The sequence below is a fragment of the Phascolarctos cinereus genome, unplaced genomic scaffold (assembly GCF_003287225.1).
Source record: "Phascolarctos cinereus isolate Bilbo 61053 unplaced genomic scaffold, phaCin_HiC Scaffold_1;HRSCAF=81, whole genome shotgun sequence".
Classification (NCBI taxonomy): domain Eukaryota; kingdom Metazoa; phylum Chordata; class Mammalia; order Diprotodontia; family Phascolarctidae; genus Phascolarctos; species Phascolarctos cinereus.
This window is the reverse complement of record NW_027555514.1, coordinates 222,742,133-222,886,311: the sequence shown is the minus strand read 5'-3', so window position 1 is coordinate 222,886,311 and position 144,179 is coordinate 222,742,133. Positions and strand designations below refer to the sequence as shown.

Here is a 144,179-nt window from a genome sequence, read left to right as displayed (position 1 = left end):
CTTCCTGACTCCAAGCCCAATGCTTTCTCCAGCAAGTAGCTGGGATAGCAATTGTGCAACTGGCTTTTATTTCATTACCATCTGTAGTTTCATCAGAAAAGCTTAGTGCATAATCAATCTTCTGAAATCTAAGATTTCAAGATTTTTTCCCAAAATTCATACTTTTTCCAAAATGGAGATTATGAGGGTAGAGAGAGCCTCCCTTTTGTCTCCAGCTCAATATCACAGATACATATCCTCACAGATGAAGTCCTTCCTCATGAAATTCCCTAATATTATTGTATGGTTGGGGGTAGGGTAAGGCATGAGGGAAGAAGGAGAGGGAGATGGAGCAAAGAACTTCTCAATAGGACTATCTTAACAGTACCTCTGGGGCTTCAATCAGTTCAAAATTAAACCCTTCTGACAGGGTGGGGCAGGGAAAGAAGAGGAGGAATAGTTACCATCCTAGTATCATGACATCATAGAGTTCAAAGGGACCTTAGAGATGGTCTAAAATAGTGAATCTCAAACATTTTGGTCTTAGGACCCCTTTACACTCTTAAATATTATCCAGGACTCCTCCGCAAAGAGTTTTTGTTTATATGAGTTATACCTATTGATATTTAACAAATTAGAAATGAAACAAAAATAGTTTTGACCTCACAGATACCTTGGAAGGGTCTCACAGACCTTTAGGGATTCCTGGACAACACTTTGAAAATTCCTCTAGTGTAACTTCTTCATTTTATAGATGAAGAAAATGAAACCCAGAGAAAAGAAGTAAATTCTACCCTTTAGGGAAAAAACATCAATTCTCCACCATTTTCCTTATGGTAGCACCTAGGCCAGGGTCTGTCCTATTGACACCATCACCATGGAGCCTAGACTGTCATCATCCTCTAGCTGGCCTTCCCCATCATCCTCTCTGCAAGGGGCCCCAATTGGCCAAACTTATTTTCCTGTTTTAAAAGCCTAGTCACATTCCAAGAAATTTCTGTTTCTGGAGGCTGAGGAAAATGCCAGTGGTTTTCAGCTCATTGAGATGAAATGATGGATAGGTCCTGAACTCAAATGGCCTGTTCCACCTAAATCCCAGCTTCTGAGATACTTCTTCAGACTCCCCAAAATGCCTTCAACTTAACTCAATTAAAAATCATTTAAACATTCGTTATGTGAAGAACACTGTGCTAGACACTGGAGAAAAGTCAGAGGTTAAATAAGATATAAGATTATAGAGTTAGAGCATGAATGGATCTTATCAGGGAAGATGAAGAAACTGAGACCCAGAAAAGTGAAGTCATTTGCCCAAGCCCTCACAAATAGTAAATCAGGTTTCAAACCCAGGTCCTCTGGTCCCTGTTTAGATGATATTTACAATCTAGATGGGGTATTTTCACCATACTCAGACAATAGAAATAATATCTATCACTAAGTAAGGACCAATCCCCATTATCTAATTAATGCTATGTACATGTACATATACATATATACGTGTGTATGTATGTGTGTGTGCATATAAGATCATGTATCTCAAACTATATATATTGTATGTAAAACATATATATAACTACATATAATTATATATAAAACTATAGCTATATATATATATATCTATATCTATTTATTTATATCTCTGTATCTCTACCTCTACCTCTATATACATACATATATACATACATATATACAGAGACATATGTGTATGTATATATGTATGTGTACATATATGTATATGTATACATGTATATATATATATGAAGAGACATTAGTGATCATCTGATCCAATCGCCAATCCATTTGTTCTGCTCCAGGCCAGGCCAGTCTAGTAATTTAGGCTCAGTATTGCAATGGTTCATTACATCAATGAAACATTCTAATCTTCGTGGATGATAAAATGCTATACAAACAAATTCACGCATAATTCACTAATTGAAACAGATAATGTTTTCATCTATCTAAATATTCACCACAGCACCAGTGCCAGGTCCGAATCGTGTCCTCTAGGTCTGTAGGAATTCCATTAAACATCCAGTTTACAAACTCTCAGAAGACTTTTCAGGTCTTAGATGAAAAGGAAACAATGACAAAGGTTTAAGAGGCCCTCCTTCCCTCTAGTTCACCTATATAAAGATAAATACTGCTCATACTACACAACTGTTATTTTAAGATGGGGAAACTGAGGCACAGAGAGATCAAGTCATTTGCCCAAGGTCACATAGCTGATAGGTTACTGACCCAGAGCTTGCACCCATATCTCTGGGCCACAAATCCAGAGCAAATTCCAATATAATGCCCTTTCCCTGGCTCTGTTGTACCCAGCTGCTATATTTTTCGCACGTAATATAATATCTTAAACTAGTTAAAACATGTTTCTCAAGAAGACCCTTAAGGAATGGCTCTAATTGTAAGTATCTGGCAAGCCCCTGGGAAGAAAGGAATTTTGTTTAGATGGCTTTTCAGTATCTCTCAAGTTCTGTTCTACAGTGCATAGAGCTCACCCTTGCATCAATGAGAGATATTTGGGGGAGGAGGAAGGAGAAATTTCAGGAGAAACAGGAAGTTGAAATCTAAGACTATCCTGCCTAATGGAGGACATATGGCCACCTTACATTAATGTATTGAGTAAGTTAGAAAAGCAGAAATAGCTGTATATTGGTGGCCGAGGTATCTGTGCCATATGAAGCTTAACTCTGGAATTTCCTGACTCTACTTCAATTGTAATTCATTTTCCATGTTTATCCTTCCTGTCCTTCATGAACTGAAGAACAAAAAAAAAAGAATTCAAATTATTTTTTGAGGTTTACATTTAGATGTTAGCTCTCTCCAACAACAGAAAAAGCTTTAGCCTGAGGTAAGAGTACTGTTGAGGATGCATTTAGTGAAAATCAGTGTTTCAAGGAGGTGTGAGCTTAATGTGTTTTGATGGTGGGATACATCATAAAACATTTAACTGCACTGACTTTTGTAACCAAGACCATTTATTGGCCTTGAATCAAGTCTTTGCTTGAGTTGAGTAGTTTCAGCTACTTTTTAGGTATGTGACCAGAAATCAATAAGGAATAGTACTTTATAGTAGGAAGGAGACTTTGATTCAATTTTTTTTTATATCAGAAACTGAAACCCTGTCAACCCCCAAAGTTTTGCCCTCCTGCCTTGAAACTTGTAAGTTGAAATGGCTAAGAGCTCTTGGGCCCTCTTTCAAGAGTTGAACATTTGTGGTTTCTCCTTCTTGGTATTGCCTGAACAACCCAAGAGCACTCTCTAATTTTATACGGACAGGGGGATCCCTTACATATATAATTTTGGAGGAAAATTACATAATTCTGAAGAGTTTCACTTTTGAAACAGTAGTAAAAGTCCTATGAAGGATGAAATTGCAATGCTTCTTTATCTTAAAGTAGTTTTGGATGGAAGGTGATTCTTTACAGATAACTTTCTGGAGTAGCCAGGCATATCTATGAAACATCTTGGCTCGATGGTGTAGTACTAAGAAGTAGGAACTGTTCCTGGCCATTTTCCACTTGGTGCCCTGGTATAAACTACTTGATGTTTATCTCCCTTTCGTTCCTGTAATTGGGATAATTAAAACTGCCCACCTTCACAGGAACCAGCATGTCATAGTTAAAAGAGCCCTGCACTCAGAGTTAGGAAAACTAAGTCCTAGATGGGGTTCACTTATTAATTTGCTTTGCTATCAGCAAGTCACTAAGTTTCTTCATCTATAAAATAGAATGGATATTTCCTATATTCCCAAAAGTCTATGAGTCTAGAAAGATTGTAGGTTTCCAGAGCTCTGTAGTAAAGAATTTGAACATGCAATGTTCTTTGTAGATTGAAAATACTCTGATCTCATACTCACCTAAGTCCTGAGTTCAAATCTTGTCTCAGACACTTACTAGCTATGTGACCCTGGGCAAGTCACTTAACCCTGTTTGCTTCAGTTTCCTCAACTATAGAATGAGCTGGAGAAAGAAATGGCAAACCATTCCAATGTCTTTGCCAAGAAAACCCCAAATAGGGTCACAAAGAGTTGGATACCATTGCAAAACAACTGAACAACAACATACTCACCTGATCATGATACTTCCATATTCTTACATGGCTATAAATTTATTCTAACCCATAAGGGTGTAATTCATTCATAATAGTTTATTTTCTCCTACTATAAAAGACATTTCATTTAAAGTATGTGGGGTTGAGCTAAAATATCATTGATGGAACTTTAACTGAATGTATCATTCAAAGCCAAGGAAAATTGAATGGTGCTCACTTACCCAACTTCTGCTATTTCCTTCCTATATGTGCTTGGACAAATTGGTTGATTTTGGGAGTCTCAGTTTTTTCATGTACAAAATTAGGAAGCTATATGATCTGTGAGATTTCTTCTACTATAAATTTATGATCTTATCTTATAATTTTGTGTGATACTGTCATTGCAATCACTATACAAAAAAAAATTTCCCATTCACCTGTCAGACCATGAGTAGAAAAAAAACCTGACTAGAATTCTGGGATGAACCCTTGTTCAGACAGAGAAGATATAATATTGTCTTGTGGCATTGGGCACAGATGAGAAGATGCTGTCTATTAAGGTTAGAGTGTTAGGCTTGGAGTCAGGAAGACCTAAGTATAAGTCTTGCCTAACATACTTATTAGCTATGTGATCCTGAGCAAACCATTTAGCTCCTGTTAGCCTCAGTTTTCTCATATTTATAAAATGAGAGGACTGGACGTGATAGCTTCTAAGATCCCTTCCGACTTTAAATCTATGATCCCACCAATCTCATGTCCATTTTATTATGAAAGATCAAACTGCTAGAAAGTGACCCTTCCTCAGTAAATGTCTTGTGCCCTGTAGTTCTCTAATGTGGAATTGAGGCTGTTATTAAGCAACTAATTAGTTTCTAGATATGATATCACATTATTCTTTATCTAGTTGTTCCTGAATCAAAACACCTCTAAAAGTCCTCAAATATGATATTGCTGTTATTGTTTCTCATTCATCACATCCAAGTCTATAATCGATGATCATCACAGTTTCATATCAAGAAAATAAAAGATTCTTGGATGGATAAAAAACCAAATGGTTTAATTCATAAGCTATGTGTTCACAAACCATTACTCACTTTAAAATATCTATATTATTTTTCCAAGGAATAAAACAATGATTCTTTGACTTTGTAGAGAAAGAAGAACAAAAATACAATAATTTTTACAAACTAACTCGTGATCACTGCCAAGTCATTCAAGCATCTTCAAGCTTCCTCTTCTGTATCACAAAGGGGCTGGGTATGAGCATCAGTAGGAAAAAGAGGCATAAGAGTATATTTCTCAGCAAAGTGATTTTCATCAACACAGATTAGTGTCTCTTCATAAAGATTCTTTCTTACCCCACTAAAAGAAAAATTCTGTAAATTGAAGTCAACTTAAAGATAAGATGTACCCAGACCCTTCAAAGTCATTAGGGTAACACAGTTATTGGAGATGATATCTCAGCTATGAGTATTTATGTTGGTGGTGACAATAGTACTCTATTATATTCACACACTGTAATTTCCTCCCTTCTCTCCACTCCCATGGGCTCTATCCTATTGTAGGAAACTCATCTCCTCTTTTCTGTATGATTTCAGTAGGCCTTCTAATAGGTTTCCATGTGTTAGTCTTTGCATTTCCATGCAAATGTCCCAGTTAAACTGTCAGCTAGAGAGGTAGCTTGCAAATAGATTCATGCCAATGAATAGGGTTGGAGTGTCTTAACTAGATTAGCTAATTGTAACTCATCAAAATAAGACCCTGAGATTTTATGGGGATAAGTATCTGAAACGAGAGAGAGAGAGAGAGAGAGAGAGAGAGAGAGAGAGAGAGAGAGAGAGAGAGAGAGAGAGACAGAGAGACAGAGAGAGAGAGAGAGAGACAGAGACAGAGAGAAAGAGAGAGAGAGAGAGAGAGAGAAGAGAGAGAGAGAGAGAGAGAGAGAGAGAGAGAGAGAGAGAGAGAGAGAGAGAGAGAGAGAGAGAGAGAGAGAGAGGTAGTCTCCTGAAAGACGAAAGATGAAACATGATGATGCTGGAACTTAGCAAGGAGGTATTGTGGAGTTAAGTGAAGGTGGTGCCTGAAAGGGTAGGTCATGTTTAATTCTCCTTCAGTTTTTCCCAGTGATAATCCTGGTAGTTACTTATAAACACTTCTTTCTGGTTACAAAGCTCTTTATATCTCATTTGAAACTCAGAACAACTCTGAGAAGTAGGTAGTAAAAGTATTATCATCCTGTAATAAAAATATCATTATGCTGTGGGCAGCTAGGTGGCCAGCAGACAGAAAGACTTGAGTTCAAATGTGGCCTCACATACTTACTAGCTGAGTGACCTTAAGTCACATAACCCTTGTTTGCCTCAATTTCCTCTACTGTAAAATGAGGATAAAAGCATCCACCACCATGAGTTGTCGTGAAGATCTAAGGCAGGGATAGGGACCTGCGGCCTCAAGGCCATATGTGGTCCTCTAGTTCCTCAAGTGTGACCTTTTGAGTGATTCAGTCAAAGGGCCACACTGGAAGACCTAGAGGGCTGCATGAGGCCTTGAGGCCATCAGTTCCCCACCCCTGAATGAGATGATATTTCTAAAATGTTTAGCACAGTGCCTAGCATATAGTAGAGGCTACATAAATGTTAGTTATTATTATTATTACTCACATTTTAGAGATGAGGAAATTGAGGCTCAGAGAAGTCTTGTAGCTAATAAGCAGTGCTCTTTCTGTTACCCAGGGGTGTCAAACTCATAGGCCATAGATATGTCTACAAAATTCCCCTTGTTCTTTAATTGTCTGACTGTGATCACATTTGGGGTTTTCTTGGCAAAGCTGCTAGAGTGGTTTACTGGCTCCTTCTTCAGTTCATTTTACAGAAGAGGAACTGGGGCAAACAGAATTAAGTTACTTGCCCAGGGTCATACAGCTGAGGCCAGATTTGACCTCACAAGGATGAGTCTTCCTGATTCCAAGCATGGCACTCTATCCACTGAGCCATCTAGTTGCCCTAGTGTACCCCTAATAGGACTAAAATGTTATTGGGAAATTTTTAGCAAAACAAATAAAAATATAATACAACATAGAAAATGTTAATTTGTTGTTTTCTAAGTCAATATGCAGCCTTCAGAGATCCCTTTCTATTTGAGTTTGACAGCTGTGCTACTACAGTACAAAAATAGAAAATTATACTGCTAGCATCTATCACACTACCTGACAGATATGAGGTATTTAAGAAATGGCTTATTGATTGATAGATAGAATGATTATCTTAAGGAGTTTACATTTCAATGCAAAAAAAATTAATCAAGTTTTGCTTTTCTTTGAGTTAAGAAAAAAAAATTGATGGGATGGCAAAGGAAGAAACAGGAAAACCACAGAGAGGACTATATTAATTTTTATCTCATTGTCCAGGAACTACTTCCCCTTAATTTCCTCCACTTTAATTTGTACTTGTAAGTTGCAGGTTGGTCTTCATGAGGGGCTTATCTTGGGTTCAAAAATTATTCTCTGAGTCCTCATTTCTAAAACTACAATTCTGAAGCCTCTACTAGTGGACTTAACTTTAATAGTCAACTAGGAGGCACAATTAGCTCAAAGCAAAGAGATTAAGATGATGCAGTAAGAACAATAGCTATAAAATAATTCCTCTTCCCTCCCACCCCCATAAACCTGGGCACACCTCAACAAATGCCCACAGCCCAAGTGGGAAGAGAAGGTGCAGAGTACACTCCTAGTTAGGTAAACACACAAGAAAAACATGTAGCCAAGGCAATTCAGGTCCCTAATGTTGTTTCTCTTCTAATGGTGCTCCAATGGGTGGCATTTCTGCAACTTAGTCCTATTGGCTAAGGCTCATTCTCTCTTGAATCCATAGTGGATTTTCTTCTCTGTTGCCAGGGGTCACTCACTCCAAAGCTACCTATGCTATCTGGTTCCTTGTCTCCTTAGGCCTGCTCCTTGCTGGATACAGTGTCTCTTGCTGGGCAATATCTCCACAACAAATACCATGGACAATAGAGTAGGGCATGAGAGAGAAATTATCTCCTCTATCACTAACTTATAGCAGGGCTGCAAGGGAAAAGGCCAAGATTAATATCCTCTTAAGAGCTGGGTTCTTCTTCCATAACCATTGGCTCTTCTCTAGACTGCTAGGAGTCACATTCCACAAAGCCCTGCCTCAACTCTATCTAGAGCTGGCAAGATTTTTAAAGGTCATTAGGGACATGGCTAATCTTCATCTAGACAATGGCAAAGGTGCCTTCCAGTTAATTCAGAGAAAATGTCATACTTCATAAAGTAATAACAGGGTATAGATTCATCTTTGTACCTTGTTTATAGCATTAACACCTTATCTTTCTTATCTGCTTCTTATGTGATTTCATCATCTGGTCTGGAGGGAAAGAGAGAGAGAAGCAGAGACAGAGAGAAAGAAAGAGAGAGTATCTGTGTGAATCAATTGATCAGGGGTGTACTAACCAACGTTCCCATACTATTGTAAAAGACAGGGTGTAAAAACTTGAAAGATGAAAAAAAAGTAATAATCAAGTCAAGAGCTGTTGTTCATCCATCAATTTCAAAGTGGACCAATGACATCACTGGTAATGACTTGACAGTCAACAAGCATTATTATTATTATTATTATTATTATTATTATTATTATTATTATTATTACTAAGTACTTATTATGTGGCAGAGACTGCAAGTGCTGGGAATACAAATACAAGAAGAAAGATCATTCCTGGCCACAAGGAGTTTTTGTCAAGACGATACATAAAAGGAAACGCAAAAGGGAGGAGACAGTGTGTGCAAAAGAGACAATTTGGAGAAAGTCTGAAGAGTGAGAATCAGACCCTCCCACCCCAGAAAAGAATGATGATACAATTGGCCTGGGCACTTTTCTTAAACTGAGGGTTCCTTGAGGAACCAATAAACCAAAGGAAGGGGCCCAGCAGGCAGAATGAACTTCTACGATGAAGAAAAGGAAAGGAAGAGTAGGAATAATTAAATGACCAATCAATGAATGAATTAATAAAGGAGAAAAGGAACAAAAGAGAGGGAAACAGCAAGTGGTAAAAACTATTTTTGACAAATTGAGCAAAAATATCTTTCAGACATAAAATGGCTGGTCCCCAGTCTTACTACTGCTTTTTGACACTGCTTCTGGCTTTAGAAAGACTAGAAAGTGAAAGTTCATGTGGAAATAATGAGGAAAAGAGAAAAATATGAAGATGAAATAAATGTTTTAAAGACATATTTTCTGCCTTTATTCTAATAGCAATCTCCTTCTTAAAGAAGTGGAAGTATGTTTCTCCCTGCCTCTGAGTGTACGCTACAGTAATTTTTCTCCTAAGAGTTTTTTTTTCCTGTAATTTAAGAACCTGGAATGATTCCAGCTTTTCCCATTGACTCAATATCCTTTTCCACAAAAGCTGTCTTCTTTAACCTTAAGTGAGATATAAATCCTTTATTTCACAGTCCTATATAAAAATACAAAACAGTATCTACATTTCAACCTGTAAGTGAAGCTTGCCAAATGCAGACACAGCATTCTTTGGGACTAATTTTTTTAGAGCACCCAAGGAGAGATCCCAAGAACTGTGACAAATAAATAGATAAATGAATGAATGAATGAATGAATAATGCTTTGCATTAATGCCTCTCATCTAAGAATCTGCACATGCTTTACAAACATCAGCCTAATTCCTTCACATGCTGCTTACCCCTGCTGAGCTGTTCTGAGAACTGGTCTTATTCAAAAATCAATGGGAGCCCATGTCTGGATTATCTCCAGGGGTTTCATACAAAGATAAGACAGTGGCCTATTAATTAGCAAAGGTCATGCTGGTGAGGGAAAAATGGTCTCCCTATTGCTTAGGCTCCTGCCTTCTCTCATCACATCATAAAAGCCTCTTAAAAATGAAAGTACATTCATTCATTAATGAACTTTTAAATAGGGTTGGGGGTGGGAGGGTGTTTTATGGATATCGTTTGGAGACTTTTTTTCTCCCAGTGTGAAATATACATGTAGAATTAGAAGAATATAAGGCTGAAATTTCTCAAGAGCAGTCTTCAAATATTTAATTTAGAACGATAATGCCCAAGTATAAATTTCAGCTATGATGTCCGCTAGACATAAGAAAAATATGACACAGGCTGAACTTTTAACACACTGATTGTATCTGATAACATCTTCTTAGAAAGACATGGGTTTCCTCAACTGCTGAGCTATAATTTAAACCTATTTTGCCCATATAATTGGTTAAATCAGAATAACAACAGTCCTAATTGTTGTACTTTATTTTTGTCTTGCCTTTGAGGGAACACCCGCTTATTCAGTGTGGTAAGCAATGAGCATTAAACACCAATAAAAACAGAATATGAAGGGCCACAAGACTTCCAATGTTGGAAGCAAACCCATTTATTCCAGATTAACAGGCAAGTTTATCACCCAGAAAAGGAAAGCAGGGAAGGGAAAACCTTGACAGGACTTAAATGCCTCTACTGAAATATCTTAATCTGTTTTACAAGCTGCCACCCTCACCAGTCATCATAAATAAGATTCTGATACTCTACAAGCTTTCTGAATCACCAATTTATTTGTCCCTTCAGTTCAAGCCCCTGGCACTCTCTAAAGAAGTCAGATTCATACCATGTGAATTCTATCCTGCTTGGTTCAAAGGACATAAACTCCTCCCTTCTAAGAGGACTTTAAAGATTTGATCTCAAATGAATTTTTTATCTGTCATTTTTAAACCTATACAGCACTCACCCATCAGCATCTGAAATAAATAATAGATTATTTTCAAGGATTGGTTTGTTTAGTTTTGTTTTCTTAATACTTATGCATTACTGGGCACATTGGGTATTGTACCAGACAAATGCTCAAGCTAGACAGGGATTTTAATTTTTAAAAAATACTAATCTTCTTGACAAAAGGGATAATTACAAAATAATCTTCTTGATGCTGCTTTTTTGAAAATCGCACTAAGGCAGGCTGGCACTGTAAGTATCCACATGTAAACACACACACAACATCTTCATTTACTAAGCAGACAGATCATCTCCTCCCTATGCATTTACCAAATCTTTTGCACATGCATAAATAAGATCATCCTCAGGAAAAAGGGAATCATTTCTTCTGCAAGGTCAAAATCAAGTAAAGTACATCTTTTTTGAAATGAAAATGGAAAATACACAAAAATATCAAGGTCAAATAGTTGCAATATTTGGGAGTCTGTGGGTTGTAAGAGAAAGAAGACTGGACAGTCAGAAAATCTGGGTTCTAATTGCATCTCTGCCAAAGTTGCCAGAGGTAAGAAAATTCACTTATATGGACCAAAATTTTCTCATTTGTAAAATGAGGAGATTGAGCTTAAACAAAAACTTGGTTTTCTCTGGACGACTTGGCATTCCTAACTTCCCTCTCTAGTACTGGTTCCTGCACAAATGCCCCCTGACACACTGGATCAGGAGGCATAACTAGCTCTCCACAGACATCAGTCTCTCAAGTAGAAGCCCCTGGGAAGATCATGCTAGCCATCCTTAAGGGGCTGCAAGCCAGAAGTAATTCATGCTGCATATGGTCTCTTTCCACTCTCAGCTGTGATGAATTTATAGAGATGAGGTGGGGGAAAAGGGAGGTAAAAAAGCAATTGGAGACCTGAGGGTTGTAGAAAACATAAGGACAGCCTCATCTCCCCACCTCCAAAGCTGTTCCCACTTAATAAATAATGACATTTATATAGCAGTCAAGGGTTACAAAGCGCTTGTCTTATTTGAGTCACACAGTCCTGTGAGGTGTGTGCTGGAGAGATTACTATCTTCATTTGCAAAGATGAGGGAATCGAGCCTTAGAAGGGAAAGTGAGTTATCCTTGGTGTCACAGCAAGTAAGTATCAGAGGCAAGATTTGAACCCAGAATTTCCTGAATCCAAGTGCTATGCCACCCAACTTCTCTGACTCCTACTTGACATGCTACATACCACCCCAGAATATGGGATCAAATAGTACCCTCAGAAAGGGAATAAAGAGGGGCAGCTAGGTGGCACAGTGGATAGAGCACTGAGTCAGAAGGACCTGAGTTCAGATCCAGCCTCAGATACATAATATTTACTAGCTGTGTGACTCTGGACAAGTCACTTAACCCCAATTGCCTCACCAAAAAAAAAAAAAATGGGATAAAGACCCATGAAAACATTGGCCAAGTGAGTAGGTATCAAAGTGTTTTAGTATGAAATTATACTAGTAGCTAACATACGTAAGCAGCAGGCTTTTACTCTGTGACTTGTCCCCAACTTTCCCAAATTGTGCTCCAGTCACCAGATCTCCCAGCTTGTTCATTCTCCTCCCCCACACCCAAGCTCCTTATGTGGAAGTCTTCATCTTCTTGTGATGTATCCTGTATCCCACTTCCCCGATTTGTTCTTGCCAGTCCTTTAGGAGACTAGAGCCCCAACCTCATTGCCAAATGTATGACTGAGTTCTTGCTTCTTGGCATCTGACCCTCCCACTGGTGGATGCCTATACTTCTGTTATTTTGCCACAAGATTATCCAAATGACATATACTGCTCATTGGGCTGGATAACCCCTGCTGTTGTCTCTCTGAAAACAAATGCCTAGATCTCTGCCTGTTAGCTCATTTCTGTGCTCTTTTTCACCTGTCTAGCTAGACTTCTTCCTGTAACTTACTTTTGGAATTTTTGTGGACCACCTGTCATATCTACAGAGGTCTGACTGGTTTAGGGATTCTGGTCTGTCCACTGACCACAAAGCCCTGGTACAGGCAGAAGGGATGCATTGTTTACCAGAAGCCAATCCTAATTCCCCAACCCTGCTTTACAGTCATGGAACTATTTTTTTATTATTATTTAGGGGAATACAAATGCTATTTGCCCATATTTTTCTTATGAAAAAAAATGCCTATTTTATATATAATAATTGAGGCTAAAAATGAAATGAGAGCTAAGGTCAAGAACAGAGCTGAATTATCATCAAAGTATAAACTGGTCTTCTGTTTACACTTAAATCCCTAAGGCTAATTTGTGGGTTTAGCTAAGTGATTGTATCCTGATTATAAGTCATTTGTGGCCCTTAATAAAAGAAATTGTGTTTAGAGTTCACATGTGTGTTTAAATTACACACATCCTGTATTTCACATCAGAAGCTAAATTCAGTCAACATTTTCATATGCTTAAACTAAAAACCCTTTAGCTGTAATATATAAAGCCTCAAAACACTGAACAGCTGCTTTATAATAGCGTTGAGGGACAAGGCTAACACCTATATTATAGACTATCTTATATTTGGCTTTTGTAGAAAGTAGTTGTTATTTCAAAGATATTATTTCTCAGACTTTCTATTGCCCATGGGACAACAAGCTACCGTATAAGAGGGTCCTACTGTATCTGCTGTTCAATAAAACTGTATAATAGCTCAACCTCCCCTTGCAAAGCAAAAGAAGTTAAATCAGTTCTCTATTCTTCAGTCACAGAACATTATGCAATCTAGAAAAGCAGGATAGAGGAATTTTCTGCCAGACTAATCCCAAAAAAATGCATTTTGATGTATGTGTATTGGAATGCCTGATATGATCTCCCTCTCCTCCAATACAATTTTAAGAATTTTCCATCTAAATAGTTCTAATTAAAAGTGAAAACAGCAACTGTCTTCATAATAGCAAAATGAGCAACTAAGGGAAGCAATCTACTGGTGCCTCTGACCACAGATGGCCCTTTGCTTGACAACATGGAAGCCTGTTCAATACAAAAAAAATATTTCATTAATGTATTTTAAGTCACCATGTTATACTGTTCATTGTAAGGTTTTTTTTTTCTCCTAGGTATTTTCAGCAAAGGGTGGGTGAGGGGCCTAGGTACCTTGCCTAACTTGGCAGAAATATCAACAGTTCACATCTGGCAGCTATAGTCCATGAACTAGAGGTAGTGCCAAGTCCCCAGCAGTGACAACACTTAGTGCTTGGTCTGGCACAGGTAGGCAGTGGCACTCTCCTACAACACAAAGAAACATTGAAGGTCAATGCTGAGGTTCCAGCACAGGGAGGAAGTGGTAGTACAAAGGTCTCAGAAGAAGGGGACAACTCTTAGGGTCTGCCATATGAGGCAATGAACAAGGCTGTAGCACTCAGACCCTGGAGGTAGAGCTCAGGCCCTGGCATGGGGGCAGTGGGCTGAGGGTAAGTGATGTAGCCAATGGGAATAGCCATGCAGCAACATTGACCCAGATTCCAACAGAAGTAGAATGGGTAGTAGTATAGGCCCTTACTACAATAGAATAGTCAATGCAATAGGCTCCAATGGTAAAGGAATGAGCATTGAGGAGGGCCCAAGTATCAGTGGAATGGACAACAAAGAAAGTTCCAATGGTAAGGGACAGTGGCTAAGGAGCCAGTAGTAGGGGGCAGCAGAATGGACAGGAATGTGGACCCCAACACAGTGGACACTGGCAGGGGCAGTGATAAAGGCCAGACCAGCATAACCTTTCATTTTTATCAATTGAAACTAATGGGGATGTTTTCCATTGCTACCAGTCTTTGGAATACTTCATTTTGGAGTCCCAAAGGATGCATTGTTGGAAGGTGGCTTGCTTTCTGGAGACAGAGTGAGATGAAATTGTCTACCCAGCTCCCATGTAAGGAGAGGGGTAGTCCCTCAGCATAAGTCTCCAAAGGACAAAGATCTTACATTGTCTTCCCATACGGCCCTCAGGGAAGAGGAAATCCCGGCTGATAGGATGGGCAGCACTGAGTGGTCAGTCATACGGGGCTTTTGTCAGCGTTGGCCTTGACACTGCTACAGGCTACCCACAAGAGGACAATGACCTTTCAGCTCCCTTAAAACAGAAAACTCACAAAGTACACTGAGGATCAGTGATCCTGAAAATGTCATCATCTTCACTGTGGCCCTGATAATCCTGGTGTTGTCCCTGTTCTTTGTCACTACTTTACAGAGAAGACTTAGAGTCTATTAAGAGCTGTTAGGTTCCAGTGAGATAATGAATATAAAGCACTTGGCAAAATTTAGAGTGCTCTATGAATGCCCATTATACTCATATCTATTCTCACATCTTATATCTTCTAGCTCTAACTCCATGATGCTCAGGAAATATGACTTTTTACCTGCTTTCATATTGAAAATAAGAAAGTGTTTAAGATCATTCCAAATATGTTTTTTAAGGTGATGAGAGTGGCTTATTATCATTATTATTGGTAATGGCTCTCTCCTTGAGAAAAATGAGAGAAACTTTAGTTTTTTTTTCTTCTTGATAAAAAAGAAGCAATGTGGCTGTTATTATCCTTATTTTGTCTTAAAACATTACTGAATTTTATTCTTTTGGTAATTTGTTTCTGGCTGAAGCCCCAAGCTTTAAAAAATCTAATTCTAAAGTCATCAGATCAAATTAGTTTCTGCATGCAATATGATTAATAATTGAAAAGCAATATTTCACATTTCACCTTGAAAGGTGTATGCATTTTTCTCTTTAGGCAATGCACGATTGGAAAATCCTTAAGTTAAAATGTGCCTTTATGGCTTTACCATGACTTTTACCATGAGGGCAGCTTAGTTGATGTGATGGGTAGAATACTGGATCTGGAGTCAGGAAGATAGGCATTCAAATCCAACCTCAGGCCCTTACTAGCTGTGTGACATTGGGCAAGGCTTTCTGCCTTGGTTTCATCATCTGAAAAATAGATATGATAATAATCAAACTTACCTCACAGGGTTGTTTTCAGAATCAAATGAACTAATATAAATTTAAAGTTCTTTGCAAGCTTAATAGTACTATATAAGTGTCAACTATTGTCATTAAGTCATAATGACGCTTTTAGGCTGAACCATTCAAAGTCTGACACTTATACTAAGCAAAGAAGGAGGACTCAGAAATTATTCATTCAATCCATCTGAATGGTTGGATTGAATCTAGATAGATTGCCTATCTAGATCAGGAATTCTTAACCTGGGGTCCATATATCTAAAGGGTCTGTGGATAGATTTCAAGTAATCTATAAACCTGGATAAGAAAAACAATCATTGTTGTGTCACTATAACTGGTTTCTTTTGTAATCTGGTGTATTTTATTTTATGCATTTGAAAACATTACTCTAAGAAGAGGGATCCATAAGACTGACTAGTCTGCCAAAGGGAGCCAAGACATACAAAAAATTATGAAACCCTTATTTTAATATATAAGACCGACGGCCCAACCTTTCCACTCTCTCCCTTTCCCTTCATGGCAAGGGGTTTTTTGTTTGTTTGTTTGTTTGTTTTTATCTGTTTCTACCTCACTCTCTCTTTTAGATTCATCATCAATCATTTAGATTCATCTATCTAGGCATTCGCTTTCCCACAGGAAAAGGGAAGCTTGATACTCCAACATTTAAATAGACTTAAGCCCCAAGTTTGGCTCTTTCCTGCCCTTGTCTGAGAGAAAAACAGATGTCTAGGAGTGAGCTGTGTGCATTTGGTCCTTTCTCTCAGCCTTTCTGCCCCTCTAATGATGCCCCTACAATTGGAGGAATGCTAGCCAAGGCAGTGTGAAATCTTAACTCGCTTAATGAAGTGTTCTCTCTTTTCAAATGGAAACTTAGGGGAAAAGCAAGTGGTGAGTACAATCTAAAGATAATGAATGAGGGCCTTTACTGACACTTCAGTGACAAAGGATGAAGAATATCAGGAACGTAGGATGTCACTTGACTGATAGCCTATACCTAAAAATACAACAAGATGACCAAGGTGCCTTTTGTGAAAACAGCCCCATTTCCAAATGTATTTTCCTTCAGTGATCGTGTCACTTCCTGCATTATGAGGAAACACTTTGAATGTAATAGGGGTGATCCCTGGAGTTGGACAAGTGTGTTGGCCTCTTGTCCAGGGATGTCAGGCATGCTTTGCTGAGATGGTACAACAATACCTTAATGGTCCCTGTGACTGGAGGTTGCATCAAAATGGACTCCTGTGGAGAAATGCCCTCTCCTCAACCCCCTTTGCTGGATGTCAGCAGTGGCCCTGTAGTTAGACAAACTATGTTCAAATCCTACCCCTGGCACTTACTACCCTGGTAACCTTGGGCAAATCACTTCATTTCCCTGGGCCTCAGTTCCCTCATCTGTAAAAATGAGGGGAGGGGGTGAATTAGATGATCTCTGAAGTAACTTCCAGCTCTAGCTCTAACGTTAATATTATATGAATATATTCAATACACATAATCTAATATAGTATATCATTGTATGTATACATAGGCACATACATATATCTATAAATATACACAAAGGGAGAGAGAGAGAGAAGAGAGAGAGAGAGAGAGAGAGAGAGAGAGAGAGAGAGAAAGAGAGAGAGAGAGGAGAGAATTATATTCTAAAGGAGAGACGATATTAGAAGAATCATAAGGAGGCCATCCCCAAAAGTGCTGGTTCTCTTCAGATCCACCTGTAGTCTGGAGGCAGAATTCCTTCACCAGAATTCATCCCCCATGACTCTCAGTGGCCAATCCTCTTTGACATGACCTCCAGTCATAGAGACCACTGAAGTGTTGCTGCATGATGTTAGCAAAGAGCATGTCCAACTCCAATGATTACCTGTTGTAAAAATATTTCTAGAAGCTACATCATGAATTTCAGTATTGGTCATCTGGTATAATTTCCTTTCTGATATGGAGGATTGGATGATATACAAAATCCCTATCAACTGTAAAAGCCTATATATTTACATTTGATTATTTTGTTATCTCCACATTAAGATACTTGCTCCAGACTATCTCAACATTCACTTGAAATGGCTGCCATTTGTATTTTTCCTCCATTGTACTTGTTATTAGATTAATTAGAGGAAATAGAAGATAGAATGTTTGGCTTCAATTCAGAAAGAATGAGGTTCAAATACTACAGGACACTTAGTAGCTCAGCATCCCTAAACAAGTCTACTCTCCCAAAGACCATAGGAGGGATGTTAGGTGGTTAAACACAACTACAGTGTTAGTCCCTGACCAGCTAATAATAGGGATAACACAATTAGTGGAGGCTCAAGACAATGTTAGTAGGGAAAAAATGCACAAGCTATTTAGGGTACTTGGACCCCTTAAGGATATGTAGGCTCTCTGGTCTGGTAGTGGAAGCCAGAGCAGTACTATACAAAATCAGTGCTGAGGCTTGAGGAACCCATAGGGAGGAATGTTGGACTTTGCATAAATGGAATCCAACTTGAAGATCATCTCTTTATAGAGAGTCACCATGGAATAGGCCCCTTGCAGAGAAAGTCTCCTCAGCACATAGTTCTCATCTGAATGGCCCAGTCTGAGGCTAGTGTTGATAACAATAAGAATCTGACTTAATCCAACCCACGAGTGACCTGAAAGTAAAAACTTATCTGAGCCATGGCTTTGACTCAGGCTGTTTATCTTCAAAGAGTTAAAATCTGAAGGCATAGTATGCCTATGCTTTTATTCTGAAGAATAAATTAACATTTGCTGGTTTTGATCATTCTCTCATTTTAATACTTGAAGCTTTTTGTCATTTAAATGAAGCATATGCAGTTCTTTGGAGAGGTAACATAAGCCAGTGATATAGAGCTGACATCAGAGTAAGGAAGACCTGGGTTCTAGTCACCCCTTATATACAGACTAGTAGAAGTAGTGTGACCTTGGGCAAGTCATTTAACTTCTCAATGCCCCTAGACAAGTCTGCAAGTTGCCTTATGGTATGCTGGGACTGTAAGTTGCAAAATGGCTATTAATCTGCATTAGTACAGGAAGTTTCCTCATTGAGATGTTGATATAGCAAATAAATCACAATTCTGCACACATCTCAAAAAAGTAATCTTTTATTGTCTTTATATTAAGCAAATCCAAATAATTTGAGGGGTTTGTTTCAAACATTATGAAATTCAAAAAGCACTAAGTTTGCTGGCTAATGTCTTTAGCATTATACTAGAATGACAAGAGGTAGCATGGTGTACTAGATAGAAATTGGCCAAGGATGGAGAAAGACCTAGTTCAAGACCCATCTGTGATGTATTTGTTGTGTAATCACACAGCCACACTCAAGTAGCAACTCACCACTTCTCAGTGCCTAGCCAGTACATAATAGGAGCCCATCTGCCTTGGGAGAGAGAGTTTCTTCATCTAAGAGTTCCCTGTAATCCCTATCCTAGACCTAGAGATGCAAGACTGAGGTTTTCATATGGTTCTTTGTAGAATTATACCACTTTTTGTAGGCCACATTGCTCAAAGTTTCAGGAAAACATCTATCATTAAAACTCATAGCTGTTTTAATTCCGCATCAATGACATCACTGGGAATAAGTGAAATGGCTTTTCACACATGGGAAGCAGTTGCTTATGTAAGTGAATTTATCAATATTACTGGCTCAAAGAAAAACTATAGCTAAAAAAGCAAAAGGTTAGCTTTTAATTATCATAAACACTTCATTTTTCTAAAACAATTTGAATAAGGTTTTCAGATGCCAAAGTCCTCTTCCTTCACTAGAAGACTGCTATTTTCTTTAGATATTTAGAAGACGTAAACATTCAAAACAGACTAGTAAACCTCAGGGAGATGTCTTCAGCTACTGGCTAATTTTTTCCCCTTATAAAATCCAATAGGTTTTGCTTGAATTAATATTTTGCACTCTGGCAGTGAGGCAGGCAATAGTCAGGATCTAATTCAGTGCCCTCAGTGAATTCTGCAAGAAATCTGAAATTGTAACTGGGAAAGAGTACAACAGTCACAGCCAAAGACTGGTTCACTGGTGGAAGTGATTATACTCAGGTATTCAGAGGGGAAGAAGAGAGGAAAGATAGACATAGTGAGAAAAGTACAGAAGGGCCTAGTGTATTCTGATAGGAATAACCTGAATACTTGAATATCATATACTATATTATTCCTTTTGTCCAAATAAATTTTGTGATTTCTTCAGCAGTATCTAATAAGTCTAGTACCTCCTGCTAGTTGATGTATATAATCCAACTCCTTTCCTTCCTTCCTCTATATAGCATCACATAAAATGAGACGTATGGAAGAGATTATCACTAAGGTTCCTTTTAGCCTTGAATCTTACACCTTTATCCCAGGAAGTCTTTAATGAAGCTCATTCAGGGGTGCAGTGAGAGCTATGTCAAGGTTCCAATATGAAGGGAAAATGGATACAGTTAGAAATCATAGTTACTTCTTGACCTAAGAATTTGCTGCACCTTCTCACTTAAAGGGTTCCCTCAAGTGTGCCTTTATCCTAAAAATATGAATACACTGGAACAGTGTTGACAAATTGATCATCCTGTATTTAGTGTTTGTGCAGTCTTTTCAGCTTATGTAGCCTGCTTGGCTTTATAAATTACCTTAAATGGCAGCAACTGTCTTGTCCTCCCATAGAAATCATACTTCCATTTTTCAACCCAGTTGTGTGACATGGAAAGAACACTAGGCTTGAAATCAGAAGATAGGGATTTAAGTCCCAGTTATGATACTTCCCACCCTAAGAAAATCACTTAAAAATAAAATCACTTAAATATAAATGATATTTGTATTTTCATCGTTCAGTCATTTTAGTCATGTCGACTCTTCATGACCCTATTTTGTTTTTGTTTTTGGCAGAGATACTAGAGTGGTTTATCATTTCCTTCACCAGCTCATTTTGTACATTAGGAACTGAGGTAAACAGGGTTAAGTGACTTGTCCAGGGTCACACAGCTGATAAGTGTCTGAGGCCAAATTTGAACTCATTAATATGAGTCTTCCTGATTCTAAGCTCCATGCTCTAGCCACTGTGCCACCTGACTGCCTGATATTATATAGGTTGTAAATCACAGAATTTGAGAGTAGAAAGTTACTTCAGTGGTCATCTAGTACAATCCAGCTCTCATTATAACATACTCATGAAGTCTCACAGCTATTAACTGTCAAAGCCATGATTTATACTCATCTTCCTTATTTCATGTTCAACATTATCCACTATACTATGTTGCTTCTCCTCTAAACCTCAATTTCCCCATCTCTAACTATCTCGACTAGATGTCAGTGTTTGCTCCATCCTTTCTAGCTTTGGTATTCTGTAATTAAGGTTCAAGGATCAAGTTTTTATCAGTTTTGATATTTCTTCCACTCTGTAGAAGCAACAGTATAACTAGAATTGGGCAAATATATCTTTACCTCAGAGCACTGATCTCTGGAAGTACTTACATTATATCGGTAGAATAGAAAGAACTGGATTTAGCACTTAATAACAACAATGAGTTAAAATTAGAAATTGTCAGTAATTATGAATCCCATCTTCTGACCTCTCTCACATATGAATTCATCTTAAGGTTCATTTTAGGGTTCATTTTATTTTACTTGACATAGTATAACAATTGCTAGTTAAGGTTTTGCCAGTATATATTTTCTTAAGTTGATTTCAGATGGATTTGTGAACTTATTGAGCTAGAAATTCTGCCCAACAATGCAGATTACAACTGATTCATCCTTGTTTATCCTGTGTAGCACCCAAAAGCTCTCCATGGAGAGTTACCCACTTAATGGGGCTCCATCCTTGTTTTCTTCCAACATCAATAAAGTGATAATGGAGCACTCTGGCAATCCACCTATGATCCTCCATTTTTGCTACATGAGCAGACCATCATTTCTTCCTGTCATCCAATTCCTTGATGACCTGATATACTGCTATTCTTCTTTGGAGCAAATAGTTTCCATTGTTTTCTGTTTCTAGTACTCCTTCCACATTCACCCTTGAATGCCCTTTGAATAACTTTATTTACTTCAATATCTTGCCAAATTGTCTTTAAACTGGTTCTCTCTGCTTCATGAGATGATAAAGCAAATAATCATCTATCATCCTTCTTTGCAAGAGTTCAAAGATGAGCTTATGTTTTAATCCAGGACTGCCTTCCATGGATTTATATTTGATATCATTAATTGCTATGATCAAAAAAAATTATCAAATACTAATCAAACCTCTGGTGATAAGCTTCTACAAACTTAGTCCAGCTAGATTTCCAACAACAGATCTACAGTCCATCACCCCCCCTTTACTACAAAGCTATAAAGCTTGCAAAGACCTAGTATATGTGTGTGTGTATAAAAGTGTGTATATACACACATATATGCATATGTATGTATATACATATATGTGTGTATATATGCATGCATGTATGTATATGTGTAGTTTTTTATCAAGAACCCAGTACCGTCTTATATCATGATGCAGAGTAATATACTATACAAAATAAATTCAGAAGATTGGCTAGAGAGTTCCTGAAGCCAGCTAAAAGTGGAAATTTTATTTTCTGTGTTGTTTCACGCAAAGATGTTACTCCAATTTATAGGAATATTTGTGTTGGAAAATAATAACTAATATACATGGCATCTTTTTTGGTTTTGTTTTACATTCATCCTGATTCCTTGATCTAAAGGTCAGGTTGCCCTAGATAGGAAGAATTTCAGAAGGTTTACACACACATAGACATACACACACACACACACACGCATACACATGCACACATATGCACACACACACTTACAGCACATGCACAGGAAGGCCGGTAATCCTGCTTTCTTCCACAGACCAGCCATGTGGCTGAGAGAAAACTTTCCTCTCTTCCATGATTCTAACATGAAGAAAAAATAAGCCTGGGTTGTTCCACTTTATGGGATTATAGTAGATACCAATAAAAAGAGTTGAAATCTATTTTGAAGATTTACAGAATTTAATTCGCTCTCACTCTTTGAACTTTCAGAGTTCTAAAGGATGATTGTTCCCATCAACTTGCTTCATAACTTATACTTTTATGCAGAGGATGTTGTGAAGATGTCAGCGATACTTACCAAATATGGATTGCCTGAGGATATTTAAGTTTATTTGGAATGGAGGTAAACATTCTGCATTTGAAAGATTTCTATAAAATTTGAGCATTTTTCTGCCTTAGGCAAAATTTCAGAAAAGTGTTTGTATATCTGCAATCAATGTACTTAAATTATGCATAATTTTGTTTCTATATTCTGGGTCTTGGATCACAAAAAGCCAAGCATAATTAGTTTCAAAATAGAGAATTTGACATCCACCTTGGGATGTGTACCATGTATTTGTTAACACTAAGGGAGACATCAAAAGATATCATGAGATTGTTGAAGTATGTATTATTGCTTCTTGCAAATCTTCTGGTATTAAATACCTAAACTAAAATCCACCTGGTAGGAGAGGGAAAGAGAGAGGACTGGCCCATTGATGGTGAATTATCATTAATATATGATGGTAATTATTAATGATTCCTTAAACTTTCTGAAGACATTTTTGTGGAATAAACTAGAAGCATATCTTGAAGATACATGTTGGTTTTTAAAGTATTTGTGCTACATTAAATAACTAAATAATGTTCTCAAGAAAACTGACCAGATAAGTCTTATTTATTTAATAATGTGTTTAATATTTATAACTGTAAAAATGAGTAAAGACTTTGATATGAATCACTTATGTACACAGCATCTTATAATGAGAAATGGAAACACTTCATATTGATGTTGGTACTGAATGAAAACTCAAGCAACAGGATTTCTAATAAAGACGACATTATGAATGGTTTTCATCAGGCCCATTTTCCTTAGAGAACATCTCATTGAAGGTAAAAAGGGGTTCCATAAGAAGTGAGGATTTAATAAAACCAAATAGGAAGTCCAGTAATGTCATCTATCTAGTCCAGGACAGCAGAAGAAGATGGCCAGAAAATTTCAGGTATTCTCATCAAGTAAAGAGGCCCGAATATGGCATGAACTTCAGTAAACAGAGACTTAAGTTAGCAGGATTGTGATCACAGCCTATTAGAGCTGCAGCTGGGTAAAAGTCAAATCTAGGTGGATGGCTACCTAAGAAGAGGGATGTAAGGCAGAGGCACCTTTGCAGCATGCGCCTCAAAGGTCCCTTGGCTGAAGAGGCCGAACATCAAAGTGATTTCTGGCAGGTGTATATCAGGAAACAAAACCAGATGCCAGTTAGGCAGCATGCAAGAAGAAGGAGATGAAGGTAGGCATGGGATGATTGGTGTGCCTCAACATAATCCCAAGGAATATAAAAACTGAAGAAAACTCCAAATACAGTAATGAAATACTATGGCCTAAGAGAAGCCCATAACTTCACAAAAAAGGTGTAGGTAAAGACTAAGAAAAAGAAATGGTTTACCCAGAAGTCCTTCAAGAGTGGATGGAAGAGGGGCGGCTAGGTGGCGCAGTGGATAGAACACTGACCCTGAAGTCAGGAGGACCTAACTTGACACTTAACTAGCTGTGTGACCCTGGGCAAGTCATTTAACCCCAATTGCCTAAAAATACAAAACAAACAAAAAAAAAGAGTGGATGGAAGAAATAAAGCAAGAGATAAAAAACAAAATTGAGAGTTCTTAAGAAAAAATACTGAAATGAGATTACATCACAACAGAAAGTAGAAAAACTTACTCAGGTAGTGGAAACCTTGAAAAAAATAGCATAAAACAAAGCACAATGATTATGTGAGATAATAAAAACATATAATTTTTTCTCTTTTTTATTTTTATTTTTTTATTTTTAACATATGTTTTAAAACTTTGGGTTACAAATTTTCTCCCTTCCTCCCTCCCCACCCATTCTTATTGAAAAGGCAAGCATCTCAATACAGGTTATAGATGTGTAGTCATGCAAAACACTTCCATAGTAGTCATGTTGTGAAAAACTAAGTATATTTCCCTTCATCCTATCCTACTCCCATTTATTCTATTCTCTCTTTTGACCCTGTCCATCCTCAGAATTGTTTGCTTTTGATTATTCCCTCCCCCAATCTGTCCTTCCCTCTATCAATCCCCTGCTCTCTTGTCCTCTTCCCCTCTTATTTTCCTGTAAGGTAAGATAGATTTCCATACCCCATTATGTATGTTATTCCCTCCTTAAGCCAAATCCTATGAGAATAAGATTCACTCATTCTCTCTTACCTTGCCCCATTTCCCCTCCACTGTAAAAGCCTTTTCTTCCCTGTTTCATGTGAGATAATTTATGGTGGATTCTTTCAATTTCTATTTTTCTCTCTGGTTCTAAAATATCAGGGCAGTTTCCTAGACATCAGCCTTCAAGAAATAATCAAACTGATATTATCTACCAATTATACAATTATCCATTGATCACCTCCTGAAAGAAATCCCCAAAGGAAAACTCCTAGAAATATTGTAGCTAAATTCCAGAGTTCCCAGGTCAAGGAGAAAATATTGCAAGCAGCCAGAAAGAAACAGTTCAAGTATTGTGGAAACACAATCAAGATAACACAAGATTTAGCAGCTTCTACATTAAGAGACCACAGGGCTTGGAATATAATATTCCAGAGGGCAAAGGAGATAGGATTACAACTAAGAATTACCTACCCAGCAAAACTGAATATAATCCTTAAGGGGAAAAAATGGATATTCAGTTAAATGGAAGACTTTCAAGCATTCTTGATGAAAACATCAGAGCTGAATAGAAAATTTGACTTTCAGATACAAGACTCAAGTGAAAAATGAAGAGGTAAACAGGAAAGAGAAATCATAAGAGACTCATTAAGATTGAACTGTTTACATTCTGCATGGAAAGATGATATTTGTAACTCATGAGTCCTTTGTCAGTATTAGAGTAGTTGGAGGGAAAAAATATATGTATGTGTGGATAGATAGATAGATAGATAGATAGATAGATAGATAGATAGATAGATGGCACAGGGTGAATTGAAGATAAAGAGGTGATATCTGGAGAATAAAATTAAGGGATGAGAGAGGATTATACTGGGAGAAGGAGAAAGAGAGAGGTAAAATGAGGTAAATTATCTCAAAACAGACAAGAAAAGGCTTTTATAGTGGAGGGAAAAAGGGGGAAGGTGAGAGGTAATGAGTGAATCTTATTCTCATGGGTTTTGGCTTAAGGAGAGAATAGCATACATATTCAATTGGGTATGGAAATCTATCTTACACTACAGGAAAATAGGGGAGAAGGAGACAAGAGAGCAGGAGGATGATAAAGTGGAGGGCAGATTGGGGGAAGGAGTAATCAGAAATAAACACTTCTAAGGAGGGACAGGATCAAAAGAGAGAATAGAATAAATGGGGGCCGGGATAGGATTAAGCAAAATATACTTAGTTTTTCACAACATGACTACTATGGCAGTATTTTGCATGACATGTATAACTTGTATTGAGTTGCTTGCCTTCTGAATGACGGAAGGGGAGAGGGGAGGGAGGAAATTCGGAACCCAAAATTTTAAAAGCAAAAGCTAAAAAAAATTGTTTTCACATGCAACTGGGAAATAAGATATACAGGAAATGGGGGATAGAAATCTATCCTGCCCTATAGGAAAATAGAAGGGGAAGGGGATAAGAGAAGGGGGGGGAGAAGGGAGGGCAGATTAGGAGAAGTAGTATTCTGAATGCATGGGGGGAGGGATGAGATGGGGAGAAAATTTGGAACTCAAAATCTTGTGGAAGTGAATATTGAATACTAAAAAGAAATTAATTAATTAAAAAAAAAAAAAGAAATCAAGGATTCTAATTTTAAGAGTGCCTGTAATGCTTTCACTATGATAGAATGGAAGTCTCACATTAAAAATGTTTCCATACCTCCAAAAATCTTTTTTCACTTCTATTTGTTTTTTTAATGATAATTCTGAAAGCATAGCCTGGTAGCAGTCAGAAGATTTAGGAGTATGAGCAGAGTTGCTTACACGGTGAATTTGACCACAAGTATTTAACTGAATCAGCTACCTTACTAATTTGGTATTAAGATTCTACAATGTGTGTGTGTGTGTGTGTGTGTGTGTGTGTGTGTGTGTGTCTACAGCATTAAACAGAACCCACACAATTGCAATAAACAACTTTTTTTTGTGGGAGTGAAGTTGGAAATACAAATTCATTCTTAGACAAGAATTCTTCTCAAGTGTTCATTCAAGAAATCCAGAGAAAAAACATTCCACTGGAAAGTCCTTGGCAGGGACATGACTCCTAGGTAAATATTCCTGGTGATTCTTTTTGACCTCATGACATAAATCCTAACAGAATTAGCCATACTAAAGGTAACATAGTAAAAATTCCTTTAAAGAAATTTGAGGCAAGGATTATCATTGGAAATATATGTCACGGTGACACAACACTTGGATTTGAAAACTATACTCACCTGTTTAGAATTTTGCTAAGTTTTGTCTAATATAGTAGTTCTACATTATAACAAAAAAGTGTGTTATACAATTTTGAGTAATCCCTGGTTAGATGTATAGAAGAGTGTTATAATACTGTTGGTATGTGGCAAGTAGGGATTATTTTATTGATTGCATAGGAGTCATAGCTAATGCCTAACACAGTGCCTGGCATGTGGTAAGTGCATAATGAATGCTTGGTTATTGATTCCTTTCATTCCCCTGAACAATGGGAAGAAAATAATTCTTGAAAAAACAGATGCTTATTGTACAGAATTTGTATTTCTGTATTTTTCACAAAGTAATATGATTATGGAGAGCTTTACACTGAGGCACAAAATCCATTGGATACCCACTAAAGTCTACTATGAATCCATTGATGCTAACTGAAGAAGGGAAGAAATTTAGGGTATTGGAAGAAAGTTTCCAATGGCCATCAAGAATTAGAGAAAGTTCAGGAAATCTGTAGCAAGGAAGGGTTGAAAAAAAAAGGACCAGATTGACTCCTATTAAATAAATTATTACATAGCACATTGTTTTACCACATTCTTGAAAACTTCTAGTTCATCCTGAAGACATTCCAAGCATCCTACTTTGGCCCAAGGTGCCATCTTCCTTAGGTGTATGCCTTTAAGTGACTTAAGCCTTGGGAGATGACATTTATAAAGTGTTTTAAACTTTGCAAAATCATATCTATGTATCTATGTGTATATGTTATATGTATATATGGATACATATGGATATGTGTACCTATATGCATGCAGAGAAATAGAGAGAGAGAAAGTAAGGGAGAGGGAGAGAGAAGGGAAGGGGAGGGACAGGGAGAGGGAGAGGGAAAGGGAGAGGGAGAGGGAGAGGGAAGGGGAGGGAGGGGAGGGAAGGGAGAGAGAGAGAGAGAGAGAGAGAGAGAGAGAGAGAGAGAATCGAATCTGTCACAATAATTGTGAGTCAGAAAATATAGCTGTTATTATCCCCATTTTAAACTTGAAGAAATTGTCTCGGAGATGCTGTGTGATTTGTTCACAGGCACACAGCTAGTTAAGAGCAAGCATTAGGATTTAAACCCTTATCTCCCTGCTTCAAATCTAGCAGTCTATTCACTAGGCCAAGCTCACCATATGCTTAATTTGTGTTTAAGTGAACATTCAGATAACTGTGTTTGTTTTACATTTGAGTAATATCACAGTTGTACAGCTTCAGGAAAACAGAAGGGTGGTCATCTCAATCTATCTTTGCTTTCTTCATGTTGCTTAAACTGTCTAATTTTCTGCAGACCAAATTTTTGTACAGCAGTTTTCTCTTTCCTTACCTCCCTTTCTAACTCTGCCTTCTCCCCATACAAGCATGCACACACACGTGTACACACACACACACACACACACACACACACACACACACACACACTTTACATTGCAGTTCAGGGCGCTGTTTTAAAATACTTTAATGAACCAGCCATATTATGGTTAAGGTTACATGCTCCAGCAGCTTTGCATTTGGCAACATAATCTGGGTTTTTTTGTCCTTTTCTTCCTCTTGCCTTATCACAGTTTCCCTTTTCACAGTTCACACTTTACACAAACTATGGCATTTGTAGCAATGTTCTAATGACAAAGGCAAGCACTGAATGTTTTGCTTTATTCATTTCCTTAGATGTTGAAACTGACAGCTTAACACTTCTATTACATTTTATCTGTGAGTCATTGCCCTTGCCAACACTTAAGATAAGAAAGGATCACTCGTGCCAGAGAAAGAAAGACAGACCAGACTGGAAAGGGCAACAGGGGCTGTTATAGAAAAAAAGGACCATAACATTCTGTTTTGAAAATGAATGTGATATGTCATTCATGAAGCCAAAGATATAAATGAGAAATGTCTCAGTGATCTGGGTTACTTCTGTTGCAAAGTAATACTAAACTTCTCATTAACCATTGGACTGTTCAAAGGAATTCTGAGTGGATTGTGGGAATTTTCAAAGCATCACTTCAATACAATTGAATAAAAATTTACTAAGTGCCTACTGCCACTATCTCTGCCTTCACCTCTGTCTTCCAGGAAGAAGTGGCCCTTGTCTTTACCCTCCACATGTCCAAGTAATCCCGTTCCATCTTGTTTTCTCCAGCAGATCATCTCCTGAATTATCCTCACTCTCTCTCTCTCTTATCTTCCTTCAGTCTTTCCTTTTCTGCTCTGTTTCCCTATTGTCTACAAACACTCTCATATTTCCCACATCCTCAAAAATTCTCATTTGATTTGTCCATCCCGGCTAGTTATCCTCCTATATCTCTCCTCCCTTTCATGCTTAAATTCCCTGTGAAAGCCATCTAAAACTGGTTCCTCCATTTCCTTTCCTCTCACTCTCTTCTTAATCCTGCGCAATCTGACCTCTGACCTCATTGTTCAACTGAAACTATTCTCTCCAAGGTTACTAGTGATCTCTTAACTGCCAACTTTAATGGCCTTTTCTCAATCTCCCTCTTATTTATCTTTCTGAAGCCTTTGACATAATTGATCATCTTGATACCCTCTTCTCCTTAGGTTTTTACATGACTACTCTCTGTTGGTTTCCCTTCTACCTGTATGAATGTTTCTTCTCAGTCTCCTTTGCTAGATCTTCATCTGGATTATGCTTACTAAAGATGCCTCCAAGGCTCTAGCCTGGCTCCTCTTTTCTCTATATATTCTCTTTCTTGTTCATCCCATCATCTTCCATGTATTATCATATCATATCATATTATCATATCATATCATATCAGTTATCATCTCCATGTGGGTGATTTTCTGGCTCCTGAACTGGCATCTGCAGTTGTCTATTGATATCTGGAGCTAAATGTGTCATAGATGTCTTAAACTCAATAGATACAAAATGGAAATTGTTGTCTTTCTACCCAAACCATTCCCTCTTCCTAGGTAACAGAGACAGTAATCTCTGTTACTGTCAAGGGTACCAAAATCCTCCATGTCATCCTTGTTTGAAACCTAGATGTGATCCTCTACTCTTTATTCATACTCACCACACATATACACTCTGTGGCAAATATTATTTTGATTTTCTCATCTCTCATATATGTCTCTTCCTCCACTCACATAACCACCAGCCTTCTGCAGGCTCTTACCATTTCACACCTGGACCATTACAATTATTTTCTGGTTGTTCTCCCTGCCTCAAATTTCTGCCCTCTCCAGTGCATTTTCTATTCAGTTGCCAAAATGATCATCTTAAGGCACAGGTCTGACTACACCATCCCCCTACTCAATAAATTCCTGTGGTTCCCTATTGCTTCCAATATCAAATATAAAATTCTCTGGCATTCAAAGCTTGTCATAACATGTCCCCTCTTTCTTTTCCAGTTTTCTTATACCATACTCTTCTCCATGTAATCTAAAAGATAGTGACATTGGCCTCTTTGCTGTTGATTAAAGAACACAATTATATCTCCTGACTCTGTGTCTTTTCACTGGCTGTCCCCCAGGACTGGAATGCTTTCCTCCTCACTCCAAATTCTACCTTCCTTGTTTCCTTTCAAATCTCATCTAAAATCTCGCCTTCTTCAAAAAGCCTTTCTCAGTCTCCTTTAATGCTAGTGTTTTCCCTTGACTTAGTGTTTCCAATTTATCATCTATCTTGTTTGTATATGGTTGTATTTATATTATCTTCCATATTAGACTGTATGCTCTTTGAGAACAAGGACTGATTTTGTCTTTCTTTGTATCCTCAGCACTTATTACAGTATCTGGCATGTAGTAGGAGCTTAATAAATGCTTGTTGAGTTGACTTGACATCACTTCCTGAATGCTAGGTACTGCCCAGAAGCTGACAATATAAAGACAAACACAAAATTGTCCCTGCCCTTCAAAGAGCTTGCATTTGACTGAGCATATTGCCTAATTTCAAACCACATATTCAAATATATTCAGAGAAAAAAGTGTCTATATGTATGTATATGTGTGTATTGGGATTCCTCCACCTTTTGAAAATTTGCGAATAGAAAGAGACAAAAACAAAAACAACAAAGGTGATGCATATACACACATGTGCATATATACATATGTATGTATGTGTGTGTGTGAAAATACTAAAAAAAAATCAGTTTTTAGTGACAAAGCACTTATTCAGAGTAAAGATAATTCCAGTGCTGTGTTTGTCAACATCTAATATACATCTGACTAAAAGGAAGCCTTCAGGGAAAAAAAATGAACTCTGGAACCCTTTTGCAATTATTGGATAATATACATGAGCCTAGTCATGGTTTAGCCAACAGAAATGAGAATTTTGTTAATCACTTTAAGCTAGAAATGAGATTTTTCACTAAAAACACCCTTACTTAGACCAGAAGATAGGTCTAAGAAAAGAATTCAGAGGTGATTAGAGACATAAAAGTTTTTACTATCTTCTCTTCTTTACAAGGCCAACTATTGCTCTGAAGGTTAAAAATCTCTCAATGTCTAGATAAGGAACCAAACTTTTAAAACTTTGCAAATTCCAAATTATGCATCTCTATCCTTTTTGAAAGAATGCAGCACTCCTTAGGCAGTGAAGAGAAATTAACTAGCTAAATCAATTGGTGGAGACCAGAAGAGAAGTGGCTTACTCCAGTCCAGCAAAAGAATCACCCATTCAACACTGGCTTCACACCCAATTAGAAACTTTTGTGCTATTATTCCTGAAGAAATATTAGATCCCAGAGTTTCAAAGCTGTGAATTGTCCTGGGCATATGGATTCTCTATATCTGTGCCTCACTAAGACAATGGTCTTTTAGGAGAGTGCACCACAAGTTTATGTATGTAATATTATGTTATAATTATTCTTGCTTTGACTTCTATTCAGTAAATGTTTAGATCTAGAATTAATAGAATTGGTTGGGTGATTTGTTAAATGGGGAGCACACTAGTAGGGGCTCAGGAGACATAGTATATCTCCTACTCTTGTAGAAGAGTAGCCACCCAACAGCATTATTCTTATTATCTTGAAAGAGTTAGTTGTGGCAGGTTACTTCGGGGAAACTCCTGACCTGCCAGTATGAATACAAGTTGGTGAACCAGAAACTCTAGAGAGTGAAGCAGGGTACTTTACACACGTGTGATCTTTATCTCTGGATAAAGGACCTATGTTCAAATCCTACCTCTCATTTTATTACCTGTGCAAACTTGAACAAGTAACGCGGACTCTCTGGATCTTGGAATGGGTTGGATTCAATGACTTTGAGGTCTCTTCCAGATCTAGAATCATGGCATTATGGAATACCAAGAATGAGAAGTTGTATCACAATTTGTGTTTATTATTTTTAAAGAAACTGTAGCTTGGGAGGCTTGTAGAGTCCAGCGAAGCCTGGGGTAAGTCCTGGTTCTGCTACTGGTTATGTATGTGACCTTAATTTAAATAAGCCACTTAATCTCTCTAGGTTGAGGGTTCCTCATCTGAATAATAAAAATGTTGGACTAAGTGACTGCTAATGTCCTGCTGAACCTCTCTCTGACTCCTAGGATCTCAAGTTTTTATCTGATTTGCTAAGCAATTGTGTGTGACTAGGCTAAATTTCCTTACCCATTTTTTATTTTTCTTCTTTTCATGATTATGATTGCAGATTACACTTTCCAAAAATTTCATCCCCATTCCTACTCTTTATTTTCATATGTAGCATTCCCTTGGACTATTCCCCATACTCAAAAATTGGGTCCCCAGTTTAGGCTGGCAACCCTAGACACAAAAGTAACACGTGGGCCCACATATTCCTATAGTCCTAAAATAATGGTCCTAAAATTATTATAACCTAAGACCCCACAACTACACTTGCTTTTAATAGTAAGCTAGTAGAACACAATTAGCTCAAAGCAAAGGCATTTACTAAGATGGTATAACAAGAATATTGTCTAAAAACATTTCCAAACAAACCTGGGTCACACCTTCCTACATATTCACACAGAACAAGTGGGAAAGGTGCAATATAAAGAGATAACACTGTTAGTGAAGCACACATAGGGAACACATGTGGCCAGTGCAACTCACTCTTCTGGTAATGGTTAGAAAAGGAAATAGATTGTCCTGTGACAATCACAGGGAGGGGGAGAAGGGTGTGTCTCTCTCTCTTAGTCTCTGCTGGCAAGATTTTTGCCAGAGTCCTTAATAGGCTGATCCTTCACCTGGTAGATAGTCATTTACCCAAGAACCAGTGTGCCTTCAGAAAGGGCCTAGGAATGGTCAATATGGTGTTTGCTGTTCAACAGCTCCAGCAAGAATGCCAGGAGCAGAACAGTGGTCTGTACACAAAGTTCACCCTTCTGACTAAGGCCTTTGATACTGTCAGTTGTGAGGGCTTGTGGAAGATCATGGCAAAATTTGGTTGCCTAGAGAAGTTTATCAGTATTGTATGTCAATTTCAAGACAGCATGCTTGCACGGGTTCTGGATAATGAATGATGTTCTCATACTTGCTTTCCCAGTCATCAGTGGAGTGAAGCAAAGCATGATGTTTTCAGCAATGTTGTCGGAAGTCTTCAACAAGGACAAAAACAGCATCAAAGTCAGCTACCACAGTGATGGTAAATTATTAAACTTGAAAAGGCTAATAACCAAGACTAAAGTGGAGGGAGAGTTGGTGTGTGACTCTTTGTTGACAAATGACTGTGCACTCAATACAGCCTCTGAAGATGGGATGTAACAGAGTATGGCTGGATTCTCAGTTGCTTGTGCTAATTTTGGCTTGACAATTAATACCAAGAAAGCAGAGGTTCTTCACCAACCAGTACTGCACCATCCATACACGGAACCATCTATTACAGCAAATGGAGAGATTTGATAAGTTCACTTACCTCGGCAGTATCCTTTACAGGAATGCCCACATAGATGATGAGGTAGATGCACAAATTGCCAGAGGTAGGTCAATGTTTGGGAGGCTCCAAAGGAAAATGTGGGAGAGAAGAGGTATTAGACTGCCTACCAGACTGAAAATCTACAGAGTCATTATGCTGACCTCATTTCTGTATGCCTATGAAACCCAGACAGTGTACCAGCATCACGCCAGGAAACCAAATCACTTCCATTTGAATTGTCTTAGGAAGACTGAAGTTCACCTTGCAAGGTAAGGTATCGGATGCTGAGGTTCTTTCTTAAACTGAACTGCCAAGCTTTCTACTGCAGGGAACATAACTTCAATTAGCTGGCCATGTTGTTCAAATGCCAAACATGTATTTGCTTAAAAGACTTATGCAGAACTCACCCAAGGCAAGTGATCACACAAAGGTCAGAAGAGATACAAGGATACTCTCAAGGTCTCTCTAAAGAACTTTGGAATTGATTGTGAGATGTGGGAGACATTGGAACAGGATTGTTCAGTATAGTGTGCCCGCATCAAAGAAGGTGCTGTGCTATATAAGCAAAGCAGAATTATAGTAGTTCAAAAGAAAAGTGGAAAGCGCAGATTTAGAGACATCTCCACTGCAAATGTTCATATGGATTATTTGTGCCTGTCCCATGGTAGAGCCTTTTGAGCTCATATTGGTCTGATCAGCCACAGCTGGGCATATTGTACATTGACACAATATCATGGTGTCATTTTGATCCCCTCAAGCATGAAGGACAACAGCTGATTAACTAACAATGGCTGATTGGGAGGAGGTAAGAGAGAAATCTCCTCCCCACCCAACAACTATCCTCTCAAAGAGGCACAAGGGGTATAACAAAGAACAATCCTCCCCTCAAGAACTAGGTTCTTCTTCTATTGGTGGCATTCCTCTAGACTGTCAATTGTTATGCTCCAAAGAACTCTCCTACTCTTTAACTATGTCTTAGAGCTGGTAAGCCTGCTTTTTACAGGCCTGAAAGGGTGCAGCTCATCTTTGACCAGTCAATGGCAAGCTGCTGCTCTAATTCTGCCAAAGAGAATTTCTTTAAACCTCCTAAAGAAGTTGTAAAGCAAAGCCCTTTATCTCTGTGACTTGACCCTTAGCAGGGTTTGGAGGAAATAAACGGATTATAGGCATCCTGACCAACTTCCAACTATACATACATGAAAATCACCAAAAAGGAAATATCTCAGGACTAGAAATAGCCACAGGTTCACTTAGCTTCCATGGATTTAACTACCATTTCTACACAAATGAGTCTCAGATCTATACATCTAGCCCAAGTCTTTCAGCTATACTACAATCCTATAACTCCAAATGCTTCTTGGTTATATCAATCTGGATGTCTCATAGACACCTTAAATTCAACATGCTAAATATAATCTCAATGAGTTAGCAGTGATTTGTGGCAGCCAAACAATCTAATGAGATCTTGGACTGTATTAAGAGGAGCATAACTTCCGGAAACATCCCCCACTATACTGCATTCTCATCAGACTAAATCTGGAATATTTTGTTCAGTTTTGAGCACCAAGACTTAAGGAAGATGTTGTACTGTCCAAAGGAGAAAAAAAGAGGATGTCCCCCTGAAGGGCCTTGAATCTGCGATGTTTGAGGATCACTGAGAGGAACAGGGAATGTTTCTCCTAGAGAAAACTCAGGAGGGACATGAGAGCTATCTTTAAGACTTTGAATGGCTTTTATAAGGGAAAGGCATTAGACTTACTCTGTTTGGCCCTACAGTAGAGAATGCAGAAATTGCAAAGATGCAAGTTTAGGCCTGATGCCAGAAAAAAAAAAAACTTTTAAAATTGGAGCTGTCCAAGAAGGAAATGGACTCCCTCAAGAAGTGATTGTTTTTCCCTCATTGGAGGTCTTCAAGAAGAGACTGAACGACCATTTGATGGGAATATTATACTGGGGATTGATTCTGTGTTTATATGGGTTGGAAAAGATGAGCAGCTGAGGTTACCTTCCAACTCTCAAATTCTCTGATTCTGTGGTTCTGTGGTGAGATAATATCAATAAAGCAGGTCAAGCTAATTCCCATAGCATCCAAGTATTACAGAAGGAAATTTCCAAAGGCAGCATGTAATTATTGGTGCCTGACCCCTTTTCTCCACACAAATCTAGCAGTTCAAAATACAGGTTAACCTCCAGGACACTGAACAAATGCCCAGTTTCCTCTTGGGGTATGTTGGAGTACTGAAAGTGTGCCATCTTAACTCATAACAATAGAAGGGTTCAAATTTGGTCACAATTATCATTGACATGTGATCAGGGGACTTTGGTGACTAGGTGGCCATAGAAAATGACATTGCTTAAATATAAGGCTTCCATTAAGCCCTTATCAGAGGACTCAAACTCTTCTTTACCATTCCAGGAATGAGCCATTATGCACTCCAGGGGGCCCTGTATCCCCAACTGTTACAGTGTCGGCATCCACTACAGTTCTCTGAATGCTCAACTCCCAATAACTTTAGACACTATCCTCTGTCCCACTATAGGCCTCTTTGGTTCTTTCTTCAACCAGAAATGCTTGTATATCTATTTTAATTTTTTCTTTAATCATTTTAATTTATTTTGTTAAATATTTTCCATTTATATCTAAATTTTTTTTCACAATCTTCTTTTAAAATTTGGAGTTCCAAATTATCTCCCCCCCCCACCCTTCTCCCTTCCTTGAGAAGGCAAGCAATTTGAAACTGATTATATATATAGATAGATATAGATATAGATAGATAGATATAGATATAGATATATATACATATATATATATACACATATATATGATGTCATATAAACATATTTCCATATTAGTCATATTGCAAAACAAAAGCAAACAAAAGAAAATAAAAAGAAGGAAAGCAAAAAGAAGTATATTTTAATCTGCATTCAGAGTCCATCAGTTCTCTTTCTGGAGGTGGATAGCACATTCCATCATGGGTCCTTTGGAATTGTCTTGGATCATTGTCTTGATCACAGTACTTAAGTCTTCCATAGTTGATCATCCTTATAATATCACTCTTTCTGTGTACAATGTTCTCTTGGTTCTGCTCACTTCACTTTTCATTAGTTTGTTTAAGTCTTCCTAACTTTTTCTGAAAGCATTCTGCTCATTATTTCTTATAGCACAATAGCATTCCATCACAATCATATGTGGCTCAGCCATTCCACAATTGATGGGCATCTCCTTGATTTCCAATTTTTTGACACCATGAAAAGAACTGCTATAACTAGTTTTCTACAGATAGGTCCTCTCCCCTTTTCTTTGATCTCTTTGGGATATAGATGCAGTAGTGATAGTTCTGGGTCAAAGGGTATGCACAGTTTTACAGCCCTTTGGACATAGTTTCAATTGTTCTACAGAATTCTTGGACTAGTTCACAACTCTACCAACACTGAATTAGTGTCCCGATTTTTCCACACTCCCTCTAGCATTTGTCATTTTCCTTTTCTGTCATGATAACCAATCTGCTAGGTGTGGAATGGTATCACAGAGTTGTTTTAGTTTGCAGAAGTGCTTATATGTTGTTTAAAAAAATTCTGAGTGGCAGCTAGGTGGCGCAGTGGATAGAGCACTGGCCCTGAAGTCAGGAGGACCTGAGTTCAAATCCAGCCTCAGACCAAACACTTGACATTTACTAGCTGGGCAAGTCACTTAACCCCAATTGCCTTAAAAAAAATTCTGAGAGGTTTTGTCTAAAATATTGAGTAGACTGTTTTTCCCCCCCACACCGAGGTGCCTCCAAGCCCTAAAATTCTTGTTCTGAGTCATCTAAAAGGAGAAGGTTTAGGGGCTACAGAGAAAGAGCAAATGGAATCTTTATATATCATTTACTCTTCCCTTTTTCATTCCTCTTTTAGGCCCTTGTCCCATTAGTAGAAAATTTCATAATTCCATTCTATGAATTATAAGACAAAACACCAATAGATTAGGAAAATAGTTTTTATTTTGTTTTTAATAAACTCTGGTATTTCATATCTGAGAATTACGACTACCACTATTCAAAGTCCCTGGCCTTCTCTTATGGATCAGTCTAACTCGGTCCAGTCCAATGGTTCATGTTCAAAACTGGAACTGAATGAAACACATGGAGGATGATACAACAGACAACGAAAAGTTTATTTAATAAGGTAAAGCAAATTCAATAAAGATACAGCAGTAATTCTGGTTGATTCAGCACTCCAGTGTCCCTATATTTATTGTGGTGATAGTGCCCATGTAGAAAGATGTGTTGATTCATGAAGCGCTAGGGATTTTATCAAGCCTGAGGAGTATTGAAGTCATATGCTGGGCTTTTTATAACTCAGTCAACCACGAAACCATGTCAGAAGCCCAAGGGCCAGTCTCTCTGAAGCAACAAAGGTATAAAGATTGCTTCCTTACTCCTTTTAGCAGAAGCTAGATAAACCTATATTAAACAAAAGTTGTTCCTACCACATTCAACCCGTTGGGGCAAGGTCCTAAAAAGCTTATAGGTGAGCTTCCATTCCTTAATGGCCATAAGGTAATTATAAAGTAACTCTGACTTCAAGGATGTGTTTGTCCGACATGGACAAAGCTGAAGGAGGAGCTTAGTGCAAATAAAAGGGGGAAAAAAGAGAATGATGACAATCTAAAAGCCTCATAAATAAAAGCAATATATTTCAAGGGGATGATACCAGGGGCAATTCACGTAGATATCATGACGAAAGGTGGTAACAATGATGGGAACAGCAGCAGGATCGTCAGGGCCACTGTGCAAATACTATGACCTCAGGTACAGTAACCAATCCCCATTTTGTTTTTGGGTCATCTGGAGTAAGGCAGATAAGAGGTCACAGCCCTCTTGCACGTGACCTACCCCAGGGTTTGAGTTGAAACCAAGAGCTTGTGCCATACTATTGTCCGTGTGGGTGTTCCCCAGCCACCAGACAAAGTCTCCTTCTCCCTACAATCAACATTTGAACTTGACACAAAGTCTTTGTTCCTTTAGAGGACTTTGCTCCCCTTTTCCCCTGAGATCCCTTCTTCCATTGAGCAAAAGACCAAGATAACCAACTTGCCAATCAAAAAGGCAGATGGAAAACCATGTAAGATCATACCATATTGATCTTTCAAAGGTAGGCACTCTAATTGGCACAAGGAACACTTTTTTTAACAAAAAAAATATTTCCTTGATTCTAAGTTAAAGTGATCATGCTATCCCTTGTTCAATGAAACCTGGGATCACAGCAGAGGGATCATTCAATAGAGTGTGTATGATGTTGCTGATGTCTGCTGATATGCTCCACAAACAACTGTATTCAGTGAGAGCCATCAGAAAAGTTCCTCCCTTGGTCCTGATCACAAAGAGGAACACCTTTTAATTGCTTAGTCTTGTTCTTTTCAGGCATCAGACCACTAAACCAAACCCAGAGCCACTACCCAGGAATTATAAGAGATGGAGATCCTATCCCTCCAAGATCTCTCATACATCCACTATGTTACTTAGAGATCAGTCTACAGGAATGACTTCTGGGACTCCCATCAATAAAGACATTTCCTGTTACTAGATTAACTTTTTTTTAGGTCCAATTGCATATGTTTCTCACCTAGTAGAAAAAAATGGCATTCTTTAAGAGCTACATTACTATAAGCAGGGGTCTATAGGCTAGTAGAGAAGGTGAGGCAACAAGGCTGGGACTCAAGGTGTCAGATCTCAATAAACCTCTACCTCTTCTTGAAGGGCACTTGGCCCCACTATTCTCTTGAAAGGGGACCATCTTCCCCTCCATTACTCCCAAAATCTTATTTTAACCATGAACTGAACACAATCACAAATCCTCTTCCTTATGTCTTCTCCCGCAATTAGTAAATGGAAACCATCAGGACACACACATGGGGAATATGGATTCTCAATAATGAATCCATAAGCTTTCCGGCTTACTCTTTTGACTTTAGTAGAAAAATGTCAGTGGATTATTATGGATAATATTTATGTCATCTGGATTCTCCCCATCTACTATATTCCCCCAAACTTGTCTGAGTAGGCTGAGCTGTAGGTTTTCTTAGGGTTCATCTCATTCCCTTTATCCCTCATATGAACTATTATCTAATCTAGGGCATTTGTCACCATAGCCCCATCTGGCTGGTCAACCCTTTCTCATTAGCACAGTAGTAGTGGTTGTCGATGTCCTTAGGAAGTGGGGGGACTCTTTCAGGTTGCTTCCCACCAATCTGTGGCAGCATGAGGGAAAGTTCAGAATGGTTAGGACATCCTTAAATCCTCCTCGGGTGAAAAGAAACTGCTACTCACTAGTCTCAGCCACAGGAAAAGAGAAAGGTATTAATAAGATTGATAATCCCCTGCCACTCACTAAGGCCTGGGCTACCTGGTCCACAGCATTGATGAGGTCAGGAAGGGATAATAACAATCAAATTAATAAATATATTCGGCTCCCTGTAATCCATTATGAACTGCCAGGTGCCCTTAGCCTTCTTCACTCACTTATGGTAAGGCTGTTAGTAGAGCAAAGTATTCTAGCCATTTTCATCTCCATAATTAGGGAGGAAATGTCTTCCACACTCCTTCTGCCCTGGACTCAATAGTTTGATGGCATAGCCTAGGCAATTCTAAGGGTTTCTAATTGGTCCAGACCACAATAAACAGCATAGAGGTTGCTATTAAATGCCCATACAGTTACTCATTCTCAAGAGCTTATACTGCTCATGCCCAATATACACTTACCCTGTTTAACACTTATTACTGAAACTGTAATCCAGACAGGGGGGTCTTTCGTCCACCTCCACCAGAATAAAGATATTCCTTCCTTTAGTAGTTTGTTCCTTCAAATCCCCAGTGGAAACTGGGGTGTCCCCATGGATCTATTGAGAGTGGATTGGTACAACAGTATCCAGAAGGAGATATGTGTGTGTACACCTAAGTGTATGGATACACATATATACATATGTATGTATATATAGACACATATATATATATATATATATATATATATATATATATATATGTACACACACACATATATCCTTCTGGATGTGTGTGTGTTTCCTTCTGGATATATATTATATATGTGTATAATATCTATATAAATATATGTATATACACACATACACACACACACACACATATATATATATATATATATACATACAGAGAGAGAGAGAGAGAGAGAGAGAGAGAGAGATCTCATTTTGAGACCACTCTGATTCCCTTATATGGCCTAAAGTCCCTTCATGGGGCTACAATTAGGATAAATTGAGCCTTAATGAACCTCAGCCTTTACCCCAGGGCAAGGATTCTTATAATCTGGGTTCTGTAACATATATACATATATATACACATATATACATATGCATACGTGAGTATGCATATGTATATATTACACACATGCATGTGTATATATGTATACATGTGTATATTGGTATATATGTGTATGTATGTATGTATGTGTGTGTGTATACATATATTTTTATAACTGTACTTCAGTATAATTAGTTTCCTTTGTAATCCTATGTATTTTATCTATAGGCATTTTAAAAACATTCTGAGCTATTCATAGGCTACACTGGATTGCCAAATAAATTTACATAGTAATAAATAATTACATGCAATAAGTGTTTGTTGTAAGGGGTCCATAGCCCAAAATAGATAACAACCCCTGCCCTAGGGACACTTATCTCCTAGGTCCCTTAATTCTAGATACAAATTCTTCAGAGGCTCAGGACTACCTAGTGGGTTCAGGGCTTTCTGGGATGCTCTAAGTCAAATTTAGGAAGAGCAGAAGGGCCCTTAATACTCTCTTCTTTTCTATTCTCTCCTACAGACCCACAACCTAAGATTAAAGTATTTTTGCCCAGGAGTCCAGGTGGGGCATATAAAGCCAAAAAGCCAGAGTGTGGGAAAGGAACATGACCCTCTCATTAAAGGCCAGGTTCCCCTAGGACTGAATCTAGTCCAAGCCAGAACATGAGGTCCAGAGAAGATGGAATGTTTAGGGAGGAGGGAAATTTGAAGTGGACCATTCCCTCTGAGCCCAGCAACAGTTTATTGTTGCACATTGCTTTACCGTTACATGGAATACATTTACCGTGTGGAAACTAGCTTCGAATTTTCTCTAAGCTGGAAATGTGGGGTTTTCTGATAAAAAGTCAGAACTGATTTCGGAAGATATCTCTATGTCAAATTTCCCAGGCAAAGTTTTGTACATTTGTTTTTTTAACTAACTCGCTTTAGTCGGTTCTTGCTCTTTTTGGGCAATGCGACATTCCATAGACTGAGGAATAGAAAAAATTCCCCAGTCAAACTGGGGACTTCTAGTCTAGGAGGCTAGCAAGCATCGCTTGGAATTTCCTACAATCTCAGCTCCACTTTATCCCTTGTCCCCTCCCTTTTAGCCTTGTTTTTGTCACGTGGGGGCTCTCTTTGGCCAATAGGAGGAGGAGCCTTGATTCCTTTGGCTCCCCGTCTTAGCTGCTCAGGTTTCTCACGTTGCTGTGGGGTGGGGAGGGGGAAAAAAGTTTTCTGGGGGAGGGAGCGAGTTTTGGAGCGCGTAGAACCTCGGAGTGCAACTTTGCAGCCCTCAGAGGCTTCGTCTTCTCTTTGCTGCCTGCAGTCCAGAGGCATGAACGGAGTTCGTTCTTCGGAATAGAAGAAAGTTTGAGTGAGTGGGGTGCGTGTGTGTGCGGACTCTCGCGGGCGCAAGAGTTGTTGCTGAGTCCGTGGCGTGTGTGTGTGTGTGTGTGTGTGTGTGTGTGTGTGTACTAGTGGTGATTGTGGGGCGGGGGCTGCTGAAGCTCGGGCCAAGCGGCACAGGGAGCCCCCGCGATGGGCCACTCGACGCTCGGCGCTGCCGCCGCGCTGGGCATGGGGCTGCTGCTCCCCACTCTGTTGGGCTTTGTGGATTCGGCCGAGGGGCAGAGCAGCAGCAAGAGGGGCGGCGGCCACCCACCCGCCGGTGCCTCTGCCTCCCTGCGGTGTCCCGCTCCCTGCCGATGCCTACGGGACCTGCTGGACTGCAGCCGCAAGAGACTGACCGGGCTCCCAGAGCCTCTCCCGCCCTGGGTAGTGCAGCTGTAAGTACTCATTCTTCAGGAACTGGTCCCTGATCGCGTTCCTTGGAATGCGGCTCCAGCCCAGTCCGTTCTGGGACCAGTGCCCGAGAAGGCGCCTAGGTCTGGGCTCAGTTTCCATTCGCCGCCACTGAGCGTCTGCTGGATGCTTTTATTGGTGCCCTCTGGCTGGGGGTTCTGCGGTTGGGGAAGGACCCCTTCTCTTGGGCTCCCAATACTGATCCCTCGAATTAGATACTCAGCCAAGAGGAACTAGGTCCGGAGGCAACCTGCCGCCTCCCTAGAGTTGCTGTTTGATCCTAGGTTGGGATCCTGTGATTAAAATTGAATTTCTGACTAATATCGCGCCATTCCTGGCCTCCCCATTTGCCCAGACACCAAGTGGGCTCCACGTTGCAGTTGGCAATTTGCGCAGGCACTACGTGATCCTTTCTTAATAGCCATCGTGCAACAAAGGGCTCTGTTTGTTCTTTGCCCCTGTTTACCATGCTGTTCCTTCGGAATTTTACGTGAGGAGGCCGTTCCTGTTCTCTCCTCTCCTATGGTTATTAGTTCCTGGTTCGTTCTCAGACGTGGTGGTGGAAAGTCAGATGAAATTACGCAGGGCCTGTTGCTTAAGTAGGTGAATTGCTCTCCTTACCAAGAAGTGTTTGAAGGATACCAAACACTTTAAAAAAAAAAAGTGGGGCAAAAGCAATGTGAAGTGGTCTACAACTTAGGGATTTGACATGTGAAGGTAGCATGCTTAATACTGTACGGAAAGAGTTGCAGAAAAAGAAAGGAAATGTTAGTTATTTGGAGATCTCTCCCAATTCTTCCCTCCTGGTTTTTGGGAATTTAAGGACCTATTTTTTTTTTTTTAGTGGGACATTATAGTTTAAAGTAGTTTTCCAGGCTAAAAGGGGGGAAAAAAGTACACTCTGTACGATTGAAATTAGGCCTACCAGAGCCTTATGTGATTATCCAGAAAGAAATTAGTTTTAGATTAAATAACTAAAAATAGTCAACAATAGATTAAAATAAAGTACTACACTTTTGTCTGTCATGTTTGTTTCATAGTCTTCCAGCAACTGAAACTTTAGTCTGATTGTTTAAAAACAACTTATTTTTAAAATAATGCATTGTATTTATCAAAATCTTAGTCCATAGAGATTTGGTGTCCATTGGTATAATTGTAAAATATACTGGCATAATATAGGAAACTTTAGTGGAAATCTGGGCTTTTGAAAAAGTGACACTGGAGGCCTGGATTTATTTTTCATCTTTGTCATCAAGATGACTAGACTAGCAGTTTTATTGATTTCAATTCAGTCTACCGTGTGCAAGGTGCTTTCCTAGGCAGTGGCCATCAAAGACGAAAATGAAGACAGCACCTGCCCTCAAGGAGCGTTCATTTTATTGTCCAAAGAACAAGAGATAAGGCCTTTAAAAACAGGAAGACTTCCAATTAGCTGTGGCTAATTCTGTTCATTTTCCTCATCTGGAGGTCATGCTGCCTCATTCATGAAAAGTGAATGGTTCTATTGACAACATGTGAAACTCCACATTGAAATGGCTGGAGGTGGGCACCAATGAATAATCCGGGCCTGAGAACAAGAAAATGATCTTTTCTTTTTCACAGGTAGACTGAAAGTGCTTTTCTCACCCGCTGAATCTAATTAACATTGAAGAATTTCTTAAAGCCTAACTTAATTTAAGCTTGTAGCTATAATCCACCTTTTTTTCTGAGGGTCTGGGGTGGGGAGGGGGAGGGTAAGTGTAGAAAATCTTAAAAAGCAGCCATGTCCCTTGGTTGTAAGTTGTTAAACCAAAGGGGGTTCAGTAACAATTTAAGCATTGTCTTAAAAGTGCACTGACCTAATTAGGATTTTGTTTTGCAGATATTTGGTGGTGCACTAAAAACAAATTGCAATTTATTTGGTTAGTGCAGTCTTTAATTACATTTCCGGCCTGTAGTAAATTGTCTTTCTTCAAGTTCACATTCCTGAAACTTATGTGAAAATAAGTCCCACTTGTATAAATAAGCACAGGGTCTGTTGTCAGAAACCCTGCTGTGATCACTCATTGGACAGCTGTGTCATTCTTGTACTTCTGTGACTTTTAACCATCTTTGTAGGTGTCACCAACCGTGTGGTCCAAATTCTTTCATGTAAATGCTTCTTTTGTTTGTGGAGAAAGCTTTAGGGGGGCCCTCTCTGCACTTTATAAAGGAAGAGAGTGGGACAACATGTGGAATTGGGTTTTGCAAAACCTTTGTTATTTTCTCATTTGAAAATCTTTGGCAGGGTGTGGGGAAGACACCTACTGCTTATATTTTGCATAATTAGAAAAGCTTGGAGGGGGTATATGGAGATAAATGTTTTGTTTCTAAGTCGGAGAGTAAGCAAGGATTTCTTATTGTTCTCTGCATCTTATACTTGGTGTGAACAAATTAACACCTTTTTCCCTTAAGGGGAAGAACTAGTGAAAGTTTGTCTTTTCAGGGTTTTTTTTTTTTTGAGACTTACAAAATAACTTTCATAGTTGCCTTTTGTTTGGAAAACTGCTATCTAGGGAGTTTGCAGTTGTTGTAACTGTGATGAAATTAAATAAAAATCTGCTCAAATGTAGTTTTGACCTGTGATTACTATTGCTCAGAAACATCCCATGGGGAGAGAGGGACTAGTTGAACTGAGCCAGTAAACAAGAGTATTCTACTTAGCCTAACTCACAGAAAGTAAAATTAATATTTGAATGAAAGTGGTTCTTTGAGAATTAAAAACTGATAAATATTTGGGAAAACTTTGTTTACAACTGCCTTTAGAGTTGGACTTGAGTTTACTTCTGGAGTATGTGCTTACAAAGTGCTGTGAATCTTGTTAGAATGAAAGTTTCGTAGGCAGGAGGGGGAGAAGTTGTCCCCTTGCCAATCTCAACTATTATTAAATTCTCACTGGACTTTTAGAATTATTTACCTTATCACCTAGGAATTTTTGAGATCTCCTTGAGATCCACAAGGTAGTCTCTGCTAATGTTATATCTTCAGTCTTGGCCTCTTGCTACATCCTCTCAGTCTTTACCAGGATTGTCAGGGGGGAAATGGCCTTTATGGTTTTAGCAGCTGTTTTTCTGTATTTTCCAGACTAAAACTTGAACATAGCACGCTGATTTATGAGTCACTTTAGATCACTGTCTTAAAACAGCTACAGCCCGGCTTTTTGTTTTTTAGCCTTACAGATTTCTGCTGAATTAGCAGCTCTACAGGCCCCAGTGGGATTGATTAAGAAGCTGTTGCTGGATTTGCATTTTAAAATTTGACTTGGGAGTCAGGTTTCTGAATGCTAAAAGGACAAAAAGTCTAGCTCTAAAAAAATGCTGCAAATTAAATATTTTCATCTTGTTCGCTTTCTTATAAAGTGTGGGGAGAGGGACGCTCTTGAAGAGGCTCTTCTCTGAGAGCCCTTAATTTCAATTATTTTGCTCTTCAGGATCTTGGTAAATATTTAATCTCTCTTTCCACCTGTTCCCCCCCCCTTCCCTCTACACACACACACACACACACACACACACACACACACACACACGTACACGCACCTTTACCACATCTCTTGTGTATTGAAAAAAAATAGACATAAAGATGAAGTCTTTTTTTGCCTTTTTGAGAAGGAATCGAAAGTACAGATAAAAAAAAAGACTGAAATTCTATATCTTAAAACTGTTTTTCAGTGTACCCTACATACAGTATGAGCTTACATTTAGGAGAATGTGGCCTATTGGTTATGAAATAAGAGTTTCTTAAATCTAAGCCATAAGAAAGCTAAATTTAGCTACTAAAAAGTTTCACTTTAGTAGTAGAAAGAAGTTTAGGAGAGAATCTCTCCTTTTCTCTTCCTGCCCCCCTTCCCCCATAATATGGTTTTCATAGTAGAGAAACCTCAGGAATGAAAGTGTGGGACAAGTGTTTCCATCTTCTGCACCTGGATTAGAGAAGACATTATCACTTGCATGTGCCCGAGTCCAAAAGAGAGGATTTCCACTTGAAAGGCCTTTTGTTGGGGATCTCAGTAATTTATTGATTGTTGCTTTAAAGCTACCCTTCTTCCTCATCATTTTTGGTTGTGCAACATTAGTTAATGTGAGAAGAATATTAAATGATAAATTTAATTTTTTTTCCTTCTTTGGCCAGCCTCCTCATTCCCCTCCCCTTCAAAAAGAATATATATATATATATATATATATATATATATATATATATATATATATATGTATGTATATATATATACATATATATGTATATATATATGTATGTATGTATATTAAAGGAGCTTAATGTACTCAGACCCATGCTTATAAATTATGGTTCCTCTATTTCTGTTCTCCTCTCCCCTCATCTGAAACTTTGAGAAGTAATAGGAAAATACAGAGGTATAGTCTGATTATAACTGTAGTTATTCATTTTGACAAGCATTTTTCAACCCCTACTATGTGCACGATAACATTTAAGGATTTGTGATTATACAAAGGCCCTTAAATAGTCTTAGGAGGCTTTATATTGATTTTAATTGGCCTTTCAGGTAAAGCACTGGTTTTTTTGTTATATTTTTTTAAAATGTATGGGAAATCAGTGAACATCAATGTGGCTAAAAACGAGAACAGTTTTTACTCCAAACATAATGTGAATTGTTCTGCTCATGGTTCCCTTGATCGACTCCAGATGGATGTGTGCTCAAGCTGTAAGTGAAAGTGTCTGGCTCCACTATGGTGATCATGCACAGCAGTGGTTGTAATTGCAGGATTTTTATAGTTTAAATACTCTGCCAGATTTTTTTTTTCATGTTCTAACCCTAGCAGAACAAATCTACTCATGTCTGTTACTGTCTGGTAGGTCCTTAGGCAAAAATGTTTTGAATAAAACCTTAGTGGAATTTTTGAGGTAAAGTGTAGAAATCCAGGTTTACACTAATATTGCTAATTCTGTATGGGTAGGATTGCTGATAGGGAACTTGACATCCTCCTTAGGATTTTGTATATTTCTCTTATGCCCACCTTAAATGAGTTGTATCTTCTACAACAAACTTTGGTTATCTACATGATTAATTAGCATTTGAAACATTGAAAGCATTAATCTTTGAAAAACTGGTTAACTTAAGTGGAAGGGAACTCCTAGCCAGATTAATTTCTAGCCTGAATTTTGTGATTTTCATAATCTGTTCAGTGGTTCCATTTTCTTTACACCATGTTGAAGACACCTATTCAGCATGGATTCACTAAATCACCTTGGTCCTTAAATATTAAAGAGACATCCTGCAAAACTATTGAGTTTTATATCAAAAGTGACTATCCCCCTTTTAATTATGTTATGAAATAGATGCTATCAGGAATCTTGAAGTTTTTAGTAGGGGATTTTTTTTTCTACTTGAAAAACCCACATTTTCTTTAACAAAATTTTTACAAATCATTTGTCTTGTTCAGTGGGTAATACAGTAGTTGTTTTCCTCATGCTCAATTTGTGCTTAAACTATGCAGTTAAAAAAAAAAAGATTGGATTGAATGATCCTAAGGAAGTAAGGACTAAAGGGTTTTTTTAAAATTTTTTTTTTACACAAATGCTGAGACTGTCAATAATGAAAGAAATGAATCCAAGCAAACAAACATGTTTGAAAAAGCAATGTTTATTTTGTTTGGCTCAACTAAATGCTTTAATGCTTAATTTTATGGTAATAAGATTTCTTCAGAGGCTGCAGTTTCAGCAACCTGCCTAATTAGCCACTTTTCGCATGGCATGACTTCATCATATCAAGGGACAGGAACAACCACTTCACAAAGGGCCTGTTCACCAGGTGCCAAGAGCCATCTTTTTAAAAGTTTGTGGCTTAAAAGCATTTGAAATTGCCAACCTCCTAGACTCATTTTGTTCTCAAAGTTGGTATTTTTGTTGTGAAGTAGTTCATGGAAAATATGTGAGCAAGTTTTATATACCCTATCTAATGTTGATGGAGACACCTATAATCTCAATGCAGATAGTTAAGCCCTATTAAATAGAGCTGGGTTTATTTATACTAACTTTATTTTTGTTACCTTACAGGGACTTAAGTCACAACAAATTGTCTTTAATCAAAGCAAGTTCTCTGAGTCACCTCCAGAGACTTCAAGAAGTGTAAGTAATGTTAAGTTCTAGGTTATTTTAAACTTGGTGTTTAGATAAAGTAATATGGCACCCATATGTGTGTATGTGTGGATACCTATATCTATGTGTGTGTATATATGTGTGCATATGTATGAATATATGCGTTATATATATAATATGCACTTAAATAATATTACTTGGATTTGGGGTGTCAGGGTATCATTTTTTAAAGTTTAACTCATCTTCACCATTCTTCATCACCATTGGACTGATTTGCTGTTTTTGGAATTCCTAGGAAACTGAACAACAACGAATTTGAGACCATACCAAATCTGGGACCAGCAGCAGCAAATATCACCCTTTTGTCCCTGTAAGTCAATACCACTGCTGTTTGATGTAGTAGGGCAATGACCCTCTACCAGAATACCAGTGCTTAAAGTTGTAGAAAACAATCCTGTGGGGCAGCTTTGCATATTTAATATATTACGTAATGAAGACAGGCACAAGTAGTTGATGTGTCCTTTAAATCGGATTATTGTGTTTCGAGCCTGTGATTGTATAGCAGTGTAAAGTTACCTAATGTTGTCACCATGCAGCCATATTCTTGTTCTGGTCTCTAGGATTCATACACACATCACCTTCAACCTTTATGGGACACATTTGATGATGCATATACAAACCAAGGGCTTAATTCCAATGGTGTTTAGTGCTTGGCATCTTGCCTGAGGACTATAGATTGCGTATTTCCTCATGCAGAAAGATCAGCACTGTTTTTTGAAGAGTAATAGGAGTTAGTAATAAGCCATCATATGTCTCCCAAAGTGGCGCCAGTAATGAAAGTCAGGATTTTGTGTATAGATTTGGAAACATTCACCCAAAATATCAAGTTATCAAGTTAAAATTGAATACGTGGTTAAGAACATAAATACTTTTGGCTACTATATTTTCTGTGTAAGTTTTTCATTAAAATTAAGACTATTTTCCAGTTTCCAAACATCTAGGACAGATTAAGTGTTTCTATTTATACTTTTAAGATTGGAGTTGGTATAGCCTTCACTTTTAAAGGTATTTTAAAATAGAATTTTTTGAATGCACATATTTTGGTTTTTATATAAATTCTGGAACTGAAAGTCAGTAAACAAACATAAGAAACTTGAATCACTTCAGACTGTCTTTTAAACCAGTGAAATTAGGGGGGAAAAAGTACAATTCCTTTTTTTAGATATCTTAGGGGAAAAATAGACATTCATACTTGTTATTCCTGGGAAAGGTGCTAGAGAGGTTGAAGTCATGTAGTAAATTTCAAGGAAGCTGTTCAATTAATTAAAATGATCACTCTTCAATTGCTTACATCTGGTGATTTATAGAGGTTTGTTTTTACTATGAGCCTAGGTCAGCGAAGTCCCTGGTGCAGCCACTGTGTCTGCACTCTTCTGTTTGAATAAGAACTAAATGATATCTGATACTGAGGTGGTTTTTCCGCAGATCCGAATCAGAAAAGAATGAAAGAAAAAGCAGATGGTATTTGACCAATAACTACTAAATTTTATAAGGAACTTATGTGGGGTGTGTGTGTGTGTGTGTGTCTGTGTGTGTGTGCATGTGCACATGTGTATATGTGTGCATGCTGCATGCTAATTTTTATTAACCAATTTTCTGTCTTACAATAAGCTAAGACTTCTTAGAACTTTGTGAAGTTTCAGTTTTTGTCTTTTACATATCTTTAGGCAAATTTAACTCCTCGGAAGCTGCCATTTGACTCTGAAATCCTTGCCAAGACATTGGGTGATTGCTTTAGATACTCCTTGAGGTCACTAGATACCTTATGACTGTTAGAGGAACAAATCCAAAAGAATTGTCTGTGGAGAAGGTCAGAAATGGAATCTTGTAGTCTACATGGCAGTGGAAGAAAATCTTTTTTTTTTCAGAAATTAACTAGGGAACCTAGTAATGTATGGGGAAATAGCCCAATGGTTTGGAGTTTTGCAGATATAATTAGTATCTTCAGAATTAGTATCGATCAGAAAAATAAGGGTGGAATCTGAAAAGTTAGATGCTTAGATTATTTTGAACTTTTGAAGTCTTTCCTCCCTATACATAAAATAAATTGAGATAATCATTCTCTCTAACATTAGTTTTACTACCTCACAGTCTTATTAATGATTTCAATGATTATTTGACAAAGTTCAGATAAAGAATTATGAAATAGCTCTACAGAAGCCAAGAATAACTTTCCCTCCCATGTTAACTTAATGTAATAAAATTGTCCAAATAACTTTGCCCTCTCACCCCAGATTTAAAGATTCTGAGAAATCTCTTTGTTTGACCTATGTTATTTCTTTCCTCTCTAGCTATTCACTTTGTCCATAGGTTTCATTAAGTAATGCGAAACACATGTATATTTTTTTAAAAAAAATTATAAAGCATCCCAAAAGATAGATGAGGCACTTCTTTAGAGGGAAACACCTTTTCTTTAAGAGGGAAAATTGTTTCTGGAAAATCCAAAGGCATATTTATTTCAATTGATGAGTTATTTTGACAAAATAAGACGTGATCAGTGAATAAGAGGAATGAGTGCTTTTTAAGAATTCATAGGGTTGCTTTCAGTCTCTCCTTTCTCTGCTCTATCCTCTACATACTTGCCCAAACAATCTTTTTAAAATATGTATCTGACTGTGTCATTCCCCTGCTCAAAAACCTTTAGTGGCTACCCATTGCTATGGTATGAAATACTAACTCTTTAGCCTGGCCTTTAGGGTTCTTCTACTACTGGGATTCCGAAACTATCTCTCTAGCTTTATTTCATACTACCTCCCCTTTACAAACTTGATCCTCCATACAAATATGACTCCTAGTGGAGATAATTGTGGATTATATCCTATGTATGGGGAATGGCTTTCACAGAGACTGGAGGCTGAGTTTGAGAAATAGCTAAGAATGAACCCAGAACGAAGAGTTAGTATTTAATACTGGAGGCATTAGGAAGCCAGTGACAGTTTTTGAGCTGAAAACTGATATGAGTAGGAGTTGTGCCTTTAGAAGATGACTTTAGTAGATCTTTGGAAAAGATGGATTGAAGAGAGTAGACTGGAATTAAGGAAATCAAATAGGCTATTGTAGGAGTTTTTTGGAGGGGTAGCTAGCTGGTGTGATTGATAGAGCACTGGGCCCAGAGTCAGGAAGACCTGAGTTCAAATCTGTCCTCAGACACTAGCTTTGTGTTCCTAGGCAAGTCACTTATCCCTCTTGGTCTCAGTTTCCTCATTTGTAAAATGAGCTGGAAAAGGGAATGGTAAACCATTCGAGTGTCTTTACCAAGAATGATCCAAATGGGCTCAGGAAAAGTTGGACATGACCAAAAAACAACTTAACAACAATTGGAGGGGTTTAGGTATGAGCTGATGAATGGTACTGTTTGTGTAGAAGTAGAGAAGAGATGTGAAAGAGGTATGGAGAGCAGGGTGGTTCAGGGGACTCCCTGTCGGATTTGAAATTAGAGAATCTGACTGCCAACCCTCTGCAGATCACTTAAATTCTCTTGGCCTTAGTTTCTTCTGTAAAATGAAAGGGTTGACCTATGATCCCATGATAATTGTTAAGTAGAATCAATAAGACTTGAGAATTAATTGGATATGGGAGTAGGTTGGTGAAGTTGAAGTCAGAGTCCAGTATAACTCTGTTGTTACAAACCTCAGTAATTAGGAAGAGAATGATGCCAGTGATAGAAATAGAGATGTTTGGAGGAGGAATAAGTTGAGATACCTACAGAATCTCTGAAGAGGAATGTCCAGCAGGCAGTTGACCAACTGGAAGTGGAGTTTAAGGGACAGAACAGACTAAAGATTTCAGATAATTTTTGACAAAATATTTTCTTTTAATTTTGTGATGACTGTGCCAAATGCATTGGTTTTCATTGGCATGGAAATTGCCACAGTTGGAAATTACCACTAAGTCATTAGCAAAGATGATGTCATATATAGTAAATTGCTTTTGTCTGTTTCTCTCAAAATTCAAGGACACACAGTATAATAGTTGGTGAGATGCAATTTAAGTGATATTCCAATACATTTATACATCCACTCCCTTATTAACCATTGCTTGTACTCAGCTGCTCACTTTCATCCAGTGAGCATCTTCTGATCCACTTATATGCCTAATGTCTAAGGCTAGCAATCAAGTAATTTTTGAACACCTGCTTTGGCCCAGCAATAAGTGTAGATATTGTAATAGTAGAAGGAGGCGTAGGTATTTCTCTTGAGGAACTTATTCTGTATTTGGGATAACAAAGCATATGTATAATAATTTGACACAAATCATTAAAGGATAGAAGGCATGATCTTTCCAGGTTTGCATGTTCTTTCCCTATTTTTAAGGTAAATTTTTATGATATCTTTTATATTTAGATCATTACATATCTGAATGTCTCTCCCTTCCTTCCAGAGAGCCATATTTTATAATAATTGATTTTGGGGTGTTTTTAAGCAATTGGGGTTAAGTGACTTACCTAGAGTCACACAGCTAGTAAGTGTCAGGTGTTTGGTCTGAGGTCAGATTTGAACTCAGGTCCTCCTGACTTCAGGACCGGTGCTTTTTCCACTGCACCACCTAGCTGCCCCCATAATAACTGATTTTGAAAGGGGGTCTGGGAGAGTTCAGCAGTTCTAACCAACATAGCAAAAAAATTTGACCTCATTTAGTGTTTCACACTTACATTTCTTCATAGATGCACAGAGTTGGGGAAAGAGACAATGCTTTCTCTCTCATCTGTCTACTTTGAGGACTAGCTTGGTATTTATAATTAATTTTACAGCATTCAACTTTGATTGTTTTGAGCTCTTTGAGGTCAATGATTTTGTTTTGCCTTTCTTTGCATCCTCAGCACTTAGCACAGTGCCTGGAACATAGTAAGTGCTTAATAAATGCTTACTGACTGTTGTTCTTTCCACTTTCATTATTGCAGCAATATGTGTCATTATGTATATTTTGTTGGTTATGCTTCATTTTGAATCAGTTCCCATAAGTATTCCCGTACATCTCTGTATTCAGCATTTCTTATAGTACAGTAATTGTTTATTACAATATTGTAACCTGTTTAGTTATTCCTGCGCTGATGGACATTGATTTTGTTTCCAGTTATATATTCTTACTAAACAACAACAACAAAAATCCACTATAAATATTTAGCATATATGAGGTCTTTCTTTTTGCCTATCTTTTTGTTAACAGTTCTAGGCTCTTAGCCCTCACCCCCATCTCCACCCCCAAAAAGCTACTATAAATATTTTGGTATATATGGGGTTTTTCTTTTTGCCTGTCTTTTTGCTCACAGTTCTATGCTCTTACCCCACCCCTGCCAAAAAAAGCCACTGCAGATATTTTAGTGCATATATGGGGCCTTCCTTTATGTTCTCCTTGGGACATAAGCCTGCAGTGAAATATCTGGGTATAGGTATTTTAATAATTTCCTTTGCATCATTACAAATTGTTTTCCATAATTGTTAGACCAATTCACATTGTATTTGTACTCTCTTCTTTCTACAAGTCCTCCATCAATGAATATTCTCATTTTCTGTCACATTTGTCAGTTTGGCTGAGTGTGAGGTAAAATTTGTATTTCCCTTATTAGTGGTGATTTGAATATTCTTTCATATGGTTTTTAATGGTTTGTAATTCTTTTGAGAACTGTTTATTCATATCTTCTGATCACTTGTCACTTGAGGATTTTCTTTTTCTTGAAATTATTTTGATGACTTTATTTATACTTGATTTTACTTCTCAGAGTATATATTGTGTCATGCCCCATCCAAACTCCCACCTCCACACAAATATCCCTTGTAGGATGTAAGACCCTTGACTGTTTCAGGTTTTGTCTTTGTATCCCTGTGGATTGCCTTGTATATAAAACATTATAGGTACTTATTGAGGAATTTAAACAAATAATGAAGTATTAAATTGTATACTGCATGGAGTAGGTAATAGATGAGTTCAAGAAAAGGTGTCACTGTAGATAAGAGTAGGTGAACAAAGCCCCCATGTAGGGGAAGGTAGCACTAGAGATAGGTGGGGATTGAAGTATAGATTAGTAGAATTTGGATAGGTAGAAAGAAAAGGAGAAGGCTTTCCAGTAGGAAGAAAGGCATGAGCTAGTTCCCTGACTCTGCAGCAAAACTGTTCATAGCATGTATTGAGGATGCTAAGAAATCTGACTTCACTAAAGCACAAGATTTGTATTTGTGAGTAGTAGTAGGATCTAAAGTTGAATATGATCCCAGAAGTCTATCTTACAAGGTTATTAATCTTTTTGTGTATGTCATGGACCCACTTTGTGGTCTGGTGAAGCCTTGGACCCCTTCTCAGAATGTTTTTTAAATTCATAAAAATAAAGAACACAGAAATAGGGTTTGGGAGACCTGAGTATTCTGTTTATCCCTCTTGTCTAATAGTCACATGACTATTCTGAGGCCAAGTCTCGGGGAGAAAGAACAGTGGATTTAAACTTAGGAGACCTCATTCACTTCTGTACAACCTTGAACAAGTGACTTATCACCCTCTCTGGCCTTCAAAGTCATCACCTGTATAATAAGAGGTTGGACGAGAATGATGTCTTTCTCTAGACCCCTTTCAGCTGTCAATTATGTAATCCAATGAAAAACCTCTCCAAGATTATCGGGAGGAGCATATGAAATAACCTGTGTAAATAGTTAGTAAACTTTTTTATTTATAAATGTTATTTATTTTGTTATTAATGTTATTAATATTTATAAATGTTAGTATGTTCTTTTCATTTATTTGTTTATTCATTCATTTATTTATTCATCTATCTGTCTGTCTGTCTATCTACAGAATTTCTTGTGTGTAGGTCAAAGTAGGGAAACTTCGAGGCTGGGACTATGGATAACGTGAAACTATTATGGTTTTCTGAGGATGACACAATGAAAGCATGTTTTAGGAAAATTATTCAGGAATCAGCATGGGCATAGATTGAGGAGAGAAAACACTGCAATCCCAAAGACCACTTAAACTGTTCAATAATACAGATGGGAAGTGATGAGGGACACTAGACTTTGAGAATATGGATGGAAAAGAGGAAAAACTGACACTTTAGTGACAAGCTATAGAAGACAAAAGAGAATCACTGCTAAAATGATTGAGGTAGCTCCTTTTTGTGACGGAAGGAATGGTGTGCCAAGGGCAGAAAGGAGAAAGATCAAAAAAAGAGATATAGCTTTGAAGTCAAGAATTCCTGGGTTCTAGACCTAAGACATACTGGCAGTGTGATTCTGGGCAAGGAACTTAATTCCTCACTATTCCATAGGCAACTTTAAGGCTAAAAGTTGAAAAGAAGGTTCAGACCTGAATTGGAAGAGGGATTTTCCTCATCCAGGAATTACCTGTATCAATGAAATCACAGATTTAGGCCCCATACCTGTTCCTATAAGGAAAGATGTGAATGAACCTGGAATTCTAAGGTAAATAGAATGCTGCGTACATTTGAGTGATGAAAAAATCAGACTCATTAAAAGTACTGACAACTATCTCATTGTAAGAAAATTAGTACGTGAAATGTCACCCGAGTGTAATTTTTAAAGATCCAAACCTGTGACTTCATCTTTGTAGGAAACTCCCTCCACTAATGCTGATGAGTAATTTACTTATAACTTAGTCTTTGAATAGCCTAGGGGCCACTGAGACGTCATGTGAAATGGGCAACATGGTCATCCAGATAAGATGGGTGTCCTAGGCAAGGTTTTCTTATGCCAATACTGATCATCTATCCACTTGGCTAGGCTGTTACATACAAGGATAATTTATAACATAGGAAACTGAATATCTGAAACTTTGAAGTAACAAAATGTTCAGCTACTTTCTGCCTCTGATTTCCCTGTCAGCCACATTTTTGACTTGGTTGATTCAAGGCAAGAACTGAGCCAAAGATATGTGCTTATACAGGGGTACTTTTAGCCTCGGCACACTCTTCTAGAGTGCATTTTAAAACAGAAATAAAAAGGAAAAAGGAGACGGTGGGGGATAGGGTATGGATACTAGTCCTGTAGTCAGAGAACCTGATTTCAAATTTGCCTTCTGACATTTAGTACCTGTGTGAACTTGGGCACATCTGTAAGATGAGAGGTTTGGACTAGGTGACTTTTGAGGTTTCTTCCTCCAATGCATGATCTTTGATACTATGATCCCTTTGCCCTCTGTTCCCTGCCTTTGCACCAGCCTCTGCTTCGCAGAGGTGGCCCATACAACATGATCAACTTCTCTGAGTGTGTACTGGTCATTTTATTCCACAAGAATAGATCCCTTCTCATATACTGTAAGTCAATGAATAAGGTTATAGAAGTTAACTTACAGAATATTGCTTTCCAGTTAAGTTTTCCAGATGATATCCATATTTCTCTACTACCTGTATTCCTTTAGCACTTCAAAGGTCAGTGTGGGTAAGGAGAAGTGTTTTGAGACAAGAGACATTAGACAAATAAAATCTGTTTCTCTTCTTGCTGATAACTAAACTTTTATGATTAAAAATAGTGTAATTACAAAGGAAAAGAACTTATATGTACAAAAATATTCATAGCAGCTCTTTTTGTGGTGGCAAAGAAGTGGAAATTGATGGAATCCCCATCAATTAGGGAATGGCTGAACAAGTTGTGGTATATAATTGTGATGGAATACTGTTTTGCTATAAGAAATGATGAGCAGAATGCTTTCAGAAAAACCTGGGAAGACTTACATGAATTGATAAAAAGAGAACAGAATCAAGAGAACATTGTACACAGTAATAGCAATATTGTATGGTCATCAACTATGAATAACTTAGTTATTCTGAACAGTAGTATTATCCAAGACAGTTCTTCTGAAGGACTTAAGAAAAATTCTCTCCATCTCCAGAGAAAGAATTGATGGACTCTGAATACATATTGAAGCATAATTTTTTCACTTTATTTTTCTTGCCTTTTTTGCAATATGGCTAATATGGAAATATGTTTTACTTGATTTCACATGTATAATTGATATTACATTTCTTGCCTTCTCAATGGGTGGGGAAGGAGGGGGAGGGAGAGAATCCAAAACTCAAAATTAAAAAAAAATTATGTTAAAAATAATCAAAATTTTTTTAACAGAATACTGAATTTTGATCAAATTTCATTGAACTGTAATAGTAATTGTATAGTTGATAATGGTAGTGCTCCTTTAGCTGAAAAAAATGCTAAATAAGACTTAATTTTAAAAGCTTAAAAAGGAAGGATTTTTGGTGATTGCCAGTCATTCCCTTACACTGGGAGTTAGGTGCTCTGCTGCGGTTCCAAAGCAAGTCAAAGCTACAGCTCTTTTCCCCATTAGTGGGGAACTTGACACTGGGACAGAAACTTTAGAAAGAATTAACTGGTTGTGGATGATGGCTGGAACTACATGAGGGAGCTGAAGTCAAAAGTATACAAAGTTCTGCTATCTCTGCATTGGACTATACAGGGATTCTCAAATGAATTTTATTAACTAATATGTATTTCTGATATTGTTCCAACATAACTGGTTGTTTAAAAAGCTAGTTTGAGATCTCAGAGTGATTCAAATGAGTGCAGTATATATAGTTTGACAGAAGGATGGATTTTATTTTAAGAACTTGGTAAGAAAACTCAGTTTGTATTCTCTGCATCTTAATAAAATTAAGTAGTTTTTTTGGTGGATACTTTATACTGATAAATTATTTCTTCAGTATGGGGTGCTTCTTCTGCCATGCAGATCGCAATCTCTCCATTGCCTTAATATATATTCTTCACAATCAAAGATAGGTATATCAGAAGTAGAAGGTAAACATGCATTTTATTTATTTTTAATTTGATTTAATTTTTATTTCATTTTCAGTTCCAAATTATTTTCTTCTCCCTCCCCCCTCCCTTGCCCTTGCTCATTGAGAAGGAAAGAAAAATAAAGCCTATTAAAATATTTATGGTCACGCAAAATAAATCCCTGCATTCACCATGTTACCCTCTGCCCCTCAAAAATAAATAAATAAATAAGAAAGAAGGAAAAGGAAATAAAACATGCAGTTTTAAAAAGGTAGGTTTTGAGATAATATTATAGCCATCTTATAAAATTGCATGATATTTTATTTCATTAAACAGTAAGCAGATATGTGTGAAGGCAGAGGTAGTGGGGAGAAACTGTGGCCATTTGAATTAACAGTGACTGTTTTTCATGATGGGCTTTCCAAAAGCATAATTCCTGGCCACAGGCAGTGTCACTAACCTTAGTCAACAGTCTCTCCACTCCTAGTGAAGATTATAGTGAAGACAAACTACATCACTATTGATGGAAACCCAATTTGGAAATTGAGATTCTACCAATGATAATCATTACTATATACACAGCGAGCAGTATTAAATTTAGGAAAATAGCAGCTTTTCAGTTAAAAACAACAGGTATTGTTTTATTTAACTAAACAACAAATATATTCTGAATATTTTTCAGTAACAAAACATAAGTACTTCAAACAAATAAGCAAGTATTATAAAATTTTAATTATTCAGATATATGATTTTTAAAAATACAAAAATGGTCAATTTCAGCTTGGTCAACATAATTCAACCTTCTCTCTCTCTCTTTAATCACAGACTTTCTAGATTTTTGATTTCTCAAACAGTCTTTCAACTTAAAATGAATCAGTACACAGAAAAATAATTTTATATACCGACTTGCAGAAGCTACTTTGTCCAGACATGAGTGATTAATTTCCTAAGGATGTGTGTATGTATTTGTATGTGAATGTATGTATGATTTCAGATCTTCTAGGTAAAAATACATCATGGTGTAGTTTAAAGAATGCTGAATTTGATCTTGGAAGATCTGGATTTGAATGCTTGCACTGCTGCCTTTACTACTTGTTTAACCTTTGACCAGGTCACTTAATGTCTCTAGGATTCAGTTGGTAAAATGTAAAACTGAGGAGATGATCCATGATTCTTCTTTCTTGTTGTTCAGTTATTTTTCAGTCATGTCTGACCCTTCATGACCACATTTGAAGTTTTCTTGGCAGAGATACTGGAGTGGTTTGCTGTTTCATCCTCTAGCTCGTTTTAAAAGATGTGGAACTGAGGCAAACAGGGTTAAATGACTTGCCTAGGGTCATAAGCTAATAAGTGTCTGAAGCCAGATTTGAACTCAGGAAGAGAGGTCAGTTTGTAGCTCCAGGCCTGGCTCTCTATCCACTGCACCACCTTGCTGCCCCTGCTTCCTTATAACTCTAAAACTTATGATAATCTGATTAAGCTGTTTGACTTTAAGCAAATCACTTTTATTTCTTGGATCTAAGTTTCCTTATCTATAAAATGGAGACAGTAGCAGCAGCATTATCCACTCTACAGTATTATTAAGGTCAAATGAGATGGAATGTGAAAGCATTTGTAAACCATAAAACCCCCTAGACCTGTCAGTTATACCATCATCAATAGGGAAAGTGCTATACTTTCTAAAGATCCAATTGAAGAGCCTTTTGGAATTCTGTATGATTAACTACATAATATAATCCATAGGCTGATGGAACTTTTCAGAGAGTTTTTGTTGTATTGTATCTCAGCTGCCATATTTAGGAGTGTGTTTTATTTGCTTAAAATTCTCCTTTCCCCAAGCCATAATGCCAGGGGAAATTTTCCTAGCTTGTTCCTCTTCAATTCTTGCTAATTCTTCCTTTCCCCTCCTACTTTGAAAGTGCAACTTTTGTTGGCAAAGAATCTTCTTTAAATAGGCTATACTTTGTTATGACGGAGACCCTTTTTTTTAATCACCTACCCCCTCTAAAAATCACATATAATCTTTACAGTGAAGAATTGCTTAAGGAAATGTAAACATTGTTAGAAACTCTAGATTCCAGTTAGCTTTGACAATAATTACTTTGAAACTTTGAACAGGTCACAATCTTGGGAATCTTGAAGATTAATGGAAGTAGTCAATGTGGATAGTGGAAAAGTCTAGACTAGAATCCACACTTGCATAATTTTATTCTATTTTACAAAGTTAGGCGAGAAGGAAATAGTAAGAAAATAGGTTGTTATTTTTGTATTTCTCTTTCTCTGTATGTATGTGTATAAGTACAGATCTATGTTTACACAAGACTGTGTGGGTGGCCACCCATGCTTCAGTGCCTCAAACTTTTCATACAAGGGATATGGACACCTTACTCACTCTTTGGACAGCTTATTTTTTTCCAACTGCCCTCACACTGACAGAACTAGGTTTCCGGAGAAGTCTCTCTACCATGTAGTTACATTTACAACTCTTAGAATCCTAGTCTTCAGCCTGTTGTGAGAGAAATGTACTCATCCTGCTCACCACTTAAATTCTTTAGCCCCCACCAGTGTATTTCCATTTACACAAATCTAGCTACTGTCAATGATGGCACATTTAGATCTTAAACATAAGCATTTATTTAATAATAAGGTTAAAAATAATAACAACATCACAAGTACTAATATGTTAAAGCAACTTCAGGAATGATAAACATCATATTTCATACGTAGACTTGAGTCACATTGTTCCACTAGTGCAGTCAGTTTTTAAGGGGGCAAGTAAGCAACCACACAAATCCTCTAAGCAAACACGTGAGTACAGAAAACATTTGATTGGGAACTGATAACCCTGGAATTTTAAATTTCGTTGTCCTCTTTCTGTCTCAGTAACTGTCCAGAAATGTTCCTTCATGAGTATAGATTGAACTTCCACTCCTAAGTTGATCAACGTTGTTTTCAAATAACATGATATCTCAGCCACACTAGTTGGTTTGCTGAGTGACTTCTCTGATTTTTATCTTTCCAGGCTGTTTTTGTACTTGGCTTATGGCTAGCAGCCAATTTTACTGTCTATAATCAGGTAAATTCCATTTATCCCATCATCTTAGAATCATCCTAGTGTACATATTTCCTCAACTATATTTATAAAAGTTCTTTAATTCTTAATCTGCAAATCACTGAAACATATTTCTCCATTTGCCCCAGTAAATTTTCCAGCTAGTTACATTCAAGGTTACCAACTGCTGTCTCAGAACTCTGAGATTTTGCTTTAGTAACAGTTTTTCCTAGAACACTGAGCATCTATCTGTGCCTCAGACAAGTGAACTCTCAATTCAGACTTAACTCAGCAACTACTTTTCCCAGAAACAGATTAGTGCAACAGGCTAGTGAATTGTCACTAGCTTACACACACACACAAATGTACACATATACATGTACTTCATATTTGTTATTTGTCTATATATTCGTGCTGCATAGGATACAATATTACATACAGCTAGAAGGTAGAGTTTCTATTCTGTAATGATCCTTATGAGTTATATAACCCAGAGCATCAAAGAATTTTAGAAGCTTAAAGAACCTTAGAAGTCAATTGGTATAGGTTCTTTCCTTTGATGCAGTATTTTTCAATAGGCATTTATCAAGTACCAGCTATGTGCACTGCAGTGTGCTAAGTGCTGGGGAGACAAAGATAAAACAAGATATATAGCTGTTCTCAGGGTTATAATCTAGTAGGTAGTAAGATAAAGACACAAATAATTATATTAAAAGTTGCAAAATGAAATCTAAACAGAATTGAATGAGCAATTCAGAAGGGAGGGATTGCTTATAACTGATGTGGGTGGTGGGATATGGAATCATGGATGTTTGTACCCAATCCGTGACTTTAAGAGGGAAATAGCTTCAAGAGCCAGAAGAAGAAGATAAATGTAAGCACAGGGTTGAAGCCTGAGATAGGTTACCATCTCATACCTAAACTATGTTTATAGAGGCTTTCTTATACATTTTAATAGAATTTAGAATGAAAGTCAAGTGACTGATTTAAAATTCACTCTTTTATGAGTCAGTAGGTTGTACTGAAAAGAGTCCTAGAGTTACAGTCTGAAGATCTGAGTCTGATTCTTAGCCCAGCTGTTATTTGACAGATTTTTCTATTTGAAATATGTGTGTCTGTGTGTGTGTGTGTCTATATATATATATATATACATACAGACACAGACACACATATACACACACACGGGGGGGAAGAGACAGACACACAGAGAGAGAGAGAGAGAGAGAGAGAGAGAGAGAGAGAGAGAGAGAGAGAGAGAGAGAGAGAGAGAGAGAGAGAGATTGAGAATGTACTTAGATATAGTCCTTAATTTTTTTGTCTGTCCTGGACCTTTTCGGTAGTGTTCTGATGAAGCCTATAGATCCTTTCTCAGAAGAATGTCTTTAAATTCATAAAACACATAGGATTATGAAGAAAACCAATTATATGAAAATATAGTTATCAAATAAAAAAAACTTCACAGACCCCAGGTGAACAACTCCTGAAATAGGGAAGGTAAGCTTAGGCATCTCTGAGTCAGCTTCCTCATCAATTTTTGCTCCTACGAAATGGAGCCGGTATTTTTACTGCTCACTCCATTACTAGGATGCTGTGCGAGAAGTGCTTTGTAAAATGTAGAGCTTTGTATGAATGTAAGCTGCTCTTATTTCAGGTTCTGGGATTAATGTCATACTAACTCCTAGTAACACTGAAGTATTTCTAAAAAGGTTAATGTTAGCTATTTTATAGAGCTAGATAAAATATCTGGTAAATAATTATTCAAAAATTATATGTCCTTCAGCAGTCATATTCACTTGTGTCTTTATTTTATATAAAGGACTAACCATTTAATTTTACACTTCTGAATCAAAGGAAGAGTCGGGTTTTTAGATGTACTTAGAATACTCCTTTGACCCTTATCTTTTAAAGTGTGATTTGATTGACATATGAAAACTCTTTTGATTGTCCTTAGAAGCTGAGTATCAAAACTGTAGATATCTTTATTGTGCATATGGGTGCTACATGGTAATTATCTTTTGTGGTAACCTGGCTTCTAGTTGAAAGAAAGTAGAACTGACTTCTATTTTTACATATGCCTCTTTTTTAAAAATGCCCCTTGGAATAATTTAAATCCTAATCATGAATCTGGCTCCTTTGCAGAGGTTTCCTCAGTTGGCAGCATTCTTTGATGCCACTGGGCCAGCCTAAACAAGTTTTCTTTTAATGAGCTTTCTTAATTGTCTTTAAAGTGTAGTGAAGGAGAGAGCTTATTTTTATCTACACAAGAGAGGTCCTTTTCTTGACAAATCTCTGTATTAAAGAAAGTTCTTGCTGCTTTGGAGACAAATAGCTCTTATTCTATATGAATTTATTTTTAAGACAGCAATTTGCATATGATTTATAATATATGTTCTATAAACACACATGTGTAGACACATCTATATGAGCATACTTGTATGTATACTACATGTGTGTATATATACCTATACACAAAACCTAGAGTATGTACATGCCAAGTTTATGACTTCTTTAACAAGGTGGCTCTGGAGGAGAAAGTGAGGCTGGTGACTTTGCACAGGTCTTCCTCACTTAAATCTAATTCACTTGCATGTCATGGCATCACCTCCCTGATGTCACGGTCCTCTTGGAGAATGAAGAACAAGCAGCAGCAGCAATTATACATAGCGCTGCCTGCACGCGATCTACATAGAGAAAACATTTCCAAATAAGCGGTGAACTTCACCAATTAATATATCCATTGTATTTGCATGATATCAGTTTATAAAAAATGATCATTCACTTCACTAATTTATAATTTGCATTAATCACTGGATGTAATGGATGTAGGTAGATAATGGGCTCTAAGAAGTGGGGCATTGAATGATGTGAAAATGCCTTAAAATGAACTTGCTGTGAACACAAACACAAACATACACACACACACACACACACACACACACACACACCTGTTAGAAGGGGTGCTACTTGTGTACACTTCCTTCCAAAAAGCTAGAATCGCATATTTGGCATGTTACAGCTGAAAGGCCCAAGGCTGTGTCTTGTCTTGGGCAATAGGTACAAGATGGTAGCCAGGTGTTGACAGTTATTTCTTATTCATATAGATGCTATAAGTTGGTTGGTTGAGGAACGTCTTTGTGAAAGAACTTGACGTTCTAGTTCTTTGGTAACAAGTAGAACCCTAGATTCTCTACTTTCTTCCTGGGGTCCCTATAAGAAGAGTTGATAATTCATTTTCATCTGACTACTCCACCTAAAAAGGCGTGGAAGGCCTTAAACAAAAAAAAAAGGGCATCTCACGCTTTCTGATATCTTGTGATGAGTTTATGGAATGATTGTTTCTTCAGGTTTAATAACTAATTGGGAAAACAGCTTCATGATGATTCTTTATTTTTTTTTCAGCCAAAGACAAGGTTTATTAGAACATCCATCATGTTGGGCAGACTCTTAAGGAGCCTGAATGTTAGTGAGCTATTGGCTAGATTCTAAGAATCTGAGCAGTGGCTAGATTGTAAGAATCTAAGCAGTGGCTAGATTGTAAGAATCTGAGCCCATGATGATTAAAAAAAAGTAGCTAGTCATTTACCTCATACTTATAGTCACTATAGGTGCTGTTGAGATATCTGAACTATAAGTCTTCTTCAGAAGAATGAGAAAACATTTTACATATGAGAGCAACACACTGATCTATTTTAGGCAGTGATTCACACGGGCATATCAGAAATTAAACTTTGATAATTGACAAGGCATCTCTTGCCTCTTATTGGTTCTGTGACCTTGGATGAGTTCTCAGATTTCTCTGGGCTATAGTTTCTCCATTTGTAAAATGTAAGAGTTGAACTCTAAAGTTCCTTCCAGGTCTAAAATTCTGTAGCTCTCTGGAATTGATTTGTATCGCCAAAGGGTTTTTACAGAAACTGCTAAGTCATTGCCTTTGTCTAGCCCCAGCTATTCCTTAGTCAGGTCTTTCTCTGGTTCTTTGAATGTGACCTTGAAATACAGTGTTTCCTTTGGGCTGCTCTTCATTTTGTAAAACCAGCATTGTGATTTATCCCATGATACTTGGTGAGAGTGGTATTTATTTACCCAAATTGGTCTTGAAAATATGTGAGGTTTTTTCCTTTCAAATAAACATTTGGATTTTTAGTAGGAGAATATTTGAGAAGTTTTGCAGAATACATTTATAATATTCAAACATGCATATTCTTAACTGTTTTTAAAAGAGGCTGTTAAGCTATCACTGTCAAATTTTCATAATCTTTGGTTTGTCGTTTTTATGACTCTTTCATATAATGTGCATAAGTATATGCTTGCTCTTTAGAATTTTGTTATTCCAAGTTGTCATCTTACCTTATTGGGGGATGTAAATGAATTGGTGTTGTTTGATAGAGAAAAAAAAGTGCACTCATTTATGAGTAGTGATATTAATAATGTAATGCCTGTCTCCTCCAGTAATGATATTTGTATGTTGGAAGTTTATTCTCCCATCCCCTATGGTATCTGAGTTAAAGTTCATATATAGAGTCCTAAAGGGAAATGCCATAAACATTTTCATAAGGATTTTGATCTTTGCTTAGAAAGAACAACCCAAGGACATCCTCTTGGCATTTACCACACAGTTCAGGGGTAGAATTACCTCGGAAGACTTGTGCCCATATTAACCAGCTCCTCTTCGGTATCTCTATGGTGATTTAATTGCTTTTTGCTTTCTTTTGCTTTCATTCCTGACACCAGCTGAGAACTCACTTTTGTTTGTTGTTGTTGTCATTTTTCCAATGATAACCTCATAGATGAGCATCCTTTTAGCCCAACACCTAGAATCGTAGATGAGATTCTCCACATCCCCCTTTGTTAGCCAAATGGGAGAAAATTGGGAATCATCCCAGTCCCATACTCTTATCTCCTTAAGTCTATTACTGCACTTAAGATCTGAAACAGAGGGGGTAGATGACACTTTGTTCCTCATCAATCACCATCCAGGAATCTTGGAAAAGAAGCAAGCATCTTTAACGTGTTTCAGAGATGTTTCTATGTATACAAATGTATATACACAGAAGGGAAAGTTGGGAAGACATTTTTGAGAGAGCTGTCAAGCCATCACCATAATCTCCCAAAGGAGGTAAACAATATCATTAATAAATCTCCTTTAGACATGTGAGTTTCACATGTAGATATTCTCCTTTTCCCGTCTCGTGAAGATACGGGGTTTTCCTATAGTTACTCATTTGAAGATGAGCCAAAATGTAGCAGTGGGATGTAGGAAGTAAAATAGATATGGAAAATCGCTCTCAGCTCCTAAGCATTCAAAAACTTCTAGGGCTCACATTTGCTTACAGTTCTTCCTATGCTCCAGTGAAGAGCCCTAATTTAAAGAAGCTGAAATCCTGAGAAAACTTATGTTTTCATGGAGTACTTTAGTTGAGTTCATTTTTCTCTCAATAGTTAAGAGTAAGTATATTTTGGAGGAAAGTTTGGGAAGCAAATTATTAGAACTTCATCTTTTTCCCTACTCTTTATTATTAAAACTGCTTTCAACTCCAGGTGACAGAAGTTATCAGAATATCTGGAAGAATCGACTGGAAATGTAGATTCACCTAATTTGGGGGGGGGGGCTTCTAATAGATAATATTTTATTTTTCCCCAATTACATGTTAAGGTTTTTTTTAAAGTTTTGAGTTCCAAATTCTATCCCTCCCCCCACCCCAGATGGTAAGCAATCGGATATAGATTATACATATGCAGTCATGTAAAACATTTCCATATAGTCATAGAAAGACAAATTCCATTTAAAACAACTGTAGACAACATGAAATGCTTTTACAAAATGCTTTTTATGCAAATAAATTCAGATATAAACAATTGAAAAAAAATATTCATTGCTCTTGGGTAGGCCAAGCCGATATGATAAAAATGACAATCCTGCCTAAATTAACATATTTGTTCAGTGCCATACCAACTAATTTTTAAAATAAGATATTGTTTTCGTCTGGTCTGTTAATTGTATTAGTCCTAGTGTTGCTCAGTTGGCTGGGGAACATCTATATCAAGTAATTTTTTTCTTTGCTTGGAGGCATCCAAGAGGTAGATTCCTCTCACCTTTCTAATGTTAGGTCCCATGGTCTTGCTTCCCAAGGGAGGTAAGCAAAATGGTAAATTGTGCTGTAGCATACACATTAGAGGTATCCCTTGGTGATGTTGACCATAAAATGAATTTTTTTCTTAAATAAAAGCCCCATTTGCACATTGACTCTATTGTGAAACAAGAAATAAAGGTCTTTAGGTGTGTAGGCACCCACTCTTTAATATATCTTGCCTGGCCCTGAGTTGCTGTCCCTTCAACCACTTGAATTCACCTGATTCAGGGCTTCTGCAAAAGTGTCCCCCAATCTGCTGGCTCTTTGTAATGAGCCAGTATCCTCTTAGCACAATTTGTAAAATTTTGTTTGTTTTCTGGAGTGCTAGAGCTGATTAAGTGTGAAAACTTGTTTTTGATTAGTGTCCACAAAATTTACCTCAGTCTAGAAGATTAAGATTCTATGTATCATTCAGAAGATATCTTCTTATTAAAATAAGATTCCATTTGGCTTATATTTTTTCCACTCCGTCTGTCGTTTCTCCATGTTTATACTTTAATTTTCTCTCTCTGCTTTTCTGGGAATCAGGAAGGGTGCAATTATCTTAACACGGCTTTTTTACAATTTTGTTTTCCTATTGTGACTGTTATTTTGAGCTTTTTGTGAAAGGGGTCTTGTCTTGTAATGTATCCCTCACAGTATAGACCACAATCAGGGTCTTGTGTATACTCATGCAAAGTTTTCTGAATGAATGGATGAATTCTGTAGGTAGATCTTTTTTTAATCTGCCTTTTAAGGACAGGATACATCAGTTGACACAAATTTGCTTGGTCCTTCAAGGTATTCTTAAATTTCTGTCCCTGTGTTTTAATCTAGGTGTTTTTAATCTGGCATCCACAAACACTCCCCTCCCCAAGGGTTTCATGGAGAGATCTTTAGTGGGTCTGTAAAACTTTTTAAAAACTATTTTAATAACTACTTCAATAAAAATTAATTTCCTTTGAAATATTATATATTTTATGCATTTTAAAACACAATCCCAAGAAGATGTGCATAGATTTCATCAGATTGCCAACATAGTCCATGACACAAAAGAAGTTAAGAATGCCTGTTTTATTACATTTTTAACATCCTTTTGAAAACTTGTTCTGTTTCAGAGAGTTGTTTTCAAAAAATGGATCTTTAATTCCATATTTCAAGCCATTGTTTGGAAATCTAGGGGGCTAAGTCGATGAAGAGACATCTAGCCATCTCTCAGTTATTCAGGAAGCAATTATTCATTACCATCCATTGACTTATGTTTGGTCATTACCCTAATTTCTTCTTCCACAGAAGTATGTGTCACTGTGTTAGGCAGCAGAAGTGTAGAAATTCAGAACTGACAAGCAACTGACTGTTGCTTGTTACCAGCACTGGTCTGTGGAACAAGTTCAAATTGTGGCTAAAAGAAGTTCCTTTGATGAGCTTTGGATTTTGGATTTGGATTATAGAGACCTGCGACTTAGCATATATAATTGAATTATTTGTAGAAAATAAGGGATATTCAATGGACAGTTGAATGTAGCACCCTAGCACTTTTTCTTGTGCATGGATACCTTTCTCTTGCAGTACTAGGCTCAAATTGGGTGATGTTGCTGCAGGGGGAGGGAGGACTTAGGATGGAGATCCTAAAAGAACTAGGAATTTTTATTATTTCTTGTCCCATTAAGAAGTAGGAACTTCCTGTCCTCCCTGGATATAGCTACCTATTTCCACACCCATCCCAATCCTAATATTTGGCCACCAGAGGATAATTATACTTTGTCTTGGGAATTAATTTGAACTTAAGGTGCTCCATAAAATCAACATTGCCAAAATATTCTTGCTGTTTATGATAGAAGAATTGAAACACTTGCCAATCATGTCTTGAATAAATAAAACAGAATTGCTTACATGACATTTGGTATTAATATAGCTAAGTATTGAATATTAAGTATTAAAAAGCAGTACTGAGCTTTTTAAAAATGATGTTTCCAGCAATTTAAGATAAGGATTTAAGTGCTATTCTGGGAGACATAATGTGCTGCATAGAGCCAGGTTCAGGTCTCTTACTTGTGACATATACCAGCTGTGTGAGTCTGCTAGGTGGCATGTTGGATTGAGCTCTAGACCAGGAGTCAGGAACATTTGGGTCTAAATCTGGTCTTCGCTTCTTACTGAGCTGTGTGACGCTGAGCAAGTCGCTTAACCTCTGCCTCTGTTTCCTCAAATGTAAAAATGGGGATAAAAATTGCACCTACCTGACAGAGTACTTATAAGGTCTATCAAGTCAAGTACTATACAAACATTTATTGTTAAATAACTGGGGAGTCACATCATGAAATCATAGGGGCCCATATCGCTTTGCATTTTGGGGATCTGAGAAACTTTGATCTTCTTGGCTTCTTTATTTTCTTTGTGGACCCCTTGGTGTGAAGCAAGGCTCCCACACATGCACACCATTCAGCTGGTCCATGTCAAGTGGCATCTTGCCAGTTAGTTGGAGAACTAATTTGAAGCTGGTGTTTGGCTTTTATTCCATTCCATCAAGACAGACTAAAAATTTTGTGATACAGGGACCATTCTCCTGCCAGTTTTAAGGAATTTTTGTTTTATGGGGCAGAGCTGACACAAAGACAGCCCTGTGTAAGGCGCGTCTATAACTGAACACTTTCACACTGCAAATTAGGAGGCGTGCAGTTCAGGAAATTGTTGGGTTTGGCTGGAGCACACTTTTACTGCAAGGAAAATTTTATTCGTCACTCAAGTAATTGGCAGTTTTAATACCTTGTTAATAATTACCTTATAAACAAACTGATGGATAAACTAAGGCTAGTATGACCTGCTATCTACCTTGTAGCCTTTATTTGGCCATTGTGATAGACACTTGTGAGTTCTTTTTCTCTTTCCTTCCAAAATACTAATTTATTCCATTTGTTGATGGGGGGAAATACTTTTTAGCAAGACATTGTTGTATTTTTATTGTTGTTATGTAGTGGTAACTACACCAATCCAAGCTTGGGGGCCGATATGTACCCAGAACTTAAGAGAAAAGAGTAGTTGGGGAGGGGGTCTTGGCCTGGATGTGATTAGGATTAGTGTTTTGCATGTCGAAGGACATTCTGGTAATCTAAGCATTTGCATTACATATTTAAGAGAAAAAAAATTGTCTCCCCCACCAAGTCTGGTTAATTTTAACCAACACCTCCTGACCCCAAATCCTGTGGCTTGTCTCATGAATTGAGTTCTTTTCTCTGTCATCTAAATTCACTAATTGTATCAATCCTATTTCTCCATACCTCACAACTAGATCAAGGAGACTTGTTTCCTGGCAGAGCCAACTCTGAGAAATAGGCAGAACTCAAGCAGGTCACAGCTGGCTTTCATTTATCACTTGAATCTAAAGAAATATTTGTTTAGGGTTTGTGAAATCTGGAGGTCTTGATAATACATGGCTTTTACTTAGCATTGTGATTTAGTGAGAAATGGAAGGGTCATGGAATTCATTGAAAAGGTTTGTTTACAACTTTTATTTTTATGTCATGTTCATTTCTGAACAGCTACCTTCCTTCCTCTACCTCCTACTCAGACAGCCCTCCTTTGTAACAAAGTGGGTTTTTTTTTTTAAAAAAAAAAAAGGAGGAAAGAAGAAAATTCAGCAAAAGCAGTCGTGACATTAGCTGTCTGGAAGTCTTAGGCTATTCCACACCCCTTGTTCCCAGCCTCTTGGCTCTGGTCTCAGAGATTTGTTGGTCAGTAAACTCCCACATTTGGTTCAGTTTTGTTTTATTATTCTTTCTGTTTATACTGTTGTAGTTGTATACATTGTTTTCCTGGTTCTACTTATATACTTTTTGAAATGCATAGAATTCCAAGACTATATAGAATCAGGAAAGACCATCTAGATAGACTGTTCAGCCCTTTGGCCTATGGATGTAACTTAGTAGCAAAATTGTAGCTAGATGAACATTGATCCCAGTTTTAAAGATCATCAGAGAAAATTCCACCATCTTTGGTAATGTCTTTTAGTGTAAATCCTCAGAAAATTATTTCTGTATGTAATGTATAGTAATCACTTATATTTGATTTTAAATCCATTTCATATTATTACCTTCCAGTTCTAATTGTTTGTTACAAGAGTCTTCAAATTTTTTTTCATCATATATCCCCTCCAAAATTTTTTGAGCATGTACCCTTAAATGAATATATATAGATATATACATATATGTGTGTATATATGCATACATACATACAAAATAGAAACTAAAAGGATGCAATAAGTATGAATATTTGTTATTTAAATATTAAATATTATTTAAAATATCTGTTATTTTATTTTAATGGTACAAAAATGCTTGGCTCTCACTAAAAGTTTTCTTTTTAAATAAGAGCATTGTGATTGTATATGGTTCATTATTGTTGAAAATCCTTACATGATACTTTAAGATACTTTGATGGTCTAGTCTTAAGTTCAGTTTGTTATGATATATGTTTGTCGTAACTGGAAAATGATACCTCCCAGAGAATCTGAGATCCAGATAGAAGATGTGTTATCCTGGGCTGTACTGACTAAATCATGATACTTATTTTTCAAATGCATCCACTAACCATGCAAAAGTTTCTGTTGAAATTCAGCTAGCAAATGTCCATCTTCCCTGGTGTCATGGCTATTGGGGAATAATAATAATATAATTAGTTTTTATAGCACTTCCTCTGTTTCAGGAACACTCACTAAATACTTTACAATTTACAATTATTTCATTTAATCCTCACAACAACCCTGTGAGGCAGATGCTATTATTCCCATTTTACAGATGAGGAAACTGAGGCAAACCAATGACTTGTCCAGGGTCACATAGATACTAAGTATTTGAGAGCAGATTTGAACTCAGATCTTCCTGACTCTGGGCCTAGCACTCCATCCACCTGTCCCACTTCCCTGGAGGTTAGATTCTGAGGTCTGGAGATTGTCACAACAGAGGACAAAATGGCAGGGTAGTCTATGGTTTCCAGGTGGGAGATGTTTATTTGATTTTAAGCCTTCTTTTTGTTTGTTTGTTTATTTGTTTTAAGTGGAGAGGGGTCTTGGGACTAGGGCTTCAGATCTGAGAGTTGTTAGACTTCTTGAGCCCCCAAGCCCATTGACTGCAGAAACTGCCTCCACATTTTACCTTTTGCTACTTGCTGCTGTTTTGTTTGCATTCCTGCTGCTGCTACTGTTATTCTCATATCCTCCAGGGCCAATAGGACTCTTTTGTGTTCTTCTAGGCCTTAGAATCTAGGCACATGCCTGTCTTGTACCAGAATCCAGGGTGTCTTTCTGCTGGATATAGGCAAGGCGAAGGGACTGAGGGCTGGTGGAAAATAACTGTCTGCCCTTCTGACAGTCTGGGGAGGAAAAGGTACAGTGGGCCACCCAGTACAGCACTCACTGTAGTATGGGGGATGGGAAGTCAGAGGCTAGCCCAGGGACTATAACTAAGTTTCTTCTACCTGTCTACCCATGTGCCTGCCTGGGGACCAGCAGGCATTGCTGAAAGGTCATCATAGCTCAAACGGGCTTTTTACTTTTTTGTTCTACTGTTTTCCTCCCAAAGACCTATGGATTGTCTGGAATACTCACCGCCATGGGGTCTATGGGTGTTAAGTAGATTTGAAACTAGAATTTGAAATCTGCAGGGTGAGAGGGACGTAGGTAAACTTGGAAGGAGTCAGCATTCCTCATGGTGCTGCTGAGGGGTGAGCGTTCTAAGATGGCACTGAGACCTGTGAATGAGCTGTGGTTAATGTTCTGTGTCGCGGCCAACATAACCTCATTGTTTAATAAACATTTTTACATATTCAACCCAATCTCCTGTACCATCTGCATGTGCAGTTCTGTACTGTACTTTGGGAAGAGATGCTGAGAATGATACCCATCAAGCATTGTAAGATTATGAGTTATTGAAGAGTGATAATTCAGGGACATTCACTAGCATTAAGGCAGTAGTATGGGTTATTATATATACTTTAGAAGAACTTTCAACCAAATGGTTTCAAATAGTCCATTCTCCTAAATTTCCCCCTATTTGAGGTTATGGTATACTCCAAATACCTTTAGCCTTTCATATGTGAATACATGAGACATATTTTCAGAATCTGTCATCTTTGTCAGCATAAGCAACTCTTTCCATCCACGTACATTGAAATTGGGTCTCACAAGTTAATTCCTGGGATGTGACCTAAAATGCATAGAGGTTAAGTGACTTGCTTAGTGTCACCTGCTAACTAACAACACAGGGAGGGTTTAAACCCAGATTTTTTTGACTCCAGACCTAGCACCTTGCCTTCTATAGTGTATGACCTCTTAATCTTCATATAATAGACTTCCCCCCCCCCGCCCAATGTCTAAATAGACTCCTTTTTCCTATGTTATTCTGTTCTTGGTGATTTCCCTTTGTAAATATGTTGCATCTACTCTTATAAAATGACATTTTAGTTAATAGAACAAGCCCTTCCCCTATTTGAATTCAACCAAGCATGATAAGGATGAAACATAAATCAATCTGATCCCCATCTTGTACCAGGTTTGTTTTTTAAGCTGCTCCACTGAGGGACCTGGGTTAAAGGTGATTTTCTGAACATTTTTATTTGAGTCTACTGCATTTGCATACATGGTCTAGTGTTAAACCTTAATGACTGTTAATGCCACAAGTGATTTTTTTTTGCCTGCTTGTGGTCGGCAACTTAGAAGACTGTGCCCTTCTGGAATGCCTTTTGAGCAGTTCCCAGGGTATACCTGTGGTTTTGAAGATGATGTAAAATGGCAAATCAGGGAGGTACTTGAAGGAGCACAGAACTTGATCAGAAAACCTGGATTGGAGGGGGCCTTGGTGGCCACAGGACCTTGATCATATCACCTCAAGTCCTTTTGAACTTTACTTTTCCCAAGTGTAAAATGAGGATAACAATATTTGTACTACCTGCTTCATAGGTTTTATTCTTTTGTAGGGGGATGCTTTTTAAGCTTGAAAGCACTTTAAAAACATGAGTTATTAATCTACTCACTATGTCAGTGCTTCATGATCTCATTCAGTACAGATTTCTACTTATATTTGGCTTCTTGTAGAATTTTTAAAGGACTCATCCTCCCATAATTATTTTCTGCAGATTATCCATCCAACATGGGATACTGTCTTCCATTTTAAACCATTTAACATTCTCCCTTGGTACTAGTTTGTAGATTTTGTGCTGTTCATCTTTTATCCCTTGCTCTCTCTAATAAGTGGCCTCTACCATCTTTTCCAATTGTGTATTTCCTGTATAGTGTAATTTAAGGTGCTTCCCCTGTAAAATTATCATTGCTAATATTCTTCAGCCTTCTTTGGCCCACTATGCATCTCTTTATTGACATTTGAGTCATCAGCAATTTTGGTTTATCAGAGATTATACTGTCCGATGATTAGCAGCCATCAAACATTGCTAGAAGAAGAAACTTCTTTGGACAGATGGTTTTATATCAGTGAGCAGCTTGATTTAATCAAAGACATTGTACTATTTCCCCCCACCTACAATCCGATTTGTTTTCTTCTTCCTATTTAATTCTGTACTTAACACATTGTCAGTTTGCAGTATCTATCCAAGATGTGTGTTCTAGACTATGTCAGTGAGGTATACAGCCAGCCAGATGTTATAGTCTAGACAACAGAAATTTTTCATCCACTTGGTTCTTCCCATTTAGATTGTTAAGCCAATCTCTTTTGAGTGTTTATGAGTCCCTGTAATACTCCAACATTGTGAAAGCAGGAAATTCTTAGTATCAGTAGACACCATGATACCAGTTGGTTGACCATAGTCACTTAAAAATGATAATATGATGATAGTAATAAAGGTAATAATGTATGTAAAAAGTTTTGTTATCTGTAAAGCATCATAAGAATGTGAGCAGTTATTCATATATCATTATCAACTATGATATCTTTAAATTCCAGGGCCAATAATAAAATCACTGAAATTTTACCTGAACAACTAAAACCATTTCAATCACTGGAAACTTTAGATCTTAGCAGCAACAATATTTCGGAGCTCAAAACTACATTTCCTTCTCTACAGCTCAAATATCTGTAAGTATTCCTTCAAAAAAGGTTTAATATAGTAGTATCTAAAATATAACATTTGTGCTTATTTTGGTACATCATTCTCTACTATTTAAGTGGTATAATTTTGATTTATGTTACTGTAAAGGCAATCAATTGATTTAACTTTGAAATAGCTAAATTTCTTATAGACATCCATATCCTTTCTGGCTAATAGTAAGCAACAGGATTCAAGTGGATCCTATTTTGGGAGTAGGGAAAATCTTTACAAAAATTTCTTATGAGTTAAATGAACTCACTCTGCTACACTTGATTATATCAACCTCTGCATAATGTACTGATCAGTTTTCATTATTTCCTGCTTTCCAAGGTGTCAAATTGCTCTTATTACAAAAGGTTGTTAATATAAGACTTCTTCCTCACCTAGTTGTCTGCCACCTACCCAGAATTAGGCTAGACCAGTGATTCTCAAATTAGTGGTTCTCAAACTTTTTGGTCTCAGGACCCCTTCCTTAAAAATTATTGAGGATCACAAAGAGCTTTTATATGAGTTGGTTTATATTTATTGTAATAGAAATTAAAAGATCTTATTATCATAATGAAAATAGTTTAGAGCAGTAGAAATTAACAAATATCCATTGTGTCTAGTGGCAATAAGCTTCAGCTCGACAGGAATTCTCCTTACGTGCAGAAGACTTTTTTTTTCCCCACAGACAAAATCAAAAAAAAGGGAAATTCATCTACCATACTTACCTTCAACAGGTATATAAACAGCAACCCAATTAGATCCATGGAAGCTGGTTCCTTTGACAATTTGGCTAACACTCTTCAGGTGCTGAAACTTAATAGGAACAAAATCTCAACCATTCCCCCAAAGATGTTTAAACTGCCTCATCTACAATATCTGTAAGTACGATGTGCCTTTTAATCTATTTTTGTCCTCAACAGTTCTCAGAGCTTCAAGAGTAAATAGTAATACGTTAAAATGTCTTAGATGCCAAGGGATAGACTCAGTTTCCTTCAAATTGTCTTATGCTACAGATGTTACTTTCTAACTTAAACAACTATTGTCAGTACTGAACAAAGACAAAAAACAAGTTTCAAGAAAGAAAGATACAAAGATGCTTGCCAGTCCTATAATATAAACAATGATGTTTGATTGTTTACATAACTAAAAACATCTTTCTTGTACACTTATTGTTTTTAAACAGTGTTTTTCAAAACTAGAGAGTAATCAATGACCTAAGACTTAACAGGATAAACTTGCTTGGTCTGCTGGGCTACATGGAATGCTTACAATGTTTTCATTTCAGACCCAATCCTGAATTGTTACAATGGTTTTGTAACAATGGACCAAAATTTTAAAATCAAGGAATAATTTTATTTTAATGGAATTGTGTTATAATTTAATACACTTTATTTGACTTGTGATTTCAAAAGAAAATGACCTCTTTTACAAACTCTTTCCAATAAAAATGTTTGGGTGTTTAAACTGAAATCAAAGAGTATAAATATTTTATATTTAGTACCTGAAAATATCCACGATTTCATCATCATTGGCACCCTTTTCAACCAATTCACATTCAAACATTTAGTCAGTGGTTCCTGATTTGCTTGACAGAAATGTTTATCACCTAGTGATAAGGCTTTCTCCAAACTTGAGGGACAGTCTAGGCTGGTCCTTGTTTTAAGCCTATATCAAGATTTAGAGGACCTTTCAGAGCTTCTGTTTTATCAAGGCATCCTTTGAGAACCCAGGGCCATGTTTGGACCATGATAAGGAACTGGAATTGACCTTTTGTGAAGGGCAGCTCTGCCATGTTTGGACCATGATAAGGAACTGGAATTGACCTTTTGTGAAGGGCAGCTCTTTTTTATTGGGATCTATATAGTGAGAAAATACCTGCTGATTCTGATTGTGTAAATTAAGTATGCAACTCTCATTTTCCTTATAGGGAGCTGAATCGCAATAAGATTAGAAAAGTAGATGGACTCACCTTCCAAGGACTGGGTGCCCTGAAATCACTGAAAATGCAAAGAAATGGAATAAACAAACTTATGGATGGAGCTTTCTGGGGACTTAGCAATATGGAGATCTTGTAAGTGTGAACCATCACAGTTTCCTTTTAGAATTTCCAGTCCTGGAATCATGGAAGACAATTATTAGAAGTGGAAGGAAACTTAAGAGCTATGTTCCAGATCTTTTCCAGAGGACGTTATATTTAATGTCTCTGGATTATTTTGTTTGAAATAATGTTTCAAGTACTAGTAATAAGAATTTGTAAACATGTATTTTCCTTTCCTTTGATCTCTTGGTAACCAAGCTTTTTTGCATCCTCTGATCCCAAGTACCTAACAACAACAGAGACATGTGATCTGTTGTAATCTAATGAGTCTCTAATATGTATATAACAAGGCAGATAACACAATGAGTATTTGAGTTCTCTCTTTGCTTTCTGTTGTGGATGTAGGCAGCTAGACCATAACAACCTAACAGAGATCACCAAAGGCTGGCTTTATGGCTTGCTGATGTTGCAGGAGCTCCATCTCAGCCAAAATGCTATTCACAGGATCAGCTCTGATGCCTGGGAATTCTGCCAGAAACTCAGTGAGCTGTGAGTTGACTTTTATTCTCTTCACTACAGAGTTCATGCCAAAACAGATCTGTGAGCTTTTCCTAACTAAGTTTCCAAGGTGACAACACCCACCTTCTCTCCCCTCCCTGTTTCCCTCCCATCATCCATCCCTTACTACCACTCTCCTTTATTTCCTCCCTCCTTCCCCCAGTTGTATTGTGATAAGTTGAAGCCAAGTGCATCTATTTAATTGTAGTGATACATGTGCTGAAATATTGCCATGGTCATTTTCAAATGAAAAGAATCTCATTTGTTTAATTTGCTTGGATCAGAAATCATGCACAAACTCCGTATTATTAAGGATAATTTTATGGGGATTATTGTTATAATAGCTTTTCTGCAAAAATAAAGCATTGTGTTGAATTCAATAAGGAACATGTTATTAACATTGACTCAATTATTTTGCCTTTGCAGTGACCTGACTTTCAATCACTTAGCAAGGTTAGACGATTCAAGTTTCGTTGGCTTAAGCTTACTAAATACTCTCCACGTTGGAAACAACAAGGTCAGCTACATTGCTGATTGTGCCTTCCGGGGGCTTTCCAGTTTACAGACATTGTAAGTTACACATTTTGCGTTCAGTACATGAGCTTAATTGGTTCTTAAATGTGCCCACTTATTTCCAAGCAGATTTTCTTTGTTGTGAAGGAAATGTGTACAACCTCAGAAATAGTGTCTTAATCTTTCCCAGATCAGTTTCATTAAAACAGATCCACTGTATCCATATGTGTTTCTTAAAAAGATTAAATAGGTCCATGATGAGATTGGTGATTACAGTGTTGTCATAATCTCAAGGAAGTTGATGTAAATATCTCAAGAGGGAAAAAAAATTAAATCTACTAATTTTTCCTTATAAGAATTACAGATTAAAAAACAACCCAAGGCATAAATGTTATGGGACCACTAAAAGAATATAGATCATATGATATTAGCAATATATTTAAATTCACCTCTGTCTTTACAGAGAAATGAAGCTAACTTTATCGACTATTTTAAATATCTGAAGAGTTAATTTACCTTGTATAATTTACTTTTGTTCCTTGCGCATTAGAAACATTTTGTTCTGTTCACTGTTTGAAACATTACCTAATTGAAAGATACTTTGTATGCTTTGGCATACTCTGGCTTGTGTGGTTGGAACAGTGGTTTTAATGTTTAACCAACTTTTTGGAACATCTAGGTTTTTAGTATTCACCTAGTCATCTGGATTTAGGTTTAAGGCATGGCCTTTCTTACTTAAAGACCATGCCTTAAACCCAAACCCAGAGTGGGTGCTCTGCCCAAAGGAGTATAAATTTTGATCTCTGAAACCTCACAAGATATCTTGGGGTTTACCAGCTAGATTGCTTTCATAAGGACCATGCCTTAAACCCAAATCACTCTGTCTCTCCTTGATTGGCCAACAACAGGTCCCAGCCTAAGCCTCACTGGGTCATTGTTTGGGCCCTGAAGGCTTAGTGAGTGTAAATAGCAATTATTTCCTTTTTGCCAGAAGCCCTAAGGGTCTTCCCCTCCCAGACTGATTTTTTTTAACTAGGTAAAAGAGGCCATTCTTTGCTTCATTTCTTACCTAGCCTTAATCACTAAATGGGTGTTGCCTCAGTCAAACTGAGACCTGGGAAAGACCTTAGCTTAAAAATCCAAGGTCTCGCACTCCAGCAGGGGCCATTTCCAGTCTTCTTAATCTATATCTTGCCACTGGACCCAGATGGCTCCAGAGGAGAAAGTAAGGCTGGCAATTTTGCACAATCCTTCCACTTAAATCCAATTCACTTGAAAGTCATGGCATCACACTCCTGATGTTGTGGTCCTCTTAGAAAATGAAGGACAAACAACAATCATCTGGATATGTCCACATTAATACAGGGCTAGGAAGCTCCTGATTGACTTTGCTCTGGCCAAAGGGTTTGGGAAATTTTTTTAATGTGTATGTCTCTGACATAGTAGGTAGAGTGCTGGACTTGCTTAACATCACTGTGATTCTGGGCATGTCATCTGATAGGTCTACCTCATTTCTTTATCTATAATATGAGGATAATAATAACTATCTCCTAGGGTTCTTGCAGGGCTCAAATGAGACACTATCTATAAAGCACGATAATAATAATATCATTTACATAACACTTTAAGATTTACAAATTGCTTTTATGTGGGTTATCTCATTTGATCATCACAACCCTATGAGTAATGTATTATTATATTCATTTTACATATGAGGAAATGGAGGCAGAGAGAACTTAATTGATTTGTGCAGGGTAGTGTCTGAGACAAGAATCAAACCCAGGTCTTCCTAACTCTAAGTCCCACAAGAAATCTACCATGCTAAAAAATGTTAGTTGTTTTTATTATTGTGATTATTATTATTATTATTAAAGTTTTATTGCTTTTATGTACTATATTCAATACAATACTATTTTTATTAATATTATTATTACTATTAAAGTTTTATTGCTTTTACGTACTAAATTCAACATGATACTAACCAGCAGGATGGAAGGTCCTTGAGAGCAAGGATTTTTTTGTTTTTTGTATCCCCTTACACTTAGTAGATATATAAAGGATGTCTATTGAATTAAATAGCATTAATTGATGATTAAATCTCCGAGGATCATAGCTGTTTCTTCTTGAAATACACATGTGGGTCAGTTCTTCCATCCCTCATCATAAAATGCTTTGTTTACCACAGAGATCTAAAAAACAATGAAATCTCATGGACCATTGAAGATATGAATGGTGCTTTTTCAGGACTTGACAAACTTCGTAGGCTGTGAGTCTGATTTCTTTTCTGACTTGCCTCAATATTTCACCTAAAGAAATTTATTATTAAATGAGATCAGTACCATAATTAAACATCTGAAACTGAATTTGTAACTGGTTGCTTATTGTTTCACTTCCTTCTCCTCAGAACAGGTCTATATATTATTAAGGGTGCCTTATATATTCCTACTTGTTAGGTTTATAGCAAGACAATATCAATAGTATTTATTTATGAAGCACTTCTCCCTAGTCATATATTCATACCTCTAGAAATAGTTTGATTGGAAATATTATCCTTCACATGGCCACCAAAATAATCTCCCTACTATCATTCCCTCCCTCAAAAGCGTTCAGTGACTTCTCTTTGTTTTATAAAATGTACGTTTTCTAGGATCTGTCCTCTCTTTGTAGGCTTCTTCCCCATTTCTCCTGTCATACACTGTGTACAAATTAAACTGTATTGTAAGTTGTTTCCCTACCTTCTGGACATTTGTACAGGTCCTTCCTTGTGGCTGGAATGTACACCTAACACATCTCCACAAATCAAAATGCTACTTTTTCAAGGTTCAAATCTGGTGCCACTGTTCCCCATGAATCCTTTTCTGAGCCATCCTTTTCTGTACCATCACCCCACACCTACGCCTAGCAGCTGAGTGATTGTGCCAGTCTGAAATTACTTGTAGCATGTACTTGTAGACCCTACTTTCTTCTTAAAAAAAAATATTGTGAACTTAACATGTTAGCATCAACCAACATGAATATTTCATATACAAAGAATAAGAAAGAAGATTATAAAGGAAACTGAATTTCTATTACCTATTTTTTTTAAGTACATGTGTGTAAGTATTTAAATACATACACACACAGAGTTAAATAGATCACCTCACCCCCATCTGTGGGACCCTGGGCCACTTCTGGTGAACCACATAGGATCTCGCAATCTCGCTTGCTGCCTATCCCAAAGAAAGTTTCATGCCACACATTCTGAAGAGAGGAAAGGAAAATAAAATGTGAGAAAAGAAATTCTTTCTCTTTATAAAGGCTGCTTCATAGGTGGCTCATTCTGGCTCAGTGGTCAATAGCGAGATTGCTTCATTATCTCAAAGCACAAAGTACTACAGGTAAATGAGTCATAGTGTACTTAGCCCAAGGTTCCACAGATCACTAGGTTCCATTATATACATATACATGCACATACATATATACACACTCACAATTTAGCAAAGTAGAAACAATTTCACACATGACTGTATCTTTTGTTTTTAAACTTCATATACAATCAAATAGCTTACTATCTTAGGGAGGAGAGAGGGAAGGGGGTGGGAATTTGAAACTTAAAATCTCATAAACATGAATGTTAAAAATTGTCTTTATGGGTAATTGGAAAAAATAAAATAAAATGCCATTAAAAATAAAGTTCATATACTTTATTTCCCTTTCCTCCTCCCCCCTCATGTAGATTATAAACTCCTCTAGGGCTGAGTAGTGGTGCCTTTTATCCTCGTGTCCTCAATACTGAGTAGTACTTTGTTCAAAGCAGGTACCGAATATTATCTGTTGAACTTAATTCATAAAAGAGATTATGATTTCAACATTTTGCAACTTTTATACATAGTGTGATTGCTCATAAAGTATCAGGGAGGTAATTGTCAGACTGCAGAATTATGGTATCCCCAGCAAGGTTTTTAAAAAGCAATCCGATAAAGAATCTCAAGATGATTATATGATGCCTTTGCATGGAGGAAAATTATATTCATGAAAGTTCTATCTTCCCAAATTGTTAAGCATTAATCATCTTGTTTGAAAGCCCACACAAAATTTATTAAAATATATATTCATTTAATTTATTTTTTACTGTAATTTTATTATTTTATCTATTTTTACTTATTATCTCACATTTATTAAACAGTACGAGATGATAATGTTTATTTCAATGTTGAGAATGGAATCAAGGAAAATTGTTTCAGGCTTAGCTACACTTTAGAAACCATTTTGGTTAGGATTTTCAAAATATTTTTATTGACTTATTCCATTTTGCAATATATTTGTTTTCAGGTTACTCCAAGGAAATCGGATTAGATCTATTACCAAAAAAGCATTTTCTGGCTTAGATGCCCTGGAACACCTGTAAGTAAGAGGAATCTTGTTCATTTCTCCCTGGGGGGCAATTTCAAAGTCAATATTTCTGACTCATTATTACGAAAAAACCCCAGAAAGATATAATTTTTCACAATATGATAAAATCATGTCTATAGGCAAATCTCCTGACCTCTCTAGGCCTCAGGGTTTTCTGTAAAATGAGGGTTTGGACACAACAGTCACTAAGTTTCTTTCAAGCTCCAAATCTCAGAACCGTTTGCTTGTCCATTTGCTCTAGCTACGCCCCCAGGTTGTTATAAGGATATATGCTTTCCAGGAATGGTAATGTAGATTCTTTTTCAAAGTGCACCTTTTTTTTGAATGTTGTGCAAAAGTAACACAAATTAAAATAAGTGAAGTATAGATTGTTACATTTATTTACTCCCCCTTATAGGACAGTTCTTCAGATTTACTTTACTATGCAAACAATATAATGTAGGAGGCAAATCGGGGGAAAAGGGAGAGGGAGATATTTGTAAAAAGTAATTTACTGTTCTGTTTATTCTTCTGTGTTGTATAGCTGTGTTCACATAGCTGGCTTCTTATACTCCACAGCTCAGCAATTTAGTTGCAAATAAAATTGAACCTGCTTAAAAACAGAAGAAGGCTTTATACAATAGGCCTGTTTCTCACAAACAAAGCCCAAAGAACTGCAAAGAATTCTTTTTGGTTCAGCTGTACGAAAAAAAAAAAACCTTTGTTTGCAATCCCCCCAAACTGGGACCTACACCATTGTCTGAATTATATAGCAGTTCCCAAGAAAGTTCATTCTGCTTTTGTATAGCTCAAATTGTTAGGAAGTCTTTTATCTTAAGCCGAAATCTGCTTCCTTGTCATTTTCATCCTTTGTCCTTGTTTTGGCTTTTGAAGACAAGCAGCACCTAATCTTTCTAGGTCTTTTTCTGTTTAGATCTCCAGGTATTTTAAAGGTCTTTATTACACCCATGATATCTTCTTTTGTCCCAGTTAAACAGGCCCAGTTCCTTCATCTGCCTGTTTGTGGGAGGGTTCCAAGTTCCTTGATTTTAATTATGTTTCTCTGGAAACACACTGACTTGTCATTGTCTTTAAAATTTGGCACCCACATTTTAGCACATAGTATTCTAGATGTGGTTTGAACAAGACAGTGGGACTAGTACCCTATCCTTTGTTTGGAGGCTAAATGAATGAAATGTAAGATCACATTACCTTTTGACTGCCATATCACACTATTGACTTATGCTTAGATTGTGGTCTTGTTAAAAATCTCTGAGTTGTGTTCTGAACCAATAGCTATCTAAACATGCTTCCCTCATCTTATCAGTAAAATTTTTGAAACCTAGTACAGGTAATTCAAATTTAGTCCTATTCCTTTTCACTATTTTGTCCCACTATTCTAGCATGTTAATATCTTTTCTTTTAGATAACAATTCGGTTATCCACTAAATCATAGACAATGCCTAACTTTTTGTTGGGGCATCTAGGTAGCACAGTGGAGGGCATGCCTGCCCTGAGGTCAGAAAGACTCATCTGCCTAAGTTCAAATCTGGCCTCAGACACTTACTGAATGTGTGACCCTGGGCAAGTCACTTCACCCTGTTTGCTTCAGTTTCCTCATCTATAAAATGAGCTGGAGAGGAAATGGCAAACCACTCCAGCATCTTTGCCCAAAAAAACTCCAAATGGGGTCACAAAGAGCCAGACATGAGTGTAAAAGATTCAGCAACAGTGAACTTTGTGTCATCTGCAAATCTGAAAAGGTGGCCTTCTCAATCTAAATAATTGTTAAAGGTGTTGAGCTGAATCCAGAACAAATCTCTATGTTATTCCACTTGGGAATTCCCATGCTGCCATCCATCTGTCTAGCCCATCTCTATATTTATACATGAAGCAACATGGTGGTACAGTGGAAAGAGTATCAGACCTAAGCCAGAGGACATAGTTTCCATTCCTGGTTCTGTTCACTGTGCATCCTTATGCAAGTCAATCAAACTTTCTGTGCCTCGGTGTCCTCCTGAACTGGATGACCTCAGATATCTTACCTGAGTTCCAATCTGTGATTCCTTAATTGTGTGTCAAAGACTCTGCTGAAGTCCAGATACGCAATGATTGTGGCATTACTGTGATATGTCAGTCTAGGAACATCATCCATAGGGGAAATTAGATCTGGCATGACTTGTTCTTAATGATCTTTTGCTTCCCTAACTTCCTAAGTGCTCAGAAACAATGTATGATCTCTTCTAGAATTTTACCAGGGATCAACATTGATTCACTATATTTATTTTTTGTATACCTTTTTTCAGAGACCTGAGCAACAATGCAATCATGTCCTTACAAGGAAACACATTTTCACAAATGAAGAAACTTCAAGAGTTGTAAGCTTTTATTTTTTTTTCAAATTGTTCTGAGCAAGTACATAGAGCATAAGAGATTCCACTGGGTTTAAATGAGATCAAATGAAATAATATATCTAAAGTACATTGTAAACCCTTAAAGAACTACACGAATGTCAGCTGGGTTTTTGTTTGTTTGTTTGTTTATATGTTTGGTTTTTTTTCCATAATATGACTATCCTGGATAGAAGCATCATGGCATAATGGAGAGAAAGCTGGCCCTGAAACCAGGAAGAGCTGGGTTCAGGTCCTGCTTCTGATACATAACTGACTCAGAAACCCTGGACAGATCACTTAACTTCTCAGTGATCAAGGCAACTCACTGTGACCATAAGCTGTAGAGATGGTGCTGACTTGCCAATATTGGTTAGAGGGAATTCCCTCACCCAGTAGTTTTCCATATATAATATTATTTCTACAGTAGTAGAAATACTTTGGCCAATCTGTTCTTTATCACTGTGGCTACTATGTCCGGTGATAAGGGTCACTACTCACCCATTCCTGTCTATCCTTTGAAACTTAATTGGGTCACATAAGAAATAGAGGTGGGAACCAATGAAATAATTGGTGTGACTTGGCTAGACTCCTGAATTTGACTTTGTACATTCTAATATATCAGGCAATGCGGCTGTAGGCAGAAGGTTTTCTGTAGTGAGTTTTTGTAATAGCAACATTTATAACAAGTCAGGGGGCCAAAAAAAAAATGAATTACACATCTTGTTGCATCATAAGAGAGATGACCTACAGGGCATTTCTAACTTGGGATATGTATTTTCAGCTTTAAAATGCATCTGATTGTCATTATTTATGTGCATTCGGTTGGGTTGCAGAGATAAGTATTTCATAGAGAAAAACTTGAATATAATTACTCTCCTCAGGCACTTAAATACATCAAGTCTTCTGTGTGATTGCCAGCTCAAGTGGCTTCCACAATGGATAGCAGAAAACAACTTTCAGAATTCAGTTAATGCCAGTTGTGCCCATCCTCAGCAGCTAAAAGGAAGAAGTATTTTTGCTGTGAGTCCAGATGGCTTTGTCTGTGGTGAGTATGACTATTCTCCTCCTATCCTAGTCATCTGCTCCCTACCCACTCTAAGAATGTTGTTTGTAAAATGACCCCTTTCTTGTTATCAGCTCATTTATTTGTCTTTTGTCACTTTGAGATGGATTACTAGACTTTGTCATTTTATTGTTATACGGATGGGGAGGAAGATTTTAAAAATTTTTTAGTGTCACTTATTCTGTCTTCATATGGTGCGATAAAGATTATTAGCTCATGGCTTGTAGAAAGCCATAAAAAAAAATCTCAAAACATATAAAACTTGTACAGAGACTTGTGGGAAGTTGGAAATGTGCATGAAATATTAAATTTATATTTACACACATGTGCCAGTGTATACATTTCTGTATATTGAAATGTATATACATTTGTATATATGCCTATGTGTACGGTTATATAGTTGAATATATTTACATGTGTATATACCTATAGGTATACATTTACATAAATAAATGCATTTACATGTTTGTATATACATATAGGTGTACATTTACATAATAAAATGTATGTACATGTTTGTATATGCATATAGATGTACTTTTGCATGTATATATCAATATGCATGCATGCATAAAATATGTATATTCACATATATTCTTACATACAAAGTGTATATAAACACAGATTTTATCAGCATATAGAAATTTTATCAATGTTTAGTAAACATATGTAACATATGCCTATATGTATACATATATGTGTATATATAAATTTAATATTTCATGCAATGAGATAGTACATAAAGTGGTCAGTTTTTGTTACTAAGAAATGAGTGGATATGAAATAGAATTTTAATGTAGATAGAAGTTTAAAGTAGAAATTTCTGTTACCTAGAATAAGACCGTATGCTTTATAAAAGACTCCTTGTCCTGAAATTGATTGAGTTTCGCCATAATGCCAAATTAATTCAGTATTTATTAAGAATGCGCCTATCACCCCTCACGCTTGCCATATTCATCTTCTCTCCTTATAATACAATTCCTGTCATGTACGAAGCAATGTGATACCCTGTGACTCTTTCATACATAAATAAAATCACATCATCTGCCATGATTTAGTAGTCATTTGGGGGTTTAGGCTGGTGTGATCAATCTGATACAGCTGAATTGTCATTCTCTTGGCCATGTGATGAAGCATGTGGTAAAGTGATAGGCATTTGTTGACAGAACACCTATGTGAGAGAAATTGTGACAAGAATTGCATCTATTTTACAGATAGAGACATAAGGCATGGCCAGGGCAAAAATTATAATTTCCTTACTGCCTGAAGTTGTTCCTTCTTTGTTGTTGCTGAATAATGACATACTCAAGCATATCAGAGGAAGCTGAATAAAAATTTTGATATGCGTTACTGAGTATTCAAATATACATGTGTTATACTCTTTTGGAAACTTCCTGCAGTGATACAGATTGTGAACCATCAGTGTCTGTCCACTCTGCGTCACTTTTGTCTCCACCCTCCCATAAGTTCACCACAAGCTAAGAGTAGAGGCCTCACCACCATGCTGGAGACCTTCATTGCTTTCTCTTGGTTTTAAGATAATACTAGTGGAACACACTGGTGTACACCTGTCACCCTTCACACTTGCCACATGACCACTTCCTGTCATACAATTCCTTAATGGTATCTGTTTCTCTGGCTTTTTATTTTTTAATTTTTTGGAAGTTCCTCATTTGTTATTGAAGCCTCTTCAAAAACACTATGTCCCTTTCCATTGTCCTCTATACAATTGGTATTGGCTGTTAATTCTTCAAAAACTGTAGTATTCCATGGTTTGTTTTGTTTTGTTTTGTTTTGTTTTGCCATATAGCAACACTGAATTTTTGTATTAAAAAGATGGTAGTCCTTTGCTTTTCATGGAAGGTTTCAGATTATTCGATTGGAGGTAAAATTTTCAAAAGCAATTCAGTCTGTTATTCTTCTGTTTAAGTCTTGATTCTACAACTTTTTTGTCTATCTCTACTGCCTTTCCCCAAAAGAGATAGATAGATAGACACAGACAGACAAGCACTATATGTTATACATCCAAATACATGTTATAATCTGATCAATAGCCATCCTTTATCCACTCTGTCTTTCCTATGTGCATGGTTAGGCCAAACTCCTTTGAATGATTCCATATCTCTTGCAGGAGGTTCTGCACTGTGCTGGAACTCAAATGCACCAGGCACCTACAAACATGAGAATTTTCAGTACTTTGCCATTCACAGGGTATCCCTTGGACTTTACACTGGATCTTCTCCATCACTGTAGAGAATACTATGCATCACTTGATGTTTAGAATCAGGGGGTTATTGAACAAGGTAGTTTCTGTTATGTCTTTCAAGGCATCTTGAATGATTTGAATGTATACATGGCTGTCACCTTGTCGAACAGGAACCTGTAAGGTGGCATGGCATTTTGCTTTACTGCAATTAAATACCATTTTTTTCACATCCAACAAACAGTAAACACAATGGGATCTCAATTTTCTACGTCTTGCAGTCATTTATGAAATAAGTCTATTGTTGATTATGGCTTTGACAAATCTGCTTGTTCCGTTCTGATGCTTTTATTGATGAGATCCTCTTATAATTTCTTTTTTTAATAGGAGCAAACATCGATCAGGGCAACAAGGTGGTACAGTGGATAGAGCACTAGGCTTAGGACAAGGATAACTCATGTTCATGAGTTCAAATCAGACACTAGCTGTGTGATCCTGGGCAAGTTACTTAACCCTGTTTGCCTCAGTTTCCTCATCTGTAAAATAAGCAGGAGAAGGAAATGGCAAACCACTCCAGTATCTTTATCAAGAAAACCCCTAAATGGGTCATGAAGAGTTGGACATGACTGAAACGATTCAACAACAAAAAAAAAGCCTAGGTTGGCAGTTAATGTTTATTTTCTTTTGCCTTTTATTTGTATTAAGAAGCTCTGAGTTTATTTGTTTGTTTGTTTGTTTGTTTTTGCTGTGCCTTTTGTATCTTTTCCTCTAGTTATCTTGTTTTTCAGTCCCACAATGCTCTCACGGTTGTGTTGCCTCCAGAAAGGATCTCTTCCGTCCACTTTGCTGTATCCAGTTGCTTTCCCTCTTTCTGTTTTCTTTAGTGCCATTTCTACCTTCTCTACAAGCACATATAGGGCTATATTAGGGCTCCAGCACGGTGGTTTCACCTTCATTGATAGAAAAAAGAATTTGTTATTTTTTTTTAATAAATCTTTTCCATTTCATCTATTTATTGTTCTCCCTTCATTTTTATCCTTAAATTCCCTTGGAATGATTTGCTTAATTGAGTGTCTTGCCAAGCTATCTTTAAACTTGTTTTACCCTCTACTGTTTCTTTTTTTATGAGATCGTATTGCTCATAATAATCCATCATCTTCCTTTGCAAGATTTTGCAAACAAGTTTATGTTCTGAGTGCTGCCTTTGGCAGCCACTTACCTCCATTTGACATGCAAGTCACATGTTTACTTGCAGAGGCACTCTCTGTGCTTTTCTGATATGCCTGTTGATTGACTTACATAAGTTAAACTAGGTTACAAAATTATTAGAATAATAGTCAATGTCCTTTCTGTTGCTAATTTCCCATGGGGCAAAAAAGAAAAAACAAGGGAAGCTGAAGATCATTAGAGTAAACAGAAATGTTGTGCTTCTACCAGATCATCAACACTTTCTTTAAAAAAAAAAAACACTTGGTTGGTACCAGGAATGTCAAACACCAAATAATATTATCCAAAAAATGAAACATTATATTTTAACAGACATTAGATAAGACTACTTGTTGATATGGGAGTTAGTTCTCAATCAGCTGTCTCTGTCAAACCATCAACTAATCAGAGATAGCATCAGATTTTAGAAAAATCAAGAAGAAAGAATAATAACGAGAAAGAAATATACCTATAATAGAGACAATTTAATCCTGAGCTACTTAAAGAGCAAATTTGAAGTGAAAATCATGGCTAAGTGAACTTTATATTAACATACAGTTACCAGGGGCCTTTTTTGATACTTCCTCATTGTATATTTGAACATTGATTCAGGTATGAATAGGAGTAATCAAATTCCTACAGGTCAGGAAAAAATTAATCTCGATTACAGCAAACCAGTTGTTAATTATTAGAACCCCAAACTAGCGAGCCATAGGATGGAGATTTGGATTAATCAGAAGTATTCTCTTTGGGGTTTCGACGTTCCTGGGAAATTTAAGTTCAGAAAGTTAATTTATGGGGAGGAAGGAAAAGGAGAACACTGAAAATAGCTGCTTATAAAGATGAGCTGCATGATTGTAATTATGGCATTTCCCTGATAGTACCTTGGAGTAGTAAGATTGATTCAGTTTTAAAACCTCCCTGCTGAGATGACTTATCTGACCATTGTTAGGATGTTTGTTTTTTATGGCAGTCTGCTTATTGTTTAAGTGGTGGTATGCCTAAATGACTGGATATGGTGTCAGTTCTGTTTTTGTAACATGTGGAACCAGTTGCTAACACACCAGACAAATCAGCTATTTTTATTTTCCTAACTCCATGTTATGGAGATCATAATAATGATTATGGCTCTGGGAGGCTGGAGACTTTAGGAATGGAGACCATGACTTCAGTACAGTTTTTTATTTAGTTTCTTTCTAAAAATTACATAAAGTAAAATTATTTACATCAAGGATCTGACAGTGTTTTTTCTGATAACCATAAAGTTGCATCTTCTTACCATGTAGTATCAGAGAAGGGTGGTATAGTGGCCTAAAATCGTAGGCTCTAAGTAGTGACACAGGGAATTGGATCCTACCGCAGGCATTGACTAGCTGCGTGACTATGCCTCAGAACATATAGCACCATGCCTGGCATAGGATGTGTTTCTGAAATATTTGTTGATTGATAATACCTGCCTCCTGAGGCTGTTGCAATGGTCAAATGAGATTATGTATATAAAAAGCATTGTATAAATGTAAACTGAGGCAAGCGGGGTTGTGACTTGCCCAGGGCTGCACAGTTAGTGTCTGAGGCCAGATTTGAACTCAGGAAGATGAGTCTTCCTAACTCCAGACACACATTCTATCCACTGCATCAACTAGTTGCATTCTGAAAACAATAAAAAAGGCTATTGCAAGGATCAAATGAAATTATGTATGTAAAAAAAATTGTAAATGTAAGTTAGTATTACTGGTTGATTTTAAAAAAAAGACCTAATCTCTTCTGTGACTAAGTGAACTCAGCAAACATTGTAGTCCATCATCTACTTCTTGCAGCTAGTTCCTAGCTAAACTATTATATGTTGCCTAGAATACTTTTCCTCCCCAATTCCACCTGCTGACATCCTTGGCTTCCTTTAAGTTCCAACTAAAATGCCATCTTTTTACAGGAAGCCTTTCCTGACGCCCCTTAATTCTAGTGCCTTCCCTCTGTTAATTATTTTCAGATTGTCCTGTATCTAACTTACTTTGTGTGTGTGTGTGTGTGTAGACACACACACACATACACACACATTATATATATATATATATATATTTGTTTACATGTTGTCTCCCCCCATTAGATTGTAAGCTTCTTGAGGCTAGGGACTGTCTTTTGTTTTTTATCCCTAGTGTTTAACACAGTGCCTGGCACATAGTAGACACTTGATAAATGTTGATTCATTGATTGAATTTAAAGACATACAATCAGAAGCCCACTCCATAGATATTTCATTGGTATATGAGTAGTTCATGGTCTTTGGACACTTAAGTTCTCAATTTTTACATTTCTTCTTTGTTTATTTTGATAGATGATTTTCCTAAACCTCAGATCACAGTCCAGCCAGAGACCCAGTCGGCAATAAAAGGCTCCAACTTGAGTTTTATCTGCTCTGCTGCTAGCAGCAGTGACTCCCCAATGACATTTGCCTGGAAAAAAGATAATGAACTACTCCATGATGCTGAAATGGAAAATTATGCACACCTGCGGGCCCAGGGAGGTGAAGTGATGGAGTACACTACCATTCTTCGGCTGCGCAATGTCCAATTTACCACTGAAGGGAAATACCAATGTGTCATTTCTAATCACTTTGGTTCATCATACTCTGTCAAAGCCAAGCTAACTGTAAACAGTATGTGATTCTTTTCTTCTTTTTGCATTTAAAGAGACTTAATTGTTTTAGAAAAGTCTGCCTCTTTTCCTTTTTCTAACCCTTGTCATTCTTCCTCCCAACTTGGAATGCCTTGATGTGATTTGAATGGCTCGTGTCACTGTTTTAGTGTCCTGTTCTCACAGGTCATTATGTTCCCATTTATGTTAGCATTGTTACATAGATCTTTGCAGCTAACTATATAGAAAGGAGGAATGTGAATTTAAGAAAAGGAAAATAAATCCAACTTCGAATTATGACATTTTGGGTCTGAAAGGGACCTTAACAATCAGATGACAGAACCACAAATTTGGAAGGACCTTCAGAGGTCATCTAATTCAACTTGTACTCAACTGAGAATCCTTTCTCCAGCAAGGGGCCCTCCAAACTTCTCTTGAAGATCTCTTAGCAATGGGAAACATCTTAAGGCTACACTTTCCACTTTTTGGTAGCTTAAATTGTTAGCAAGTGTTTCCTTATATTAAATCTAAATCTTTTCTCTTTCTAACCACCCCCCATGACTCTTAGACTTATCCTCTGGGCCGAACAAACAATTCAGGTACCCTTAAAATGTGACAGAAATATCTGAAAGAATTCTAAATGGGGGAGTCAGAAGACCTGGATTTCATTCCTAGCTCTTACTAGCCATATAACTTTGGGTCAATCACTTACCCTTGCTAAGCATACTTTTTTAATCTATAAAATGGAGATAATTTTTGTCTGCCCTGACAATATCATAGGACTGTTTTGAGAACCAAAGGAAATAAACTATGTAAAATTGTTTTAAAACTATGCAAACCAGATCAGAATATATGATGGAATGATTACAAGTGTTACTGAGGTACTAACATATGCCTTTCTGATTATAGTGCTTCCTTCATTTACAAAGATACCCATGGACCTTACAGTCCGAGCTGGAGCAATGGCCCGATTAGAATGTGCTGCTGTTGGCCATCCAGCACCACAGATTGCCTGGCAGAAAGATGGTGGCACAGACTTTCCAGCAGCTCGGGAGAGACGTATGCATGTTATGCCAGAGGATGATGTGTTCTTTATTGTGGATGTGAAAATAGAGGACGTTGGTGTTTATAGCTGTACTGCCCAAAATAGTGCTGGGAGTATATCAGCGAATGCAACACTGACTGTCTTGGGTGAGTTGAACCTTTGGATTCTGAACCCAAGTGGCTATGGGACTGAGCAGGGGTAGAAGAACTACAATGAATTGGCTGTTTCCCAAAGAATCCTTGAGAATGACTCAGATGGAAAGATTTTATGGTAGTGTGCTACCTATTTTAAAGGGCTTTGTCCAGGAAGGAGGCCTGTCCTTTTTGTTGTTATTTTTGTCTTGTTGTGTTGTTCTAAGTGCTGTGCGATCTCTTAAAAATCATCTTCACTGTTATATGTGATTTTGCATGATGAAAGAAGGTTAACCCTTAGTTGAAGTAGTTGGGTAATAATTAACAGCGAGGGCAGCTAAGTGACATAGTGGATAGAGCACCAGGCCTAAAGCCAAGAAGAATCATCTTCATAAGTTTAAACCTAGTCTCAGACATTTAACTAGCTGAGTGACCCTGGGCAAGTTACTTAACTCAGTTTGCCTCAGTTTCCTCATCTGTAAAATGAGATGGAAAAGGAAATGACAAACACTCCAGTATCTTTACTAAGAAAACCCCAAATGAAGGGCTGGACATAACCAAAATGATTGAACAAATAAAAGCAGTTTATTAAAAGCTCTGGCTACTCATTTCTTGTCTGCACATACTGTTGTAAAAACTAGTATGGAATTAAATTGTCCTTTTATCTCTTTTTAAAGCAAAGTGCTTTATAAACCTTAAAGAACTATGCAAACGTCAGCTGCTTTTATTAATAATATTATTCTAGCTTTTGAGAGGCAGTATGGCTAGAGAGCTGGTCTGGGAATGAGAAAAACTTGGATCCAAGGCCCACTTCCAATACATGCTGAGTACAAGAAATAGTACTGTAAAGCACGAACAAAAAGTGGTTGTCTAGACACTCTCGTATAGCTCTAGAAGTAACTAAAGTAACCCCACATTAGATAATTGGCTTTAAGAATTTATTTTCAGTACCATGAAAAATGATTATCAGTATTTCCTTATAATACCTGCTCAGCAGAAAGTTTCCATTTAAAAACTGACCATTTAGATTAAATCAGCAGGCAAATCTAATATTAACTTATTTTCCTACACATTTTAATTCAAATACTAACAAGATTTTGCTTCATCTTTGTCACCATTTCCCTTGCTCTAGAGCAAAAACAAAACAAAGTACAACAAAAATGAGTCAGAGCATATATTAATAAATATTCCACCTTAATACACATTAGCCTAGTTGGGTAAACAAGTGAATAAAAGGATAATGTAACAGCAAGTACCATTTACTTGTTACAAATTTCAAATTTTAGTTTAAAATAAATTCTTTTACTGGACCTAGTGGTATAGAAAACTTACGTGCGTGAGAAACTGGGGAAAAAAATAAAACGATGTCATTTCAGAAACTCCGTCATTTTTGCGGCCATTATTGGATCGAACTGTGACCAAAGGGGAGACTGCTGTCTTACAGTGCATTGCTGGTGGTAGCCCCCCACCCAAGCTGAACTGGACTAAAGATGACAGTCCTCTAATTGTAACAGAACGGCATTTTTTTGCTGCGGGAAATCAGCTGCTGATCATCGTGGACACAGATATGGAGGATGCTGGGAAGTACACTTGTAAAATGTCTAACACACTTGGAACTGAAAGAGGGAATGTTCGTCTTAGTGTGATTCCCACTCCCACCTGTGATTCTCCCCAGAATGCTGCCCCATCATTAGATGATGATGGATGGGCCACCGTGGGAGTTGTGATCATAGCAGTGGTTTGCTGTGTGGTGGGCACTTCCTTAGTGTGGGTGGTCATCATATACCACACAAGGAGGAGAAATGAAGATTGCAGCATTACAAACACAGGTGCGTAAATAGAAGTTTGGCACCAGGTACAGCAGTCATGTGCGCTTGTGGTTCAGGAGTAATTTTCTTCTCCCAACATATTTGTGTATCTCTGTGTCTCATTCAGTCAGAAGGGTGACTCATTTGTTTCAGTCTGTAGAAATATGATCAGTGAAAAATAACATCACTCCCATTATCCTTTGCCCTGATCCCAGCCCAAAATGCATTTGTGTTTGCCTTTCACGTACATTTCAAAGCACACATTGAAATACAGCATAATTTTTACCATTGCTGTCAGAAGATAGGAGAGTCTTTACCTGTGTTATAAAGACTTAAAGTATTTTATCAGACTCTTACTATGTGGTCTTTCCTTGGGGGGATTTAATTTGGCTTTTTGTACATCTATGTCCTATAATGTTAGTTTATGTTGTATGGAAAGGAAGCTCTTCATTTGATTTAGCATTTTTTTCAGGAAGAGGACTATAGGATTAGGTGAGATAATCTAAGGTTAACTTTTAAATCAGTTTCTATTCTTTAAATAATCATAGCCCCTTAGGTTGCTCAAGAGAGAATTACTTGATCTAAACCAGTTTTGTTAGAAAAACTCAATCCTCCTTTCATTAAACCTATATTTAAAAGTTTAGAAATCATTATAATATTGGCTGTTGTTCAGAGGGAGATTAATAGGCATTATAACTGTATTTGATATTTTAAATATTGTGTTATTTGTAATATTATAATTATTAATTATGCATATCATCTATAATATAATATCATATTATGTTATATTATAATGTTATCTAATATATATGTATTTTAATCCCTGCTGTATTTTTTATCACAGATGAAACAAATCTACCAGCTGATATCCCAAGTTATTTGTCATCCCAGGGAACGTTAGCTGAAAGACAGGATGGGTACGGCTCATCAGAAAATGGAAGCCATCACCAATTTATCACATCTTCAGGGGGTGGCTATCTTTTACAACGTGACAGCAATGGTAGGTATTTGAAATAAAAATGGATGTCAGACTAAATGCTTTACCAAGCACTAAAGCACAGAAATTTTAGTACCCAGCCCAAGGTCATTGGTGTGAAGCTGAATTACATAATCTTGCTCCTTCTCTATTAGGAAATCTTTCATTGTGTCTATCTACACCAAGACAAGCAGACTAAATGAACTTGATTTCCTTCATGCAACACTGAGAGTCCCTACTTTTATCATCTTAAATCTTTTTTAGGCAATGACCACATGCTATTGCTTGTTTAAATGAGAATATCAGTTACTAAACATGTTATTAAGCGCCTATTCTGTAGTAAGCACTGGGAATAAAAAATGATGCAGTCCTGTCCCTCAAGGAGCTCCTATCCTTTAGAAGAAGACAGTATGTACACATATAAATAAATACAGAATATATACCACACAAATGCAAGTTAATTTCTGAGAAGGGGAGGCTTTAGTAGCTGTGGGTATCCCAGAAGGTGCCATGTTGGAGGTAACTCTTCAGCTGAACTCTCAAGGAAACGAGGGATGATAAAAGACAGAGGTGAGGAGACAATGAATTTGAAATTTAAGGGACAGGCTGCACACAGACACAGACACAGGAGATGCAATATCATGTGTCAGCGATGGAAAATAGTTTGGTTTGGCTAGACCACAGAATGTGTGAAGGGGGATAATGAGTAATAGGTCTGGAGAGGTAGGCAGGGACCAGACTGGGAAGGGTTATATGTGCCAAACCCAGGACTTCATATTTCATCTTAGAGGAAGTGCTGATATGTATCAAACCCCCTACTAACTCACTGGATTAGTATCATTCTTTTAGTAAGAAAAACTAATTCTGACTCGGCTTTCATCAGAGGAAACAGGGTAGTACAGTGGCCCTGGAATAAGATGATCTAGTTTCAAATCCCACCACTGAACCACAAGTAACCTTGGACAAATCACTTAACTGAGGATTGTACGAGAAGGCTTATAAGGTCTCTTCCAGCTCCAAATCTGTGATCTATGCTAACTTCCTTAACAATTCCATCATATCATTCTTCTTTGACTTCAAGAAGTAGTCATAGATTTGCCCCAATGGTACAACAGAGCTGTTATTTATGATGACCTAACCAAAATATTCTCTTCTTATGTGGGGGGTGGGGGGAAATGCAAATAGGAAAATATTTATTTGTAGGTAGGTGACTGATTTAGGTGGTGCACTGGGTAGAATTTCAAGGCTGGAGTTGGGAAAATCTGATGAGTTCAGATATGGCCTCAGGCACTTACTAGGTGTGTAACCCTGGGCAAGTCACTTAAAAAAAAGCAACCTCTGTTTGCCTCAGTTTCCCTATCTGTAAAATGGGGATGATAATAATAGCACCTATGTCACAAGGTTTTTGTGATGATTAAATGAAATAATAATTATAAAGGTTGTAAAGCACATAGCACAGTGCCTAGCACGTAGTAGGCACTATATAAATGTTGGCTATTATGGTGATGATGATGATGATGATACATATCTTTCTGATTTCAAGGTGCTTGTCATATGGATAATAGCAGTGAGACAGACATGGAAGGTGTCACAGACCCATTCTTATGCCACTACCTTGGAACCACAGGCACTGGGTATCTAAAGGGGACTGTATATGGGTCTGATTCTTTTGATACCTACCGCCCAGGTATGTAGATTTATAGCTCAAGTCGAGATTGAACTTTCATGACTCTCCATGAAATCACTAGCAGTGCTAACTGTCACTACTGAAATTTCTCTTGTGTTCTTCTTTTAAAAAAAAACATATAAAAGGTTGCAGCTCGGACCCAAGAACTGCTTGCTTAGATCATTATGAGTCTACTTACATAAAGAAAAGAGAGTGCTACCCATGTTCACATCCATCAGAGGAATCCTGTGACCAAAATATGAGTAGTGTTGGAATGCCATCTCCCATGAGTAAATTAGTCAACTCTCTCTACATTCCAAATGAAGGATCTGGGATCAAAAGCTTGTCTCCGAACAACAATACTGCGGATTTTAATGCAATTCCAGAACCATCATCTACTGCATCCACTAAAGCTTTTTTGGGTGAGTTTCTCAGCTGAATTAAGCCACTGGAGGAGCAATGCCCTTAGCTTATGTGCTAGGAATACAGTGGAAAACTTAAATGCCAGACTTGTGAAAAAGGATGATATATTTAGAGTTGGAATGTACTTTGGAGAGCATCTAATTCAAACTGCTCATTTGACAGATAAGGAAACTGAAGTTCCAGAAGTGTGACTGTCCAAGTTCATAAAGGTAGTATGAGGAAGAGCCAGGGTTTTAATAGTAAAGTTAGCATGCCTTTTGCTACATCATGACTTTCCTTATGGAGAAATAAATTCATTTATGATGGTGTAAATATTCTTTTAGGCAGATTCAAAGGAGAAGATTTTTCTTTTACTTTGTCATACACTTAACCTAGATATGGGGGACCACTTTTAGAAACTTTCTGGGAAGCACTGTGTGTGGCATCCCCAAAGAGATGAGAGTTCAGGGAGTGGCTTAGGAGCTCAGCCCTTCAGCCATGTGGAAAAGGTGGTTTTGGGCTACAAAGTGCTTTGGGGTGGAGTTGAGTGTGCAGCATGACTGTGGTTTGGGATGTCTAGTAGCTAACAACTGAACCCACAGAAGAAGGGTGGAAAACAAAGGGTCTACCTAGCAAGAATTGCAAGCAAGACAAGTTTGGGTCCATTCTGGCATAAAAGACCATCAGAGCAGAATGCCAGCAACTGGGAGGCAGTAAGATGTGGACTTTTAGTGTTTTTAGTTTAGTCAAACATTAATGGAAGATGAGAGAAGATAAATGTATTCATTTACTAAGTGAGTGGGATTAAAGAAGGATGGAAAACACCTAATTCTTAAATTCCAGTATATAGGTACCCCACCCATATTGTCTGTCTACTGGGGGATAATCACACCAGAGGTAGAATCCATGAAAATTCCTGTTTAAGAGATTTGGGACATTAAAAAATTTGAATCTTTGAATGTTTAAACCTTAAAGGGCTATAAAAATGTGAGCTATGTAGATGGATCTAGGACTTCATTGGTTAAGTACTTCTTCTACCAGTCCAGATCCCAAGCACTCCAGGCTTCCTCACCCTGTCCTTCCATCTCTCTCCCAGGAAGGTTCCCAATATGCTGAAGGCCTTCTGCTCACCCTTTTTCATTTATTAAGGATATTAGTCTAGCACTTGGGCTTTCTATCTGTTGCGTTTCATTCTTGATACTTAATTATCCCACCTCCTTGTCCTCGAAGTTACCTTTCATGACACTTTTTGAATGTAAGTCAGTATTGGTATTCTCTTGTACACACTCGTACATACATACATACATACATACATACATACATACATATATACATACATACACACACACACATACATATACACACATCTTTTCATTTCCCTTTAAGTCATCCACAGTTTTGATTCTTCTGAGGTCATGGAGTCCCATGATCCAGAGCCGTATTGCATCAGTAGGAGAATTTATTATCGTAATCATTTTTGTTTATACAGGAACATTTGGAAAGCCTCTTGGGAAGCCTCAACTGGATGCTTTTTCAATCTGTGGACAGCCAAAAACTTTACATATGAACTCTCATGACTCCCAAGACTTTTCCTCTGAATTAGAAGAAGATGGGAGAGAAAGGACAGTTTTTCAAGGAGAAAATCACACACATACCTATAAAAACATCTCAGAAGGCTATAGGACTCCTACTTTTCAGTCTTATGACCTGGACACATAGCTGCACTGGTACTAACTATTGAGTGGAACCAAAGAAATCTTCTAACATACTACCTCAAGGAGACTTTTATTTAAAAGAAAGAAAATCCTATGACTTTAAAGGAAACTGAATTTTTAAAGGATACCCCAAAATGCCTATTTATACAAATTTTAAAAATGCCAAAAATGTTATAAAATTTTATACAGGGAATAACTTGCATATAAGAATATCATTTAAAACTATTTTATAGCTTTGTTTTATGCAAAATTGTATCTTTTGTAAATTAATGGTATAAATATCATGACTATTTTATGTATTTTTATAACGCCAGATTTCTTTTTTATTGAAAATGAGTACTAAAGCCTTTTTAAATATAGCACAGTCTTACCCCTTCTTGCAATGGAGGTGGCTCAATATGTTTTCCACACAGGACATGTAATTGTGTGGGTCCATGTGGTTCCAATGGGAATTACTGTACAAAATTTGGTTTTTAACTTAAATCTTTGGAACTCACGCTTACCAGTTTTTATTCCAAATGTTTTCCACCTCACAAATGAATGAATATTATATCTGCTACGTTAATGAGTCTCTAAATGTACATGATTTAGGTTTGTTGATAAAGGGTGTGTAGTAAGACAGCAAAAATGGCCAAAAGCACTTTGCTATCCCACCGATGCATTTATGCCACAGTTTAAGCTGTACCACAACACCTTGCATTATACAGTTTTTTATTTTTCCAAAAGCACTTTTACATTCATCATCCTATTACATCTAGATAGGGGACAGTGATCATGTGTTGCATTTCTTTCTCTTTTATCCCCATTTTACAGATGAGGAAACTGAGGCAGGCAGAAGTTAAGCAATTTGCCCAGGGTCACACTAGGAAGTGTATGAAACCAGATTGGAACTCAACTCTGCCTGACGCCAGGCCCAATACTTTATCAGTGCTGTGCCACCTAGTTACCTCTTCTAAAGGAATAAGGTATCTCTCGAATGAGATGTCTTATCTGAATGATTCTACACTGACACATCCACCATAGTGTTCTTCCATGGTTTCCTAGAGTTCTGAGGTGAAGTTGTTGCTAATAGTATACTTATGCTAAAGACCAAATACCAATTCTAGTACTTAAAACTATCAGAAGATTTAGTCAACAAATCAATAAAAATGGTCCATTTAAAACATTTGCTTTCTATCACTGGGGCTGGAGTCAGGAGACCCATTTTCCTGACTTCAAATCTGGCCTCAGACACTAGCTGCATGACCACAGACAAGTCGCTTAACCACGTTTACCTGTTTCCTCATCTATAAAATGAACTGGAGAAGGAAATGGCAAACCACTCGAGTATCTCTGCCAAAAAAATCTCAAATGGTGTCACAAAGAGTCAGACATGACTGAACAACAGGTATTTGGGTGTGGAAATGGAACAGGAGACAATATGTGAAAAATGAATGTAACTCTGTGTTTTACAAAATACGTTTCAATAGATGGAAGTGGTTAAAAGAAGCAACTCATTAAATCTGATCATTTCAAAAACCATGATTTTTGGTTTTGTTTAGTAAATTCTTCGTTGTTTTTTAAAGTTTAAAAATTAAGCCTCTTGCCAAAGATCTATTAATATTAATACCAAAAAAGTTGCTAATACAGCACATGCACATTTTTAAGCCTTAGTACTTTGAAGGTGCAAATTTATGTACTTGTCAGGCTTCTTTGAAACTAAATGGAAAGCAGCTGCTGGCCTCGTACACATCATACAAATGCTTTTCAGAGGAAAGGTTGCAAGCAAAAGGTTTCCCTCCTCAATGGAACTGAGTTTTAGAACTTTGTTGTTTATAAGCCAGAAACCTGGCACCCAGATCACAGTATAACTTTCCCCCTTTTCTTGAGACACTAGAAAAGTAAGACAGGAAGTTGATCCTTCCTTAAACCACCAGGGACTAAGTGCAGTGAATGGATTTTACATGCCTCAGTTTATCATATTTCCAGATTCCTAAATATTGCCGTTAATTTGTCTTCATTATTGCCAGATGTGGTGACAGATATTGATAGGGGTATTATTCCATGATTATGAATTTCACTGTGAAGGATTGTTCCCAGACTTAAACAAAAATTTAATTCCACTATGCATGAAATTTAAAAATCAGATTCATCCCCTAAATTAATACAATTCTGCCTACTTGCTTACACATTTTAAAACTTGAATCAATGACAACACCAAGGATCTAGAATAAGATTAGGAAAATAAATTTTACTTTGCTCTTTACAAAAGAGTTTTAATTTTAGGAGTTCAAATGGAATTATTGACCAAGATTTGTCATGTGGTCCATAGGCGAAAGTAGCTTCCTAAATTACCATGGGTTTTAACTGCATACATATACCAAGTCAATTGAACACTCAATTCGAACCTTATTGAGTGTACTAGTTGGAGTATTCTCATTTTATATTTATATATGTATATGTATCTGTGTGTGTATATATATATATATATATGTATGTATGTGTGTGTATATATGTGTATATATATATCTGTGTGTGCATATATATGTATATGTGTGTGTGTGTGTGTGTGTGTATGTGCATGTATATATACATATGCCTTTTGACATAAGACCGATTCAGTCATCTTGGTGAATGTCCTATACTTTGCTTTTTTTTTTTCAGCCAAAGACAAGGTTTATTAAGGATCCACCATATTGGCCAGACTCTTAAGGAATCTGAACATTTGTGAGCTAGTGGCTAGGTTCTTAAGGAATCTGAGCAGTGGCTAGATTTTAAGAATCTGAGCCTATACCTTTCTCTTTATGACATCATAGGTCACACTGATGAAGAGAAGAAGAAAATTTCTCTGTTGGGTGCCAATCCCATGCTCAAATTGGTGCACTTATTAATATAGGTAATCTTTCTGATCATTTGATTCATAATCATGATGCTTTTCTTTCTCGCGTGACCTTTACATATGTTTTCTTATGCGTTCACCAGAGGGAATCCACCCAACATTCTGAGGCCTTTCTTGTTTTCTCATGATACCAAAAGAATACCAACAGGCAGTTTATCCGTCTGTCATCCCTTGCTCCAGCCACATGACCAGCCCATCTTTTTTTTATCTGTGCATTTTTTAACAAAATCCTTTCTACCATTTCTCAGATTTAATTCCTCATTTGTAATGTGTTGCATGCAGCCTGCTGACACCCACCTTGAGCCTCTCCATTGCCTTTTGAGGGCTTCTCAATTAAAATTATTTGGAGACTATAGAGAGACCTATTTGGGACATATTACGTGAATTACAATTAATGGAAAACCAGAAGAATATTCTAGTTGAAAGATAGGCCTTTGTTTCAGGGAGATTTTTGAGGTCATTAAAAGAACTTTTCTGTTTCCCAAAGGCAATAATATATAGCCTATTCTCCTGCTCAGCTCTGAGCCCTACTTATTAACTCTTTGTGGTTTTCTCTCCACGATATTCTCTGTACTGTACAGGAAAGCATCACAAAGTACTAATTCTGTCAGTGACAAATCAAGGTAGTTTTCTAATATGTTGAAGGACAGTAGGTTTTTAATTCTAAGCTTTTTGATTTTTTTAAAAAAAGTAAATGTCTGTTTCAATTTATGGATTTCTTTTTCCCGGCTATATTGCCAAGGATGTACACCCAAACTTGCATCTTGATAACAATGTTTTATGCCCCCCCCTTTTTTGAAGGTCGAAGTCAAAAAGAAAACATGACTGTTTCATTCTCACAGCCCTGAGGATTATAGTCTTTATAATATGGTGCTGTGTGAAATAATTATCTGCTCATTCATTTAGTGGTTGTGGCACTTCATGGATATATCACCACCATTTACTAGTTCTGTGACCTTGGGCAAGTCTCATCCCATCTCTGGGCTCAGTTAAAGGAGGGGATTCAAAAACATGTTCTCTTAACTTTCCTTCCAAATTTAACAATCTGTGAGTCTAAATTCAGCTATAAAGTTTTTGTTCTCTCAATCCACATTCCTATGATCAGCAGTGTGTGGAGTCCTATAATGGGATCGTTTAGACCTTTAAGAATCATTTTAGGCAGAGTTCTATTAGCACATCTGAGCTACATAGTGTTCTGCCAAAAAAAATAAAAAATAAAAGCTTCAAAGGGCCATACAGTTGCTTAATTCAATAAATGATTGCAATATTCTTTTAAAATATCTCTCTCCGTATTTACCACTCCAAAAGTCAAATGAGCTGAACAATACAACTGAAGCAGAATAGAGGTGGGGTTTTTGTTTTAGCATATTTATGTATGGCCAGTTACATGCATAAGTTTCACTCTTGGGTTATGTGTTTGTTTATTTGTTTGTTTGTTTGTTTGTTTATTTTCATACAGGGTCAGGAGGAAAGGAATTTTTTCATTGTTGTAAGAAATTTCCAAAGAAGGAACTACCTCTAACCAACTAGATTGGCACTTTTCATATAACTTACAATCTTGGTGCCAGGGGGCACTGAGAAGATAAAGTAATATAGCTATATTGTGTTGCAGAAATCCAGTTCTTTCTGACTACAAGAACATCTCTCTATTCCACCGGTGAGGAACCTACAGCCTCAAGGCCACATGTGGCCCTCTAGGTCCTCAAGTGCAGCCCTTTGACTAAATCCAAACTTCATAGAATAAATCCCCTTAATAAAAGGATTTTTTCTATAAAACTTGGACTCAGTCAAAAAAGGCCACACCCAAGGACCTAGAAGGCCACGTGTGGCCTCCAGGCCATAGGTTCCTCACCCCTGCTCTATCCATTTCACTATACTGCCTCTCACTTGTTTTCACCAGGTTTTAAAACTTCTCAGGATTACATGTTATGATCTTTAATGTTACATAAGTAGCTCAGTATTTAGAGTTTTTTTTCTTTTTTTTTTCTGGAGGATAAGTCTACCCACATTTTATTAAATTGTCCTAATAGCAATTTTCTCTACTACTTAGAGCTCTATGTCAGCTTTGACATTTGAATAGCCATGCTAGTTTGGATTAAAAGGCTTGCTTTTGATTACATGAGTGTCTGTCTATTCTTTCCAAGTTAACATTTGACTCATGAAGGAATGGATTAAAGTGACATATTGTAGATAGAAATGTATCCAATTTCTGACAACCATATGCACTGTCAAGCCATAAATTATAAATAGTGTTTTTTCCTTCTCTTTTTTTTTAAAGTTTTAAGGACCTGAATATTGGGGCCTATGATGCCAAGAATGCACTATTTAATTCTGGGCTAGTTTATTTAATTCAAGAAGCATTTAGTTGATGCCTATTATATACCAAGTACCTTGCTTGACTCTGGGCATACAAAAGCAAAAATGGAAAGCCTCTGCATTCAAGGAGCATATAGTCCATAATCTTTGTATCAAAATTATTTAGTACTTTGATTAATCAAGTTTTAATCTTTGGATCTGAATGCATCCAACGCCTCATTTTAGCATGTCTATGGGCATGGCCTCTCTCACAGTCTTTGCCAGTGGAGTACAAACATTTTTTTCAGATCTTCCAAAAATGGAAGAGCCTTGAGTATATATAGACCTAGACATTCATAGGTTTACAAATTTGGAGCTTGGAAGTGAAATCAAGTTTAACTCCTTCATTTTAGAGATAAAGAGAAACTGAGGCTGAAAGGTGAGGTCATTTACATACAGTTTTACAAACAAAAAATAGCAGAGCCAGAATTGAATACTGTTGTTGGCTCCCTGTCCAAAGCTCTCTTTTACTTTCTCCATTACTCAAAGTCCCTTTTAAATTTTGTCACCTAGCATCATGCAACATTTCTGATGTTATCAGTCTAATATGAAGCATTACTGGACTCATAACTTTTGATCATTTAAGCAAAGCTCAGTCCACTTTTGGGCAGCCATATCGCATTGCTGACTCATGGTGGAGTTTGCCATAAAATAAATATTTGAGGTTTGCCTCTGCTCCTTCTAGCCATTAATAATGGTAGCTCCTGTATTCTGTATCTGTATATTCAATTTTAAAAAAAAATTACTTAAGATCAAAAAATATATTTTTTATTAAATTTCATCATGGTAGATACGGGCCACTATCATAAGGGATATTTAGTGCTTTGTAGTTCAGAAAGCTCATCATAGTCAATCACAGTTGATTACACTGTTACCATTACTATCTATAATATTCTCCTAAAATAGATCCAGGAGAGAGAATTTAAAAATTATTGGACTATCTGAAAGTCATCATCAAAAAAAGAGCCTAGACATCATCTTTCAAGAAATTATCAAGGAAAACTGCCCTGATATTTTAGAACCAGAAGGCAAAGTAGAAACTGAAAGAATCCACCGATCACCTCCTGAAAGAGATCCCCAAAGGAAAACTCTTAGGAATATTGTAGCCAAATCCCAGAGTTCCCAGGTCAAGGAGAAAATCTTATAAGCTGCCAGAAAGAAACAATTCAAGTACTGTGGAAACACAATCAGGATAACACAAGATTTAGAGCTTCTACATTAAGGGACCAGAGGCCATGGAATATAATATTCCAGAGGGCAAAGGAGATAAGATTACAACCAAGAGTCTTCTACCCAGCAAAACTGAGTATAATCCTTCAGGAGAAAAAAATAGTCATTCAGTGAAATAGGGGACTTTCAAGCATTCTTCATGAGAAGACCAGAGCTGAATAGAAAATTTGACTTTCAAATATAATGTTCTTCTGGTTCTACTCATTTTACTTTGCATCAGTTCATGTAAGTCTTTCCAGGTTTTTCCTGAAAGCATCCTGCTCATTATTTCTTATAGCACAACAGTATTTGATCACAATCATATACCTCAACTTGCTTAGCCATTCCCCAACTGATGGACATTCCCTCAATTTTCAATTCTTAGCCACTACTAAAAGAGCTGCTATAAATATTGGTGTAAATGTAGGTGCTTTTCTTTTCTTAAAAAAAAAAAACCTCTTTGGGATACAGACCTAGTATTGGTATAGCTGGGTCAAAGGGTGTGCATGGTTTTATATCCTTTTGGGCATAGTTCCAAATTTTCTTTAGCATAGTTAATATTGATATAGAGCATTTTTTTCATGTGACTATAGATAGCTTTAATTACTTCATCTGAAAACTACATGTTCATATCCTTTGACCATCTATCAATTGGGGAATGACCTAATTTCTTATAAAATTTGACCCAGTTCTCTATATATTTGAGAAATGAGGCTTTTATCAGAGAAACTTGCTGTAATTTTTTTTCACAATTATGGTTGCCATATATTCTCCTTCATCCTATTTTCTTCCTGTTTATCTGCTTTCTCTCTCCTTTCACCTTGTTCATCCTCAAGTGTTTTGCTTCTGACTACTGCCTCCCATAATCTGCCTCCCTTCTATCAGTCCGCCACACCTTCTCTTTTTTTTTTTTTAGGTCATACATGTGTAGTCCTCAAAAGACTTCCATGGTAGTTGTGTTGTGAAAAACTAAATAAATTTCCCTTCATCCTATCCCTCCTCCCCATTTGACCCTGTGCTTCCTTAGAAGTGTTTGCTTCTGATTACCCCCTCCCCCAATCTGCCCTCTCCTTTATCATCCCCCTGCTCTCTTCTCCCTTTTCCCCCTATTTTCCTGTAGGGTAAGATAGATTTCCATACCCAAATGAGTGTGTACGTTATTCCCTCCTTAAGCCAAATCCAATGAGAATAAGATTCACTCATTCCCTCTCACCTTTCCCCATTTCCTTTTCTTGTCTGTTTTATGTGAGATAATTTACCTCATTCTACATCTCCATTTCTCCTTCTCCCAGTATAATCCTCTCTCACCCCTTAATTTTATTCTCCAGTTATCACCCCTTCATATTCAACTCACCCTGTGCCCTCTATCTATCTATCTATTTATCTATCTACATTATGTGTGTGTGTGTGTGTGTGTGTGTGTGTGTGTGTGTGTATAATTTTCCCTCTAACTACCTTAATACTGACAAAGGTCTCATAAGTTACAAATGTCATCTTTCCATACAGAAATGTAAACAGTACAACCTTAACAAGTCCCTTATGATTTCTCTTTCCAGTTTACCTCTTCATGCTTCTCTTGAGTCTTGTATTTGAAAGTCAAATTTTCTATTCAACTTTCACTGAATGTCCAATTTTCCCCCTCAACGATTATACTCAGTTTTGCTGGGTAGGTGATTCTTGCTTGTAATCCTATCTTCTTTGCCCTCTGGAATGTTATATTCCAAGCCCTCTGGTTCCTTCGTATAGAAGCTGTTAAATCTTGTGTTATCCTGATTGTGTTTCCATAATATTTGAATATTTTTTTCCTGGCTGTTTGCAATATTTTCTCCTTGAACTGGGAACTCTGGGATTTGGCTACAATATTCCTAGGAGTTTTCCTTTGGGGATCTCTTTCAGGAGGTGATTGGTGGATTCTTTCAATTTCTACTTTGCCCTCTGGTTCTAGAATATCAGAGCAGTTTTCCTCGATAATTTCTTGAAAGATGATGTTTAGGCTCTTTTTTTTGATCATGGCTTTCAGATAGTCCAATAATTTTTAAATTCTCTCTCCTGGATCTGTTTTCCAGGTCAATTGTTTTTCTAATGAGATATTTCACATTTTTTTCTATTTTTTCATTCTTTTCTTTTTATTTTACGATGTCTTGATTTCTCATAAAGTCACTAGCTTCCATTTGCTCCATTTGAATTTTTAAGGAAATATTTTCTTCAATGAGCTTTTGGACTTTCTTTTCCATTTGACCAATTCTGCTTTTTTAAAGCATTCTTCTCTTCATTGGCTTTTTGGACCTCTTTTTCCTTTTGGGTTAGGCTATTTTCAAAGTGTTATTTTCTTCAGTATGTTTTTGGGTCTCCTTTAGCAAGCTGTTGGCTTGTTTTCACGATTTTCTTGCATCAGTCTCATTTCTCTTCATAGTTTTTCCTCTACTTCTCTTATTTGCTTCTCAAAATCCTTTTTGAGCTCTTCCATGGCCTGGGACTGATTCATATTTCTCTTGGAGGCTTTGGAGGTAGGAGCTTGGACTTTGTTGTCTTCTGGCTGTATGTTTTGATCTTCTTTGTCAGCAAAGAAAGATTCTATGGTCTGACTTTTTCTGCACAGTTTGCTCATGATCCCAGCCAATTACTTGAGTTATAAACTCTTTGTTAAGGTACGGGTCTGCTTCCAGTGTGGAGCTTTGGGGGGTTTGTGCAGCTGTTTTCAGAGATATTTCTAGGGATCTGTAAGTTTTCAGTTCTCCCAAGACAACATGATCAAGGACAAGGTGTTTACTCCTTTCCTGGCCTGGCTCTGGTCTATGAGTGACCACAAGCACTCTTGCCTGCCTTGGAACTATGAGAAGGATTTGCTCTGCATCACCACTGTGAGCTCCACGTGCTAGAGTTCCTCCTCATCCCAGAACCACCATCCTGAAATGTGACCCAGATCCAAACACATGCAAAGCAAGAGAATCTTACCTCAACACCAGCGAAGAGATCCCTGCAATCCTCCTCTGATTAGCCCATCGATTCCCCCTCTGTCTGTGGGCTGAGCTCTGGAAGCAGCCACCACCCCAGGGCTGCACCAAGACTGGGGCTGGGACCAAGTTTCTCACTCACCATGGTCACAGACTTTTCTTACTGACCTTCTAAGTTGTCTTTCACATATGTGGGTTGAGAAGTCTGGAAACTATCACAGCTGCCCATCATTCCGTCCTCTGAGGCCTGCTCCAGGTTTGATGAGGCCTGTTTTGCCTGTGCACCCACACTGAACTGTGTTCCTCTCCTAGCCCAGCCCAATAGACCTTTCCAATCAACCATCCAGGTTGTCTTGGACTGGAAATTTGTTTCACTCTGTCTTTTTTGTGGGTTCTGCTGCTTTAGAATTTGTTTAGACCTACTTTTAATAGGTATTTGGAGGGGTTTGGGGGAAAGGTCAAGCATGTCACTGCTCTTACTCCACTATCTTGGCTCATGCCCCACCCTCTGCCTTCTCTTATCCCCTTCCCCTACTACTTTCCTATATGGTAAGATAGATTTCTATACCCACATGAGTGTGTATGATTTTCCCTCTTTGAGCTAATTCCAATGAAAGTAAAGTTCAAGTGCTTCTGCACTTCCCATCATTCTCTCCACTGCAAAATCTTTCTTGTGTCTTCTATGTGAGATAAATTTGCCCCATTCTACCTCTCCCATTTTCTTTCTCCCAATGCATTCCTCTTTTTTTTTACCCCTTAATTTAATTTTTTTCGATATCATCTCATTATATTTAACTCACATGTGTCCATTGTCTATGTATACTTCTAACTGCCCAAATAACGAGTTAACTTTTTTAGGAATTATTAAGTATTACCTTTCCATAAAGGAATACAAACAGTTTAATATTAAATCCCTTATGATTTTTTTTTTATCTTTTTATGCTTCTCTTGATTCTTGCATTTGAAAGTCAAGTTTTCCATTCAGTTCTGGCCTTTTTATCAGGATTGCTTGAAAGTCCTCTATTTCATTGAATTTCTATTTTTTCCCCTGAAGGACTATACTGTTTTTCTGAGTAGGTTATTTTTTGTTGTAATCTTATCTCCTTTGTCCCCTGGAATATCATATTCCAAGCTTTCTGATTCTTTAATGTAGAAGTTGCTAGATCTTGTGTTACCCTGATGGTTGCTCCACAATATTTGAATTCTTTTTCCTCCCTCACTACTAGCAATATTTTCTCCTTGACCTCAGAAGTCTGGAATTTGGTTATAATGTTCCTGGGAATTTTCATTTTGGTATCTTTTTCAGGAGGTGAACAGTGGATTCTTTCAATTTCTATTTTACCTTCAGGTTTTAGAATATCAGGACAGTTTTCCTTGATAATTTCTTGAAAAAATAATGTCTAGGCCCTTTTTTTTTGTATTATAACTTTCAGGTACTCCAATAAATCATTTCTCCTCAGTCTATTTTCCAGAAAATGTCAGTTGCTCATGGGTAGGCTGAGCTAATATAATAGAAATGACTATTCTAATTAAATTAATTTACTTATTCAGTTCCATACCAATCAAACCACAAAAAAAAAATTTATAGAGCTAGAAAAAATTCACCTGGAAGAACAGAAGATCCAGAATATCAAGGGAACTAATGAAAAGAAATGCAAGGGAAGGTGCCCTGGTTGTACCAGATCTCAAACTGTATTATAAAGCAACAATCAACCAAACTACTTGGTACTGGCTGAGAAATAGTGTGGTGGATTTGTGGAATAGGCTAGGTACACAAGACACTGGAGTCAATGACTATAAAAATCTACTGTTTGATAAACCCAAAAACTCTTGCTTCTGGGATAAGGACTCACTATTTGGCAAAAACTGCTGGAAATTAGTATGTCAGAAACTAGGCATAGACCAACATCTCATAACATATACCAAGATAAGGTCAAAATTGGCACATGATTTAGATATAAAAGGTGATACCATTAAGCAAATTAGGAAAGCAAGTAATAGTTTACCAGTCAGATCTGTAAAGAAGGGAAGAATTTATAAGCAACTAAGAGAAAGTGAACCTTGTGAAATGCAAAATGGATAATTTTGATTACATTAAATTTAAAAGTTTTGCACAAACAAAGCCAATGCAACCAAGATTAGAAGGGAAGCTGAAAGCTGGGAAACAATTTTTACAGCCAGTGTCTCTGATAAAGGCCTCATTTCTAAAATATGTAGAGAACTAAGTCAAATTTATAAGGATACAAGTCATTCCCTAATTGAAAAATGGTCAAAGGATATGAACAGGCAGTTTTCAGATGATGAAATTAAAACTATAGTCACATAAAAAATGCTCTAAATCACTACTGACTAGAGAAATGCAAATTAAAACAACTCTGAGCTACCACATCACACTTATCAAATTGGCTAACATGACAAAACAGGAAAATGATAAATGTTGGAGAAGATGTGGGAAAATTGCAACACCAATGCATTGTTGGTAGAGTTGTGAACTGATTCAACCATTCTGTAAAGCAGTTTGGAACTATAGGCAAAGGGCTATAAAACTGTACATACTGTGCACATAATCCTGCTATACCACTACTAGATCTGTATCTCAAAAAGATCATAAAAAAAGGAAAAAGGACCCACATGTACAAAAACATTTATAGCAGCTCTTTTTGTGGTGGCAAAAAATTGAAAATTGAGGAGATGCCCATCAATTGGGGAATGGCTGAACAAGTTGTGGGCATATGAAGGCAATAAGCAGGCAGATTTCAGAAAAACCTGGAAAAACTTAGATGAACTGATGCTGAGTGAAGTGAGCAGAACCAGGAAAACATTGTACACAGTAACAGCCACATTGTACAAAGACTAACTTTCATAGACTTGGCTCTTCTTAGCAATAAAGTGATCTAAGACAATTTCAAAAAACTCATGATGGAACATGCTATCCACATCCAAAGAAAGAACTATGGAGTCTGAATGGAGGTCAAAATATGCTATTTTCCCTTTTTAAAATTTTTGTTTTTACTTTGTCGTGGTTTTCCCCTTTTGTTCTGATTCTTCTTTCACAACATGACTAATGTGGAAATATGTTTAATATGATTGTACTATGTATGTCATATGATAGCCTTTATCAGATTGCATGTCATCTTGGGTAGGGGGAAGGATGGGGAAAGTTTTAGAATTCAAAATCTTATAAAAGTGAATATTGAAAACTAAAAACTAATTAATTATTTTTTTCAATCTATTTTCCAGATCAGTTGTTTTTTCAATGAGATATTTCATATTTTCTTCTATTCTTTTTTTTCATTCTTTTGCTTTTGTTTTATTGTTTCTTCATGTTTCATAAAGTCTTATGGAATCATTAGCTTCCACTTACCCAATTCTAATTTTTAAGGAATTATTTTCTTCAGTGAGCTCTTGTACCTCTTTTTCTATTTGACCAATTCTGCTTTTTAAGGTGTTCTCTCCATTGGGTTTTTGTGTCTCTTTTACCATTTGTTTTTAAGGAGTTCTTTTCTTCAATTTTTTTTTGCCTCTTTTACCAAGCTGTTGACTCTTTTTCATGACTTTTATTACACCACTGATTTATTTTCCCAATTTTTCTTTTTACCTCTCTTATTTGAGTTTTAATATCCTTTTTCAGCTCTTCCAGGGGTTCTTTTTAGACCTGAGACCAGTTCACATTTTTGTTTGATGTTTTGATATTGTTGTCTTCTTTGTAATTTGCATTTTGTTCTTCTCTGTCACCATACTAACTTTCTGTGGTCATATTCTTTTTTTTTTTCTGTTTGCTATTTTCCACCCTATCATTTGACTTTTAACTTTAGATTAAAGTGGGGCTCTGCTCTTAGGGTGAAGAGGCACTGTCCCAATCTTCAGGCCTTTCTCAGCTAGTTCTGGGAGTCTGTAAGTTTTCAGTTCTTCCAAGGTGGAATGACCTAAGGAAAGGTGTGTTTACTACTCTCCTGGCCTATTCACTGGTCTATAAGTGACCACAAGCACTCTTCTTCTCTGGAACTTTGACCCGGGTTCCCGATCCCCTGCAGCTCCAATCTTCGTGCTACTCCTTGTTCTGGAACTGCAATGGAAGACTGTGACCTGAATCCATGTATGGGTAATGCAATACAGTCTAGGACCAGTCCCAGCAAAGAGACCCCTGTAATCTCCTTCAGACACTTACTGTCTATGGGCTAAGAGGTCTGGAAACTGATATTGCTGCTATTTCAGTTGTTCCCAAGGCCTGCTGCTAGTTTGCTGGTACTGGGCCTGCCAACCTGCACTGTAGTGAATTCTACTCTCACCCAATATGACAGACCTTTCCTACTGACCTAAATTGTCTTGGTCTGGAAAATTGTTTCACCCTATCCTTCTGTGGGTTCTGCCACTCCCAAATTTGTTTTGAGGCATTATTTATAGTTGTTTCAAGGAGAATGTGGGACAGCTCAGGCAAGTCCCTACCTTTTTTCCACCATCTTGATTCTGTCCCTTCACTCACCCTCACTGATAATTTTAACAGGAGAAAGTATGTGGTGAGGGGAAAGAATACGTAAGGGAAGAAATGAGGAATAAAGATATGGAACTATTTCTCATAACTAGGATGGACCAGAAGAAGAGTATACAAACACAATAGTTGGATGAGGGAATAGGTGTAGTAGACATATCATGAACCTCACTCTTTTCTGAACCAGTCAAAGGATGGCTGACTATATGTACGCAAACACATTCACACACACAGCATTTGGAGTAGAAATATATTTAATTCAACTGGGAAACAGAAGGGGAAGGCTAAGCGTGAGTATGAGGGAAGGGGTAGAGATGCAGAAGAAATACCTACAAACACAATCCACAATCATCCTCAACTATGGAGGACAGATGTTTTTTAAGGGAGATTTTCTGGAAAGGAAATGTAAGAATCAGCAATTGGTATCTAGGATGAGTGAAGAACGGAAGGTAATCAGACCACTTCAATGAAAGATTCTTAAAGTTTATTCCATTCTCTTTTTTTGTTGTTGTTGCCTTCTCTCTCTTTGTGAAGATGGAGAAGAGGAGAAAGAGGAAAAGTTATGGTGATGTAATGGGGAAAAAAAGCACAATTAATACTCATAATTGAGAGTATGAATAGGATGAACTCAAACATTAAACAAAACAGGTATCAGAATAGATTAAAAAGTAGAATCCAATAGCATATTCGTTTAATAAAAGTATTTGAAATGTAAAGATACACACAGCATTAAAATGAGGTGCTTGAGAAGGAATTTACTATGAACTAGATGAACTCTTAAGAAAACATTAGTAGTGGAGTAGTTAGGTGGTAGAGTAAATAGAACACTGCTCCAGGTGTCAGGAAGATCTGAGTTCAAATCTGGCCTCAGACACTTACTGGATATATGACCCTGGGCAAGTCACTTATCTCTGATTACTTCAAAACAAACAATCAAACATACAAAACATGGGCAGTAATCATGATCTCAGACAAGATAACAGGAAAAAATAACAAAAAAACTGGATGTGGTTAAAAGAAAGAGAGATACTATATCAATCTTTAAGTCACCAAAAAATTAAATAATATAAATGCTTAATATACGTACACCAAATGGTATGGCATCTATGTATGTAAAGGAAATGTTAATTCAATTATTGATCTGTGGGAAGATCAGTTATTGAAAGTATTCAGTCTCTAGTTTCAAGGAACTATATTACTAGTCCATATTCCATGAATTCAGATAGACCTCATGATTTTATGATTCCCCCAAAGGAGCCTAGTCTAGTGCATTACACATAGTAGGTACCTTCCAAATATAGTCTCCTCTGTTGAGTACAGACATAAACTCACATGACAGTAGGATTGGTGTTAGTTATAAAAAGGAGTATTATTAAGTTAACATGTTTTCCTAAGGGAGAGGGTGTGCCTGTGGAATCTCCTATCGTGTTGGAATGAGCTCTGAATTTCTACACAGAAAACAGGGCTCCACTCCCAGATCTGCTACTTACTTCCTGTGTGGCTTTGGACAAGTCAGTTGAACCTCTCTATCCTTAGCTTTCCTCTGTCAAACAAGGGAGGTGGGGCTAGAAAATTTCTAAGGATCATTTCAGGTCAAAACCCATATGACCAACCTCTCTGGAGTGCAGAGGAATCGGTAGGTAAGGGAATAAATTACATATACTCAGGTGTGTGCTGATGTTTAACAAGTGGATCTCTGAAAAAGACGTATGCAGGACACACTTTTAAGTTTAATCTGCATTGTTAAGACTGCCTTCATTACTTAATTGAATGATCAACAAAATAATAACTCAAGCCCTGACCTATAGCATTTGCCAATTTCTGAAGTTTGAATGCTCATGATGAAAATTTAACAATTGATCTCATGAGGAAGTCTGAGCTGGTGCCAGCAAAACCCTGATTATGTTTCAAGATCCTTCCCAGTGTTGCATTTTTAAGATTGCTACAACTATTTCAGGAAGAATGAAAGATTGAAAAAAATTCAAAACTGACCTGGCTTTATTTCTACAAACCCTTAAAGTTTAGTTTAAATTCTTTGTTGTTATTATTGTGCTATAAGAAAAGACAAGCAGGATGATTTTAGAAAAACTTGGAAAGACTTACATGAACTGATGAGTAGTAAAGTAACCTGAACCAGAAGAATGATGTGCACTATTTTTTGATGAAGAACCATGAATGACTTAGCTATTCTCAGACTAATGGTGAAGGATACTACTATCTGTTTCCAGAGAAAGAACTGATATTGATTGAATACAGACAAAACATGCTATTTTTCACTTTTTTCATTTTTTTCTTTTATTCAAGTCTTCTTGTACAGAATGACTAGTATGGAAATGTTCTACATAATGGCACATGTATAACTTATATTGATTGCTTACCATCTCAGGTAGGGGTAAGGGAGGTGAGGAGGTAAGGATAGAATTTGGAATTCAAAACTTTGAATGAAAATATTTTAAAATTGGAAAAAATAAATTATTTTTCTTCCATGAAGCTTTTTCTTTTTACATATAAAGACCTTCCATGAAGATCCCATGTAACACCTCTAGAATACACTTAGCATGAAATACTTGTGTGTTACAGTAATCTGTTTCTGCCTTATCCTTCTCCTAGCTTCTCCATAAAGACAGGGCTACAATTTTACCTAAACTTCATATCTCTGCCACATTAGCAGTACTGCGCACAGAATAGCAATTTAATATATGTTTTTAATTAATAAATAATGTTAAGAAACCAACAGAAAATTAATAAAGTAGATACAGGACAGATATCTTTTTTTTTTTATCCCATCTATACCATGCTTTATTTCCTTTCCAGTGCCTTCTCCCAATTTGGGCTTCTCTTTGGACCAGATGTTTCTAAATGGGTTGTACTGATTTATGTTTATACTCATAGGGAGAGGGGTTTGAGAGGGGATGGTATATTTAGAAAGGAGACATTATGCCAACTTTGTGTTTATTTTAAGTGAAGTCTGTCACAAAGGAGACGTTTTTCCTCAGGAAAAAAAAATCTGCCTCCTTGAGCCAGGTGTTCCTTATAGCTAAGTTAAAACATGTCTGAAAGTCTTAACATACTCTACCCCACAACAAGTAATAAAAGTTTCTATTGGCATTCGTCAACTTACCTGTGATTTTAAACCTGTTGCTTATTTCTAGTTCTGTTTGTAAATCTCCCTCCTTCACATGTTGCTAAGTAATATAATTGCCCACTTCACTCCCCATAGCTTTCTGCTTCTTCACAGATTCTAGAGTAAATCAATCAGGGGCCTGACAGGGTCTGCACCTTTCCACAAAGTGCCTGCTTTGTTGGTGCTAGCTCTCTTGAATCTGTAGACAATTTTCTTCTCTGCTGCCAGTGGTCCTATTTCCTCAGATTGCATCCAGGCTCAAGTGACTATGTCTCTGTATCCATGTCTCTCTTGGATGAATTTTGTGCTTTTCCTCCCTTCAACTGATCTTCACACTCTTAAAGTTGTTCCCCACCTGCTGGATGGGGAAATCTTCTGGACAGGTAGTTCTGTTGTTAGATGTGGTGGCCAATAGGAGAAGATGTAGAAGGAGGAGAAAAATGTCTACTCCTCCTTCTCAAGTGTGACTAGGACTAGATTTCTCCCTGATTCCTGGTTCTTGCCTTCATTGCCCCTGAGTTGCGAATCTTAACAATTAACCTGGAGAAAGCTCAATTATGGTTTGTCCAAGAACTTACTTTTTCTCCAATTCACTTAAGGGACTTGTTTGCACCTTTTAAAGGAATTACCTGGAATGGCCACATTTTTTATAGTTAGTTTAATTTCTCCTTATTAACTCTTTTGGGGTAAATAGGGCTGGGACTTTTGAGGGACAGCTCCTTTATACCAAAAATACCTGTGAATTAATCTACCAAGGCATGCTCAAGACTTGTATAAATACGTATTTTAAAAAGCTTCCAACAAAATAAAGAACGATCAATAAATGAAGGGGTAAATGTTTTGGGACATATAAGTTTTTGGAAATTGCAGTGATGCCTGTAAATGTTAGCTGTCTCTAGAGCAGGGGTGGGAGGCTCAGGGTGAGAGGGAAGGGAAGGAAAAAAAGGAAAAAAAGAAAGTTAGATGATAACTTTATTATATATTTAAAAGTAATAGTGAGTTATACATAATATATTTGCAGTTTCATGTGCAATCATCTTTTTTTTCTTTTCTACTATGTTATGGAAATGCTCATTTTATTTCTTAAGTTCAGAATAAAAAAAAATTTTTAATTACATAAGTGGGGTTTATGACTGAACTATGCCAATGTAAAAAGGATAATAATGCTACCAAAATTAATGTACAGATTTAGTGCTTTGCCAATCAAACTAACAAAGGACACTTTGTGGAGCTAGACAAAATGATAACAAAATGTATTTAGAGGAAAAAAGATCTAGAGTATTAAGCAAACCATTTGAAAAGTGTAGGAATGAAGGGTGACTAGTACTTCAAGACCCTAAATTATCTAATAACACAGCAATTTTTAAAACTATCTGGTGAGAGAGAGACAGAGAGACAAATACATAGAAAGTTAGCTCAGACAATCAAAGAATAATAATTTAAAAAAAACAACTGATCTCAATAACCTGAAAATATAAAGTCACTTATGAAGAACTCCTTCTTTAACAAGAATTGCTAAGAAAATTTGAAAGCAGTTTAGCAAAAATTAGGTCTGGACTGCCATCTATTCCATATATCACATAAATTGGAAATAGATCCATGATCTGAATAGCAAATGTCATATCATTTTAAAAAATAGAAAAGAATCAGATCAGTTATCTTGCACAATTATGTTTTGGCAGATAACAAAAGATAGAGGTGACCCCAAAAGATGAAATAGATAATATTTATTACATGTGTAATGCCACCTTTAATTTAACCCCCCAAGAATATTTTGGATTTTAGGGGTGGTACTTATAGTACTATGGTTCATGAGCCCCCACCAGTGTGATTTCAATTAACAGTCAGAGAATAGATACAATTAATTGGCTCAAAACCAAAGTATGATGTATAGTAAAAGCAGTAGCTACAAACATTTCCCCTATAAACCATGATACATGTGCTTTCACAAGTACACATGGTGTCCAAGGTAAAAGTGAGAAGAAACTTAGAGTATAATGCTAGTAAGGCACACATGCAAGGAACATATTAAGGTTACTGCTCCAAAATATCAGAAATTCAATATGCCTTCTTCCTTGTGGATCTTTCCCAAAGTCGTTGGGTATAAAATCTCTTCTGGGAAGACTGCTTAGTAGTATTTCCAGGGTTGGCTCCTCAAAGGACACAGTGCCTCTCATGAGTACATCTTTTGTGCCAGGGATCGCACACCTTGAAGCTGCTTCTAGCTCAGAATAACTACCTCTCTGTATCTGTTTGTCTCTCTGACCCATCACCTATGTCTCTAACTCTCTCAGACTTACTCTTCAACTGCTTCATGAGGTATCACCTTTCAGGCAAGTAACTGTAGTGCTAGATAACATAGCTTATGGAGAGAAAAATTCCCTCCTTCCCACTCCCCAAAGAATTTCTTCCCTATCTACTGGCTCTTACCTGAAAAGACTTAAACTCACTGAACTATGTCTTTAAGATGGATCAATGGATATAGTCAATAATTCTTCCTCCCTTTTATATAAATGAGACAGAGAGAGAGAGAGAGAGACAGAGACAGAGAGACAGAGACAGAGAGAGAGAGAGAGACAGAGAGACAGAGAGAGAGAGAGAGAGAGACAGACAGAGACAGAGACAGAGACAGAGACAGAGACAGAGACAGAGAGACCAGTTTTCATACTTGGTAAAGGGACAAAATGTAATCTGTGATTGTATCTTGTGGTTAATCACTTGAATTGAAGGTGAGGACCAGTTCTTTCTTCTCTCATAATCTTCTACCAACTAAACTTTTGCTGTCCCTAGCAAGTCACTGGGGATTTTTTTTAGTAAAATCTATAGCTCTTGTGTATTAACAAATACCTAGAAAAGTTGCTAGATTTCATTATTTTGAGGATCAAACATCCATATTACTCATATCAGCTTCCATACAGAAAATGGGCACAGTAGTGCAACATATATTTGTTCTTAAGTGTCCAAACATATAAATAACATCTCAAAAATAACTGACATGGTTAACAAAGGAAAATTACTATAAAACTTACTGTCCATTTACAGTATGGGTACAAAGGAATACAAACAGGAAAGGGGCAGCTGGGTAATGGAGTGAATAGAGTGCTGGGCCTAGTCAGGAAGATCTGACTTCAAATCTGGGCTCACTCACTTATTAGCTGTGTGACCCTAGTCAAGTTACTTAACCCTGTTTGCCTCAGTTTCCTCATCTGTAAAATGAGCTGGAAAAGGAAATGGCAAACCACTCATGTCTTTACCAAGAAAATCCAAGACAGGGTCAACAAGGAGTCAGACATGAGTGAAACGACTGAATAACAATAGACAGCAAAAGGGACTTAACCCAATATTTTATTAGTATACAATTAGTCCACAGAAATCCAAGGTAGGTTGGCACTTTCTTTGCAACTTATAGTCTTAAAGAACTCCCTAGAGCACCAATAGGTTAAGAAGTGACTGCTCAGAGTTGCACATCCAGTATTTGTCTGAGGTAAGACTTGAACCCATGTTTCCTTTTAATTTGAGTCTAGCTCTCTACCTATTATGACATGTTGCTTCTCTAAAATTATCTAAAAACCAAACAAAAATATGAATTTTTTTCCTTTTTTTCCTTACAATATTAGGAATCTGTGGAGTGTCCAAGGCAGTGAATATCTCAATTGGGTCCCTGAAAATGCAAATTGAATAATATTTGAGGTATCAGCTTACAAAACAAATTGGAAAAGATAACAAAAGATGAGTGTAGGCAATAGTTGGAAGGATTGTGGAAAGAAAGGCACATTAATGGACTTTTATTGGAGCTGTGAATTGGTCCAACCATTTTAGAAAGCAATTTGGAATTTTCAGAAAGTGACCAAAATGTTCATACTCTTTAACTCAGAAGTTCCATGGATAGGTATACATTCAGAGGAAGCCTCATACACTCTAAAATATTTATAGCAGCTCTTTTTTGGTATCAAAGAATTGGAAACCAAGTAGATGCTCCTTGATTGGGGAATGAAAGGATGGATGAAAGTGAGGAAGGAAGGAAGGAAGGAAGGAAGGAAGGAAGGAAGGAAGGAAGGAAGGAAGGAAGGAAGGAAGGAAGGAAGGAAGGAAGGAAGGAAGGAAAGAAGGAAGAAAGGAAGGAAACAAGAATTTATTAGGTGTTTACCATATGCTAGGCACTGTGCCATGCACTTGGAATACTAATGCAATAAAAAAAGACAGTCATTTCAATAAAGGAGAGACAACATACATAAAAGGGATCTGAAAAAAGAGTCCCAGGAGGGTAGAAGTGTAGGTTTTGAAGCTAATTGTCGTGGGGGCATGGTTTTGAAGTTCAGAAGTCAGGAATAGAGTCAGAAGGTGAATGAAGGATGACTGGCCTGGGCCAGTCACAGGGTGGAGACTCCAGGAGAAATTCATCAATGAGAGAAAGAGGCCTATTTGAAAGAAGGATATTCCAGGGTGAGAAGACCAAAGGGATAATTGGATGTTTCATGGAGAGAAGACCCTAGAAACCTGAGGGAAATTCAGAGTGAGACAGCAGTATTTGAATGCATGGTTTTGAAGTCCAGAAGTCAGAAGAGCCAGGAGAGGGATGGCTAAATAAGATTTGGTACTTGAACGTAATAGAATATTGTACTGAGAGAATGGATGACTATGATGAATACAGAGAGAAGCATGGGAACAGACATGAGGTGATGGAAAGTAAAATAAGCAGAACCAGGGAATCAATATGTACAGTGACTACAGCAACAGAAATAACAATCATAAAATAAGGCAGAAGGCTTTGAAATCATAAGAAGCAAGCTTTACTCCAAGGAAGAAATATGAGAATGAATTTATTCCCACTTCTTTGAAGAGGTGGCAGATTTTGGATGTAGACTATTGTGTGTAATGCCAGACTTTTTTTTGACGTGTTGGTTACTTTTGTTGAACTGCTTTTCCTGCCCTCTTTTTTTATTCATTGTTATAGGGTAGGGTTCTCTGAGAGAGAGGAGGAATCTTTTAGGAAATACTTATGATGTAAATTGACCTCAACATAGACAATAACAGATTTTTATTACAGTAGCATTTAAGCTCCTTGACGGTATGAATGTTTAGTTTTTGTTTTTTGTTTGTTTTTGTTTTTTTAACATGGGGCCTGAAAGGAAATAGTTAATTAATGCTTATTGTATTGAATAAACAATCAAATACTCAGCAAGTCTTTGATACAGAGATCTTGAAAATACAGAGTATATTTGTTAAACACCCAGGGACAAAATATACGTTGATTTTTGTGGACGATATTACAAAAGATAAATATACCTATGTATCAAAACAAGTTTTACGCATGGGGAAACAGCATTAATACTTAAAATCAATTCATACGTGGTTCATTGAATTGTAGAATCTCCTAGAGGGAAGTCATTTTGCTCCAGCCTATATCCTAAGAATGAACCTGATTATATACTTATTTCTTAGCAAGATGATACTGGGAGCTCTGAAATATGAGGAAGCAACAGCCTTACAAAACACATTTTGGATATGGAGTTAAGATGGAAGAATAACATGAAGAAGTACACCTCTTCCACCCCCAGCAACTCTTCCACAGAGATCTGGAAGATGTACCTGACTGAATACTGATCAGGAAATGCAAGGAAAAAAATCACAGTGAGTCATTTTTTTTCCATATCAGGGCAGCATAAAAAGATAGAAAGGTCTGCAGACACTGGGGACAAGGTCTAGCCAGAAAAGGCTGCGCAGAAAATTCCAGACCAGGGAGAGCTATGCACAAAGGCTAGAAGAAGTCTCAGACCAGACATAAAAGCAGATAATCTTGTGTGAGGTACAAATATAGATCCTAGCTGGCAGATCTGTCACTTACTACCCAGTTCCAGGTCACAGATCCAGGGCAGGTGGAGGAGGGGACCCATGCCTACATGTGGCCCTCCAGGATAAGGAGAGGTTGTGGGTCCTAGGCTATGTACTGAACTAAAAACAAATTCAGAAGTGAGCAGCAACTGTGTAGTTGGGACCCCACCAATATGCTGGGCGGGTTACCTCCCAGCAAAATCTAAAGCCTGCTACGGAATAACCAGAGCAGTAATCCAGACCAAAGGGGAACCTACAGTTCTTCTGGTCTTAACCAGTAGAACTTTTGAGCTGGTTAATAGTGACTGAGTACAGCAGCATTCTACTGGAATTCTAAACGGGTTAAATGCATAGGCATGTTCCTCAGACCCAAATTCAGTCAGAAACTTGCAGGTTGAGACCATAAGGGCATTGAATAAACTTTGGTGTGGATCAGACTATGTTGGGAGCACTCAAAGCTTTCAGGCTCCTAGCCTGAGCTATCCCTGAGATCATTCAACACTTTAAGAAAGTATTGGATTTAAGAACACCATTCAATACTTTAAGAAAGCAGTAACAAGGACCAGCCCAGACCTTCCCTTCAGAAGTGCTCAGAACCCAATGCTAACAAAAGTCTGAAGTCAGGAAGTGGACCAGAAAAATGAGTAACCAAAAAAAGAACACCAGAATAAAAAAAAAGAACTGTTATGGTAACAACTATATTCAAGACAGAAAGCCAGAAGGGCAGAATGACTCCAAAACATCTACCAAAAAAAAAAGCCTCAAATTAAAACACATTTTGAGCATAAGTTCAACTAGAATTTCTGGAAAAGATGAAGTATGAGTTGTAAAACAATGTTTTCATAAATGAAAGCTCAAGAGGAAGAAATTGGAAAAGAAATGAGAGCTAATGGAAGACAAAATTGGAAATAGAATTAGCAGCTTTACATAAGAATTATAAAACTTCACCCATGCAATAGAATCCTTAAAAATTAAATGGATCAAATAGAAATTAAGAACTCCTAGAAAAATGTTCCAACAAAGTCAAAAGACTAAAGAAACAGAAGAAAACACAAGGTATTTCATAGCAAAAAAAAAATCACCTAAAAATATCAAGGTGAGATAATTTAAGAATCATTGGACTACTCAAATACCATGAGCAAAAAAAAAAAAAGAGCCTAGATAGTATTTCAAGATATCATAAGACACATCTTCCCAAGTCTTTTGGAAACTAGGGGATAAAGTGGAAATCAAAAGAATCCAACACTCACCTCCTAAAATAAACCCCAAAATGAAAACTACCAGGAACACCAAAGCAAAATGCAGAGCTTCCAGGTCAAAGAAAAAATACCTCAAGCATACCAAAAGAAAGAATCCAAATACACAATTTAGCAACCACCACTATAAAAGAGTAGGAAATTTGGAATGTGTTATTCCAAAAGGCAAAATATATAGACTTACAACCAAGAATAACTTACCCAGAAAAACGGAATATAATCCTACCGAGGTAAAAAAAAAAATCAATCACTAATGAAACAGAATTTTTAAGCATTCTTGATGAAAAGACCAGAATTATGTGGAATTTTGAAATATAAATGTAGGAGCCAAGAGAAACATAACAAAGATAGACTGTTTACATTTTAATATGGGGAGGTGATGTGTGTCCTCAGAACCCTTTCACCTTCAAGGATCAAAGAAGGAATCTAATAAGACAGAAGGCCTAAGGGTGCTTCTGATATGTTTTGATGATCATAAAAGTAGAATGGAAAGGGAAGCGAAGAGAAGTATATCATGAAGGGGGAGGGAGAAGAGAAATGGAGATTAACATAATTAGAATGTACAAGTAGGATTCTCTACAAACAAGGAGGAAGGGGGGGGGGTGGAACAAACACCACATACACTTCACTCTCATATGAACTGGCCAAAGAGGAGGAGGAGGAGAAGGAAGAGAGACAGGGACAGAGAGAGGGAGGGAGGGAGGGAGGGAGAGAGAGAGAGAGAGAGAGAGAGAGAGAGAGAGAGAGAGAGAGAGAGAGAGAATTGGGTATAGAAATTCATGTCACTCAACAAGGAAATAAGAGAAAAGAGAGTAGAGAAATTGAGCAATGAAAGGGAAGGTGGATTAATGGAAGTATGAGTCATAAGCAAAATAAACTCTGAGAGGGGGGTGAGCTCAAACAAGAGCTTAAAAGAAAAGAAAAGACTCATGATGAAACATGCTACCTTCCTCTAGATAGAGAAATTATGGACTCAGGAGGCACAGTGAGACTTGAATTATTTATTTATTTTTGGGCGTGCTTACTGCAAGGCAAGTTCGTTACCAGAAATCTCATCATCAGAGAAATTACCTCAGCTTTGGTACTCAACACCTCCTCAGTACCTTCAGTTGCCTCTTCCCTTCTGACTGGGGTGCTAGAGAGCAGAATAAATTCCTTCCAAAACTGTCCTTTATAGCGGCTCAGAACATCCAGCTCTTCATTTCCCACCAGAAGCTTGTTTCTATTCCACAAACATCATATCCTCTGGTGACTCTGCCTCTTTTGTCTCCCCTCATTGGGCAGTAAACTTCTTTTTCTTATTTATGTTAACAATGCTTAGCACAGTTCCTGGCATGGATTGGTGCTTAATAAATGTTTATTGGCTATTAACTGTTGGACATGGCCAGTGAGGGAAATAATTTTGTTTGACTATGAAGATTTATTAAAAACATTTTGTTTGTCTTTTTGTAATGAAGTGGGAGAGAGAGAAAATAAATTTATGTTAATCAAAAATTAAATTTAAAAAAAATCAATGTATATTTTGCTCTTGGCCCCAGAAGACTCAAAGATAGTACATGCCTTATTGCAATTAAAAGCCACCAATGCCCTAAAGAGTAAGAGAGAGCCCTGTATCAGCTCTCCAGCTCTTATTCTTATTCCAAATGTCACGTTGGCCATTAAAGGTAATGCTCTACAGGTCACACATCATAGGCTGCCACATTCCCTCTCTTTTTCCCATAATGTTCTTTTTAAAATTATGAACTTAATAATAATAGCAACAGCAGTTACCATTTCTATAGTGCTTCAAAGTTAACAAAGCACTTCATAAATATTATCTTTTTTGATCCTCACAACAACCCTGTGAGGTAGGTGCTATTATAATCCCCATTTCACAGATAGGGAAACTGAGTCAGGCAGCTGTTAAATGACTTGCCCAAGGTCACAGGGCTAATAAGTGTCTGGAGTCAAATTTGAACTCACTTCTCTCTGACTCCAGGTCCAGTGCTCTTCTCACTCTGCCACCTAGATGTCACACAGAAAAATAGTTTGTAAAGCACTTGACAAACATCTCATTTTATCCTCACAACAGCCCTAGAAGGTAGGTGCTATTATTTTCTCTAATTTATCAATCATAAGCAAATAAAAACTTTTCAATATACAAAGTACAAGAAAGAGGATTGCATAAGAAATGAAAAACTGTTACATACAGTTTTTATAAGAAATACCTATAGAATAATTTTACATATATACTTTTTGTGTCTAATGGTAGCCATCTCTAGTGTAGGCAGCAAGGAAGAAGAAAGAAAAAAAGGAAAAAAGAAAAAAGTTTACATGACAACTATTACATATTTAAAAGGAATAGCAAGGTGTACATAATAGATTTGCAGTTTCATGTGTTGTCATCTTTTTTATTATACTATGTTATGGAAATGCTTGTTTTTATTCCACAAATTAAAAAGTAAATAAATAAATGTGAAAAAGAAATATATAATATATTATATGTATGTATCTCTCTATATACATATATAGCATATGCATATGTTCATATATATATACATATTAAAGTAGTAATAAAATAAATGCCTTTGGTTGTGTCCCTTTCTGTACTTCCTTTTGTTTTATTCTGTGTTTAAAATATTTTATCCATTCATTTTTCTAGCTTATGTATTATGACAATGTACTCCTTCCAATAAAAATGCTCCATTATAACAAATATGAAAAGCCAAGGCAAAAAAACCCAAAATCAGCCCATTAGTCATGTCTCAGAATTAATATTCTTTACATCTACTTTTTCAGTTTCTTTTAATCCCAAGAGATCTTGGCCCTTAAAGAATCATTGTATTAGAAACCTAGAGTTAGAAAGCATCTTACAAGTAATTGAGTTCAACCCCCTCATTTTACTGTTGACCTAGGAAAGTCAAGTTACTAGTCCAAGATCATATAGTCAGAGCTAGAATTCAAACCCCACTCCTTTGGTTGCATAACCAATACCCTTCCACAGCACCACTTCAATCCATCCTTATATGACATCGTCCAGTCCTCTCTCCATTCTGGCCACTATCCACCAGAGACTCTTTAGATTTTTAATATCGAGGGGCGGAGACAAGATGGCAGAGTGAACGCAGTGACTTGCTTGAGCTCTCCCCCAAACCCCTCCAAATACTCATAAAAAATGGCTCTAAACAAATTCTGAAGCAGCAGAACCCACAACAAGACAGAGTGAAACTAATTTCCAGCCCAAGACAACCTGGATGATTGATCAGAAAGGTGTTATCACGCCGAGCTGGGAGAGGAGCTCAGTGTGGCGTGGGCATGCAGGCCTCAGCGAACCTGAAGCAGGCCTCAGAGGACTGAATCTCAGGCAGCTGTGGAGGTTTCCAGACTCCTCAACCCACAAATGCCAAAGACAACTTAGAAGGTCAGTGGGAAAAGTCTGTTTCTGTCGGTTTCTGAGGGGGAATCCAATGGCTGATCAGAGAGGGATTGCAGGGATCTCTTTGCCAGTGCTGAGGCAGGAATCTCTTGCTTTGCCCCTCTTTGGATCTGGGTCACATTTCTGGCGGTGGTGGGGTGAGGAGGAACACTGGCATGGTGGAGCTTGTAGTGGCTGTGGAGAGTAACCCCTCCTCACAGTTACAGGACAGAAAGGAATACTTGTGGCCACAGGCCAGGAAAGGAGTAAACACCTTGCCCCTTATCATACCACCTTGTGAGAACTGAAAATTTACAGGTACCTACAAGTATCTCTGAAAACAGCTGTACAAACCCCTGAAACTTGGGACAGTACATTCTCCACATTGGAAGCAGACTCTTACCTTAACAAAGAGTTTAATACTCAAGTAATTGGCTGGGATCATGAGCAAGCAGTGCAAAAAGAGTCAGACTATATTATCTTACTTTGGTGACAAAGAAGATCAAAATATACAACCAGAAGAAGACAACAAAGTCAAAGCTCCTACATCCAAAGCCTCCAAGAAAAATATGAATCAGTCCCAGGCCTTGGAAGAGCTCAAAAGGGATTTTGAGAAGCAAGTAAGGGAAGTAGAGGAAAAACTGAGAGTGATGCAAGAAAATCATGAAAAACAAGTCAACAGCTTGCTAAAGGAGACCCAAAAAATACTGAAGAAATAACACCTTAAAAAATAGCCTAACCCAAATGGCAAAAGAGGTCCAAAAAGCCAATGAGGAGAAGAATGCCCTAAAAAGAAAAATTGGCCAAATGGAAAAGGAAGTCCAAAAGCTTACTGAAGAAAATACTTCCTTAAAAATTAGAATAGAGCAATTGGAAGCTAGTGACTTTATGAGAAATCAAACACTGTAAAACAAATCCAAAAGAATGAAAAATTAGAAAACAATGTGAAATATCTCATTGGAAAAACAACTGACCTGGAAAATAGATCCAGGAGAGAGAATTTAAAAATTATTGGACTATCTGAAAGCCATGATCAAAAAAAAGAGCCTAGACATCATCTTTCAAGAAATTATCAAGGAAAACTGCCCTGATATTTTAGAACCAGAGGGCAAAATAGAAATTGAAAGAATCCACAGATCTCTTCCTGAAAGAGATCCCCAAAGGAAAACTCCTAGGAATATTGTAGCCAAATTCCAGAGTTCCCAGGTCAAGGAGAAAATCTTACAAGCTGCCAGAAGGAAACAATTCAAGTACTGTGGAAACACAATCAGGATAACACAAGATTTAGCAGCTTCTACATTAAAGGACTGCAGGGCATGTAATATAATATTCCAGAGGGCAAAGGAGATAGGATTACAACCAAGAATCACCTACCCAGAAAAACTGAGTATAATCCTTCCGGGGGGAAAATGGTCATTCAGTGAAATAGAGGAATTTCAAGAATTCCTGATGAAAAGACCAGAGCTGAATAGTAAATTTGACCTTCAAATACAGGACTCAAGTGGCACATGAAGAGATAAACAGGAAAGAGAAATCATAAGAGACTTATTAAGATTGAACTGTTTACATTCCTGCATGGAAAGATGACATTTGTAACTCATGAGACCTTTGTTAGTATTAGGGTAGTTGGAGGAAAAAAGTTATATGTATGTAGATAGAGAGATAGATAGATAGATAGATAGATAGATAGATAGATAGATAGATAGATAGAGATGGCACAGGTTGAGTTGAAGATTAAGAGGTCATATCTGGGGAAAAAAATTAAGGGATGAGGAAGGATTATACTCGGAGAAGAAGAAAGGGAGAGGTAGAATGGGGTAAATTATCTCACAAAGAAAAAAACAGAAAAGAAAAGTCTCTTACAGTGGAAGGAAAGCAGGGGAAGGTGAGAGGGAATGAGTAAATCTTATGCTCATAGGATTTGGCTTAAGGAGGGAATAGCATACACATTCAATTGGGTATGGAAGTTTGTCTTACCCTATAAGAAAATAGGGGGAGAAGGGGACAAGACAGCAGGGGAATGATAGAGAGGAGGGCAGATTGGAAAAGGGTGTAATCAGAAGTAAATACTTCTGAGGAGGAACAGGGTCAAAAGAAAGAATAGAATAAATGGGAGGGCAGAATAGGATTAAGGGAAATAGAGTTAGTTTTTTACAACATGTCTGCTAAGGAAGTGTTTTGTATAACTGCACATGTACAACCTATATTGAGTTGTTTGCCTTTTCAGTGAGGGTGGGTGGGGAGGGAGGAAAAGAGAAAATTTGAAACCTAAAGTTTTGAAAGTATATGTTTAAAAAAAAAGGTTTCACATGATATCAGGAAATAAGAAATACAGGAAATGGGGTACAGAAGTCTATCCTGCCCTACAGGAAAATAGAAGGGGAAGGGGATAAGAGAAGGGGGAGAGAAAGAAAAGAGGACAGACTAGGGGAAGGGATATTCAGAATGCATGCCATCTTGGGGTGGGGGGAGGGTGAGATGGATTGAAAACTTGGAACTCAAAAACTTGTGGAAATGAATGTTGAAAACTACAAATAAATAAATTTATTTAAAAAAAATTTAAATAGATTTTTAATATCCTTACAAAAACATGTCACTCAGAAGTGGGCACAATATTCCAGATGAGATTGAGTTCTGACCAGGAAAGAGTACACAGCAGACTATCATCTCCCTTGTTCTAGACACAGCCTGTCAGGGCAGCCTAAAAGCACATCATGCCATTATCTATTCTTAGCCCATTTTGAATTTGTCCACTAACACTTCCCCCATCTTTCAAAAAAAAGTTTAACAACCATTCTGGAGAGCAATTGGGAACCATGCACAAAAGGCTATAAAATTGTGCGTACCCTTTGATCCAGCAATTCCACTTCTAGGTCTATATCCTAAAGAAATCATACAAATAGAAAAAGGACCCACATGTATAAAAATATTTATAGCAGCTCTTTTTGGGCTGACAAAGAGTTGGAAATTGAAGGGATGACCATCAGTTGGGTAATGGCTGAACAAGTTGTGGTGTATGAAAGTAATGGAATGTTATTGTGCTATAAGAAATGATAAGCAGGCAAACTTCAGAAAAACCTGGAAAAACTTATATGAACTGATGCTGAGTGAAGTGAGCAGAACCAGGAGAACACTGCACACAGTAACAGCTACACTGTGCAGTAACTAACTTTAATAGACTTATCTCTTCTTAGCAATGCAAGGATATAAGACAACTCCAAAAGACTCATGATGGAAAATGCTGTCCACATACAGAAAAAGAACTATGGAGTCTAAATGCAGATCTAAGCATATTATTTGCTTTTCTCTCTTTTTTTGTTTCTTCTTTCATGTGGTTTCTCCCATTGGTTCTAATTCTTCTTTACAACATGACTAATGTGAAAATACGTTGAATATGAATGTATATGTTGAGCCTGTATCAATCACACATCATCTTGGGTTGGGGGAGGGGAGAGATGGGGAGAAAATTTAGAACTAAAAATAAATAAATAACCTTATTATTTTAAAAAATGTTTAGCTAGACCTCTCTAATGCCCCGACCCCTTAGGAAACAGACTTCTTAACCCAAGCATGTGACTTCTATTTAACTCCATGAAATTGCATGTATTAGATTAGGTTCATTCTTCTAACTCTTCCTTAGAGTTTTTATTATTGGTTCAAGCTTTCCTCATGGGCAATCCTTGAAATAGCCTGAATCATAGTGTTTTTATAATAATTTTTTTTATTAATTTGTTTTGCTTTATCAACAATCACTTGTGTAAGCTTTTGAGTTTTAAATTTTTCTCCCCCTCTCTCCCCACCTCCCTCCCCAAGACAGCACACAATCTGATATACGCTATACATATACATTCTTATTAAACATATTTTCACATTCATGATGTCATAAATAAGAATTAGAACCAATAGGAAGAACCACCAGAAAGAGGAAACAACACACAACAGAAGAAAAAAAATAACAAATATTATGTTTCAATCTTCATTCAAACTCCATACTTCCTTCTTTGCAGGTGGATAGCATTTTCCGTCATGAGGACTTTGGAAATGTCTTATATCCTTACATTGCTGAGAAGGGTTAAGTCTATCAATATTAGTCATCCCACAATGTGGCTGTTACTATGTCTTATGTTCTCCTGATTCTGCTGTCTTCACTCAGCATCAGTCCATATAAGTCTCTCCAGGTTTTCCTGAAGTCCGCCTGCTCATCATTTCTTATAGCACAATAGTATTTCATTACATTCATAAACCACAGTTTGTTCAGCCATTCCCCAGTTGATGGGCATCCTCTCAATTTCCAATTCTTTTCCACCACAAAAAGAGCTGCTATAAATATTTTGGTACATGTGGGTACTTTTCCCATTTGTGTTATCTCTTTGGGATATAGCCCTAGAAGTGTTGTTGCTATGTCAAAGGGTATGCACACTTTTATAGCCCTTTAGGCATAGTTCCAAATTGCTCTCCAAAATGGGTGGATCATTTCACAATTCCACCCACAACACATTAGTGTTCCAATTTTCCCACATCTTCTCCAACATTTCTCATTTTCCTGTTCTGTCATGTTGGCCAATCTGGTAGGTGTGATGTGGTACATCAGAGTTTTATTGATTTGCATTTCTCTAATCAGTACTGATTTAGAGCATTTTTTCATATGACTATAGAAGGCTTTAATTTCTTCACCTAAGAACTGACTGTTCATATCCTTTAACCATTTATCAATTGGGGAATGACTTGTATTCTTATAAATTTGACTTAATTCTCTCAATATTTTAGAAATGAAGACCTTATCAGAGACACTGGTTGTAAAAATTCTTTCCCAATTTTCTTTTTTAAATTTTTCTTTTTTAAATTTCTTTTTTTAATTTATTTTGATTTATCAACAATCACTTCCATATGCTTTTGAGTTCAAAATTTTTCTCTGCCTCTCTCCCCACCTCCCTCCCCAAGACAGCACACAATCTGATATAGGCTATACATATACATTCCTATTAAACATATTTTCACATTAGTAAAGTTGTAAGTAAAAATTAAAACCAATACGAGGAACCATCAGAAAGAGGAAACAAAACTCAACTGAAGAAAAAAAAAAGCGATTCAACTTTCACAGTTATAATTACTATCTGTGTCTTTTTCTCCATTCTTTTTTCCCTGTTTATGCTTTTCTTTCTCCTTTCTCCTTTCCCCACCTCACTAGTGTTTTGCTTTTGACCACTGCCTCCTTCAGTCCCTCCTCCCTTCTATTATCCCTTTGCCCTTACTGCTGCCTCCTTCCCTTCTATCCCCCTCCCTTTTCTTTCCCCTTTTCCTTCCTACTGCCTATAGGGCAAGTTAGATTTCTATACCTAACTGATTATGTTATGCCCTTCTTAAGCCAAATCTGATAAGAGTAAATTTCAAACAATGCTCACCCCCCCTTCTTTCCCCCTGCTGTAATAGGATTTTCTGTCTTTTCCTGGAATGTAATTTACCCTTGTCTGCTTCATCCTTTCTCAGTATATTTTCTAAGATCAGACTAATCCACTTGGATCCATCTCATCCACTTTATTAGATTTTTTTTATCATTACATCAAAGTCAACTAATACCCACCCCCTTTATGTATACTCCTTTAACATGGGTGTAATAACAATGTAGTTCTCAAGAGTTGCAAGTGTCATCTTCCCTTGTAGGGATGTAAACAGTCCTCCCTTATTAACAACATTTTGTATCTTTCTGTCCCATTTACCTTTATATGTCTTTCTTGAATCTTGTACTTGAAGATCAAATTTTTTATTGATCTCTGATATTTTTATCAGGAAGGCTTGGAAGTCCCCTATTTTGCTGAATATCCATCTCCTCTCTTGAAAAATCATGCTCATTTTTGCTGGATAATTGATCCTTGGCTGCAATCCAAGCTCCTTTGCCTTACAAATATCATGTTCCATGCCCTGTGGTCTTTTAATGTAGAAGCTGCAAGGTCCTGTGTAATCCTGACTGTGGTTCCATGATATTTAAATTGTTTCATTCTGGCTGCTTGCAGCACCTCCTCTTTCATCTGGTAATTTCAGAATTTTTCTATTACATTCCTTGGCATTGTCAATTGGGGATCTCTTTCAGGTGGTGAACCATATGTTCTTTCTATGGCTATTTTACCTTCTGGTTCTAGGACTTCTGGACAGTTTTCCTTTATGATTTCCTGAAAGATACTGGCCAGGCTCTTTTTTTCATCATGATTTTCAGGTATTCCAATGATTTTTAAATTGTCTCTCCTGAGTCAATTTTCCAGGTCGGTTGTTTCACTGATGAGGTATTTTATGTTTTCATCTATGGTTTTTTTTTTTTGTTTCTGTTTGACTGATTCTTGCTCTTATAGTCATTAGTTTCCATTTATCCAATTCTAGTTTTTAACAGATTGTTTTCTTCTGTTAGTTTTTGTACTTCCTTCTTCAATTGGCCAATTGTATTTTTTTTCAATTCTATTAAATTATTTATTAATAATATAACTTATGTACAAGGCATCCTGCAAGTCACTGAAAATGCAAAGATAAAAGACAAAACATTATAATAAATGGGGGGGGGATGACTGACACCTGAGCAAAGGCTAGAAAAATAGTACATAGAGAGGCTGAGGAGAGGAGGGAACATATTACTAGTCCAACTTACACAAAGATTTGAGGTAGGGAATGAAATTCAGGGTTTAGGATAAAGCTATTTGACAAAAACAGCTAGAACATAGAGTAAGTGAAGGGGAGTCATGTGAAATAAGTCCTGTAAAGCTGGTTGGACATATTGAAGATGATTTTAAGTGTAAAGTGGAGGAGTTTAAGTTTTATCCTGGAGCAATTGAGAGACATTGAAGTTCTTTTTTGGGCAGGGAACTAACATAATAAAACATGCATTTTGGACTATTATTTTGGCAGCTACTCAGAGGATGAATTAAAGGGTGTAGTCAGGGCAACTATTTAGAGGCCAAAGGTCAGACAATAAATGATAAAGGAGTAGATAAATAAGTGCAGAGAGTATGAGATGTAGATTTTGAACTGATCAGACAAGAAAAGAGGTCAGAATTTGAGCAAGTCTGGGGTCCCAAGGTTATTTGGAGCATGGTTCAGTTACTCTGAACACAAATAGGTAAGTTGGGAAGAAGGGCAGATTTAGAGAGGGAAGGCAATGAATTCTTTTGGGACATCAAGAATTGAAAATCCTACATGGACAAACAAGCGCTTATGTCTTGAGGACCTTTGTGATGCCTGAGTTGATTTCAGGACTGAGAAAAGTAATTTGAGAGCTATTTGCCTGTAGATGATGGCCTATCCTTTCAATTCTTCTTGTCTGTCACTTGCATACTATTCATTCTCCAACTTCCTCATTTACTTTGGGCCCTTGACTGCTCACTATTCTCATAGATAATATCCCCCAAAACCTTCCATTGACTCTGTGCCAAGTATTGATTCCATGAGCTTTCCTGTGAATGACTCATTAACTGTAATCCTCATATCCCTTTCCTCCTGACATTTAATTATTCCCAGTTCTTCCAATCATCATCAATGGACAGCTCCCAACAAATGTATTTTTGGTTTCTTTTCTTTTTCTTCTCTACTTCTGCATCCTCGTTGATGAGCTCTTCATGTTCCACTTGAGTCTTGTATTTGAAAGTCAAATTTTCTATTCAGCTCTGGTCTTTTCATCAAGAATGCTTAAAAGTCCTCTATTTCACTGAATGACCATTTTTTTTTCTCCTGAAGGATTATACTCAGTTTTGCTGGGTAGGTGATTCTTGGTTGTAATCCTATCTCCTTTGCCCTCCAGAATATTATATTCCATGCCCTGGGGTCCTTTAATGTAGAAGCTGCTAAATCTTGTGTTATCCTGATTGTGTTTCCACAGTACTTGAATTGTTTCCTTCTGGCAGCTTATAAGATTTTCTCCTTGACCTGGGAACTCTGGAATTTGGCTACAATATTCCTAGGAGTTTTCCTTTGGGGATCTCTTTCAGGAAGAGATCTGTGGATTCTTTCAATTTCTATTTTGCCTTCTGGTTCTAAAATGTCAGGGCAGTTTTCCTTGATAATTTCTTGAAAGATGATGTCTAGGGTCTTTTTTTGATCATGGCTTTCAGATAGTCCAATAATTTTTAAATTCTCTCTCCTGGATCTATTTTCCAAGTCAGTTGTTTTTCCAATGAGATATTTCACATTGGCTTCTATTTTTTCATTCTTTTGGGTTTATTTTACAGTGTCTTGATTTCTCATAAAGTCACTAGCTTCCAATCACTCCATTCTAATTTTTAAGAAAGCATTTTCTTCAGTAATCTTTTGGACTTCCTTTTCCATTTGGCCAGTTTTCTTTTTAGGGCATTCTTCTCCTCATTGGCTTTTTGAACTTCTTTTGCCATTTGGGTTAGGCTATTTTTTAAGTTTTAATTTTCTTCATTACTTTTTTGGGTCTCCTTTAGCAAACTGTTGACTTGTTTTTCATGATTTTCTTGCATCACTCTCATTTCTCTTCCCAGTTTTTCCTCTACTTCTCTTACTTGCTTCTCAAAATCCCTTTTGAGCTCTTCCAAGACCTGGGATTGATTCATATTTTTCTTGGAGGCTTTGAATGTAGGAGCTTTGACTTTCTTGTCTTCTTCTGGTTGTATATTTTGATCTTCTTTGTCACCAAGGTAACATAGTATAGTCTGACTCTTTTTGCGATGCTTGGTCATGATCCCAGTCAATTACTTGAATTTTAAACTCTTTGTTAAGGTCAGAGTCTGCTTGCAATGTGGAGAATGTACTATTCCAAGTTCCATGGGTTTGTACAGCTTTTCAGAGATACTTGTAGCAACCTGTAAATTTTCAGTTCTTCAAAGAGATTCCTGCAATCCCTCTCTGATCAGCCACTGGATTCCTCCTCAGTCTATGGGTCAGAAGCTCATGAGGCAGCTGCCCCACCCCCAGGGCCACGTTCTAGGGGAATGGAACTGAGACCCTGAGCTCCTCTCTCAACACCACAGAAACAGACTTTTCCCACTGACCTTCTAAGTTGTCTTTAGCATTCGTGGATTGAGGAGTCTGGTAACTGCCACAGCTGCCCGCCATTCAGTCCTCTGAAGCCTGCTCCAGGTTTGCTGAGGCCTGCACGCCCATGCCACACTGAGCTCCTCTCCCATCCTGGTGAGATATACTTTTCTGATCAATCATCCAGGTTGTCTTGGGTTGGAAATTTGTTTCACTCTGTCTTTTTGTGGGTTCTGGTGCTTTAGAATTTGTTTAGAGCCATTTTTTATAGGTATTTGGAAGGGTTTGGGGAGAGCTCAAGCAAGTCACTGCTTTCCATCTGCCATCTTGGCTCCACCCATCGGCCAATTGTATTTTTAAGGGGTTTGTTTTCTTCAGTGTACTTTTTTTCCAATTGCCCAATTGTATTTTTTAAGGACTCTTCTACCTCTCTCATTAGACTTTTAAAATCCTTCTTGAGCTCTTCTAAGAAGGCCTTTTGGGCTTCAGACCACTTCATATTCCGTTTTGATGTTACAAATGTGGGTTTGTTGACAATGCTGTCCTCTTCAGAATTTCTGTCTTGATCTTCCCTCTTCTCATAATATGAATCTATGGTACATTTCTTTTTACTCATGCTGTTTATTTATTCCCTGGCCTTTAAAGATATTGAGCTCTCCTGCTGGGGAACAGAGGGCACTGACCCAAGCTTCTTGTGTTGGGAGCCTAGGTCTTGGTCACTGGCTTTGTGTGCTGGGGCCTCTTGTGTTAGCAATTGGAGGCTGCAGGGTTCTGGCAGCTTACCTCATGTTGGGCTGGAATCAGCAAGGCTGGAACTTCCAGGCAATTCTAGGTTGCCTGCTTTTCCTTTCCTTTAGCTTTCTTCAGCTCCTTTTAGATGGGTGCTGCAAGGTTGTTTATCTGCCTGGGGCCCCTTGCAATGCTGCCTCCCTCTTTTCTGCTAATGCACTGGGAGATTCCTTTGTGTTAGAGTGCCAAGGCACCTGGTGGTTTCCTGAGCTGGTTTCCACTGGTTCCCCCACCCTCACTAAGGTACTTGGAGGTCCAGGTGTTGTTGTTTGCCAGCTCTACCACCTGGGCTTTGGAATCTCCTCCTGGTTGACAGTTGGAGGCTGTAGGGTTCTGATACTTACCTCGTGTTGGGTTGGAATCAGCAAGTCTGGGACTTTAGAAAGACTCTAGGTTGCTTTCTTTAGCTCCTTTCAGATGAGTGCTGCAGGGTGCTTATCTGCCTGGGGTCCTTTGTAGTGCTGCTTCCCTTATTTTTGCTGAGGCACTGGGAGACCCATTTGCTGGGCTGCTGCTTTCCATCTTTCTTCTAGTTCAGCTGTTCCAAGGTTTGTTTGTTTGTTTGTTTGTTTGTTTTTCTGGGATGATATTTTCTGGGTTTTCAGAGGTTGATAGGGGAGGGTGAGAGCGACTTCCTTTTTACTCCACCACCTTGGCTCCCAGAAGCAGAGTCCCCCAATTTTCTACTTTCCTTCAATCATAGTCTTAACTAAGATGGGGCAACAAGATTTTTGGCTCAGCATGTAATATTTTTAGGGTACTGTCAGTATTTGCAGTTTTTCAGGAACGTAGAAACAACAGAAATTAGTACCTAGGTGGTAAGATTTATTGGTTAAAATGATTTAAAAGAATTATTGGTTAAAATAGGTTAAAATTAGTGGTTAAATTGACTAAAATAGTTAAAGAATGACCAGAATTTGGACAGGATTTCAGTGGGATGAGGATTTCATGTGAAGGAAACATCACAGAAATTCTCTATTGCCTCTAGGATAAAATTCAAAATCTTCATACTGACATGTAAAGCCTTCCACAATATGGTTCCATCCTTTTTTCCAGTTATTCCATTTTCCTCCCATTCATATGCTTCCCATTTCAGTGAAACTGGCCTAATAGCTGTTTCCCTTATATAATATCTCATCTCCAGCAAATAGTATATGTTTGCAATGGCCCACCATTACCTCCCCTTCCTCGGTCTCACAGAATCCTTCAAAAGATTGCCCAGCTGCTAACTCCTACATGAGCTCTTTCCTAATTCCCGCAATTATCCTTTGAAATTACTTTATATTACTTTGTATATAACTTCTATTTACTTTTTGTACATGCTGTCCCCCACCTTTATTCCCCAATAAAAGTAAATCATGGAAGGCAGGGATTTTCCATTTTTATCTTTCCCCAGAATCTGGCACAAATTCTTATACATGGTTGGTTTTTGTACTTCATGCATGAAGAGGACCAAAATAATTTCACTATGTCAGGGTCAAGGCACAGTGTGTCTGACTGTAGTTGATCAGACCAATATAGCTAGGATGGCTCTACCACAGGTAAAGCAGGAATAGTCCATGTGAACACTTGGAGTGGAGATGTCTCTAAATTCACACATCTCATGTTTCTTTTGAGCTCCTGCAGTTCTGCTTTGCTCATAGAGTACAGCACCTTCATTGATGAGGACACACCATGCTGGATGATCCCATGGTAGTGTCTCTTAGATCTCACAATTGCTTTCAAAGTTCTTTAGAAAGACCTTGAGAATGTCCTCATACTGCTTCTTCTGACCTCCATGTAAGCGCTTGCCTTGTATGAGTTCTCCATAAAATTTGGCAAGCATACATTTTGCAATTGAACAATGTGTCCAGTCCATCAGAGTTGTGCTCTCTGAAGCAGAGTTTGAATGTTTGGCAATTTAGTTCAAGAAAAGACCTTCATGTGGAGGAAACATCACAGAAATTCCCTATTGCCTCTAGGATAAAATTCAAAATCTTCATACTGACATGTAAAGCCTTCCACAATATGGTTCCATCCTTTTTTCCAGTTATTCCATTTTCCTCCCCTTCATATGCTCTTGCATATGGTATATTATCTTGCCAGGTGATCTTTAGAATCTTCCTAAGACAATACAAATGGAAGTGATTCAGTTTCCTGGCATGGAACTGGCATACTGTCCAGGTTTTACGGGAATTAAACAATGAGGGCAGAATAATGGCTCTGTAGACCTTCAGTTTTGTAGGCAGCCCAACACTTCATCTCCCTCACTTTCCTTTGGAGCCTTCCAAACATTGAGCTGTCTCTGGCAACGTATGTGCCAACCTCCTCATTTATGGCAGTTAGGCGGTGCAGTGGATAGAGCATCGGGCTTAGAATCAGGACAACTCATGTTCCTGAGTTCAAGTCTGGCCTCAGACACTTACCAGCTGTGCGACTCTGGGCAAGTCACTTAACACAATATGCCTCAGTTCCTCATTTGTAAAATGAGCTGGAGAAGAAAATGGCAAACCTCTTTTTCATGCATTTTAAATACTTAACCAATGTTAGTTATTGTTGCATTGAATAGGGAATGTTTGGGGGACTATAAGTAGATCATCAAGATAGATTATAGGCAAAGGGTTTGGAATGGTAACACTGTAAAGGTAGCTTGGGGTTAAATTTTGGAAGGTCATATGTCTTGCCCCTTTAGCTTACTTAAGTAAAAATAAAGGCATGGGGGTAAGTATTCTGATAACAGAACTACCTTCCATAAGCCAGCTTTCTCCACTGAGAATCTACTATACTCTTTATCTACTCACTTCTCCATCCTAGCTGGGACATTTCTGTTCTAGTCTAGAAAGGCAAGACATGATGATGGCACTGACATATTTTTCCCTCACTGTATTGTTCAGTATATTTTCACTTGGCAAGTGGCAGGCACTGTCATTTTAAGATATCACAGGTGACACCAGAGAAATCATTTACTCAAGTTAGCTTTATCAAGAAGGAGCTACAGTTGATGCTGACTTCATTGATTCACATTCAGTTTCATAAATATATTTCCCAAACCAGATGAAACAATTTTGCTAGGATGGAAGGGAGACAGATTCTTCCCAGACAGTAAGTAGAGAGATAATATTTCCCCAGTGTATGTATGTTCATTCTCCCTCATCTCAATAATAAACATTTGCCTTGAAATCATAAATGGGTTATATCCTGATCAGGAGACCCTACTTGGAATTGCTTTCAGACAATCCAATAGGACCCGAAAAGGTCACTGGGCTAGTGACCAGACACACACGTATGTCCCGTCCCAGAGACCTTGTGCAGCTTGTAGAGGGAGCCAAAGACCAAAGGTCATCCACAAAGCAAGAATCTCAGAGAACAGGATGACTCAGCAAGTGCCAGGTCCACTCAAATCATTTTTCCTCTGTGTCTTTGTGCAGGCTTCCCCCAAACACCTAGGACACTCTTTCCCTTTATTTCCCCATCTTAGAATTTTTAATTTTTTTCAAGGCTTGACTCAATTGCTGTCTCTTATGTGGAATCTTTTGGGATGCACTTAGCTGTTAGTGCTTCTTTCTCCATGACCAAATTATTTTTATTTAGTTTATATATAGCTTGTATCTATATTCATATTTCTTGTATTCTGTAGAATATAAATTCCCTGTTGGCAGGGACTGTTTCAAGTTTTTTTTTTTAGTATCTCCTGGTTCATAGTAGGTAATAAATGTTTGTTGAATTGCACTGAATCTAATCCTATCTTGCATTTGTTTTTCAGTCACGTTGGACACTTTGTGACCCCATGGATCACAGCACACCAACACTGTCTGTGGGGTTTTCTTCAGCAAGATACTGGAGTGGTTTGCCATTTCTTCCTCCAATGGATTAAGGCAAACAGGTTACGTGGTTGCCCACGGTCACATAGCTAATAAGTATCTGAGTCTAGATTTGAACTCAGGTCTTCCTGACTGTAGGCCCAGCACCCTATCCACCAAGCTACCTAGCTGTCTTCCTAGCTTGTATAGGATCCTATAATTTCTTAAGATCACAGACTTAGAGCTGGAAGAAACCTTTTAGGCCACCTAGTCCAGTCCCTTTGTTTTATGGTTGAGGAAACTGAGGCCCAGAAAGGTTAGGTGATTTACCCACAGTCACACCAGTAGTAAGTGGTAAGGTCAGGATTCGAACTCTGGCTCCAATTTCAACCTATTTTCCTGAATACTTGATTTAGAGCTAAAGATGCCTCAGAGACCACCCTATCCAACCCTTTCACTTCATAAATGAAGGATGCTAAGACCCATGATGTACTGAACACCAGCTGTAAGGGGAAGAGTTGAAGAGGGAATGTCTTTACATTTGCTAACAGAAATTTCTAGCACGATAATCGTTGGTTTTGTTCAATCGTTTTTTGGTTGTGTCCTACTCTTTGTGCCCCATTTGGGGTTTTCTTAGCAAAAGTATTACAGTGGTTTGCCATTTCCAGCTCACTTTATAGATGAAGAAACTGAGGCAAACAGGGTTAAAGACTTGCCTAGGGTCACACAGCTAGTAAGTATCTGTGGCCAGATTTGAACTCACGAAGAGGAATCTTCCTGACTCCAGGCCTAGCACTCTTTCCACTGTGCCACTTAGCTGCCCCAGCATTACAATAGTAAGATAAATTTCAAGAACTTGGAAAAAGCCCTTTCCTCGTAACACCCCTGTGAAATTCATAAATTTAAAAAAAATAGGTATGTGAGGATCACAGAGGCAGGCAGAGCAGGTGTTATGTCTCCTATTTTACAGATGGTAGAATAGAGGCTCAGCGAAATGGTGACTTGCCTACAATGACTTTGCTATGAAGTGGAACTCAGAACTTCGGATTGTTGTTGACTCTTGCTGCCTGGGCTCCCATCAGATGTGTTCCCCTGGAGGCTCTAAGCTGGCAGAACTACCAGGGCTGGGAGCCAGCGCAGCACAAGTACAATTCAGCTAGCAGCAGTGTGTGGGTGGCATGGCATAGTCATGAAAAGATGTCCTCTTGAACAGAGCTGTTCAGTAAAACAAATTGTCATCGGCTGATGCCCCAGCATGATCCTCCTGCTGTTACCTCAATAATGTTTCCTGATTTAATCCTTGACTACAAGCTCCTGGCTTAGGACTGCTGCTTTGGCCTTTGTCTCATACCTCTTCATTTGTTTATCCCAGGGGGTCTTCAGGCTCGAGTCCAACACAGCACTCTGTTACCTTTTCAGAACGTAGCATGAGCCATGCCCTTTCCCAGCCAGGTGGGTTCCTTTTGAGGAAAGTGAGGCTTGAGCTGAGAGCGAAGCATGCTGCGCCCCAACTGAGGTATGTTTAGAAAGGGTTTTGTTCTGTCATTTACGCCCACTGCTGCCTCAGCCCCACCTTTTAAAAAATTTTGTTAGGATATTTACTTCTTCTTTGGGTGCTGTACTGACAGAATTAGGTCTAGGGATTACCTCAGAGATGCATGTTCAAATGGGAGTCTAACCGGCCTAATCTCAGGTTGTTTTCTCATTAATGACAACTTTTGCTTGTAATCTGGCAAACTATTGACTGTTCCGCAGCTCTGGCATGTTAGATATAATACAGAAAGACATAAATTGGGTGACTGTCATGGATCCCTGATCTCCCAGAGTCACAGATGAGATACTTGTTCCTAGACCCAGAAACAAATTGGCAGGTACAAAAGGGAGTAAAATAGCTCACATACACACTAAAGGAGGAATTTTTGGAACTGTAGAAGAGAAGGTTTCTGATTGTTATGGTCCTTGGTGAATGCCTACTTAGGAGTCAAACAATAGCTTTCCCACTTCCACTCCCCACATTTATTTATCTTTAATTTGTGGAATAAAACAAGAATTTTCATAACAGTATAATAAAAACATAATTGTACATGAAACTGCAAATCTGTCATGTACAATTTGCTATTCCTTTTAAATATATAATAAAGTTGTCAAGTAATTTTTTTTTTCCTTCCTTTCTCCCTCCCACCCCACCCTCCTGCCACCCTAGAGA

At 37.4% G+C, this 144,179-nt stretch overlaps 1 protein-coding gene across 1 annotated transcript; it reads left to right on the top strand.

Annotated features, from left to right (window-relative positions):
• Nucleotides 1-42,494: 42,494 nt before the first annotated feature.
• On the top strand, nt 42,495-102,459 carry LRIG3 (leucine rich repeats and immunoglobulin like domains 3). The gene is made up of 19 exons (XM_020990155.2): nt 42,495-43,078; nt 49,140-49,211; nt 49,477-49,551; nt 76,087-76,218; nt 76,954-77,097; nt 78,147-78,290; nt 78,663-78,806; nt 79,242-79,385; nt 81,514-81,594; nt 83,640-83,711; nt 86,006-86,077; nt 86,974-87,137; nt 92,897-93,217; nt 94,105-94,386; nt 95,748-96,200; nt 97,024-97,179; nt 98,699-98,842; nt 98,968-99,243; nt 100,713-102,459. The coding sequence occupies exons 1-19, from the start codon at nt 42,831-42,833 to the stop codon at nt 100,940-100,942; spliced, it is 3,354 nt and encodes a 1,117-aa protein (XP_020845814.1). The 5' UTR covers nt 42,495-42,830; the 3' UTR covers nt 100,943-102,459.
• The last annotated feature ends 41,720 nt before the right edge of the window (nt 102,460-144,179 follow it).

Coding starts and splice junctions, on each gene's coding strand:
- LRIG3 (XM_020990155.2), top strand. CDS start 42,831: ATGGGCCACTCGACGCTCGGCGCTGCCGCCGCGCTGGGCATGGGGCTG. Junction 49,552..76,086: donor AATATCACCCTTTTGTCCCT/GTAAGTCAATAC, acceptor TTTAAATTCCAG/GGCCAATAATAAAATCACTG. Junction 77,098..78,146: donor CTGCCTCATCTACAATATCT/GTAAGTACGATG, acceptor TTTTCCTTATAG/GGAGCTGAATCGCAATAAGA.